The sequence below is a fragment of the Balaenoptera acutorostrata genome, chromosome 7 (assembly GCF_949987535.1).
Source record: "Balaenoptera acutorostrata chromosome 7, mBalAcu1.1, whole genome shotgun sequence".
Lineage (NCBI taxonomy): Eukaryota > Metazoa > Chordata > Mammalia > Artiodactyla > Balaenopteridae > Balaenoptera > Balaenoptera acutorostrata.
Window position 1 is genome coordinate 52,790,579 of NC_080070.1, and position 144,179 is coordinate 52,934,757.

At 37.0% G+C, this 144,179-nt stretch overlaps 1 protein-coding gene and 1 pseudogene across 6 annotated transcripts; both read right to left on the bottom strand.

Moving 5' to 3' along the window:
- Positions 1 to 6,097: 6,097 nt before the first annotated feature.
- Positions 6,098 to 118,972, bottom strand: PALS2 (protein associated with LIN7 2, MAGUK p55 family member). Of its 6 annotated transcripts, none has more exons than XM_007171495.2 (13): positions 118,960 to 118,972; positions 60,755 to 60,876; positions 45,101 to 45,253; positions 41,241 to 41,393; positions 39,980 to 40,207; positions 29,467 to 29,508; positions 27,856 to 27,987; positions 25,907 to 26,006; positions 25,502 to 25,570; positions 23,044 to 23,205; positions 17,593 to 17,795; positions 16,513 to 16,641; positions 6,098 to 10,636 (listed from the first exon to the last, which is right to left on the bottom strand). In XM_007171495.2, the coding sequence occupies exons 2-13, from the start codon at positions 60,869 to 60,871 to the stop codon at positions 10,460 to 10,462; spliced, it is 1,665 nt and encodes a 554-aa protein (XP_007171557.1). In that variant the 5' UTR covers positions 60,872 to 60,876; positions 118,960 to 118,972; the 3' UTR covers positions 6,098 to 10,459. The 6 variants fall into 6 exon arrangements, with proteins under 6 accessions (XP_007171557.1, XP_057406288.1, XP_057406287.1 ...); XM_057550305.1 differs by lacking the exon at positions 118,960 to 118,972 and adding an exon at positions 116,423 to 116,684; XM_057550304.1 differs by lacking the exon at positions 118,960 to 118,972 and adding an exon at positions 116,423 to 116,683 and having other exon boundaries at positions 60,755 to 60,873.
- On the bottom strand, positions 36,633 to 39,045 carry LOC130708616 (transcription factor BTF3-like; annotated as a pseudogene).
- Positions 118,973 to 144,179: the final 25,207 nt, after the last annotated feature.

Sequence of the window (144,179 nt, forward strand, 5' to 3'; positions counted from 1 at the left end):
AAATGGAGACTTTACAGGTGTTTTTAGGTTGTGGACCTTGAGATGGACAGATTATTCTGGATTATCTGGGTGGAGCCTTAAAAGAAAGAAGGCAGAAGGGTCAGTGAGAAAGGGATTTGGCCAAAGAAAATGCAGGAAAGATGAGGCATGAGAAGAATTCAGTGCTGTCACTGGCTCTCAAGACAGAGGGGGCCAGTTCAAGGACAAGAGAGCAGTCGGTCAGACAGCCAGCAAGGAAGTGGGGACTTCGGTTCTACAACTGCATGGAACTGGAGTCCACCAACAACATGCAAGAGACTGGACGCAGATTCTCCTCCAGACCTGCAGGTAAGAGCCAGGGCAGGGCCTGGGAGACAACTTCACTTTAGCCTGGTGAGACTTGTGTTGGACTTCAGACCTACAGAACTGAGATAATAAGTTTGTATTTTAAGCTGCTAAGTTTGTGGTAATTTGTTACTGCAGTGATAGAAAACTGACAGGTAGTATAAGACAGAAGGATGAACCACACACAGTTGGACCCTTGAACAACATGAGTTTGAACTGCACAGGCCACTTATATGGGGATTTTTTTCAATAGATACTACAGTACTATACAATCCACGGATGCCCAACCATGCATACCAAGGGATGACTTTACGTAAAACCTATTTTTTTTGGAATATAGGTGAAACACTCTTTGACATAAAGCGTAACAGTATTTTCTTGGATCAGTCCCCCAAGGCCAAAGAAATAAAAGCAAACATAAGCAAATGGGACCGAGTTAAACTTAAAAGCTTTTGCACAGCAAATGAAACCATCAACAAAACAAAAAGGAAGCCTATGGAATGGGAGAAAATATTTGCAAATGAGGCTGCCAACAAGGGGTTAATATCCAAACTATACAAACAGCTCATACAACTCAATCATAGAAAAAAATCCAATCAAAAAATGGACAGAAGACTTAAATAGATATTTTCCCAAAGAAGACATAGGGATGGCCAACAGGCACATGAAAAGATGCTCAACACTGCTAATTATTAGAAAAATGCAAATCAAACCCACAATGAAGTATCACCTCAAACTGGTCAGAATGGCTGTTATCAAAAAGCCTACAATAACAAATGTTGGAGAGGATGTGGAGAAAAGGGAACCTTTGTATACTGCTGGTGGGAATGTAAATCACTGCAGCCACTATGGAAAACTGTATGGAGGTTCCTCAAAAACTAAAAATAGAACTAACGTGATCCAGCAATCCCACTATCTGGAAAAAATGAAACCATTAATTTGAAAAGATACATGCACCCCAATGTTCATAGCATCATTACTTACAGTAGCGAAGAACATGGAAGCAACCCGAGTCCCCATCAACAGATGACTGCATTAAGAAGATGTGGTGTACAGATGGAGAGATATACTATGTTCTTGGATTGGAAGAATCAACATTGTGAAAATGACTATACTACCCAAAGCAATCTACAGATTCAATGCAATCCCTATCAAATTACCAGTGGCATTTTTTACAGAACTAGAACAAAAAAATCTTAAAATTTACATGGAGACACAAAAGACTCCGAATAGCCAAAGCAGTCTTGAGGGAAAAAAACGGAGCTGGAGGAATCAGACTCCCTGACTTCAGACTATACTACGAAGCTACAGTAATCAAGACAATATGGTACTGGCACAAAAACAGAAATACAGATCAATGGAACAGGATAGAAAGCCCAGAAATAAACCCATGCTCCTATGGTCAACTAATCTATGACAAAGGAGGCAAGGATATACAATGGAGAAAAAACAGTCTCTTCAATAAGTGGTGCTGGGAAAACTGGACAGCCACATGTGAAAGAATAAAATTAGAACACTCCCTAACACCATACACAAAAATAAACTCAAAATGGATTCGAGACCTAAATGTAAGACCAGACACTGTAAAACTCTTAGAGGAAAACATAGGAAGAACACTCTTTGACATAAATCACAGCAAGATCTATTTTGATCCACCTCCTAGAGTAATGGAAATAAAACCAAAAATAAACAAATGGGACCTAATGAAACTTCAAAGCTTTTGCAAAGCAAAGGAAACTATAAACAAGATGGAAAGACAATCCTCAGAATGGGAGAAAATATTTGCAAACAAAGCAACGGACAAAGGATTAATCTCCAAAATATATAAACAGCTCATGCAGCTCAATATTAAAAAAACAAACAACCCAATCCAAAAATGGGCAGAAGACCTAAATAGACATTTCTCCAAAGAAGACGTACAGATGGCCAAGAAGCACATGAAAAGCTGCTCAACATCCTAATTATTAGAGAAATGCAAATCAAAACTACAACGAGGTAGAATGAGGTGCCTCACACCGGGAAGAATGGCCATCATCCGAAAATCTACAGACAACAAATGCTGGAGAGGGTGTGGAGAAAAGGAACCCTCTTGCATTGTTGGTGGGAATGTAAATTGATACAGCCACTATGGAGAACAGTAATGGAGGTTCCTTAAAAACTAAAAATAGAATTACCATATGACCCAGCAATCCCACTACTGGGCATATACCCAGAGAAAACCATAACTCAAAAAGACACATGCACCGCAATGTTCATTGCAGCACTATTTACAATAGCCAGGTCATGAAAGCCACCTAAATGCCCATCGACAGATGAATGGATAAAGAAGATGTGGTACATATATACAATGGAATATTACTCAGCCATAAAAGGAATGAAATTGGGTCACTTGTAGAGACGTGGATGGATCTAGAGACTGTCATACAGAGTGAAGTAAGTCAGAAAGAGAAAAACAAATATCGTATATTAACGCATATATGTGGAACCTAGAAAAATGGTACAGATGAACCGGTTTGCAGAGACACAGATGTAGAGAACAAACGTATGGACACCAAGGAGGGAAAGCAGCGGGGGGTGGTGGTGGTGGTGGTGGTGTGATGAATTGGGAGGTTGGGATTGACATGTATACGCTGATGTGTATAAAATAGATAACTAATAAGAACCTGCCTGCTGTATAAAAAAAATAAATAAAATTCAAAAATTCAAAAAAAAAGATGTGTATATACATACATATATATATATATAATGGAGTATTACTCAGCTATAAAAAAGAATGAAATACTGCCATTTGCAACAATGTGGATGGACCTAGAGAGTATTATGCCTAGTGAAATAAAGACAAATGCTATATGGTATCACTTACATGTGGAATCTAAAAAATAATACCAATGAATGTATATACAAAACAGAAACAGGCTCACAGACATAGAAAACAAACTTGTGGTTACTAAAAGGGAGACGGGAGGGGGGAGGGACAAATTAGGGATATGAGATTAACAGATACAAACTACTATATGTAAAATAGATAAGCAGTGAGGATTTACTGTATGGCATAGTGAATTATACCCATTATCTTGTAATAACCTATAATGGAATATAATTTGTAAAAATACAGAATCACTATGCTGTACACTTGAAACTAACAATATTGTAAAGCAGCTATACTTAAATTAAAAGACTAATGCTTTCAGAAATACCAGAAATACACTAGACTAGCAATTTCTGAAGTATGAGGTATAGAAACCTGGAAACTAGCTTGGGAAAGAGTTGCCAAAGTACCTTTTCTGGAAACAGGCTTCCTGCACTCACCCACATTCACGCCTCCATCCCTTGGCCAGTCTGGTGGGTCCACCTCCCTTTCTCACCGCAGGCTTCAGGGCTGAGCTGTGTGCCACAGCAGGCATTGTCTTTCCCACCAGGGTTTCTCTTTCTTGGCTAGCTGGGAAATGGTCCTAGTATTCCATGCCATCTAAGCTTAGAGGTCTTTTCTTGATCCTGTATTTTAACCTTCCCTGTCTCTGGAAATCTTTCCTTGAGGAAGTCGTCTTTGAAAGCCACGGAATCTTTGGGCTGGGATAGATGAAACAATAATTAGGATTTCCTTGTGAAAAAAGGGAGGCAGGTGAAAAATTGATCCATTTTGGTGGGGAAATCTAAAATAACATTAGAGGCTTTTAACAAAGACTATTAGCATTTAAAAGAAATTGGTGAAGCTAATCTGATACTCTCTGTATTTTATTATCTCCAAGCCTTAGTTCTACCTATAAATGAAACACTACATTTTCCCAATATTAAATATTTATTTCTTTACATATACAAAAATATTTTACCAGGAGTATGCAATCTCACAGATTGGACATTTCAGTAACTTTCATTTTGGACAACATATGGAAATATGTGAAAAAAAATTATAGGGACAGTTTCTGAGAAATCAATACTTAATTATACTGCAGGAAAATTTTATTTATACAAGGACAGCAATAATGTTTCTTTTATACAGGAACTAGTAATACAGTTACTTGGAAAGCAGTAGCAATTAATTTTATTTTTAAACTTTTTCACCAGAAACTTACTTTGGCAGCTTGTTCAGCTTTGATTTTTTGGTTGCTAAACAAGCATTTTGTCCTGCATTAAAAAACAAACAAAAACAAAAAAGGTCTCTTCTACAATCATTTCAAAGACCAGAGGTTAAAAGGAGCATGCATATGTGTTCAAAATAAATATATACCAAGAGAGATGGAAAAAAAGTCCCCCAAAGTCTTCACATCAAATTCTCATCATGGGCTCTAACAGAGCTAACATAACGTGGAAATTATACCAGCTGCTGAACCCCAGTGCTCATTCTTCTATAGCAAAATCTAAGACACCACTTTCTTAAAAATCAATGTTACTGAAAAAACAGCAGTCAGCAGCTGTTTTTTAAAGTGGACACACAGCCAAAGGAAATATGTATCTTGTATTTCAGTTACAGATGGAGATCAGCTATTCCTCAAATCAGGTTTTACTGAAAAGACTAAGGCATCTCTCAGTTGGACCATGTTTACCAGAACAAGGTTTATGTCTCCAAAGTAAGGTTACTCATACCACAGCCTGCCTCTCCTGTTTAAGAGTAAGATGAGAACCACACATTTTAACTGGTAATGACTTCTGGGTTAGTAATACATAGCAGAGGAGTTTCCCTCTTCCTCCAAGCTCCCAGGCCACCTGGACTGATGTGAGGAAGGTCAAATTTCAGGCATGGCTTGTCATATTTGTATGTTTCTACCCCTGGCATGCTGTTGCTGAAGTGCAGTAAAGACATCTATCTCCAACTTTTAAAATAAGACCTTTTGGCTTCTACTCTGTGGTAGTGACAATACCTGTTCAATGGGACTCAAGACAAGTTTGCAAGCATTGAGGAATTTAATCTGTCAAGTTGTAAGTGGCATTTACATTACCTGTAGATGTGTTCATTCAGTTTGTGCCGGAGATTAGAAAACAGTAAAAGCTGGTAGGGAAAAAAAAAATTGTCACTTCTGACCGACTTTGGCATGTGGAGGCAAGTCAGATTTATCATAGCACTACAGTATCAGCCAATGGCCCTGAAGCAATTAGAGAACACTCCTAAAATGCATTCATGTTGGATTCAAGGTCCCCTAACTGGACCTAACTGAATGTGTTTCCCCTTTTAAAGAAACAGATGCCTTTTAAACTTACACTAAACAATAGGGCTGCAGTGATAAACTTCAGGCATAAGGTAGGGCAGCTTTAAGGGGCAAACATCAGAGTGTCTTCGGATGCTTACTTAAATTGTGGATTGCCTACTTAAATTTTGTTTGACTTGTGAGTGGTCAAGGTCGCAAGGATTTGATAAAGGTTTGGACTTACAGTAGGATTCTGAACTCAAGACCTCCTGACCAGGACCACTAAGAGAGCAGAACACATCCTCTTCCAGGCTGGAACTATCAATGCATCCTCAGAGCTGTTTTAAAACTGAAGGTAGAATTTCTGAATGGTGTGCACCAATCACTATGTTACCTCCAAAAGAGGTACATTTTAAAAGAACTAAAAGATAAGCAACCTCAGGGTGAGTGAATAAACAGATCAAGTAGCTTAATAAGGATTTTCCAATTTAGCATTCACCACATCAGAGTTATAAATTACTTCTTGTAATTTAAGGTGAAGACAAATATTAAGTTAGCCTTATTTAACAAGTGTAATGTTAAAACTAAAGGGAGATACAAATTTTATCAAAGGCCACATGGTCAGGAGTCAGAATTAGGATCTCAGCCAGTAGAAGTACACCAGCTCTATTTTTATCAAGAGAGAGACTATTTTAAAGAAAGCAGTACAGTGTATTGCAGAAGTAGTGCAAACCATGCTTTTAAATTCTTACCTTAGAAATGAGATAGCATCATTCCTTCACTTTCTAGTGTTTTTAAGGACTCATTTTTGATTCTGTGCATTAAATCATTCCAGGAACACACAAAGTAACATGATAAATTATGGGAAATATTAAAAATGAATAAAACTTGAAGCTAACAAAAATGCAGTTAAAAAATAATCTTACCTTAAAAAAATTACATAATTGTCATCTTCTGCAGATACACAATGTATACGTAAAAACTCATGAATTATTAGTCGACTGTATTCTTAAAAGTTTGTGAATAATATTAACTTGTACTATATACAATAACCCTATTATTTAAAATTCTGAATTTCTCCCAAGAACTCCAAATCCATTACAGATGTTATTACATGAATTCTCACAACAAATCCAATGAAACAAGAGGAGGGCAGGTACCATAATCTCTAAGCCTGAACCATATCACAAACTCATTTGAAGGTTTAAATAAGTATTTCCCAAGAGGCTTCCATCTAGGACTCTATCCTTCTCCCCTAAGGAAACTAAGTTATAATAATTTTCTGAGCTTAATTCCAAATATATTTTTCAGAAAGGGGATTAGTATCTGCCTCAAGGTAAAACCAGAACCTATGAAAACAATGTGAAAAAAGTTTCATAATGTCTAAGAATTGGGAGTAATTAAAAATGTAAGAGCACTAGTTATAATTACATGGGTGAACAGATTTAATTTTACTATTCATGTATCTTGGGAGAATTTTACATATTATACACATAGCTCTGTGTGTGTGTGTGTGTGTGTGTGTGTGTGTGTGTGTGTGTGTATATATATATATATATAAAATATATATATATTATATATGGTGACTCAAACATTTAAAAAATGACCTGCTATCTATATACATAAAACTTCAGGATGTGTTTTTCCATTTTTAGTATAAAGATTCATTACTATAAAATTATTGGCTCCCTAGCCTGTGATTTCTGGAAAACGGGGTGTTGTTTCAGAAGCCGTGTAAGTACAATGTTAAGTAGATCATTATTTTGACCAATTTGCAAAACTTTTATGTTCAGTGTTTACAAATTTAAAATACTTGTACCTAACTCCATGGCTATCTATCATAAAAATCAACCCCAATTACTGGATCATGACACTTACTGTTATCCATTAAAATAAGTACAAATTTAAATGAATCTTTAAAGCAACGATCATCCTCTACTGTCATTGGGATATTACGGTCAAAGCAGTTAGTATCTGGCCAGTCTATAATGCTACACTAACATATTTTATTGCTAATTTGCATTATTTTCTAAATTTGTGTTAATATCCAATTTGCTCTTTTAAAGAAAACTTGTCCTTATAAGCTATTATATTAAATTTACTAGATTCTAGAATCTAGGGTTCAGGCTACTATTGCTGTACTGGGTTTATGATACGATTTCTACTTTAGAAAGCTATCTTCAGCAATGGTATGGTTAGACTTGGCAAAAGTAAACAAAGTTCTGATGTACTGGATAGTATTTTATTTGATACTATCCAAATATCAAACAGAAATTGAGACTGCATAATCGAGGCATAGCTGTAATAAAAGTAAAATTCTACTTGAGTGCATCACATATATTCTACTACTTAACGGTTAAATGATTTATCCAGGGACATCAACTCTATGGATATGGGGTATTTGTATATTTAAAAATAAAAAATATATATAATATTTAGCTGTATATAAATAGTCATGCCCTGAATGCTGAATGTGGATACTCACCTGTCCACAAGGAATCCTCAGGTGCATTAGTGTACTGGCACATTGTTTCCCAAAAGCATATGCACGTGCATGTATATTTTAACTATTACCAATTGTTCAACATCACTTTAAACTCTTTTCTCTTTAGTAAAGCTAATTATCTTAGACCTTTCCTACAAGAGAAGCTCACATTTCGTTGATCACAACTATACTCTCATTGCCTCGGGAGAATTCCAGGGCCTCTGGGACTCCTTGCCCCAGCAGAGCTCTGCTGGTTCCTGCAGACCCAGGTGGGACTTGAGTTTCAAGTTCAGCGACTCTTTACTGAGATAAACGACCTTTTCTAAATTTATTCTCTTCATCTCTGGCGTCTAGACTGAAATGAAATCAACGGCACTGTTCCATTTTATATTAGGAGGACTCTCATATTAACTAAGTAGTTAGTCATGAATACCATTTATAATAGAAATAATTCCTTTAAGTGTAGACTGTTTTCTAAGTAATGTGCATTTTATACCATATGATAAGGCTTAAGATATATATGATGTAAAAATCATCTCTTGTGTCAGATGGGTAAAATATTTTGTGTATGAACTTCTTGAGCTGCTACCAGGATTCCAAAGAGGCTCCACGCAGCAGCAGGAAGGCACACCGCAGAAGACGGCACATTTCCTGAGAGTGTGGGAATAAAATTTCTCTTAAAGCTTACAGTGTGTTGAGACACTAAGTCATGGGACATCATCTCGACACTGTGCTTTGATTCATGTTGCTTTGAGAAGCCAAGAATTTGATGTAAATATATGTGGTTTAAAAGTTTAATAACCAAAGTTATTAAAAGGGTGTGATCCATTCTGCCACCAATTTCCTATCCTAGGACAAAGAACATGAATTTGTGTTCTGGATATGAAATGCTGGATTAAAAAAAACACCTATGGATTTCCAATCTTAACCATATAGCAACTTGGGTGTTCGGTCTCATTGTGAAGAACAGTGTGTGCATGCTGCTTAATGCCATGTATTTTCTCTTCCCTCTGAGTCCTCCCGGCTGCATTCCGTGTGACAGCTTTGGTGAGGGGAAAACAAATTCAGCAGCCAGGTGTCTGGTGCCTAGCACCAGACAAAGATGACCACCAGTATTTAAGCACCTCACCCTTTAAGTGTGAATACTGTTTATGTGAAAAGCTAGCAGCAATATAAAATATGGCTAACTTAGTTTAATGATGACCTGCATCTCTGAATATGTTTTAGGAAGAATTTATACCATCTAAGAATCCTAGAAGAATATACTAACTGAGATTAATTTTGGAAATTTGTATATGTTAATGCATCTAAAGATGGAGAACTGTTTTCCTAATCATTAAACAAAAAAGTACATTTCCTAACAGAAATGTAAAAAATATATATAATACATTATTTAATATATATTATATAATACATACAATGTACATATTATATAATGTATATATTGTATTGAGATAAAACAGCTGACAATTATTTCCAAATTTCATAAACTGTTCAATGGATTTGCTTCACAACATAACAAACCGAAAAAATACCCTAATGATCACATCACACTTCAAAAGCACACTGATTGTTCACAACACCCCCCAATTGCAAACTTGGAGGCATTTTTCAGCGTCACAGAAATTTTCAGAGGCGTGATACATTTGCTGACCATATCCTAATAAAAAAACTGTATGAAGCAATACGTTCATTTTTGTCAGTTAAACTTTTACATGTACAAATAAATCAACTTTCAGAGTCATTTTGCTGTAAGGTTTTGCAGGATAAGGCACTCTCTCAGCCGGCACGGCCTTGCTTGCTGTGTACATGTTAACGAAGCATCAGCCCGTCACTGCAATAAATGAGAGTGCAAAGTATTGCTCTTCATTTTTTCACAAGAGAGAGAATGAAGGGAAAAAACTAATATAGCTGCGTAAATTAAAGTGGATAGCCATACATCTCTGTAATAATGAAACTATGTAGCATTGAGCAGACTTCTGATGTCAGTATTGGATGGTAGTAGACTAGCTGTAGCACTGACATTAAAATTCTGCTTCTGTAAGAAATTATACATATTAGGAAAGAAGGCCAATAAACCATTATTTTCTAATAAGAGTAGCTGACCCTTCACTAAATACTGAACTAAATGACAGCTTTACAAACGATTTCAAGTATTCATTATCACAGTGAACATGTGAGACCAATGTTAGAGTGAATGATTTGAAAATTCCTTTGATGAAAAAGGCAAGGGTACTAAATCAAAACATATACAAAATGCTTCAACGCATTTCTTTATGTGATATGAATAGAAAGATTATCCATAAAAAGTTAGAAAAATTAAGATAAATTATATATTAGTACACCTTCCCAACCACATTTTCTATAAAAATCCAGAATAGTGTGTACTGGTACTTCAATCTACACAATAAAAATGCCTGGACTCGGCAGATATCTTCTATCTGTGCATGTCTTTTCTCAGTAGAAGGTTTACTTGTTGCAGTCACTTTCTGAAAGTTTTATTTTAGTTGTGGACCTTACTGCATCATCAGTAAACCCAGCTGATTGGGACCCACTGTGACTCCACTCTCAGTTTCTCTGTGGCAGTTTGTAGCTTCTCAAAGGCTTTGTCTAGATTGTCATTTACAATGATCAGATCAAAATAGTGGTTGTACGCTCTCTGAATCCGTGCACTTTCATCCACTGTTTTCTTCAAGTCAGAGTCCTGTCAAAGAGTTTTAAAAGGAGAAGTTTACATAATGTATATTTAATTGCTCAAAACCAACTCAAAGTGAAATAAGTAGGTTGGATATTTGTTTGTTGTGATTCTGATACTAATCCTCAAAATCTAATCTATATAGATTGTTAAAAAAAGACATTACCATCTGTTCCTATCCTAGTCTTTCCAGCTGGCACTCGTGTTTGAATTTATGAGTATTCTGTGTCTTCTGTTTCACTGATACTAAGGTAAGATTCCTGATTAAAAGACTGCTGACAATATCTTGGGGTGAAATCCAAAGTAATAAAAGAATTCTTGTAGGTGACTGGTCTCTAGCCCAACTGCATCACCCTTTTCAAAATATTTTTATCGTATGGATTCTGTAACTCATGGAACCCAATCTGCAGCGGCTGTTAAGCTCAAAGCCAAATTTGCTGCCTTTCTGTAAGAAAAAGAATCTCAGTAATGTATTTTGAAGGCTGCCTGTCCATGCTCCCCACCCCCAACAACACACTCACACTTTTATCTATTTTTTTAGCTAGTACTGTTTATATTTCATAAAATATTTCTAGTCATTTTGGAACAATGTGGGGGAATAAATAAGTAATAGGTTTTGCATGAGCAAGTAAAGCTTTTCATTAAATTGGAAGTGTTTTGAAATTTCATAATGCTTCTACATGTTCTTCAAATACTTACTGAGTTCCTATTAAAGCGTCTACTATGTTTCATAATTTGTGGATATAAAAATGAATAAGAGAGAATGGGCTCCTACCCTCCAGTGGAGGAGACAAATAAGGGGCAAATAAACAAAAAACTGCAAGCTGTAATAACCAGGAACAAAGAACTTTAAGAGATCTACTTTAGATAGAGTGCTTACAAAGACTCTACAAATGAATAAATGATATTTAAACTGAGTAAATGACATTTAAACTGAGAACTATAGTGGGAGAAAGACCATTCCAGGCAGAGGAAATAGCAATGTAAAGTTCAGGAGGAAAATGGCCCTGATGTGTTTCAGATACTGAAAGACCAAGATGGATGGAGGCTTAGGGAGGGTGGGTAATAAGCTGAGATAGCCCAGGCTAGGTCATGGAGGACCTAGATGCAATGGAAAGACATCTCTGGATTATGATGGTGGCAGAGGAGATGGAAATGACACCAGACTAGAAATATATTTTGGTGATAAAATCATCAGGATTAACTGATGGGCTGGATATGAAAAGTGAGGAATATGAATGAATCAAAAATAGCTCGAGTTTCTAGCTTGAATAAATGGGTGGTTGCAGAAGATGCAGAGTTGAGGGGGGTGGGAGTGTGAAAAACACGATATTGGTGAGGGGAAACAAAACATTCTACTTTGTTTGTACATGTTACGTTTAAGATGTCTGTGAGACATCCAAGTGCAGATGTAACATTAAGTAGGTAATGGTTATATAAGTTGGAGCTCTGAGGTCTGGGTTATCTATATATAAATTAGGAATCATCAGCATAACAATGATATGTAAGTTAATGGATTTGGTGAAAACACCTAAAGGAAAGTATATAGAGAGAAATGGGTTCCCAAGTAAGCCTGAGGGATACTAGTACTATAGTTAATATTTTCACTAAGATTTCAAAATCAATTTGAAACAACTAAAATATCTTTTATTATAGATGTATAAACAGGCCACAATTCAACCTGTAAACAAATCTTACCTAGTACAATCATCAGAAACTTGTCTTGTTAAAAAAAAAAATAGTTCTTTTTTGACAATAACAATCCTGTAACAATAATGGAGTATACCATATAGATGGAAAAATGAATTAAAAAATCCTATGTATGGCTCTAGAACGATCTCCAGAATATATTAGTAAGTGAAAAACGCAGGCAGACTATTGTATGTAATAAGCTACCTTTTATGTAAGAAATGGGGGAGGGAGGATACACATACATACTTGCTTATATTAAAAAAAAAATTGTAAAAATGACTACCTATGTGGGTAGGAGGTAATAGAGCAGAGAGGATAGGGAAAAGCTAGATTTTTGTTTGTTTGTTTTTAAGATTTACTTTGGAACTATGAAAATGTATAGAATTATATTACAACAAAATCAAATTCAAATTAAAAAAAAGAGCAATACCTAAAAAGCAAAAGCAAAATGAAACAAATCTGTGTTTCAAGTTGATGCCTTAACCACAGAAAAGAATTATTTTAGCGACTTTAAAATAAAATAATTTAATACTCAAGGGATATATCATAAGAACAATTTTTTAAAAAAAGTTTAAGTCTGAAACTTAAAACTTTTCAATAATCATATTGTTAATATTGTTACTCAGAAATTATATATATAGTATGTGCTTAGTTTATACATGTAAAGTCAGAAATTATGTTAATGTCATCAGCAACCAAGACTTTCAGCATAGGAGGAAAAAAAGATAAACATAGTCCAAGAAGTTAAGTAAAAATGTAAAATGTGAGTTGGAACTATCAAACTGAATTAATGATGTATATTTTCCAAAAGGGGAAAATATATTTCCTTCATCTGGCCACTGAGAAGACCTAGAAACAATGACAAACTAAGTTGAATGCACACCTTTAGCATCTATATTATCTCTAAATACCATTTCCCACTAAAAGGAACCAGGGCTTTTGGAAGGCTGGTTCCAGATCTGGGCCAAGAAATGTGTAAGGATAACCTGGAGCAGCTCGTCATACCAGGAAGCACATCAAAGTTTATGGGGTTGTGTTAAAAAGACTCAGAAAACAAGATGAATAGGCTCCTCTTAGCTGAAGACAGGACAATTTAAACATCAGAGAGTAATAGCTGACCTAAGTACACAGAGAGAGAGTATTCCAAGTGACTTTAAAACATAGCGGTTTGATTTGACTGTATATACTTAGTGGGATAAACCCTAAGGATAAAGGAGAAAGAGACAGTTCACAGTAATCATACCTGGTAATATTTGTACACTTATTTTCAGACTGTTGTGTGTGTACTGTGAGATAAATCAAATGAGCAATTATGTGCTATATTCTAACACTCCCAGTGTTTTTGAGAACTGGGATACTCAGCCTAGGAGAATGGAGTTATATATATGAAAGAGGTTAAATAAAACCCTGTAATCCTGAATTTGATTGGGAAGTATCAATATATATTCATGATATAGTTTCCTTCAAACATACAAACAGAAAAGCATATAACCAAACTAGTTCTGTCTGCCTAAAAGGTGCATTTAGCTAGAAACAATGATCAATCTTGGGACAACGTGCACCCCTAGTATTATGGTCCTAAAATACCATTTACTCTAAAAGGAACCAGAGCTTCTTGGAGAAGTAACTGATTCCTGGCCTGGAATAGAAAATGTACAAGATGAGCCTAGAGCATTTGTCATGTAGCAAGGAAGCTATCTGAGACGATTAGGCTCATGAAATAGGTCTCAAGGGCCAACTTAAATAAGCCCCTGTTGGTCAAAGATGGGGCGATTTGAACATCAATAAGAATAATAATTGCAAAAGAGTAAAACACATCAAGTAAGTTTAAATACATGTGCTCATGATGAAACTAAAAAAACCACAAACCTTATTTGGTCACCTGTCGCCTCTGGAGACTGTTATGGAACAAACCCATTATTCTGAAAACTGACCCTTAAAGGGGAAGTATCAAGCGTTATGTTCTGACTTTCCTATATATACTCTACTTCAGAGTCATCAACTAGTTGATAAGGAAAAGTTATTTAGAAGAACTCTAGTTTATAAATGCAGAACAAATCACAAACTTGGAATACCACCACTTCACAATTCCTAAAAAATTAACTGAGCCAGGCAAAGATCAATAAAAATTGCTAAAATCATTAGGTTAAGAGCTACTGAGAACTTTACAGATCAGGTCCCATTTTTTCTATGACCCAGTTTTTTTAAACAACTAAGTTAGAAGGTTAAGAGAGAGGGGAGGGAGGCAGTGAAGACTTACAGATTAAAACAGTCTAAAGGGAGAGGTCTGCTTCCAGCTAATATGCAATAACAGATATCAGACTAACACTCCTGCCTGACAACCAAGACAGACCAAATGTATGGAACAACACTTTTTAAGACACTGTACATCAGGTAATGGAAGACAGGGATTCCAGAGAGACAGGAAACAAATGAGGTGAGCCCTATGATTACCCTAGGTTACTGGCTTGAAAGAGTTTCCAGGCTGTAACACAGTGAGGTGGAGCCCAGGAGGACACTACTGGATTCTAAGTTGGGACAGAGCTGAGAGCCCAGGGAGAACAAGGTAGCAGGAGTTTGCAGGACAGACTACTGGCTAGAATAGCAGTATGGAGAGAGAACTCTGAAGATTTGCAAAGGTCCCCCTCCAGCATTCAGCTGAATACCAATCTGTGCATGTTACCACTACCCAGCGTCACCAAAGAACCACCAGAAAGGATGAGAGGTATTCTTTCTGAGCCAGGAATAGTACCCATGCCCACCAGGCAGAACAGAAAACCTCATGTTGCATGTGCCATCTGGGAGAGTGCTCAAATGGGTCTTGCCTCAGTACTGAAGAATAATTACCCCTAGAATGAGAACTGCTCTGGTTCTACCTAACAAATTTTTTAAGCAAGATCTGAAAGGAACAAACTGTTTCCACATAACTGCATCCCAGGACAAAGCTCACTATGTCTGGCATCCAATAAAAAATTACCAGGATTGCAAAGAAGCAAGAAAATAAGACCCATAATGAGGAGCAAAGTCATTCAGTCAAAACCAATCCAGAAGTGATGCAAATGTTAGAATTCGTAGACAGTGATATAAAAACATTGATAACTATATTTCAGATATTCATAAAGTTCAGTAGAGACATGGAGCAACCTGAAAAAGAACAAAGAGGATTAAAACCACCTGATCTCAAGGCTTATCACCTATAGTGTGGAAGAGGTAGAAGAACGAGGGAGGGACTCTGAAGGGGCACAAGGAAACTTACGAAGATGAGGGACATGCCTGTTATCTTGACTGCAATAGCTTCATGGGTGTATACATATGCCCAAGCTTATCAAGTTGTATACTTTCAACATGTACAGTTTATTGTATATCAATTATACCTCAAGCTGGGGGAAAAAAAGAGATTTAGAAGACATCAGGTAAATGCAACATGTTAATCTTGCTTGGATCCTGATTTGAACAAACTGTCAAAAAAAAAGATAAATACTGAGGAAATTCAAATACAGACTGTATACTGATGATATTGAGAAGAAGTTGCTCTTCCTAATGTTTGATGTGCTAATGGTATTATGGTTATGTCCAAAAAGTCTATCTTTTAGAGATAAATACTAAAGTACTTATGGTTGATATGATATCAAAGATTTGCTTCAAAATAATTCATGGTAAGGGAGGAAGTGAAGAGAGGTCTAAATGAAACAAAAATGGCCATGTGTTATTGAAGCTAAGTGATGGGTACTTGGGAGTTCATTTCTTCCCTCTTTTGTACATATTTAAAATTTTTCCATAACATGAGAAAAGAGAGGAAGAACAAGAGAAAAAGACATGTAACAACTAAAAGTCAGAACACCTAACTCTACCAATAGTAAACCTTATGATGAACATACTTGTTATTGGTCTTGGGGACCAGTTTCCACATTAGTAAAATGAGGGAGTTAGATTAATATGCACTTTTTAACATTGGTCCATTTCATTTACATAGGGGGAGTAAACTTTTGTTTTAAAATAGAGTGAACAATGGTTTCTAAGTAAAAGCAATACTGTTCCAAATCCTGACTACATCTAGGGAACAAATTTTTATTCTCCAATACCTTATACAGTGTGTTTATTTCATAAATATGGATAGAATTAAACATGCCCAAAAGAAAAAGGAAAAATTTTAGGAGGAAAATAGTACTGTTAGCCTGAAAAGAACTGCTTACCGTCAGAAGCTTGGTAGTGATACCAGCATCCACTACAGCCTTGTGCATGGCACGTAACGTCTCTAGTTCGGGAGCAGCAATAAACACAACATAGGGCATGAACTCGGATGTCCTCAGCACTTTCAGAGCCTGTGTAGAAGAACAATTACAAACCAATTTATACAGGATTAGAATTTGAATTATGTTACCCTTTAGTTTATACTAAATAATCAAAGTCCATCTGCCCTCTTCCTCAAGATAAAGGACATAATTTAATACTTGCTATCTGCCCCCCCTCCCTTCTATCCTTTTGATTCCATACAGTACTTTCCTAAAATGGTGATCCATTAAATTTTGTTCTGACCTCAATCTCACTACTTTTTGGTACCCTTGAACAAAGGAAAGTATTAAACTTAATGATCCCCAAATCATCAAGAATGATGTAAATGCTTTCCATGTTAATTGTAGAATTCTGTTAATATTGAAAAAGCAGAAATAATTTCAGTGTCCATTAACTGGAGAGTGGTTATATAAATAAATATATATCTGCACTATGAAATACCATGCAGCAATTACAAAGAACAAAAAAAGCTCTACAGTACCTAACATGAAAAGATCTTCAAGAAATACTGTTTAATGAAAAAAGGTTAAAGAATCTGTATAGAATTTTCCCATTTATATATAAGAGAAACAACCACAAAAATAGAAAACCCATCGGGTTGAGTGTAGAATGGTGAGAAGGGGTCAATAAGGGAGACATGGAATGAGAATGAAATGAATGGTGAGTGCGTGGGTGACTTTAATTTTTATTCCTTATGTTTCAGCCTTGTTCAAATTTTAAATTTAACATTTCCTAACACATGCATTTATATATTACTTAAGCAAGTAAATAAATACTAAACTTCTATCAAGCTTCTATAGCTATCCATGCCTCTGTTGGCTAATAGATCAGAGATTTATTTAACTAGTTGTTGATGCATAATAAGGTTCTCTATCGTCACAGGTAATAGAGGGAAAGAGACACCCTCATAATCTGAAGAAGAAACAAAAACTCCACAGGAAATAAAACTTAAGAAATAGCTTTGGAATCATGCAGCTTACTTGTGGGTTGACGTCCAAAATGCAAGTTCGTCCAGTTTGGACAACTTCAAGAATAGAGTCAATCTTGGTTCCGTAGAGATTTCCTTCATATTCCCCATGTTCCAAATATTTTCCAGCTTTAATATCTGCTTCCATCTCAGATCGTGACACAAATTTATATGCCTGGCCATCTTTTTCATCTTCCCTTGGTTTCCGTGAAGTAACTAAATAAAATAGCGTTGAGAATTTGTACAGAGACAGTGCAGGGTATTAAAAAACAAACTAAAATGCACAGGGTAGCCTAAGTCTTTTCGATTTAGTGCAGGGGTTGGCAAACTATGGCCTATGACCAAATATGGCCTGCTTCCTATTTTTGTAAATAAAGTTTTATGGACCACAGCCATGTTCATTCATTTTATCGCCTATGGTTTCATTAGTTTTACAATGGCGGAATAGTTGTGACCCAGACTAGATGGCCTGCAAAGCCTAAAGTATTTACTATATGTGGCCCTTGAATAAAAATGTTTGCTGACCCCTGATCAGGAATGTTTTAAGAGGTAGTCTCCAATATACAATTTATATCCAGAAAATGTGCTTTATAAAGTCAGATTGAAACTCAAAATATATTTACCTAGAAGCAGAGCCCCGAAGTTAAATTCTTAACTATGGTGAGAGCTAATAAGTGTGAGGTATATTGCAAGTGAACATCTTTTCCAGCTGACCAGCACTCCCCTTCTCCTTAAGGAATATCAATTACAGCCTTTCTTCACACTTCTTTGAACATTTCCTAATTGAGTGTCCAACAGATGAGCAAAATTCTATTCTTAGTTGGTATTATCAATTTTCTGAAGTGTAGTTTTACCCATAAATTATCTATCCTTTATCTTGCCCCAGCACCAAACTTTTCTTCTAGCTTCCTTCTAATTAACATTCCCAAATGCTAATTGTTTTGTTTTGCACCTCGGTGTATCTAGCCACCTGGATGTTATTATGGTCTAGTAACTTGCTCTACTCTGACCTGAAGTATTCTGAGAGAATGAGAGAGAAGAGACCAAGTCAAAAACTTAAAACATCCTTTTGTCAGGTATTTTAGAGACATACAACTCCTTTGCAACTTGGCCGTGCTAGGAATGGACGATTATCACTTTTCAAACTGTTGGAAAGGTGCAGAGTTAGGTATTCTCTGCCAACTTGCTAGCACTCCCTAGGAAGAAAAGTAATTTGTGTATGTGTGTGTGTTATTTTCAAGTTTAGCCTTAATCTGAGTTTGCCTAGATCAGATATAAAACAGTATTCTACTTCTATTAATCAAGTACTTATACATGCAGAATATGTGACAAAATCATTAACCACATGCAATTAAAGTTACAAAGTAATCAGATGAAAAATTGACAGAATTTTGACTATTTGAAATAAGCACAACACATCAAGAAAACTTTTATAAGAAAAAAACTTTAAGTTCAAGCTCAATAATAAGGGTCTAATTCACAAATAAGATTATTATGTACAAGAGGATTCCCTTTTTCCCCTGCTGTTTTCTGGCTCATTCCAGACCACTGTGGAGAGATTTATAAAGTCACTTAAAGAGCTTCAAGATGCTACGATGGCTTTTCATATTAAAAAATGTGTGATCTCTAAGGTTTCTGGGATTATTCACCAAAGGTGGCATGATAAAACTCCTAAGGCAATTTTAAACTCCCCAAATACATACATACTAGGACTTGGCTTAATATCTGTGAAGGTAATTTTAGAAGAGTACGACTTTTGGGGACGCACTACAGTGAAACCATATATGGGAACGTGCTGCTTGAAATAAATATGTACAGGCACACACACTGCCCCCCAACACTACCTCCAACATGTGGAGGGAATCTTAAATTCTTGGTGAAATGTTTTTAGTTTACAAGTGAATTTTAAGGAAAATACCATTCTCTAGTGAAGACTCAAAAAAGAAATCTACATTGGCACATAATTAAGCCCCTTTCCATTTCTAGAACAGAGAAATTAGAGCAGGGTGGATTGACTACAGCTGATTCCTTAGGCTTATATGCTAAGCAACTAAGTAATGTGATTGCTTAGAATTTAAGTTTTGTGATTGATAGGCAAAATTCTAATCTTTAGTAGCTCTTCAAATAGTCAGGAAATAATCAACAAAGTAACATTTTATTTGTTAACCATCCCAAGATGTATTAAAGGGAAAACATGATTCATAAGGTAGCTTGTCCACCTGGATTAATAATTTTTTATATTTTATTTTAGGACCATTTCACAATATAAAGAGAAGACTAAGTCAATTTAATCCAACACCAGCATTTACTTCCTTCCCTATGAGACTTCCCCAACCAGCCCACCAGACAATGTGTAGCACAAGACTGTGTATCAAAAATTAGGCAAACTTGTCACACTTCATCAGTATTTTTTGTGTGTGTGTTGATTCTGAGGCTTAAAACAAACAAACAAACTAAACACTATATAAACATGAATGATTTAAAGAAAAGTAAAACACACCTACATTATATGAAGACGTGATACTTGACAAGGTATGGATATACATAAATATTTCTATATAAAAATTCAGACTTGAATCTTTACTAAAAATAAGTCTTGAAAGGTAAAATAGTACATCTTCTGGAAATTAATTTGGCATGAAGAAATCAAGAAGTTGAAATAAATATATTTAATACTTCTATATTTATAAATCTCTCTATACATCCTTTGGTCTAATAATTTTACATCTGAGATTTATGTATACACATTTTATGATCTCTTTATTTATAACAAAAAAGCCACCCAAACCATATAAATGGGTGATAACAGTAAAGCATGGTGTACTCATATGCTGGAATATTAAGAAGCTAACACAATTAATTTTTTTACTGTTTTTTAATCATGATAAGATATACATAACATAAAATTTATCATTTTAACCATTATTAAGTGCACAATTCAGTGGCATTAAGTACAGTAACACTGTTGTGCAACCATCACCACTATTCATCTCCAGAACCTTTTTATCATCCTATAGAAAAAAAAAAAAAAATTACACTCACTACTTAATATTCTTAGAGATACAGAAGAGATAGCTCCCACAAACAGATGATGCTGTGGGAAAAAACAGGAAACAGAAAATAATCCTAAAATGAAAAATATGACTACTTATGATAAAACATTGATGAGATAGAAGATAAAGAACTCAAGGTAATCTTTTAAAGAGTAGAATAAAAAGATAAAGGGTTGGACAACATGATTTAAAAAAGTAAGAGACTGAGGAGATGAATCCAGGATGTTCAACATCCAGCTAATAGAAATTCTAGAAAAAAGTGAATAGGGAAAACAGGGAGAAATCATCCAAGAAATCGTAATTCCCCAGAATTGAATGACATGCATCTCTAGTCTGAAGAGCTCACTAATCATCAGCACAATAAATAAAAATAGATGCACACAAAGGCACATCATTATTAAGTTATAAAATAATGAAAACCAACAAAATAAAAAGACTGAAGGAAAATCAGGTCATGTATGAAAGGACAAAAATTAGAATGACATTAGACTTCTTAACAAAACTGGGTTAAAGAGTAACATCTTTTGGGTTTTACAATCTAGACCTTCTATTCTCAGATAATCAATCCAATAGAAGACAAAAATATATACAACTTCAAAGATGCAGAAATTACATTCCATACAGCATTTTTTGTCAAGTTACAAGGCATGTACCATAGCAAAACAAGGCAATAAACCAAGAAAGAAAAAGAATGGGACCCAGGAACAATAGCTTCAACCCAGGACAGCAACAAAGGGAAACATCCCTATGTGCACGTGGGGCAGCCAGAGTGGAGAGTGTGTAGCCCTCACTAAAGCAGGAAGACTGAGGGTTGTGGGACAGAGGTCTCCAAGAAAAAAGCATGACTTACTAAATAAGAGGTTCTTTGGTTTAATACAAAACTATACGCATGAACACATAAGACAAAGACGGGAAGAAAAAAACGAACTTTAGACATTGCTGGGTTGGGGGAGAGGAAGAGGCTGTTCAAGAAAGTGAAACTGAATTAACTGAAACTAGAGCTATCTTTATGCTGGGAGGACACTCAGGAAGTCAGTAGGTAAGGCCTACACTGGACAGAACAAGAAATAGCAGAATGAAGACATTATTAAGAAATATGGAAGACTAACAAAATAAATAGCAGAAAGATTGAAAAGTGACTGTTTCTGGTCTAGGCCAGAGGTGGGGTAGAGGAAAATGGAGTTATTTTTCATAACATATTTTTGAGAACTACTTGATTAAAATATGCTACATGTATTAATTTGATAAAAATGAAAAATAAAATACTTTAAAATACTTAAAATACTTTGATCACAGTGAGATTTTTATTTTGTTAACTACTTAACTATGATTTGTCTGATTTAGTGATTTACAGTGCCTACAATGGAACTCAAAGTCTTACCCTGAAGGGATTACAGACAGCACATGAGGACAATGACAGGGTTATTGCCCCAATACACCCCTAAAAATGTCAGCAATAAGATTACTCACTGAGAACTAAATGTCAAAGCATACTGGATGAAAGCGGAGAAACTCTAAAACTCATCCAAAAGACATGGAGTGATGTTAGGCTAAGATTTGACATGGAAAGCTTAAAGGCATTAAAATACCTACAGAAATTCTGTGTTAATCAAAAGGGGGCTTGGTCAGCAATGGAAGCACAGAAAGGGGACTTATAAAGGCAAGACTGGCTTGTGTTCAGGGGAGAGCGCATGTAAGTTCCCACAAGTAAAGGCTCATGTATCTCCAAAATGAATGATATCACTGCCTTATTATAAGGACTAATATACATTTGTACTTAACTCCTTGCTCTAACTCCATTCTCATCAAGCATGCTTCTGACATTATTTAACTTTCCTTGTAAATGTGCAAATAGAGAAAGAACACAAAGATCATAAAATGAGTGTCTGGTTCATTTAATGGTTATTATTTCCCATCAGTATTATTGTATTTTGTATATAAATAAATGTGACCTTCATTAATGCTGCCTGCTCTGGAAGAGGAATCTCTCTTGATGTGCTATCAAAAATCAGGTTTAGGACCTTACGGGACTGAAAGCTACAAGCCAGATCATGAGTGTCAGAGGATCCAGCAGGTTTCCCCTGCTGGATGAAAATACAACTTTTCAGATACACATCAAATGTACAAGAAAATGCACAGCTAATGCTGATTTTGCCACAACTCTTAATACTTGCATTTAACGAACACTTCTGGATTGAAGAGTTTGGAGAAGCGATTGCCACCAGGCAGCCAGCTGACATGGCCCACAATGCTATTTCAAGACAGCTGTAGAGTCGCCAAGTTTTTCAGTATCATTTGCTTGTTCATTTTCATTGGCATAATTAGAAATTACTTGGGAATAAAATAATAATAATCTGCCCCACCCCCACTCCTTCTTTCCAATTAAATAGTAGAGGAAACAGAAAACTTACATGGCACTGTGGTTCCAAATCTAGTGGGATTCAACACTATGAACCTGTTTTTCAAGCTTCTTCGTCCCACACCTTGAGCTCCTATCAATACTAATGTCTTTCTCTGGAAGGGAGGCATTTTGGCTACCTCCTCATATATCTGGATTTCATGACGATCAAATTCTAAAAGTAAGGAAATGGGAAAACATCATATTCAGTTATCTTTTATTTTTATTATTATTTTTTAATTAATTAATTAATTTTGGGCTGTGTTTGGTCTTCGTTGCTGCACGCAGGCTTTCTCTAGTTGAGGAGAGTGGGGACTACTCTTTGTTGCGGTGCACGGGCTTCTCACTGTAGTGGCTTCTTTTGTTGCGGAGCACGGACTCTAGGTGTGCGGGTTTCAGTAGTTGTGGCACGTGGGCTCAGTAGCTGTGGCTCGCGGGCTCTAGAGCACAGGCTCAGTAGTAGTAGTAGTAGTAGAGCAAAGGCACACGGGCTTAGTTGCTCTGCAGCATGTGGGACCTTCCTGGACCAAGGCTCGAACCCGTGTCCCCTGCATTGGCAGGCAGATTCTTAACCACTGCACCACCAGGGAAGTCCCTCAGTTATCTTTTATATGGATGAAAAACCTCTGCTATTCTGTTCAGTAATGGCTTAGTTGTCTTGATAGTTAAGTATCACTTGAACTGTACTTAGTACAGAGTTTTACAAATAAATTTGGTAAAGTACAATAAATTATTTTGTACCCTGATTTAAACACCTGCTTCTATTCATTTGCCTTAAAAAATTGTCTAACAAAACTAGAAAAATACCCTTACTTTATCCTTATCAGATAATCTATCCCTTAAAACCTGTTTCTTATCAATTCATCAGTAGAAATAATTACTTAATATAATCAAATTGCAAATTAGTTTATGTAATCTATTCCACTAAAAGGTGAGTATCAAATATGGAGGACAGCAGTACACTTAGAGTGGCTGCTTAAGTAAGTTTCATAGAATGAGTATCCCCTTCCAATGATACAAATGAATAAATACTGTGCGGTGAACTCTGCAAATATTAGTTTGATTAATAAAATGCATATAGACAACATACTAACATTTAAATATTAAGATTCTAAATTTATGTATAAAATAAAATGTTGGATCTTAACTATTTTCAGTAGAAACACATTCCAAAATTATGATCAATGGGAAAATTAGAAATTTTCCATTTTGCAAGAAAGCTTTAAGAATATATATTTAATGAACAATAAAGCCCAAGAGGATTTGAAATATTATATTACCTATTATTATGCCTATAACTCTCAATCTATAGTAATAACACTTCTTCCTTAGGTTATTATCTTAACAGCAACACTTTCTTTGCACAATTTCTCCACAATAGATTAAGGGAGAGTCTAATTTCTCCTTATTATAATATTATTATTATAATATATTATTAGATTATTTCCTTTATAATGTGCTATTTAGTTTATTACCAATATAGAGGTAGCTCTGAAGTCAAGAAAGCACTTTAAAATTATCAATTCTTTTGAGTAAGCCTCCAGAGCCTTCTGATTCTAAGAGCTGCATTTCACTCCTATCAGCCTTTATAACTGAAAAGAATTAACTGTGGTAGGTGTCATATTTATCTTTCTTTAAGTCTGAAAGATTTAAGAAAGAATCCTACTAGATCAGGCTAAGATTTGTTTGGTCCAGTATTATTTTTCCAAAAGTATCATGGACAATGTTATGGCAGAATATGGTTGCCCTTAATCATAACTCTTTTATTATCTTTATAAAGGCATTCTGTTCTGTAGAAATGACACAAGTTTCTATCAAAGTTCTTGAACAGTTTTAATTGTCACATTGTTCCTTCATTAATACAAGCATAAATCCTAACCAATTCATTTTATTATAAACTATGAGTATAAAATAAAGCACACTAGTGAGAGTGCAAGTATATATATCAGGATTTAAATAATGCCTGTATATTATTGTACCAAGTGTTCACATGGCAGTCCCTTGCAGTTGGGTACTAATCTGAATTAATTCATTTAAAATTATACATTTAGAGTGTATGCCACATTGAGTAATGATATAAAGCTATTTCATACTTCACTTGGATTTCTCAAAAAAGTACTTAAAACATACCTGCGGGGCTTCCCTGGTGGCGCAGTTGTTGAGAATCTGCCTGCCAACGCAGGGGACACGGGTTCGAGCCCTGGTCTGGGAAGATCCCACATGCCACGGAGCAACTGGGCCCGTGAGCCACAACTACTGAGCCTGTGTGTCTGGAGCCTGTGCTCCGCAACAAGAGAGGCCACGACAGTGAGAGGCCTGCACACTGCAATGAAGAGTGGCCCCCGCACGCCGCAACTAGAGAAAGCCCTCACACAGAAACGAAGGCCCAACACAGCCAAAAATAAAAATTAAAAAAAAAAAAAAAAGAACAGTTTAAAAACAAAAAAAAAATACAAACAAAAAAAACATACCTGCATTTCTGGTTGTGAGATACATCATCTTTTTCTTTTTTTTGCTACTTATGGTTCCACAAAAAGGTCCTGAAGGATGACAAGGCAAATATAACTTAAACAATATGTCAGACTATATACATTGCCCTGTGGTGTTCTATAGGGGTGGGAGAATTATCTTCCCAGTGTTGCATCCTACAAAGCAGAAGCAGGCAGGGGTGAGTTGAGCCACTGAATTCTGATACAATACCAGCAGGTGGCAGAAAGGGAACAAAAAGTTTACTTTTGAGAGCAGTACACTAAAGCAGATGAGAGGGATTAATTCTAGATATATTTTAAATAAATTCATCAGCTAATTCAGATGAAAGAGGCAAAGAAAGGTGGCCACAAAGGACTACTTGTTACTTATTGTATCGAGTTCATCACCTGAATTGTCCCAGTCTCTTCTAACAAATGCCTTTCTCTTCTCTTCCAGGAACTGGCTTGGAATGAGACCAGCGCTTCCTCCCTCTTTTACATGGCTAGCCTAGAATCAAATTAATGAATTGTATATCTCAGTGATCAAAACTTGAGACCACATTCTAATAAGTAGGACAAGCAATAGTCAGTTAAAAAATAAAATCACATTTGATCTTAAGAAACTGACCTTGATATTTAAATCCATGGCATTGTCAGGATATTGAAACACTTTAGTACTGAGGAATCAGTGGGTACCTAACCAGTGTGCTATTTGGTAGTGAATTTTTAGACCGAAATACAAAGGTGTACAGGCTCTTTAAATTACTAAAACTTTTTATTTATAATACTAAACTAGTGAGAATGGAAAGGAATAAATGCTGTTATGTGTTGGCACCTAGTTAGGTGTTTGTTATCCAATAATTCTACTACGTTGGTATCTCCTGAGGCCAAATCGATGGGAAAAAAAAAAAAGAGAGACAGCACTGGGAGAACAGAGTGGAGAGTTTAGTTCATGCTACCAGGAATCTGAATATCCTGAGGGGAAGTAAGTTTAAAATAGGTAAAACCTCACCTACTGTCAACAAACTAACTTTAAAAATGAAACCCAAAGAAGTGCTATTTCAAAATAGTGGCTGGAGAACTGGCTACTAATGGCTTATCCCACAACATTAGTGACTTTATCCTTACAGCTAGCACAGAAAAATCCAGTATCATTTTTAGCAATTAAAATCCTGAAAATACAATTAGAGTAATAGATGACAAACATGCAGGAAGAGATAGAGATAGATAATGGTGACGGGGTTAGAAGAGAAAACTAAGAGATGGCATTCACAGAGAAGGGAAAAAAGAGAAAACTGGGAAAGTTTAAAAAAGGACACTGTCACAGAAAGCAGATTTTTTTAGATCAGTTCTAAGAAATTCAGTGGAAACCTCTTGAAATCATGGATTCCATTTAATTTACTCATTTCTTAGTTCTCTCACCACACTGTGCCCTTATACATCATAATTTAAGGACATATTAGCAAGACTATTCTTATTCTTGTAATTCATTCCCCCTTAGAAGTCAGTATAACTTATTAGAGCTAATGTGAGTTACTAATATCTCCATTTAATTCAGAATTTAGTGCTAGGTACCAGGTCCTTTTCTTTCACACTTTGTTCCTTAATGAGACTCTCTTTTGCTTTTACAGTTTAAGAGATTTTAGACTTTGTTTCTCCAGTTCTGAATACTGTGGTTGCTAGTCAGTGTAAACAATTACAAAACCAGACTTATTACTTATGCTAGAGTTTTCTGAAAACTGTACTAGTGGAAAGGAAAAGGAAGACCATCACACATCTTCTGGAAAATGGACGGGGGAAAGACAGTGATAACACACATCCCTTTCCATACACACAGATTTCAATCCAAGACCAAACAACACGGATGATAAAGCAAGCCTTCATTTCTCAATTACTGAGAAGAGGTGGGCAAATGGATTTAAGACCTTAAGAAATTACGTTTTATTTGTCATGAATGTATACATAGAGGAGACAAGAGGAAGACTACTCTACCTACAGTAAAAGACTCCTAGTTAAAAGGAACAAACACTAAAAAGGGATGACCCCCAAGTGAGTTGTTCCTACCCAGTACTATATTTTACTGCAATCACATGTGGAAGAACTGACTGGTCTAGTCTCTAAACCAAAGGAAGAGCACCACAGGCTAGTTAATTCTGCATTTATTAACATCTACTCACAAATTCCCTCTCAATTTGGTCTTCTGTCCACAAAATTAGCAGCCATGAAGCAGGAGCTGTTCATGCAGGAAAAATCATTGGAACAAATGCTAATACCTTCTTCCTGAATATTCAGATATTGGCCAGATCTAAGATTAAAAATAAAAAGGCAGTTGAAGAAATTTTGAGAAGCATACTAACCTGCCACCAGTTTGGGTCTTCTCTGTTTACAATCTGAAGAATTTCTCCTTTTGAAAACTTCAATCCTGCTTCTTTGCAGGGTATCAGGTTATCATTGTATGGATTATAATCAAAATGACATTTCACAAATACCTAAAACACAGCACAATTAAAAATACTAGAGATGTATCATTTGTCACAGGATTTCTGAAATCTTTTTCAAAGCACTGTGATTTAATTGTAACTGACAATGTATTTAGTACTTCAACTAAGGAACTTGTTTTCCTTAAATAAGTATAAAATTATTAGAACATTAATAATTTGGTATCAGAGAAGAAAATAAGAAATAAACATTAGTACTACATTAAATTTTTGTTTCTATTTTTAACTTCTAATTATAAATCAACGGAGTTTGACAATTGTTTTCTTCCACCATTCTTACACTTTCTCCCAATCTTTTCACGTGATTTTCCAACCAACACTGAGTAATTTTTATGGAAGTAAATGCTACTTTCTAATTAACATCCTGAATTAATATATGCAGCTGATTTAAGGCATGTATTTCCGATATAATAGGATTGACTTCTTAAAAGTTTCCTGAAGCAAAAATTAAATACTAAAAGTTCATATTAAAATCAGACCTGCAATATATTTATTAAACTTAAAAAACAACAAAATACAACCCACTTTCATCCCTGGTAATGACATATATTTTTAATCACACAGATTCACACTAGCCAAAATTAGTGTGGAAAATACTTTTCTGGAATCATCTTGCTTTGATGTAAATGATCAGCATTAAATTAATTGTAAGACAAATACTGAAAAAGCCTTGAAACTATTTTCCAATTTAAATTCATTTAACCACACAAATTTCCTTTAAATCTGTTTTATTAATAAAAGTATGTCAATTACCACTATTAGTTATGATCTCCAATATCCAAACTATTTAGTTTATTAATTTTAATTTTAATTCTAATTAAGTTAAGCATTTTCAGTATTTGATGGCAAGTTCAGAGCAATTACTTTAATACAGACTTTTTTCAGGCATATTTATAGAAATTCAAATTTTATCTGCTAAGGAACTGACTTAGTATTTATCAGCAGGTAAACTAGCAAGCAGGAAAGCACATAATTAGTCAAAATAACAATGTCATTTTTCTATTTATCATACTTCTATAAATATAACCAAACAAGATATTCAAATAACACAAGCAGATATATTACATTATTAGTGTACTAAAATGTAATGTGATGGATGCACATTAATTTAAAAATAACTTAATTTGGGAACATGACAAAATTTTAGTTACTTACACTTAGATGATTTTGATACAAAGCATTCAGAATATTTTCAATAACTTTTGAAAGGCTAAATATTAATGCTTAAAAAAATCAGTAAGCCAATAATTTTTTTCCTGATATACAATTTTAGAAATATCTCAAAGGCAAGCATACAAACAATATTAAGATCGCTAAAATGTGACAATTGGCTAACTTGACAATGGCATGCAGCTCAATGTTTTGGCAATGGAAAAAACCCAAAATGATTAAGTGTAATTAAGGTAAATTTAGCTGGCTGATAAGACAGAAAAACAGAGTAGCAGAGAATGTCCTGGAATGACATCATACCTGACGGACGTGTGACGGATGCGTCGCCATATTGGTGCAACTCTAAAAATACATTTTTCATGCATAAATAAAGCCAGACTTTAAACTGACAATAAATTAACAAAATACAGACAAACCACTGGCCCATTTTTACTTCACTCATTTGGTAAAGCAACTACTTCCCTAATTAATTGTCCATAGGCTATAACACCTGAAAATGATAGAAGCAAAAGAGGTGTTTGAGATGAGGCAGAGAAGAAGGATGGATATGCAAAGTTGTAAAAATACTTGGATACTCCTTACTTTTCAAGAAAGCTGCACTGAATTAATAGTAAGAGGATCCTGTCATCTAACCATGAATGTGTTTATTATTCTTATCTGTGGGACAGAATATATTTTGTAACAAAAGGCTCAGACTTTCTGAGTTAGTCCAAGTTTCAAATATTCATTTCCCTACTCTCATCAAATTGTTCTGGAAATGTCATTATTTGTCAAACAAACCACATCTCTCCAATATAAAAGATTTCTGGAAGAAGCAATTTTATTTTTTCATTAACCAAATTAGTTTTGGAACATTACTCTCAAGCTCAAAAACTCAGATTAAACTAGTTTTACTCTGAACTTTGAAAATTTGTCTGAAAAATCAATGAACCCAACCTTTGATCTAAACATTTTGTAATGACCTTTAAATCACAGAGTTTTGACTAGATTTAGTATAATTGTATTTTATTAAGTACATTTTAAAGTGTTTCATTAATAGGCTATGGATGTTAACTGTTCATTGGTTATTAAGAAGTTACTAAATACAACCTGCTAATATATTTTAATCTCATATTCTTATCTCTAACAGAACTGAATAACCAACAATCTAAAGTAGAAGGAAGAGAAAAAAGAAAGTACTGGCTTTTAAACACAGGAGGAGATGTTAACGTCACTCAGAGTAGAAATACAAATTAAAACTATATTATAATAACATTTCCTTCCTGTCACATTAGCAGGAATCCAAATATTTGATAACATTCTGTAGATAGGAAAATGCCTATTGGCCCATAGTCCTAACAGGTTGGTGGAAGAACTGGTTTAATCCCTTGGGAGGACAATGCAGCAAAGCTATCAAAATTATAAATGCAGGGCTTCCCTGGTGGCGCAGTGGTTAAGAGTCCACCTGCCGATGCAGGGGACATGGGTTCAAGCCCTGGTCTGGGAAGATCCCACATGCCGCGGAGCAACTAAGCCCGTGCGCCACAACTACTGAGCCTGCGCTCTAGAGCCCACGAGCCACAACTACGGAAGCCCGCGTGCCTAGAGCCCATGCTCCACAACAAGAGAAGCCACCGCAATGAGAAGCCCGCGCACCGCAATGAAGAGTAGCCCCCATTCGCCACAACTAGAGAAAGCCTGCGCACAGCAACGAAGACCCACCACAGCCAAAAATAAATAAATAAAATAAATTAAAAAAAAAAAATTATAAATGCAAAAAACCTCTGACCTAGTAATCCACCTCTGGGAATGTGTTCAACAGCAGTGTTACTCAGATATATGCAAAATGACTTACGTAGAAGACTATTAACTATTGAATATGTCTTAATCACAAAAGATTGGAAGCAATCTTAACTGTTTAACAATAGGGAGTGAGGACTAGACTGGTAGTAGATTAGAAGGGAGATTTCAGCTGAATACATATTCCTATTTCTTGACTTCTAGAACCATGGGAATGATTCACCTATTCAAAAATTAAATTCTTATGGTAATGAAAGTAGAGATAAAATGACTCCCACTTCTGACTAAGAGAAGTAACAAGGACCCACCCTCTAACCTGAAACAACTAAAATACTGGACAAAACATATGAAATGTTTGTCAAGACATCAGACAACAAAGACAGTGATCCCTAAAAACTGGAAATAAACAAGATGAACTATACAATTGCCCCAATTAACTGCACAGAAAAAGTTTCCAGGTTGTAACCCAGGAAGGGGGACTCTAGATAGAGCCTGGTGGTCTCCAAGTTGAGGAGATGAGCTGAGAGACAGGGAGATCAAGGGGGTTACAGTGCACAGAACAGAGTGACAGTGAGGAAAGGGTTACACAGAGAAAGGGCTCAAGAACTAGAGGACTCCCTCCAGCGTTCAGCTGAATACTCATCAGTGCACGTCATGAGTACGATCAGGTAAAGAATCAGCATTATGGAGAACAATATCAGGAGGTCATGCAGGGTCAGAAATAGTTCCTGTTATCACCAGTGTGAGTGGAAAAACCTCATAATTCATGAAGCATTCAGTATTCGGAAGAGTTCTGCCCTAGACTTAATCCTACTCTGGTTGCACCTAACAAAGCTTAAAAAGCACAATCTGAAAGGATCTAACTGCTCCCACATAATGTAACTATCCTAGAACAAAACCTGAGAATATTTCTAAGAATACAAAAATATCCAGCACTCAGCAAGGTAAAATTCATATCTGGCAGCCAATCAAAAATAACCAGACATGCAAATAAGCAGGAAAATACAACCTAAAATATGGAGAAAAATGAACCAATTAAGAGTGACCCGGTACAGCCACTATGGAGAACAGTATGGAGGTTCCTTAAAAAACTACAAATAGAACTACCATACGACCCAGCAATCCCACTACTGGGCAGATACCCTGAGAAAACCATAATTCAAAAAGTCATGTACCAAAATGTTCCTTGCATCTCTATTTACAATAGCCAGGACATGGAAGCAACCTAAGTGTCCATCATCGGATGAATGGATAAAGCAGATGTGGCACATATATACAATGGAATATTACTCAGCCATAAGAAGAAATGAAATGGAGGTATTTGTAGTGAGGTGGATGGAGTTAGAGTCTGTCATACAGAGTGAAGTAAGTCAGAAAGAGAAAAACTAATACAGTATGCCAACACATATATATGGAATCTAAGGGAAAAAAAAAAAAAGGTCATGAAGAACCTAGTGGCAAGACGGGAATAAAGACACAGACCTAGTAGAGAATGGACTTGAGGATATGGGGAGGGGGAAGGGTAAGATGTGACTAAGTGAGAGAGTGGCATGGACATATATACACTACCAAATGTAAAATAGCTAGCTAGTGGGAAGCAACCGCATAGCACAGGGAGATCAGCTCTGTGCTCTGTGACCACCTAGAGGGGTGGGATAGGGAGGGTGGGAGGGAGGGAGATGCAAGAGGGAAGAGATATGGGAACATATGTATATGTATAACTGATTCACTTTGTTATAAAGCAGAAACTAACACACCATTGTAAAGCAATTATACTCCAATAAAGATGTTAAAAAAAAAAAAAAAAGTGACCCGGAAATGACAAATGGGACTGATTTAGTAGGCAAGGACATTAAAATAGTTATTTTTAACTTTACATATTGTAGTCATATGTTCAAGAAGCTGGAGGAAGGATTCGGCATGTTAGGTAGAAACACGGCAGATATAAAAAGATTCCACTCAAATTTCTAGAGATGAAAACAAAAATATCTGAGATGAAGAGTACACTGGATATGATAAACAGATTAGACATTTTAGAAAAAAAAATAAATTTGAAGACAAAGCAATAGAAGCTGTCCGACATGAAAAAGTGGGAGAAAACAAGACTGAATAAATGAAAAGAGTATCAGTGAGCTATGGGACAACTCCAAGGAGCCTAGCATGTATAACTGGTGTCACCAAAGGACAGGAGTAACAGAGGAACAGAAAAGATATTCCAAGTAATAACAATCAAAAAATTTCCAAATCTAATGAAAGAGTCTTTTTAACAACGGAAGCTGGAAAAACTGGATACCTACATGCAAAAACAAAAACCCCAAACCAACGCTTTGATCCATATCTTATACCCTATATAAAAACGCAGTATAAATGGATCACAGAGCCAGATGTAGAGTATACAACTATAAAACTTTTAGAAGAAAACATAGGAAAAAATCTTTATAACCACGTGTTGTACAAAGATTTTTTCACACAGAAAAGCATGATCCATAAAAAAAAAAATGGACAAATTAGACTTCATCAAAATTAAGAACGTCTGTTCTTTGTATTACAGTGTTAAGAGAATGAAGACAAGCCCCTTCTCACTTGGAGAAAATCTTTGTAAATCATAATTTCGGTAAAGTATTTGTATCAAGACATAAAGAACTCCCAAAGCTAAATAATAAGGAAAAAAACAACTCAATAAAAAATGGATGAAACATTTGAAGACATCACCAAAGTAGTCATAAGCATGGCAAATAAGCACATGAAAAGATGCTCAATATTAGCAGTCATTAGGGAAATGTAAATTAAAATCATGATGAGACACCATGACACACCTATTAGAATGGCTAAAATTATAAAGACTGACCATACCAAATGCTGGTGAAGATGTACAGTAATTGCAACTTTCTTATAGTGCTGGTGGGAATGTAATTAGTACAACCACTTTTGAAAACAGTATGGCCATTTCTTTACAAGTTCAACATATACCTACCAAATGACCCAGTACTTCAACTCTTAGGTATTTACCTGAGGGACTTACATGTAAATGTCCATAGCATCTTTATTTATAATAGCCCCAAACTGGAAACAACAAAAATGTTCATTAGCCAGTTAATGGATAATCAAACTGTGGTACAGCCATGCAATGGAATACTACTTGTTAATAAAAAGGAATCAACTACTGATACACATAAAAACATGGATAAATCCCCAAATAATTATGCTGAGTGAAAGAAGTCAGATTAAAAAAAAAGCAAAATCAAAGGATTCATGTTGTATGAATCCATTTATATAAAAATATAGAAAATGTAAACTAATTTATAGTGACAGAAAGAAGAGCAGTACTTGCCTGGCATGAAGGTTGGGCTGGGGGTAAGGAGCAGGAGGGAAGGATTACAGTGGACCCAAGAAAACTTCTGGGGGTGATAGATATGTTCACTGTCTCAACTGTGTTGAGGGTTTCATGGGTACATAATAGATATGTCCACATTTATTAACTGTATGCTTTAAGTATATGCTATTTATACAAACTTTACCTCAAAGATACCTTTAAAAAGAAAAGCTAAAAATAGTCAAAGTACTGACAAAGTAAAATATTGCACAGGAGTATGCTGTGCCTATGCAAAGGATAATAATTAGCAGAAGAAGAAAAATCATCAAATGGATGAAAGGCTGGAGAAACATCTCCAATCATGACCTTTGTCATAAATCAGAAGGAGGCTGGTAATTCGTTTGGGAATGTGCTGGCTGAACATGGTACAAGTGCTGCGTACACACTCTCAGTCTCAAGCCATAGTTTCAGGTCCACCTGAGTTTACACATCAGAGTAAGTGACAAGGTAGTGAATGCAGTGATCAGAGTTGCTAAGAAGTTCTCTACAATAATAACAGATAATTAAGGGAGAATGTTATTTTTCTAAGGATTTTCAAAGTGTATGAACTCAGCCTATTCAAATGCACACTCACAAACAACATATTTTGAGATCAGCAAGGAAACTAGATTATATATTTGGTTTAAAAAGCTTTCAGGGGCAGTTCACACTTCTGTATGGTAAATAACCATACGTGGGCCACAAGTTTAAGCTTCTGTTAGTTAAAAAAAAAATTTTTTTTTAATTTATTAACCTGGCTGCTCTGAAGTCATACTACTAATAATTCTTAATTTACATTACACTTGAGTCATTAGTTCATGCAAGGCCTGCTTTTATTTTTTTATTTTGTTAGTTTTAACAATATAATAAAAGCCATGAGCTTGCCACTCAAAGCAGAGGCTAGAAACCTACATGGTCCTCCTGCCCACATTCCATTCCATCCCACCACCCTCGCTTCCCCAACAATGAAGGTAACCCTCATCCTGCATCTTGTGTCCACAAACTCCTTGCTTTCCTTTTGGTATAGTTTTATTAAACCTATATGTAATCTGTAAAAGTATATATATATCTAGTTATTTAAAACTTAAACTGACATGCTTGTTAACATGTTTCTAGCTGTACATATTGCTCTAAGAAATTACGTGTCTTAGTATATGTAAACATTCAACCCTAATAATGCTAAACCTTTTTCCTCCCAACGTGGTTATACCAATTTGCACTGCCACCAGCAATGTAGAAGAAATACTCTATATTCACAGTTACATTTTTTGCCAACTGAATGTTATAAAATGGTATCTCACATTGTGATTTTTAATATCTCTTCATATGTTTACTGACCATGTATCCCCTTTTACTTGATTTGTGTATGTAGAGTTTCATATATTATCCCTGTGAATAACCAGTTTCATTCATTGAATAGTCTTTCTCACTGAAAGACATATCATCTCCGTCAGATATCTAAAAAATATATGTGTGTAGGTCTCTTTCTGAACTCTCTCTTCCACTGTTCATTCTGTCTAGTCCTAAGCCAATAATATCACGTATCTTAATTCCTACACATTAATAATAAGCCCCTCTTCCTGCTTTTCTGCCTCAAAAGTGTCTTGGCTATGCATCTTATCAAATACCATGAAAAACCTTATTGAAATTTTCACTGGAATTTAACTGAATCTACAAGTCAATTTAAGGAAAACTGATATCTTCATAATATTGTCTTCCTGTCCATGAACATGATATATCTGTTTACTTAGATCTTACTAATTTTTTGTGCATGGAGGTCTCGAATATTTTTGTCAGATTTATTCCTAGACATAAATGTGACATTCTCTGACTCTATTGTAAATGTCCTAATTTCTAGATGTTTACTTATGGCATATAGAAATGCAACTGACTTTTGTATATTAATCTTATTTTCAAGTATCTTGCTAAATGATTTCTAATAATTTATAGTTAGGGGGGGTTTCAAATAAAAAATCTTACTATTTGAAAATAATATTTTATTTTCTCCTTTACAAGTCTTTTGCTTCCATAATTAATTTATTTTTGTCTTCATGCGCTTATGGAACTTTCCATAAAATATTGAACATAAGTGGCGCTAATGAACATCCTTCTCTAGTTCTGAATTTTTTTTAACGAAGCAATGACTTTATTAATCCTTGTTTTACAACTTTATGTTCTGGCTTCTTTGGCTTAATTAACTGCAAAATAAATAACTGTATAAACAATAATTTAAAAAGCAGCAGTGTCCAAGAGCCTCCAAATTTAAAATATTACAGGTTTCGATATTTCACTATATCCTAAACAAAATTTTTTAGGAGTCAAAATTCTTGAAGTTTCATTTTTTTTTTTTTTTAAAGAAGTGGTCAATTCCCTTTGCTTCACTGTTGGAAGCCTCATCAAAATTCTGAACAAGATCACCCTCCTCCCCAGTAGCAAGTGGAGCTTTTCCATCCAGCTTATGCCAGGATCTTGAAAACTTGCTGACACCAAGCTGGTCTAAGATTGGGGTGACCTTTCTGTCAAGGGCTTTGTCTCAGCATGGCTGGTAATGGTGAAAGTGTTTGCTGCCAGAGACCTCTGAGTGTTAGGACTGTTAAGGTGGATCATCACTCCCTGGTTTGCAAATATATTTACCTCTTTAAAAGTCAGAGACACTGTTTATTCCTAGTTTCTTTAAGGAGAACTGAAGATTTTTTATCATCTGTTATAACAGATATTTGTAATATCATCTGTTAATCTATATATCATCTGAGGGTGGTTCCTTTTTACCCTCACAATTATGCCTGAAGTTTGGCAAGTTTCTCTTGGTTTATGGTGGGTTTTTCTCATCTTAGGGTGGAAACTGGGCTTCACAGGGGCCTGGGGTTGGCACTCAAGTAGTCTCAGGCAGACCAGCTTAGACTCCAGTTCCTGATTTTAAAGAGAAATGCTTCTAACAGTCAACTATTGAGAATAATGTTTTAGGTTTTTTAATAAAAAAAATAAGGTTAAGGAGGTTCTTTCCTGTTCCTAATTTACTAATCTTTTAAAAAAAAATCATAAGTATTGAATTTTATCAAATTCTCTACTGATATTTTTCTCCTTTAACCTGTTAATGTGTTTGGTTACATATATGGATTTTCTAACATGAAACCATCCTAGCATACATGGGATAAATCCAACTTGGACATGTTATAGTATCTTTTTTATATATTGTTAAATTTCATTTGCTAATATATTACTGAGAATTCTTACATGTATATCCTTGAGTGAAATAAAACTGTAATTTCTTTTCATAACATTTTTTGCACCTGGGTCATAATGGCCTCAAAGAGAGAATTCCCATCAATTTGGCCTTAAATAAAGAAATGGAATTTTAAACAGCCTTTGGAAACCCAACATATATGTAAGTTGGAGAACTTCAGAATTAGCTGCAACTTCTAACCCATCCTGGTCTTCAAATTAAAAATATAGATTCTTAGGTCTCATGAAAGATTTTGGATTTTTAGTAAGCACCTCAAATGTTACTGATAAAGATGATCCACTGACCATGCTTTGAAAAACAGCACCCTGGTAATGCAGACCTCCTGGCTTCCATCTGCTCTCACGGCAATAAGAGAAAGAGTTAAGACAGGCCCAACAGGACTACATGGTGGAGCTTCCAGTGAGTGAAAGAGGGGCAGAGCTGGAAAGGCTGAAAGCCCTTGATTCCCATTAGTCTCTCTTAGTAAGAGGACCACAGTGTGCCCAGGACAGTCGTATTCCAGCATAATTGGTAATCATTCCCCCTCTCACTTTAAAAATGTCCCAGTTGGGCTGTGTTTTCTCTCTCCTGTTGGAAGGCTTCAGGTTAGAGTCTTCTTTTTTATGGTAAGATAGGTCTGAGACTGCCTCAGGCTTGGATGGAAGGCCTCTCCTTCCCCATTTCAATGCCCTCTCCCAGTTCTGAAGGCTACATAAAAAGCAGCGTTTGAGAAGGCACAGGACGGACAAAAATGTATGCCTAAGATAGGGCTAAATACCCTTGCATTTCACATCATTCAGACCATTCACCAGGTGCAGAATCTACAAAGGAATTTGGGCCAAAGCCCTAGCTACTAATATCACAAAAATTACTTTTTCCCATAAAAGTCCATCATAGCCATGGTGAGCTGGTAGGAATTCTGAAGTGTGAACCACAGGGGAAAAAAAAAATGTTTCTAACTATCACAACTAACATATAATTTAAAAATAAATACATAAATCTTAAGTTCTACCTTTCCAATCTACTCAGGTATCAACGGAGGAAAAAAGGTAGTCTGAGAGGTACTAGTTATTTAAAATGTCTAATTTCTAACACCAGTTCTTTCATGATTCTTTTCCTTGAAGACAAGGTCTCTACCCTTCATTTGAACCAAAGTTCACTATAAGCCTCTGTATTTTCAGAAATCCAATTTACATACTAAAATTCATGACTGACTATGCTTATCCTCCAAAGAATATAAAGCAGGTATTCAGCACACATTATTTCAAAGAATTGTATAGAAATATAAACTAGTATTTTAAATTATATTATCAATATTAAAATAAAATATACTGGCAGTATCTTATGTAAAAGACCTATAATTTTACTCACACATGAAACAATAAATTTATGGAATAAACCTGAATAATTAAAGGCATCTAAAACATTGATAGATATTTCCTATGTCCTCAGTACCTAGATTCAAAAACCCTCTCCCCAGTTCCAACATGCTTATTACCATAATTGTCAACTGCTCCTTTGCCATCACTTTATTACTTTTTCCTTCTTTACCATTTCTTTACAATCACACCACCACCGCCTCATCGCCACCATCACAACAATAGCAGCAGCTACTTGCTGAGCACTCAGGACGTGCCAGGTGCTGCTGTGAGAGCTTAATGTGAATTAACTCATTTGATCCTTCCAACAATCTTTTAAGAAAAGAAATATCCCAACTATATAGACGAGAAAACAAAGCACAGAGAGCATAATCTAGTAAGCGGTGGCACAGGTATCTGAACCAGAGCAGTCGTCACAGCCTTCCATTAGAGTTGCCTTTCACAAATCACCCCACACCTTCAAAAATCTGCTTCCTGACTACACGATCTCATCGCTCTCCTTTTTGAAATTCACTCAACATAGTGTGAGGTTAGATGATCACTGTCATTAAAACATTCCTCTGCTTAATAATCTATTTTACCTAAAAATTAGTTACAAAATGTAGATCAAATGCGTACAAATCAGGTGTTCAAGATTCTTTTCATTTTGGACCCATCCTCTCTCTCTGGCCTCATTCTCTATTTAGCCCATCCCAGGAACACTAAGCTAGAGGTGATCAGGAGTACATGCTTATTTTCTCACACAGCCTGGAACATAACAGGTGTCAAAAACGTTTGCTAGATTAATGACTAAAAGCCTTTATGGTTTTTCTCATACCTAGCTGTATGTTACTGAAATGCTAGGGTTCATGGTGTTCACAAAGAGATTTCTTTCCTAATTCCTTTTGAATAGTAAGATGATATTGTTTAAAAATCCAAAAATTCACCCATGACGAAATAAGGCACTTTAGAACAATTAAACCAGATAGTTTTTTCTCTTTTCTTCTCTTTAGCAAAAAAGTAGCAACTGGTGGCTCTACCCAACAGTGTGATTAAAGAAATAAAAGCATTCTTAATATTAGCAAGAATTTTATTACTAACCTGTTGAGGAATAATGGTATCTCTATAGCTTGGTAAAATTTTCAGGGTGACACTTCCACTAATATTTTTCAGTAATTCTTGTAATTCCTTTGGATTGTTTCCAACCTCATGGCCATTGACTTCTTTAATGATATCTCCCACATGAAGCAGACCCTGTCGATCTATCATCCCTCCATGAAGGATTCGGGCAATTACCAGATCATTATTTTCAACCCTAAATGTTACACCCTAAAAGAAATAAGGAATGGAATTATTGATTTTAGGTTGTTAGGAAGAAATCTTAAATAGTCATGAACATGTATGTATAAGAAAATAATTCCAAAAGTAGGTAAGTGAATCATTCCTACTTTTCCCATGTTCTCTCCTGACTCAATACTCTAATCTCATTAAACCACGTGCAACTGTGACAACATATACCAGGGGTCCGTGGCCTGTTAGGAACCGGGCCGCTCAGCAGGAGGTGAGTGGCGGGTGAGGGAGCAAAGTTTCATCTGCCGCTCTCCATCGCTCGCATTAGCGCCTGAACCATCCCCCCCAACCCCATGGAAACACTGTCTTCCACAAAACCAGTCCCTGGTGCCAAAAAGGGTGGGGACCGCTGACATATACCATGCCTTAAAAAAGGACTTCCATGGTAAGGGTAACTTTGAAAATGAAACATATCTTAGGTTGCATTCCACAGGATAAAAGGAAGCTTGAAGGAGCAAGAAAACGTATTTGTGCATTCTGATGGCCTTGTTCCTGGCTTTTCTCATTTTTCCACTTCACTGTTCTTCTAGTCAGAGCCCAGAAATAATCATGTCAGCAGGAAATTGTCAACTTCATTACTTATAGCGTCCTACCAATGTTTTCAATTTTTGTTAATTAATTTTTATTGGAGTATAGTATAGTCACTTCAATTTTTCATAACAACCTTCTTCTGTGTTTTGATAACTACAATTAGCAAGCAACCTGAGTTTACTTCTTCAAAGGGTATAGGAAAAAAATAGTTATCTTTTGAAATTTTTGCTACTCATCGGCAAACTTCTTCTCGCCTCTACTTCAGTTTAACTTTTAATTTTGGTTTAATTTTGCATGCTAAATCAAGTTGAGAGAGCAACAGCTGTGTATTTTACACACAGGCCAAAAAAGACTGATAAAACAAACATGAATAAAGTTTTCATAATGATACTAATTATGAAAGAGAGAAAAAATGAGATAGTGACTCAGCCACAAGTATGTCAGATTTCAGATTTAAGAGGGCACTGACTTATCCACTCACCAGTGGTTCCCCAGCTCTTTTGTGAATACCAAGAATACGAATGGCATCTACTGGTAATAACTGATTATTGATAGAAGAATTATTCATTTCTGGGCTTGATGGAGGTGACTCATAACACTTTGATGCCACAATATCATGGGCCTCCAAGAGTGACTAGAAGGATTCAAAACAGCCTGTGGTTATTAATTACAGATGGAATACAGATGGAATAAGTTATTAAAAATAACTTAGTTCATTATCCCAGTAGAGTACTAAAAATTTCACGAAAGGCACAATTATTAAATTCCCAAATATGAGTTAAATCAAGTATATACAGAATCTTTTTATGACATATAAGCATGTATCATTTTACTTATTATAAAACAATATTGTATTCCGTGTTTTAAAAGATCTGAAGAGACTGATAGAGTTTTGTGACTTTTTTTGAAAGCCTTATGTTTAATGGAAACTGAACCTAGATGTCCAAGTGTGATGCAATAGAGGCACTGAATTTCATTGCCACCACTGTCATCACCATCACTCAATATTTATCAATTCCTATTTATTAGTTATCATACAAATTCAAATGGCAAGGACTGTAAGTTTTATCCTAAGCCTGTTGTTAGCAACACCACATATTTTTCACATTTACAAAATGTCTGTTAAAAAGATATCCAGTGAATAAAAATTAGCATCTTATATCAGTGATAGGAAATTTCATATTACTAATAAAGGTATAAAACTTACATTTTTTGGGGGAAAAAAGAGCCAGTAATGGTCCTGAATATAATACACTTTTACCTTCTACATTTACTGTATATGTGCTATCTTCATGGATGACTTTGATCTAGCTTTCTAGGAATTTCTTATAACTTGGGGGGTTATATTTATTTTTCATTTATACTGTAATTGTGTATACTCAACTTAAACCTAAATTAAAAAAAGTTTTTTTAATGGTGGGAGTGCAAATTCAAACAAAAAAAAAAGATCAAAATAAAAGGGGGAAAATGTCAACAGGTTCAGAACAGAAGCAATCAGTATACGGGTTTAATTGGTAATTTTTGGTCATTTCATGAAAATAGTATAAGAGACTGAAGAAAAATATTCACAAATCCATATATAAGTATTATTCCTATAAATGCTGGAAGTTACTCAAATCACTAAACTGGGCTGCTTAGTTTTTACCGTATATACTCTTCTTAGGCAATATTATCTACTCCTGTGACTTGAACCACTGCTTATACATTGACAACTCCCTTGGTTCAGAACTCTCATGAGCTTCAGATTCATATACTAAAAATCTGCCCACAACTGGCCAAAGTCATGATAATTTGACAAATCAAAACAAAACAAAACTAAAGATTGTAGAGGATTGAAACATACTGAATTAATGAAAACTCCGTAAGTCCACAATGCTATTTAAAAAACAGGACCAAAAAAACCTCCTTTGTTACCATTTGAGATTGCTATTTTAAACAATTCTTTACTTTGAAAGTTGGTAAAGCAAAGAATCTAGCATTTCCCTAACTTTTCAGTAGGAAATACATTACAGGTTAACTAAACAGCTCAGTTGATGAGGAAAAGCTCTACTTTATATAAGAACACCAGCCAATAAATGTAGAATGAGAGAATTTGAAAAATGTCATTTTGCAACCTCTAATGAAAATATTGATTCAGGCAAGGATTACTAATTTATGTTTGTCAGTAGGTAAATGGTTGAAAGGAAACAGCATTTGTATAATGCTAGAATAATAACATACTAGATTACTTCCTAGTGGAAAGGCTTTCAAGGGTAGGATCAGGCTGTCATTGTCCTTAATCAAGGACTAATCTCAGCATCAAGAGTGATGGACCAACCAGGTATTATACGTTGTCTGATGCAGATTAATTTATGTTGTATCATCTTACTTAAGATGCATTCTAGTTCCAAATAATTAATTTGAATCATCTTTTAGGTAAAACTTCTGTTTATAAGAAATAGAAGGGATAACTAAACAACACAGCAGGAAAGCAACCAGATAAATCCAGGGAGCGGATTCTGTAGGACAATGGCCTGGTCTCTTCCATGGGTCAACATCATAATCAAGGGAGAAAGGGATGGTCCACCCAGATGCCACACATGGACCAAGGTTGAAAACTCATATGCACAAAGCAGTTATAAAGAATATTTTGGGGGAAATGGAGATATGTGAATATAGAATGTGTACTACATGAGACAGAGGTCCACTGAAATGAAAAAGTGGAAATCAACAACTGAAAAAAAGGGTAAGTTACAAAAAACGTGTGCAAAATGATCGCAATCAGTAAAGGAAAAAAATATGTATGTACATTTATGCCTAGAAAAAGTATGGAGGAATATGCACTATGGTAGTACAGTAGTGGATTGGGTAGTAAAAATGCAATGTCTTAATTTTTACTTGTTGCCATTTCATAATTTTATGTATTTATTAAACTTTATATAAATTTATGCATTAAATTTTATATACTTATATAAAAAATATAGTGTGCTTGAAAAGCTCTACCAGATGCTTCTAAGGTACTGCAAACTTAATATGGCCAGTTACCTTAACATTAACATGTCCAAAACAGTTCTCCTGGAGTGGATGCCATCAATTGTCTGTCAGAAATCCTGTCCTTATCAACTTCCCACATTTCTCTTCTGCAGCTGTTACATGTAACCACTCACTAAGCCCTATTGATTTTGCTGCTTAGAACTTGAAAATCCTCACATTTCCCACTATCTGTACCGCCGTCACAACTTCTTGCCTTGGTACAAAACCATCTGGCTCCACAATCTGACCTCTCCCTGTTTAATAACCACCACCACCCATCCACCCCCGCAATCCCGAGCCAAAGTTTCCCAATGTCCTCAGGATAAAGTCCAAATAACTTAGTATGCCTTATAAGGCCTCAACTAACTGGCCTCTTCACAAAGGTGTCTTTGACATGTGTTTGTATTTTTTGTACCTAAGATACAGATTTACGTAGGAACCATCTCACTATAAACGTACATAATTTTTGCAGTAACATTGTTAGAGAGTCACAGAAAGTCTCTGAGAAAAAGCAAAGGGGTGTTACCATTTGATTTTTAATGCTAAGATTTGCAATGGCAAGCAGGTGACACTTTATCCCAGGACCATTTATTGAACAGTCCATTCTTCCTCCACTAAAATGTAGTATCTCGGTCATAAATCAAGTTGCCATTTGTCTGTGGATGTATTTCTGGGGTTTCTATTTTTCTAATACTGCCCCAATACCACACTGTCTTAATTACAGGTTTATAAGAAGTCTCTCGACCTCCTTTTCTTCTGAAACTGATTCTTCTTTGGTAAACTGATTAACTCTTCACCTACATAGACAAATGTTTAAATTGCATTTATTTTTATTTTTTTTTACCTATGGAAAGTATGCTATGTCATAGTTTCTATCATCATACAGTTCTCTTTTGCTCCAAGGTCATCAACTGCACCCCAGTCTTAGAAGCAATACTGAAAATGTATACGGCTGGTCACAAGGAGGGCTGGGAAACAGTGGTAGTGAGGAAGAAAAATGCACTATCACAGGGAGAAAAACGTCCCCAGCATGTGGTGTGATGGTGAAGCAGGGCTGTTGTTGTTGTTGTTGTTGTTGTTTTTTAATTACACAAAGAAAAATCCATTCTGATGTATTTCTGTGACAGACCCTATACATCTGTATAGTATGTGTGTCTGTTTATGTAGTCCCAGCAGAACGGGATATTAAAATATCTAAGTTGGAATTTGCAAAATATGGCCCTAAATAATCTTTAAAAAAACATCATCTTAAACTGAAACTTAACTACTAAAGGAGAATATTTTGGGAATACAGGGGACTTGGAAAGAAGAGCAACAGGGAAAGTTTACCTGGAAGTGAGGCTCTTTGAGTATACCAACCAGTTCTGCCACATTTTCATCCACATTTATTAGAGGAGTGATATCTTCAAGAATTTCGTTGACTAATTCCAAGTTATTATCACTGACAGCTTCTAGTTTTGAATCCTCTAGCCTCTCGTGAGCCTGAAAAGACAATAGTATATTAAAATAATAACACACACTGTTTTGCTCCAGACCACGGTTTTCTTCTTGATTTGTTTCCTTTTTATAAAGAAAGTTTTAAAAGATATTACTTGAAGGTTTGATTCATTGCAACCAAATCTTTCAATGAGAGGTAATATATAGATTTCAGAGTAAATGTTATCATGCAATATAATAAATCTTGGCCTCTATTCCTACCCTAAAAGTAATGGAAAACTCATTTTTATAACTAAACCATGAAAAAACTGAATAGGCCAATTTAAAAAATGTATTATATTTCCTACCTGACAGAATTTCCTAATGACTTTCTAGTCTAGACTCAAACTCTAAATGATACCGTTTATGCTTTATTAAATGATTAAGCATAATAAAAATAAAAAATAGGAACGTAATCGTTATATGGATTGTCATTAAAAAATAATGAAAATCATTTTGAGAACCCCAAATGATAATCCTAAAGCTATCATTTTCCAGTTTTGAAAATTCAGCAGAAAAAGGCAATTCAGGAAAGGCAACTCTTGAACTGAGCCTTGAAGGACCATATGATCTCATTAGGGGAATGATCCCCTTATGTCTCCATATCTTAAGCTGATCTGTTTTTTTTAATCTCACAAACTTTTCCACAGAAAATGAACCATGAATCATACTGTCACAGGAAATACGTAGTCCTAATTATCCTTTAATAGTGGGAGTAAAGCAGAGTTTTAAATTCAAACTTAGAATGAACACTAAGCAGTCTCTATCTTTTAAGTGTTGTTTTTCTGATAAATGGTTGCTGTCTGATTTTGAAGACAGGTAGAGCATAACTATAAAGATTTAGTTTATAAATGAAAACATGCAAGATGACAAATCTCACACTTAACATTTTAAGATTCAGTTCTGTAAGTGACGAAAAATCCAAATTTCAAGCGGAAATAGTACCAAACTTTAACTTATCCCTATAATACTTTAGATGTTATTTCTACCATACGGAGTGGATCCTTCAGAGTTCTAACACATCTTCTAATTTTTTTTATTTTTAAATTATATTTTATTTAAACAAAAATATCATTTCACATGTATCAATGTAAAATTGTTAATGAGCTATCTAACAATCTTGGTTTTTGTATGTCATCTTCTAAATGATACATTTTCTAATCTTAAAAATGCATTTTTACATTTAAATATATTTTTCCAGGCAATTCACAAGGTTGAAATAAGTTTAAGTAGAAGAGAGGGGCTATACATTAGCAACATTTTAAAGAAACACCTCTGAAGAAGAAATTTTAAGTCATATGAAATAAACTGATACAGAAGAAATTATAACTGTTATGAAACAAAGAAAAATGTCAAAAGACCAAATGTAATTTAAACAGAGGAATGAGTTTCTACTAAATCTAGATAAGAAAAAAATTAGGAAGACTAGAGAATGCCACAAAGAGTGAGAATAGGTAAATCTATAATTTTCTTAAAGTATAATACAAGCTTAATAAAGACAGGATGATGAAGACATTCAGCATATATCACGGAATGATTATCACCACCATTGGGAAAAAAAGTAATGTACACAATTACTTAACTCTTACAAAACAAGCTAGAATTGCTAATTGCTTTAATACAAATATTCGTTGTTAATAAATCTAATGTAGCATCGTTAACGTTGCAAATACTTTTAATACTCTTATGGTAGCATGATAAATCTTAAAAAAAAGGAAGAAAAGAACTTTAACATTTATTGAGGGCTTTTGTTTTGTGCCCGGAACTATATTCTCAGCGCAGTATGAGATTGTGTGTGTGTACTCAGAAAATGTAGGTATGTTATTATCATCTTCACCTTATAGACACAGACACTGATGATGCAAAATGAGATACAGTGATTGCTTGAGTTCACACTACTGGTAAGTGGCTAAGTCAGGTAGTCCAACATCAAGGCTGGAGCTCTTACATACTAAAGCTTATTCGACTTTATCACTATACAGCCAGCTACTCTATCATCATCTTGCGGTTAATTATTTAATCTAAAACATTATGCATTACTCTCACTCATTTAAATGTGTGACAGATGCTCTCATTGACTGCTAGTTGAGTTGTTGCTTCTTAGCATGGCTCTTCCAGTCTAGATGTATTAAGTTATATTCTTATGGTTCAAGAATACCATCCACCCTTTCAACCTCCACCTGTTTGCTCAAAGAGCTATAAAGATCACCTGTTTCTCCAGGGAACAGATAATGACTGGCTTAAAATTTTCAGGAACTAAGCCAATATAGTTTCTACAATATCCTATGTTACTTTAGATACTGGTAGACTTTGATTAAATTCAAGTCTTTGGGAAAAGTAAAGGAACAGAAACGATCATTGACTTGAAAGCTCTAATACACTTCCCCTCCTTTCTATGTTCACCTACCTTATTGCTCCCAAATTTGGAGAGGACAGGAGGCAATGTGGAAAGACTGATGGCAAGAGAGAAAGAGGAAGTCAAGTGGAGGGCAGAATTATGCTATAAAAACAAATATACCTGAAGGTTTTTGCACATCAAAAACCTGGTACAGACTGGTTTTATGGTAGGAAAAAAAATCTCACTATACAATACATAAGTTCTCAGAGGAAGAAAAGTTTTTAAGTGAAACTGCAGCTATAATTATATTAATACGGAAAATTAATTTCTGAGATATAGCTGGGTTCAATCAAGATCAATTTTAGTTTTTCCAAGAAAGCAAATACAGGTCCATATTTGTTAATATGTAACTTTTTAAGTTCTAGGATAATGTGAAAGAAGTTGAGACCTTTATTCACTTTAAAGTCAGAATTTATTTAGTAGCTTTCAAGAGGCAAGTACCAACTTGAATTTAACTAACCAAACAAGCAAACAAAAAAGACAAAGGAAATACTGAAAACGGACCAGAGAAACAGATATGAATCACATGCTATTTGAATAAATGGGTCTTGCTTCCTTTAAGAAAAAGCATTATTAGAAAGCTAGCACAACTCAATAAAAATATATGTCACCTGCCACAAGTGCTTGGAAGAACATGCCATGACTGGCTTTGTAGACTTGGAGTTGATACAAATATAGCCTAAGCCCTCTTGTATGTCCAGTTCTGAGAATCCTATTCACCACTGCACTTTAGAAAAATGAACTGCAGAGAAGAAAAGTTCTTTCAAAACTTCTGGGTATTTTACCCAAGCACAGTCCATCTATGCTTGCAAACAAACAAACAAAAAATTTTAACAAAAGTTATGCACTATACGTGACAAATACCTGGTAATGATAATGGTATTGTGACTATGTGTAGTAACCTTATCTTTCTCCCTTAAAAACAAAAATATCATAAATTTTGTTTCTGTCTTCTTAGAACATGGCTAAGTATATTGTAGTTGCTCATTAAGTATTTCTCGAAAAAGCTAAGTAAATAGGAGATAAGATTGACTATGGTCTAGAGACATCCTCTTCTTTTATTCTAGAGACTTTTGAACAAAAAAGATAAAGACAAGTTCACAAATAACCAAAAAATAAGAATTTGAGCAGAAAGTGGAAATAGAGAGAATGGAGAATTCATTTTTTATTTTGCTTCTGCATATATAATATCAAAAAGGATGAGATCTGTTCTGTTGAAAAAAATGGATGAAATAAGTGTAACTAAATTAGAACTGAATTCTCCAATGAGTAAAGAACTTGTCATCTAGTTAACCAAAAAAAGTTCAAATTCTTAGATTAGATAAACAATATCTCAAGGCACTCAGGGAGCTGAGCCACTCTTAGAGATACCTGTAGAATTAGGAGACACAGATGTCAAAGAACTAAAAATGGGAATCTTATACTTTTTAAAAGGAGAAAGGGCTTTTTACAAAGCTTGGCTTTAATAGTATTCAGAGAAAATATAAAAGAATCTTTTTATAATCATTGAGTGGCAAAGACATAACTATGATGCCAAATCCGGAAGCTATAATTTAAACAAACAAAAACAGGCCCAATAAAATAAACTGCATTGAACATTTAAAATCGAACATTTAAAATTTCTTCTTGTCAGAAATCAGCAAAGTCAAAATACAAATGACAAACTAGGGTCAAAATACTTACGAATCATATTACAGACCAAAGGTTAACTTCTCTCTCTCTCTCTCTCTCTCTCTATATATATATACACACATACAGAGAGAGAGAGAGAGGATTCCTATAAAACAGTAAGAAAAAGATCAGCAACACATTAAGAAAAATGGGCAAAGAATATGAAAAATTCACAAAAATGGAAATTCAAATACTTCTTTTTTTTTTTTTTTTTTTTAATTTACTTTTTATTTTTGGCTGCTTTGGGCCTTCATTGCTGTGAGTGGGATTTCTCTAGTTGTGGCGAGTGGGGGCTACTCTTCATTGCGGTGCTCAGGCTTCTCATTGCAGTGGCTTCTTTTATTGTGGAGCACGGGCTCAAGGGGCGCGGGCTTCAGTAGTTGTGGCACGCAGGCTCAGTAGTTGTGGCTCGCGAGCTCTAGAGCACAGGCTCAGTAGTTGTGGCGCACGGGCTTTGTTGCTCCGCGGCATGTGGGATCTTCCCAGGCCAGGGCTCGAACCCATGTGCCCTGCACTGGCAGGCAGATTCTTAACCACTGCGCCACCAGGGAAGCCCTCAAATACTTCTTAAACATATGAAAAGATATACAACCTCCTTCATGATAAGAGAAGTGCAAACTAAAACTACACTGAAATACTTTTTTTAAAAATGAGATTGGCAAGTATAAAATTCTGGTAACATACCATGTTGGTGAGAATATGGCAGAAGACAGGCATTCTCGCACATTCTTTTCTGGTGGGAACACACTAGTGAGCAGTTTGACTATATCTACCAAAATTACAATGATTCTTTTAAGATTTATCTTAGAGATATACATACATATGCAAAATAACATGTAGCAAGACTGCATATTACAGCATGACTTGTAAGTGAAAATGTCACCTAAATATCTATCAGAAGTTTGACTAAAAAATTTTGTTATATTCATGCAATGGAATATTATACCACTTTTACAGAGAACGAAGGTTCTCTGTAGGTACTGATATGGAATCATATGCACAAAAAAGTCAAAATTTAGAACAGAAAGTATAAACCCACAGCTACTATTATATTTAGTAGTGAATAATATTATATTTAACACATGCTTTTCCCCTAAGATTGTGAACAAGATAAGGATGTCTGCCCTCTTCATTCTATTGAACATTTGTACTGAATCTTCTAGCCAGGACAATTAGTCAAGAAAAAAAACAAATAAGAATATAAAAAAGAATGTATATGTACAACTGAGTCTCTTTGCTGTACAGCAGAAATTAACACAAAATTGTAAATCAACTATATTTCAACTAAAATAAATAAAAAAGAACCAATGAAGAAAGTTTCAAAGAAAAAAAAAAGGAAAAAGAAATAAATAAAAGGCATTCAGATAGGAAAGAAGTGTAGAAAGAAGAAAACTCACCAACCTAGAATTATACCTATACAGTCAAATTATCCTTCAAGAGTGAAAGAGAAATAAAGACTTTTTGTCAGACAAACAAAAATTGAGGGAATTTGTTGCTAGTAGACCTGCCTTGAAAACAATGTTAGAAGAGGTTCTTCAGAGAGAGGACTATAGGTCCAAAACTGAGATCTCCATAAAGAAAAGAGCATTAGAGAAAAAATAAATGAAAGTAATAAAATCTTTTTAAAAATTCTTAATTAATCTAGTAGATTAACTCTTCAAAAATAACAGCAACAGTGTATTTGATGATTACAGCTTATGGGTAAATGAAATGACTGACAGCCATGCTATAACGGAGAGATTGGAAATATTCTGTTATGAGGTAGTTACTTCATGTAACTACTGTATTATTATACTACAGTGAAGTAATATAGTGTTACTTGAAAGTGGACTTAGATTAGCTGTAAATGTGCACTGCAAAATCAAGGGGAAACCACTAAAATCTTTTAAAAAAAAATATAACTGATATGAGTTAAAAGAGGAGAAAAAATGAAGTCATATAAAATGCTCAATTAAAATGGAGATGGCAGAAAATGAATAGAAGACCAAACAATAAGAAAATAAGACTCAAGTACATGTTGTCTACAAAAAACCCACTTTAAATATAAAGACACGGGTAGATTAAAAGTAAAGATAATGAGGAAGACATACCAGGCTAACACTAATCAAAAGAAAGCTGGAGTAGCTATATTAATTTCAGACAGAGCAGTCTTCAGAGCAAGGAAAATTATCAGGAACAAAGAGAAACATTACATAATAAAGAAGACATAACAATCTATAACGTAAATGCTCCTAACAACAGAGCATCTAAATATATGAAGCAAAATTTGATAGAACTTCAAAGAGAGACAGTTTAATCCACTATTGTAGTTGGAGGCCTCAACACTCCTCTATCAGCAACTGACAGATCCAGCAGGCAGAAAAATCAGTAAGGACAGAGTTAAACTGAACAGCACCATCAATAAACTTCATCCAACAACAGTAGAGTGCACATTCTTCTTAAGCTCACATGGAACATTCACCAAGATTAACCACAGTATGGGCCATAAAACATACCTTAGCAAGTTTATAAGAATAAAGATTATAAAAAGTATAATAAAAATCCCAGATACATTTGTTGGAGACAAATCAACACACTTCTAAATAAGACATGAGTCAAAGAAGAAATCTCAAGAGAAATCTGAAAAAATCTGAACTAAATGAAAATGAAAATACAACTTAAGAAATTTTGTGGGATGCAGTGACTGCAGTATTTAAAGGGAAATTTATAGCACTGAATGCATATTTAGAAAAGAAGAAAGATCTAAAATCAATAATCTAAACTTTCAGCTTGGGAAACTCAAGACAGAAGATCAAATTAAATCCAAATTAAATAAAATAATAAAATTTAGAGCAGAAATTAATGAAACTGAAAACATGAAATCAAAGAACCAAAAGCAGGTTCTTCGAAAAGATCAATAAAATTGATAAACTTCTTACCAGCTTAACTAAGAAAAAAGGGATAAGACATGAATTTACTAATATCAGAAATGAAAGAGGCCATCACTACTGATGTCTTGGATAATAAAGGAATGGTATGAACAATTCCATGCACATAAATTTGATAACCTAGATGAAATGGACCAATTCCTTGAAAAACACAATCCACCAAAACTCATAAAAGGACATACAGATAATCTGAGTAGCCCTATATCTGTTAAAGACATTACATCAATAATTAATAACCTTCCAAAACGGAAAGCACCAGGTCCAGATGGGTTCACTGGTAAATTCTACCAAACATTTAAAGAAGAAATTATACCATTTCTTTATAGTCTCTTCTAGAAGGCAAAGGAAACACTTCCTAACTCAACCTATAAAGGCCAGCATTACTCTAATACCAAAACCAGAAAAAAGACATTACATGTTATTATACATGCATCAAAACCCATCAAATGTACAACACAAAGAGTGAACCCTAATGTAAACTATGGACTTTAGCTAAGAAGGCTTTAGATTTATAGAAAAACTCAGCAGAAAATACAGAGAATTCCCATATATCTGCTCCCCTATCCCTGGTTTCCCTTATTCATATCTTGTATTAATGTGATAAATGTTATAATTAATGAGCTAATATTGATACACCCTTATTAACTAAAGCCTATAGTTTACATTTCCATGGATTTTGACTTTTAAGTTGTACAGTTCCAATGGTTTTGACAGATGCATAATGTCACTCATACACCTTAAAAGTATCATACAGAATAGTTTCACTGCCCTAAAAATGTCCTGTGATCCACCTAGTCATCCCTCCCTTATACTCCCCAAACTGTCAACTACTGACTTTTTTGGTACTGTCTCTATAGCTTTTGCTTTTTCCGGAATGTCATATAGTTGGAATCATACAGTGTGTAGCCTTTTCAGACAGGCTTTTCACTTAGCAATAAGCATTTAAGGTTACTCCATCTCTTTTCATGGCTTTATCACTTATTTCTTTTTATTGCTGAATGATATTCCATTTTATGGATGTACCACACTGTGTTTATCCATGCACCTATTGAAGGACATCTTGGTTGCATACAAGTTTTGGCAATTATAAATAAAGCTACTATAAACATTCATGTGTTTGTTTCTGTGTGGACACAAATGATCAATTCACTTGGGTAGATGTCAAGGAGCACAATCACTGGATTGTAGGGTAACACTATATTTAGCTTTGTAAGAAATTGCCAGACTGTCTTCCAAAGTCGTTGTACCATTTTGCACTGCTACCACCAATAAATGAGCAGCTTCCCTTTTAGGATATATGTTCTGCAAATATTTTCTTCCAGTCTGTAGCTCACCTTTTCATTTTCTTAATGGTGTCTTTTGCAGAGGAAATCTAATTAATCAAAATTTTCATTATGCCTTATGCTCTTTATGTCTTATCTAAGAAGTCTTTCTCTAATCCAAAGTCACAAGGAGTTTTTCCCTTATGTGTCTTTTTAGAATTTTTTTAGTCTTAGCTCTTACATTTAGATCTATGATCTATTTTTAGCTAATTTTTGCATATAGAGTGGGGAAAAAGATAATGTTCATTTTTTTGCATATGAATATTCAATGTTTCAGGAACATATATTGAAAAGACTATCATTTTTTCATTGAATTATCATAGCGCTATTAACAAAAATCAGTTGACCATGTAAGTGGTCGTCTCTTTCTGGACTCTATTCTGTGCCATTGATCTGTATGCTGATACTGCATTGTCTTCATTACTGTAGGACAACAGTAATCCTTGAAATCAGGTTGTGGAAGAGATCAAATTTTGTTCTTTTTCAAAATTGTTTGTCTGGTCTAGGTCCTTCATCATCTTGTCAGTCTGAAATTTTGGCTGGGATTATACTGAATCTTTAGCTCGGTTTCCAGAGAATTAACATTTTAAGATTATTGAGCCTTCCAATTCCTTCATTTATGTAAGTATGTATGTATGTATGCCTTTAATTTCAGCAATGTTTTGTAGTTTTCAGTGTACAGGTCTTGCACATATTTTTAAAAATTTATTTCTTTTTCATTAAATTACAATTTCCAATTGTTCATTGCTAGTATATAAAAATACAATTGATTTACATAGATTAATCTTTTATCTTGTGTCCTTGCTAAACTCACTAATTAGTTCTAGAGGGTTTTTTTTTTTCTTCCTTCTGATAGATTCTTAGGATTTTTGGCATAGATGATAATGTCATCCTTGAATAAAGACAGTTAATTTTTTCCTCTTCAATCCGTATGCCTTTTATTTTTTTTTCCTCGCATTTTGCTCTAGCAAAGACTCCCAGTACAAAGTCGAAAGGAAGTGATAACAGTTGAACAGAAGTGATCTTAGAAAGCATTCTATCTTCCACCATGAATTACGATGTTAACTGTAGGGTTTTTATAGATGCCCTTCATTAGGTTGAGGCAATTTTCTTCTATTCTTAGTTTGCTGAGTTTTTATCAGGAATGGATATTCAATTTTGTAAAATGCTTTTCCCACAACTATGAACATCATCAAACGATTTTGCTTATCATGTCATTAAAATGGTGACAAACATTTATTGGTTTTCAAATGTTAAGAAGCTTGTATTTTTAAGACAAAACTCACTTGGTAATCAGGTATTATCCTTTTTGTATGTTGCTAGATTTGATTTGCTAATATTTTCTTAAGAACTTGAAGTCTATGTCCATGAGGGATACTATTCTGTAGTTCTCTTTAACTGAACTGTTTTTAGCTGGTTTTGTTATCAGGGTAACACCAAGACTAGTAAAACAAAATTGGAAATGTTCCCTTCTCTTTCTTTTTTCTAGAAGAAATCATGTAAAATTGGTATTATTTCTTCCTTAAATGTTCGAATTTTCTTTTGAAGCCGTCTAGGCTGGAGCTTCAAGTTTTGTGTTTTTTTTAAAAAAATTTATTTATTTATTTATTTTTGGCTGTGTTGGGTCTTCGTTTCTGTGCGAGGGCTTTCTCTAGTTGCGGCGAGCAGGGGCCACTCTTCACTGCGGTGTGCAGGCCTCTCACTGTCGTGGCCTCTCTTGTTGCGGAGCACAAGCTCCAGACGCGCAGGCTCAGTAGTTGTGGCTCACGGGCCTAGTTCCTCCACGGCATGCTGGATCTTCCCAGACCAGGGCTCGAACCCATGTCGCCTGCATTTGCAGGCAGATTCTCAACCGCTGCGCCACAAGGGAAGCCCGTGGAGCTTCAAGTTTTAAACTGCAAATATTCAATTATAAAAAACAGATATAGTGCTAGTCAGGTTATCTACTCTTATCTAGGTTTTAGTCATTTGCATCTGTCAGGAAATTAGCTTCATCTAGTTACATTTATTGCCATAAAGTTGCTCACATTATTTCTTATTATTCTTGCAATGTCTGTTGGATTTGTAGCAACGTCCTCTCTTTCACTTCTGATACTGATAATTTGTGTCTAGCTAGAGGTTTACCAATTGTATTAATATACTAAGAGTTATATTGATTTTTTTCTATTTGTCTTTTTTATATTCACTCATCTTTATTATTTACTACTTTCTGCTTATTTTGAGTTTAATTTGTTCTTCTTCTATTTGCTTAAGGTGTACACATGAACATTGATTTAAATATTGTTCTTTTCTAATATAGGCATTTCCCTCTAAGCGCTGCTTTGTTGCACCCCACAAGTTCTGACATGTATTTTCATTTCATTCAATTCAAAATATTTTTTATGTTTCTTTGTGATTTCTCCTTTGACCCATGGCGATTTCGAAGTATGCTGTTTAATTTCCACATATTTGGGGATTTGCGGAATAACTCTGTGATTAATTTTTAGTTTGATTTTGCTGTAATCTGTACTAGTTTCCTAGGTCTGTTATAACAAACTGAGTGTGAACTCTGCCCAATGTCCCGCATGTTATGAGGACTTTCCACTCAGGCTGGTGGGAATGCCAACTAAACTATTCCCCATCCCTTGTGAGCCCTGGAAATTGTTTGGCCTACTGTGCTTTCCAGTGGGTCTTTCCTTGGACTCTAGACCTGTGCTTCACATATGCACAATCAGCACTCAGCCAGAGATTTGAGGGCACCCCTAAGCAAATCTCCTTAGCTTCCTCCTCCCTGATACTCTGCTACACAAATTCCAGTCACCTCCACCTCCCCAAATGCCAAGCTCTATTAAGACTGCTGTGCTGTTTGTGCTTCCTCTTTCTGCACTGCAGCATGGAAACTACCCTCAGACAGTTTCATAATGCTCACGTCATTTCTTTCCTTTCTCTCAGGCATCACAATCTTGTGCTGCCTGTTGTCCCATGTCTGAAGATGGTCACCCCCCTCCACCTTTGTGCTAACTTTTCTAGTTTCCAGAGTGAGGGTAATTCAAGTCTATTTTCTCTCCCTTATAGCTTGGGTGGAATTTATTCATTCTTATAATTTTACTTTTGGTGGCTACCCTAGAGATCTCAACATGCATCCCTTTTTTTTTTTTAATTTATTTTATTCTTGGCTGTGTTGGGTCTTCGTTGCTGCATGTGAGCTTTCTCTTGTTGCGGCGAGCGGGGGCTACTCTTCGTTGCAGTGCGCAGGCTTCCCATTGTGGCGGCTTCTCTTGTTGCAGAGCACAGACTCTAGGTGCGTGGGCTTCAGTAGTTGTGGCACACAGGCTCAGTAGTTGTGGCGCACGGGCTTAGTTGCTCTGTGGCATGTGGGATCTTCCCGGACCAGGGCTCAAACCCATGCCCCCTGCATTGGCAGGTGGATTCTTAACCACTGCACCACCAGGGAAGCCCCGCATCCCTGACTGTTTACACAACCTTAAGACATTACTTTTACCACTTCCTGAATAATGAGAGCATCTTACAATTGTCTGAATCACTAAGTCCTTCCTTTTCGGCTATCATCTGCACATATTTCATTTATATACATGCTATAAGTGCCACAAGACATTACTATTATTTCATCTTAAAAATCAGTATGATTTTATATGTACTCACTAATGTTCCCTTTATTTTGTCATTCTTTCTGCCTGAAGAACTTCCTTTTGCATTTATTGTTGAGTAAATGGAGACAATTTTTCTCAGATGTTGTTTGTCTAAAAAGAAAATCCTTATTTTGCTTTCATTTCTGAAGGTTGCTTTTGCTGAAAAGGGAATTTGAGGTTGGCAGTGTTTTTCTTTGAAAACTTTAAGGATCTCAATCCACTCTGTTATGACTTCCATAACAGAGTTCCTGTTTTATTGCTAACCATTAGTCTTACTGTTTCTCCTTAATGTGTCTTTCTTCTCCAGCTGCTTTACAAATTTTCACTTTATCTTTGATTTTCAGGAGTTTGTGATATTCTGAGGAATGTTTTGCTTTGTATTTTCCCTGCCAGGGGGTTCACTTGCCTTCTTGAATCTGTCAGTTGATGTTGTTGTTCATTAGGTTTGAAAATTCTCGGCCATTGTGTCTTGAACTATTTCTTCTGTCCCATTCCCCCTCTCCCTCTTTCTGGGATATTAATTGCATGTGTATTTGATCTTTTTGAGTATGCCTCACATATTGTCTTTCCCAGACATACTTTTCTATGAATTTCGGTTTAGATGTTTTCTGTTGACCTGTCTTCAAATTCACTAATCTTCTTTTCTGCTGTGTTTAGTCTCCTATTGGCTTGGCCAAAAAGTTCATTAGGTTAACAAATATGTTGTTCAATAAAATTCCTGGTGAAGATGAAAAATGTGCCTTTTATTTTTACTTAAAACCGAATGAACTTTTTGGCCAACCCAATATCAAACCCATCAAATGAACTCTTAACCAGATATTGTATTTTTGAGTCCTTGAATAACCATTTGATTGTTTTTGATTCTTATTTTCTAGTAATATTTTAAATGTCTTCATTTTTTCCCACTTTTTTCTTCTATTAAAAATATGTTATTTAGGGACTTCCCTGGTGATCCAGTGGCTAAGACTCCAAGCTCCCAATGCAGGGGGCCGGGGTTTGATCCCTGGTCAGGGAACTAGATTCCACAAGCCGCAACTAAGAGTTCGCATGCCACAACTAAAGATCCCACACACAGCAACTAAGACCCAGTGCAGCCAAATAAATAAATAAATAAATAAAATATTTTTTCAAGCCCCAAAAAACAAGGTATCACTTAAAAAAAAATGTTATTTAAAATTCTTTGTTTATAAACTTTAATAAAAGGGTCATCTATGGGACTGCTTCTGTTGTCTTTCTCATGATTATTAGTCACATGCCCCTGCCTTTCCACAGGTCTAGCAATGTATGGCTCGCTGTTTCCTCAGCAATTTATCCATTTTTCTCCCTACTTGTGCTGGGAGTGTTGGCCTGCTGTGACTTATTATCTCTTTCCTGGAAGAAGGTCCTCCCTTCCTCCTGGGATTTCTGTGCCTTCAATGTAAGGAATACCCAACTACTATTGCTTTTATTTTTTGAGAAGCTGCTTGAATGTTGGATACTACTGGGTGACTCTCTTCCTAATTTCAATTTTATCATCAAAAGATTACAGTAGCACTTCAGCTGCTCAAAAGTCATCCAGCCATTTCACTTGTTAAGAACAGTGAACAAGATAATCTTCCGAAAGGCCAATATCAGTGACACAAAAGCCAATAATTTTTTACGCACAGAAATTCTTAAGAATACACACACACAGAGACACACAAACACAGCTTGTGCTGTGGTAGAAAGAGCACAGAATTTGAAGAAACAAGATCTGGTCTAAATATTTTTGTCATTTACTAGCTAAGTGACCCTAGGCAAATAATTTTTCTATTTTTAAAACTTAGTTTTCAATTCATAAAGTTGTTGCAAAGATGGAACGGTATATTTTAAAAACCCTTATAAACAATAAGCACATTGTAAGATGTCTTACATATTATCCAGTTTTGAAATCTCCATCTAAAAGCTGTAAATTAGGGCTTCCCTGGTGGCGCAGTGGTTGAGAATCTGCCTGCTAGTGCAGGGGACACGGGTTCGAGCCCTGGTCTGGGAAGATCCCACATGCCACGGAGCAGCTGGGCCCGTGAGCCACAACTACTGAGCCTGCGCGTCTGGAGCCTGTGCCCCGCAACGGGAGGGGCCGCGATAGTGAAAGGCCCGCGCACCGCGATGAAGAGCGGTCCCCGCACCGCGATGAAGAGTGGCCCCCACTTGCCGTAACTAGAGAAAACCCTTGCACGAACCGAAGACCCAACACAGCCAATAAATAAATAAATAAATAACTTAAAAAAAAAAAAGCTGTAAATTAAATAAACATGGAGATGGGGTGCAACAGATACACTGGCAATAAAAACTGACAACCAATAGTAAGTATGATATCAAGGGAGAAGTAAACACTACTTTTAAAGTAGCAATAAGAGCTCAGGGCGAGCAATTTAATTAACAGGCTTAAACAGCCCTTACTTAATTCAACAGACCCTGAAACTATTACTTTATCTCAACACAGTATAGTGACTGACGTTTGTTACAAGAAGCTTGTATCTGAAGGAAAATCATATCCCATATATTATTATTAAAGGAATATCTAATAAATTTTTGAAAGACTACAGTCAAAAATGACTAAAATAAAAATTCTAGTTGGGTGATCTGCAAGTGGATAAGTTTCTACTTAGAAACCAAAGCTTTTATGTCACATGACCTTAGAATGATTACACTGATGAATAAAATGAAGAATCTGCATCATTAACTCACTCCTACTAATAGAACACTTTGTAAAAAGTATGATTTTTCAGAACTCTTAGAAGAAAACAAGTAAGAGACTATGGCTAAAAAATGATCACAGGAGAGGGTGAAATCAACATTTTAGGAATGACAAGATGGTTACATGAAGAAAAGGTCAGAGACATAAACGATAAGGTCCTACTGTATAGCAAGGGGAACTATATTCAGTATCTTGTAAGAGAAATAAAAGGGAAGAAAGAAAAAGAGAGGGTATATGGCACAGGTTCTTGAAAGCAAGAATCATCTGAAGAATGCAAGAGCACGGTTGTGAAATAGTTAATACGCTAAGCTTTAGTGACATTTACAAAAATTATTACAGGGAAATAGTATAATTGAAATGAAACTGGGCCAAAAATGGTTGTAAAAATATATTTATGGATGAGTTAAAAAGATTACTAGAGAGTTGCTGATGGAAACAGACTCAAAATGTCAGGGTTACCAAGAAAAAACAAGATTTCAAAAAGTACTAGATATAGAAAGTCAAGAACTGAAATGAAAAAACAGGTACATGGTCCAATGTAAAAGAAGAAAGTCAGTACCTCGTTGTTGAAAACAGAGACAGGACCAGAATCTTTTCCACAGACCTCCGTTATAATACAACTGTTCAGTTATTATTTCCCTAAAACTTTAAAGTCAGCACAGAAAAGGCAAAAGTGGTCTAATTTCTGTGTACAGTAAGATCTCATTAGCTGTTAACTGTTATTATTTGCTAACAAAGGCTAAGGTATATTAACCAGGGTCTAAAACGGTAATCTGAAAAGACCTCTGTAAAAACAATAAAAAAATAATAATTTAGTTATCTTATGAATAAACCAATATACCTTAGCGAGTGATTTTACAATAGGATTCTCCATTATCCCCTTGAGGAAAATTAGGTCTATTTCTTCTGCTCCTGTAGATGAGGGCAGCTCCGTAAGGTTATCCAACACTTGCTGCATTGCTGCTGAGATAAAAGCAATAGTAAAAAAAAAGCAAACCTTAAATTCCAAGCTATTATGAAATACAACTATAAAATAATTCAAGTAAAAAGACATTATCAATTAACACTCTTTTGAAAAGTCACATTTAAAGAACTGAATTGTTGAATAGTAGAAATTTCAAATGGACTTCCCATGAATTAGCAGCAGGATAGGTTTTTACATGCAATTTGGGGTTTACCAGACTATATAATGCATATTTAGAACCTTATACTTGTTTTTTATTTTTCAAATTTAAAAACATTACTTAAGAAGAAATATAAAATTGTAATAGAGCAATAAAAAAAAAAAAGATTAATCAAGAAACTTCCAACAAGCCCAGAACCAGATGACTTCACCAGTGAATTCAAGAACTAAAACCATTACTTCACAAAGTCTTCCAAAAAAAGTAGAAGAGGAAGGAACGCTTCCCAACTATTCTGTGAGATCCTGATACTAAATCCAGACAAAGACATCACAAGAAGACTACAGCCAATATCCTTTACAAGTACAGAGGCAAAAATCTTTAATAAAACACTAGCAAACTGAATCCAGCAACGAATGAAAACGATTGTACACAATGACCAAGTACAATTTATCCCAGGAGTGCAAGGGTGGTTAATCAACATATGATAATCAATCAATGTAATACACTGTATTAATAAAACAAAACCACATGGTATCTCAATAGGCACAGAGAAAGCATTTGACAAAATCCAATACCCTTTCATGATAAAAAAAAAAAACATTCAACTAGGAATAGAAGGAAATTTCCATTTCCTCAAGGGCATCTATGAAAAACCCATAGCTAACATCATACTTAATGGTGAAAGACTGGATGCTTTCCCATAGATCAGGAACCAGGCAAGGATGTCTACTCTTGCCATTTCTACTCAACACTGTACTGGAGGGTCTAGCCATGGCAGTTAGGCAACAAAATAAGAGGCATCCAGATGAAAAATGAATAAGTAAAACTATCTCTTTTTGCAGATGACATGATCTCATATATAGAAAACCCTAAGGAATATATACAAAAAATTTATTAGAACTAAATAAATGAGTTCAGTAGGGTTTCAAGATAGAAGATCAAAATACAAAAATCAATTGTATTTCTATACACTAGCAATGAACAATCCGAAAATGAAATTAAGAAAACCATTCCTTTTACAATAGCATTAAAACAATAAAAATCATTAGAAATAAATGTAACAAAAGAACTGTAAGATTTTAACAGTGAAACTATAAAACATCATTGAAAGAATTAAAGAAGACTTAAATAAATAAAAAGATACCCATATTCACGGATTCTATAGAAGACTTACTATTGTTAAGATGGCAGTATTTCTCAAATTGATCTACAGGTTTAATGCAATCCCTATTAAAATCTCAGTTCGATGAAGAGTGGCCCCCGCTTGCCACAACTAGAGAAAGCCCTCGCACAGAAACGAAGACCCAACACAGCCATAAAATAAAAAATAAAATAAATTAATTAATTTAAAAAAAATTAAAAAAAAAAAAAGAATCAGAAGAAACATTAAAAAAAAAAAAATCTCAGCTCCCCTCGCCCTTTCTGGTAGAAACTGTTATATAAGCTGATACAAAAATTCATGTGGAAAATGCAATGAACCCAGCATAGCCAAACAATCTTCAAAAAGAACAAAGCTGGAGGACTCACACTTACTTCAAAACTGACTAAAAAGCTACAGTAATCAAGACTGTGTGGTACTAGCATAAAGACATATAACTGAGAGTCCATAAATAAATCCACTTTACGGTCATTAGATTTTCAACAAGAGTGGCAAGACAATTCAAAGAAGGAAAGAACAGTCTTTTCAAAAAATGATTTTGGGACAACTGGATATGCATATGAAGAAGGTACAGCTAGACCCCTACTTCATTCAATATCACAGCCTTAATTTTATTCAGATTAGTTTTACTAATTTTATTTTCCCTTGATGCTTCTTTAGAATAAGTCTACTAATAGTGCAGTTTGTTTTTAATATTTTTATTTTTTATTAAAATAAAACATTGTCAAAAGTCAGATTGTATTACTAAGTGGCTTATAATGAAATACAGCAGTTCTCTGTTCCATGCTGTCAGCCTCCTTCCCAACTTATCCTATTCTACAGAAGCAACTACTTTGAATTTGTTGTTTCTTTTAATCACAGCTGTATTTCTGGGTAATGTGCTAATATTGCTACTTTTTGATTTACCCATTTTATACATTATTTATTTTTGTTAGAATAGTACTAGTGTGATGCTTTTACTTCCCCCTATCTCCACACTGGCAATTTTTATTTATTTTTATTTATTTATTTGTTTTGGTTACCCCATGCAGCATATGGGATCTCAGCTCCCTGACCAGGGATCGAACCTGTACCCCCTGCACTGGAAGTGCAGAGTCTTAACCAATGGACCGCCAGGGAAGCCCCCAGACTGGCAGTTTTTAAAATAAAATCAACAGTTAGTGCTTTTCATATAGGACTCCTACAAGTTTTTTCCCAAATGTTCCAACAAACTTCTCCCATTTTTATCAGTTTTTCCAAAGGCTCAAATATCAGAACTATTCCCTGACTTCTAACCCTGAACTCTCTCCCAAGTATTCTTCTCTCGCACTTTAATTGGAACAGGTTCATCTTTAGGTCTCCTTCTCAGTATGTATAAATGAGTGACAATTTTGGAAGTAAAGAGGTAAACAGGAGAAAAATGTGCATTTACAACAGGCAGAAGGAAAACTGATATTGAGGTAAAATGAAGAAAGAAGACACTAGGAAATAAAGAATATAAACCAAGTTTACTTCATAATTTTGCTTTAAGTCCAAAGTGTACTCTGTGCAGGGAACAACAGAATCAACAATCTGTAGGAGTATTCTTACCCTGTGGCTGGCTATAAACGTAGTTAACTCTACTTCTCATGAGTACTTTTTTCTTTCCTTTGACATTCTATGTATGTCTTTATTTTTATTTTTATTGTGGAAAATTCCAAACATACACAAAAGGAGACAATAACACACCCAACAATTATCAGCTCTAACAATTAGCAACTCATGGCCAATTTTGTTTCATACCCCCATATACTTTCTAACCTACATAACTCTGAGGCAAATCCCAGGTGTCCTATTTCAGTGTTTATGTCTACAAGATCAGGACTCTTTTTAAACAATGTAACAATACTGTTAGCACACCTAACAAAATAACAGTAATTCCTTAATATCATCAAATATATAGCTGGTGTTTAAATTTCCAGTTGTACTGAAGATTTTTTTAAAAATGTATCTTCTATATTGGTTCTTGCAGCATTTGAATTTTTATATTTGTGCTTAATTACATGGGAAGAAAAGTGGCAGAGATTGTGAAATATACCCTTGGTTATTTTGAAGACCTTTGTAAGTTGTTACTGATTCTTTAGTATATGAAATTTAATTAAAAACTAGTAAGTCTGTCAATATCCCATGTCCTGAAAAGGGAATCTAAATTATAAAGTTGCCAAACATTCCTAAACTAATTGGTATATTTAATGGAGTTTTAATAAAAATACAGTAGACCCCCTATGTAACCATGTTTTCAGGCCAAGTCTGGCTTGGTCTTCCCTCCACTAAGGAAATGGCCTGGCTGGGGAGCTCCAGGGAACTTGGGCTGAGGAGGCAGGGCAGTGGGGTAAACTGATGCAGCTCTACACATGTTAGGGAGGCCAGTCTGGAGTGAATGTTGTGCTGGTGAAGGTCGACGGGAATCTGGTATTTTTACTGCCATTTATTTTTGTGAAGAAGTAAATCATGAGCTTCACAATGAAATCTTGAAGGGGACGTCATGTCCCTGAGGGGTACATGCCCCCAAAGTCTTCAAATAGGAGACTGATATTCTACTGTCCAGACTTTGGGATATCAAGTACAAACCTTGACTCCTTGTGGAGGATGGTCCAAGACTGCTACAGCTGGAAACCCAAGGAAGTCAGAATTGCTACAACTATCTGCATAGGATGAAACTTATGGACACCATCTGTGCCTCTGAAAACCCACTTCGAGCTGAAGGCTGGCATCCCTATTCCTTAATGGGCAAGATTTTAGGCTCCTATCTGCTAGATCTCCCGAAACACTAGTAATCCTTTCAAGGGTGTATGCAAGCCCTTCACTGATACCCTGCTGGATGGCTGAGACAGCCTGCCATGGGACATGGGTCTGTGCTAACAGGAGGCCCTGACTGAGCTGGCCTGTGGTCAAAGCTCAAAGTGGGAGCTCTCAGCAACACCTCCATCAGCAGCCAAAGACCTAACCCAGTCTCCTGAAGTCTCCCAACAGCCATCAGGTGACACACCTCCTCTACAGTCAGAAGAGTAAACATATCAAACACTTCCTCAAACCAAAGAGCTCTAAGGACAACTACAGTGGATCCTTGAACAGCATGGATATGAACTACTCAGGTCCACGTATGTGTGGACTACTGTCAGTAAACATGTACTACAGTACTAATCATCTGCTGTTGGTTGAATCTGCCAAGATGGAACTGCGGAGACAGCATAAGGGGATTTTCCACTGTGTGGAGGGTGGGTGCTGTTGTTCAAGGGTCAACTGTATAACACATTGGGGAGTACTCTGTGATGGAACTGAAGGACTCTCATGGGAGACTGAGACAGACAGACTGCAGTGGGCTTGCCAGGCAGCCCACGGGTCATCTGGTTCTGCAGGCCCAGAGTGGGCCAGCTGAAGCCCCTTTGAGTCCAGAGCTCTTAGAACTCGTACCTAGAGGATCATTCCCTAGCCCTTTCTTACAGGCAGTTTCAGAACATGTGCTAAGACTTGATTTTCCCCTGGTAGCACTCTTTTCTGGAGTTGAATTCAGATGTTATTCTTAATGTTTACTGTCAAAAAGTCCTCACTTAGTTCACTTGCCCCATTCCAGGCTATTTAATTCCAAAGTTGAGAGTTGGGGTGAGGGGACTTGCTATTTTCCATATCTTCCCTTTTTGAATGGAAACTATTTGGGTTTAGGGAGTTGCAGAGTTGACAGGTGGGAAAAGCAGACAGGAACTGGTGAGGAGGTTAGGTGAGGGGGTGGGTGAGTGTGGAACAACCCACCCTGGTGCTCCAGTTACACCAGAATGTCAAACATTAGCATAACTTCCCAGACCTGCAAGGATCTGCCCTAACACCTTTACTCTATACTCCGTCATGAATAAAATTAATAACGTTCGAACACCTGGCATAATCCCAATCTCCGTCATTTATTGGGATGTTATGGGACAGGGTGAAGAAATAATTGCCCCTCACAAGCCAATTCACTGGCTTATAAATTAGTTATCTAATAACACTAACTATCGAAAAAAATACAACAGTTCTTTTTAACTAAATCATCCTAAAAGCATATGAAAAAAATAAACAATATGAGAAAATAACAACAAAGAGCAGTGAGAGAGAATTAACCTCATAAAATATTAAAACATAAACTAAATCTGGGACTTCCCTGGGTGCAATGCTTAAGAATCCTCCTGCCAATGCAGGGGACACGGGTTCGAGCCTGGGTCCAGGAAGATCCCACATGCCACGGAGCAACAAAGCCCATGTACCACAACTACTAAGCCTGCACTCTAGAGTCTGCGAGCCACAACTACTGAGCCTGCAAACCACAACTACTGAAGCCCGTGTGCCTAGAGCCCATGCTCTGCAACGAGAAGCCACCACAACGAGAAGCCCGCGCACTGCAGTGTAGAGTAGCCCCACTCACTGCAACTAGAGAAAGCCCGTGCGCAGCAGCGAAAACCCAATGTAGCCAAAATAAATAAATAAATAAAATAAATTAATTTAAAAAAACATTAGGGGCTTCCCTGGTGGCGCAGTGGTTGAGAATCTGCCTGCCAATGCAGGGGACGTGGGTTCGAGCCCTGGTCTGGGAAGATCCCACATGCCGCGGAGCAACTGGGCCCGTGAGCCACAATTACTGAGCCTGCGCGTCTGGAGCCTGTGCTCCGCAACAAGAGAGGCCGCGATAGTGAGAGGCCCGCGCACCGCGATGAAGAGTGGCCCCTGCTTGCCACAACTAGAGAAAGCCCTCGCACAGAAACGAAGACCCAACACAGCCATAAATAAATTAATTAATTAACTAAAATTTAAAAAAAACAAAAAAACATTTAAAAAAAAAAAACATTAACTAAATCTATAATAACCACTCAGACACGGATTACCACAAGGCAACTCTTGCATGTGAAAGCTTAATATATGAAACAGGAAGCTCTCTGTAGTGGGAACCTTGCAAAGTTGAGCTGGAGCCAGAGAAGCAGGGAAGTGTCCCAATTTACTCAGAGATTCCAGGAAGAAAGGAAAGTCCCAAAACTCAGAAGGTAAGTTTCCTACAAGTTCCACTCCTCCTCCTTAATTACGGGAGGATGGACTCTTTAATCAGAAGCCAGATTCAATGACATACAAATGGGATTCCTATTTAAACTGGAGAAAATTTAATATATTTAATCTAGACCCTGCAATTACAAATATGATCACTATACATCAAGGATCACTACACATGAATACTAAAAGCGTGAATGCAACTCACCAAATTCAACAAATAAATATTAACTGCCAAAGAAACAGACTTACTATCTACCAGGGGATTAAAACAAAAGAAAAGAAAGAGTAGAAGAAAGAAAAAGATTAAATTATAGGGTGGGTTAGGGGGTGGGAATATCAGGGATCAAACTGAAGAATTTTCCCACTAGAAAAGGGCAAAGTACGAGAAACCTGCTACGGATCATGAAAGAACAAAATTTACAAGGTAACGGGAAATTCAAAAATAGAAAGAACTAAAACGGAAAGCAGAAATTAATCCAAGAAGAAGAAGAAAAAAAAAAAAAACCCATAGATTTGATCAATCCATTCTGGCTGTTTCAAAGGTCCAATAAAAAGAGACTGGGCTTCCCTGGTGGCGCAGTGGTTGAGAATCTGCCTGCTAATGCAGGGGACACGGGTTCGAGCCCTGGTCTGGGAAGATCCCACATGCCACGGAGCAGCTGGGCCCGTGAGCCACAATTGCTGAGCCTGCGCGTCTGGAGCCTGTGCCCCGCGACGGGAGGGGCCGCGATAGAGAAAGGCCCGCGCACCGCGATGAAGAGCGGTCCCCGCACCGCGATGAAGAGTGGCCCCCGCTTGCCGCAACTGGAGAAAGCCCTCGCACGAACCGAAGACCCAACACAGCCAAAAATAAATAAATAAATAAATAAATAAATAAATAAGAAAATCCTTTAAAAAAAAAAAAAAAAAAAAAAAAAAAAAAAAAGAGACTGATACCTGCCTAGTCTGATTAAGAAAAGAGAAGACACAAATAACCTTAGGAATGCAATGAGAAAATAACTGCAGATATGAAGAAGATTCAAAAGAAAACACAGTGAACAACATTATTGTAAAATCCAGTCAAGTAGAGATTTTCTAGGAAAATGTCAATTATTAAAATTTAGGAAAAAGAGGTAAAAATTAAAACAGATCATAACAGAAGAAATTAAAAAGGTTTTCAAAAATCTACTATTTTAAAAAGACATTAGGCCTCATGTATGACAAACCCACAGCAAACATTATTCTCAATAGTGAAAAACTGAAAGCATTTCCTCTAAGATCAGGAACAAGACAAGGATGTCCACTCTCACCACTATTATACAACACAGTTTTGGAAGTCCTAGCCACGGCAATCAGAAGAAAAAGAAATCAAAAGAATCCAAATTGGAAAAGAAGAAGTAAAACTGTCACTGTTTGCACATGACATGATACTATACATAGAAAATCCTAAAGATGCCACCAGAAAACTACTAGAGCTAATCAATGAATTTAGTAAAGTCACAGGATACAAAATTAATACACAGAAATCTCTTGTATTCCTATATACTAACAATGAAAGATCAGAAAGAGACGTTAAGGAAACAATCCCATTTACCACTGCAACAAAAAGAATAAAATGGCTAGGAATAAACCTAACCAAGGAGGAAAAAGACCTGCACGCAGAAACCTGTAAGATTCTAATGGAAGAAATCAAAGATGACACAAACAAATGGAGAAATATACCATATTCTTGGATTAAAAGAATCAATATTATGAAAATGACTATACTCCCCAGAGCAATCTACAGATTCAATGCAATCCTTATCAAATTAGTAATGGCATTTTTTACAGAACTAGAACAAAAAAATCTTAAAATTTGTATGGAGACACAAAAGACCCTGAATAGCCAAAGCAATCTTGAGGGAAAAAAACGGAGCTAGAGGAATCAGACTCCCTGACTTCAGACTATACTACAAAGCTACAGTAATCAAGACAATATGATACTGGCATAAAAACAGAAATATAAATCAATGGAACAGGATAGAAAGCCCAGAGATATACCCACACACCTATGGTAAACTAATTTATGACAAAGGAGGCAAGGATATACAATGGAGAAAAGACAGTCTCTTCAATAAGTGGTGCTGGGAAAACTGGACAGCTACATGTAAAAGAATGAAATTAGAACACTTCCTAACACCATACACAAAAATAAACTCAGAGTGGATTAAAGACCTAAATGTGAGACCGGACACTATAAAACTCTTAGCGGAAAACATAGCCAGAACACTCTATGACATAAATCACAGCAAGATCTTTTTTGACCCACCTCCTAGAGTAACAAAAAAAAAAAAAAGGGACCTAATTAAACTTAAAAGCTTTTGCACAGCAAAGGAAACCATAAACGAGATGAAAAGACAACCCTCAGAATGGGAGAAAATATTTGCAAACGAAGCAACTGACAAAGGATTAATCTCCAAAATATACAAACAGCTCATGCAGCTCAATATATAAAAAAAACCAAAAAACAACCCAATCAAAAAATGGATGGGGACTTCCCTGGTGGCACAGTGGTTCAGAATCTGCCTGCCAATGCAGGGGACATGGGTTCGATCCCTGGTCCAGGAAGATCCCACATGCCGCGGAGCAACTAAACCTGTGCGCCACAACTACTGAGCCTGCACTCTAGAGCCCGCAAGCCACAACTACTGAGCCTGCAAGCCACAACTACTGAAGCCTGCGGGCCTAGAGCCCATGCTCTGCAACAAGAGAAGCCACCACAATGAGAAGCCCGGGCACTGCAATGAAGAGTAGCCCCACTCACTGCAACTAGAGAAAGCCCACGCACAGCAATGAAGACCCAATGCAGGCAAAAATAAATATAAATTAAAAAAGAAAAAAAAAAAAAAAGAAATCCCAACAGGATTTTGGGGTAATGTTATTCTAAAATTTACTTGAAAGAGAAAATATGTAAAACCAACCAATCTGTCTGGAAAAAAAGCATAACTGTAAAGGAAGTGCCTGTGCTGTCAAGTATAAAAACACTATAAATTAAACTGGTGCAGTACTGGCACAGCAACAGAGAAATCTTGAATAACTAAACAGGAGTTAATATATGTGAAAGGTGACATTTCAAATCAGTGGGGAGTAGGGTTCAGTTAAATATGGTAGATTGACTACTTGAGTTTATAGTCTTTCCCTTTAGAATCTCTATTAAAACAGCAGCAAAGTATTAATAAAGATTAAAAAAAGAAAACCCACAAGAATAAAGATAATGGCTAAAGAGGAAGAAAAATGGACCAAAAAATAGCAAAAATATTTGAAAGTATGTAAGTGGTAGGAATAGAAACTAACTTGGAGCAAAGAAGCAGTAGATTCTACCTCCTAAATATTTCTGGAATCAAATAACATGAGTCCTAGTCATCATCATTTCTTGCCCTGACTATACAAGAGCCTCCTACATATATACAGATTTCTTATGGGTGATATATATCTCACCTACAAGGAATTAATTAAAATGTAAATTTTATGGCCAGTGAGCCTTTAAAATACACTACTAGGTTAAACAATCTGCACCACCCTTTGTAGCTTTAGCCACACCAATCCTTCCCCTGTCGTGATACAAAGTCCTCCCCTCAACTTACCACCACCTTGGTGTACCTAATTCATACGCATCCTTCAGGAGCAGAATTTCTATGTCCTTGGCAGCCCCAATTAGGATAAATTCTCCTAATATATACTTTTGTAGTAGTCTATGCTTTATAACTCTGATCAACCTGTAATTAAGTATTTTGGTAAGTATTTATTTAATGTATGATTTTCTTTCTAAATGCTTAGGTCTGATGAGTGCAGAAATCTTATCTGTCTTGTTCAAACTTATATTCCCAGCAACTAGCCCACAGTCTGGTACATCACAAGTCCTCAATAATAGAGTTTCAGTCACAAAAATGTAACATATTTCTGTTACTAAAATGAAGAATAGTTTTCAAATTATATATTGTTGTTTATAAATAAAATGTCTGTATAATACTTGGAATCAGTGAAATGTGGTATGGTTTACAAAGCAGTAATCTTAAAACTATTAACTTTCCACAAATTGTATAACAAGCAACAAAGATAGAAGTGGTATCTTTCAATGCTTAGTCTACTAAAATGGCAAGCTTTTACAGAACTTCTTACATATAAATACACTTCTAACTTTCTACAATATAGATCAGTAAGAAGACAAATTTAATAAAATGAATGGTATTTACCCACATATATTCTGTTCCAAAAGCTTTCTAGAGTTGTTTACAAAAGCATTTCTTCCCAGTTTCAGAACTATAAGTACTTAAATGAACTGTTTTTAATAAATTAGGACTAGAGTCTATTTCAGTATTAAAAATCCTTTTGTAATCACATTTGTGGTATATTCACTCCCATTTAATTCAATGAAGTGAAATCCCCAATGAAAATATGACAGGTAAATTAAGTTTTCATAAGATGTTAAAAATTATTTCTGCTCTCATACTTTGTAGATAGAATAACAGTTATTTTGACAGAACCATACTGCATAATTTGCAGATTCAGAAAATGAAAAACAAAACCTTATTCTGTGTACATTTGGAAATATTTAAGCAAAAATTTAAAGGAATTACTAAGTCATTTGGACTACTTCTAATGTATTTTCAATACAGCAAGAAAAAAAAATTTAAATACATTTCCAGGAAATGGTACAGAAAACTGGACTGAAATTGAAATTTGGATTGACTTGCCAGCAAGATGGCAGAGTAGAAGGCTCACCCCTTCTTACAAAAACACCAAAATCACAACTAATTGCTGAACAACCATTGACAAAAACAAAAACAAAACAAAACAAAACCGTTGGAACCTACCAAAAAAGATACCCTACATCCAAAGACAAAGCAACAACAAGCCACCCACCGGGTGGGCAACACATGAACTGGTAAATGATTATACCAGAGACGTTCTCCCACAGGAGTGAAAGTCTTGAGCCCCATGCCAGTCTTCACAGCCTGGGGGACTGGCAACAAGAGAGAAGAAGCCTCATCCACTAGATGAAGGCAGACAGCAGAAGCAAGAAGAACTACAATCTGGCAGCCTGTAGAACGGAAACTGCAAGCACAAAAAGTCAGACAAAATGAGACGGCAGGGGAATATGTCCCAGATGAAGGAATAAGCTAAAACCCCAGAAGAACAATTAAGTGAAGTAGAGATAGGCAATCCACCAGAAAAAAGAATTGAGAGTAATGATAGTGAAGATGATCCAAGATCTTGGGAAAAGAATGAAGGCACAGATTGAGAAGATACAAGAAATGTTTAACAAGACCTAGAAGAATTAAAAAACAAACAGAGATGAACAATACAATAACTGAAATGAAAAATACACTAGAAGGAATCAATAGCAGAGTGACTGAGGTAGAAGAACAGATAAGTGTGCTGGAAGACAGAATGGTGGAAATCACTGCCACAGAACAGAATAAAGAAAAAAGAATGAAAAGAAAGGAAGACAGTATAAGAGACCTTTGGGAAAACACTGACCGTACCAACATTCACATTATGGGGGTCCCAGAATGAGAAGAGAGAGAGAAAGGACCTAAGAAAATATTTGAAAAAATAACAGCTGAAAACTTCCATAACATGGGAAAGAAAAAAGTCATCCAAGTCCAAGAAATGCAGGGTCCCAGGCAATATAAACCCAACAACGAACACGCCAACACACATAGTAATCACACTGACAAAAAAGTAAAAACAAAGAGAAAATATTAAAAGCAATAAGGGAAAGGCAACAAATAACATACAAGGGAACTCCCATAAGGTTATCAGTTGATTTCTCAGCATAAACTCTGCAGACCAAAAGAATGAGGCACAATATATTAAAGTGATGCAAGGGAAGAACCTATAATGAAGAATACTCTACACAGCAAGGCTCTCATTCAGTTTTTTTGATGGAGAAATCAAAAGCTTTACAGACAAGTAAAAGCTAAGAGAATTCAGCACCACCAAACCAGCTTTGCAACAAATGCTAAAGGAACTTACCTAATCAGAAAAGAAAAGGCCACTACTAGAAACAATAAAATTAAATGGAAAAGCTCACCAGTAAAGGCAACATCAAGTAAAGGTAGGAAAACATCTGAACACAAATATGTTATCAAAACCAGTAATTGTGAGAAGAGGAGAGCACAAATGCAGGCTACTGGAAATGCATTTGAAATTAAAAGACCAGCAACTTAAAAGAATCTTTTTTATATATAGACTGCTATATCAATACATCATGGTAACTGCAAACCAAAAATCTACAATGGATACACACACACACAAAAGGAATCCAAACACAACACTAAAGTTAGTCAACAAATCACAAGAGAACAAAAGAGAAAGGGAAGAAAAAAGACCTACAAAAACAAATCCAAAACAATTAAGAAAATGGAAATAGGAACATACACATCGATAATTACCTTAAATGTAAATGAATTAAATGCTCCAACCAAAAGACACAGACTGATGGAATGGATACAAAAACAAGACCCATGTACAGGCTGTCTACAAGAGACCCACTTTGGATCTAGGGACACATACAGAATGAAAGTGAGGGGTTGGAAAAAGGTAATCCATACAAATGGAAATCAAAAGAAAGTTGGAGTAGCAATACTCACATCAGACAAAATAGACTTTAAAATAAAGACTGTTACAAGAGACAAAGAAGGATGCTACATTATGATCAACAGATCAATCCAAGAAGAAGATGTAACAACTGTAAATATATATGCACCCAACACAGGAGCACCTCAATATATAAGGCAAATGCTAACAGCCATAAAGGGAGAAATAGACAGTAACACAGTAACACTGGTGGACTTTAACACCCCACTTTCATCAATGTACAGATCATCCAGACAGAAGATCAATAAGGAAACACAGGCCTTAAATGACACATTAGACCAGATGGACTTAATTGATATTTATAGAGCATTCCACCCAAAATCAGCAGTATACACCTTCTTCTCAAGTGCACATGGAACATTCTCCAGGATTGATCATATGCTGGGTCACAAAGCAAGCCTCAGTAAATTTAAGAAAATTGAAATCAGATCAAGCACCTTTTCCAACAAAATACTGTAAGATTAGAAATCAACTACAAGAAAAAAACTGTAAAAAACACAAACACGTGGAGGCTAAACAATATGCTACTAAACAACTAATGGATCACTGAAGAAATCAAAGAGAAAAATAAAAAAATACCTGGAGACAAATGAAAACGAAAGCACAACGATCCAAAAACCTATGTGATGCGGCAAAACCAGTTCTGAGAGGGAAGTTAATAGCAATACAACGTTACCTCAGGAAACAAGAAAAATCACACATAAACAACCTAACCTTATATCTAAAGCAACTAGAGAAAAAAGAACAAACAAAACCAAAGGTAGTAGAAGGAAAGAAATCATAAAGATCATAGCAGAAATAAGCGAAATAGAGACAAAAACAATAGAAAAGATCAATGAAACAAAAAGCTGGTTCTTTGAAAAGATAAATAAAATTGATAAACCTTTAGCCAGACTCATCAAAAAAAAAAAAAAAAAAAGGGAGAGGGCTCAAATCGATAAAATTAGAAATGAAAAAAGAGAAGTTACAACACCACAGAAATACAAAGGATCATAAGAGACTACTACAAGCAACTATATGCCAATAAAATGGACAACCTGAAGAAATGGACAAATTCTTAGAAGGGTGCAATCTCCCAATACTGAACCAGGAAGAAACAGAAAATATGAACAGACCAATCACAAGTACTGAAATTCAAACTGTGATTAAAAAACTCCCAACAAACAAAAGTCCAGGACCAGACGGCTTCATAGGCAAATTCTATCAAATATTTAGAGAAGCAGAATTACCACATATCCTTCCAAAACTATTCCAAAATACTGCAGAGGAAGGAATACTCCTAAACTCATTCTATGAGGCCACCATCACCCTAATACCAAAACCAGACAAAGATATCACACAAAAAAAGAGAAAATTACAGGCCAATATCACTGATGAACATAGATACAAAAATCCTCAACAAAATACTAGCAAACAGAATCCAACAATATATTAAAAGGATCATACACCATGATCAAGTGGGATTTATCCTAGGGATGCAAGGATTTTTCAGTATCCACAAATCAATCAGTGTGATACACCACATTAACAAATTAAATAAAAACCATCTGATCATCTCAGTAGATGCAGAAAAAGCTTTTGACAAAATTCAACACCCATTTATGATAAAAACTCTCTAGAAAGTGGGCATAGAGGGAACTTACCTAAACATAATAAAGGCCATATAAAACAAACCTACAGCTAACATCATACTCAATGGTGAAAAGCTGAAAGCATTTCCTCTAAGGTCAGGAATAAGACAAGGATGTCCACTCTCACCACTTTTATTCAACATTGTTTTGGAAGTCCTAGCCAGAGCAATCAGAGAAGGAAAATAAAAGGAATCTAAATTGGAAAAGAAGAAGTAAAACCATCACTGTTTGCAGATGACATGATACTATATGTAGAAAATCCTAAAGACGGTACCAGAAAACTACTAGAGCTCATCAATGAATTCCGTAAAGTGGCAGGATACAAAATTAATACATAGAAATCTCTTACATTTCTATGCACTAACATCAAAAGATCAGAAAGAGAAATTAAAGAAACACTCCCATTTACCATCGCATCAAAGAGAATAAAATACCTAGGAATAAACTGACCTAAGGAGGTAGAAGACCTACACTCCAAAAACTATAAGACACTGATGTAATCAAAGATGACACAAACAGATGGAAAGAGATACTATGTTCTTGGATTGGAAGAATCAATATTGTTCAAATAACCGTATTACCCAAGGCAATCTACAGATTCAATGCAACACCTATCAAATTACCAATGGCATTTTTCAGAGAACTAGAACAAAAAATTTTTTAATTTGTATGGAGACACAAAAGTCCCCACACAGCCAAAGCAATCTTGAGTAAGAAAAACGGAGTTGAAGGAATTAGGCTCCGTAATGTCAGACTATACCACAAAGCTACAGTAATCAAGACAGTATGGTACTGGCACAAAAACAGAAATATAGATCAATGGAATTGGATAGAAAGCCCAGAAATAAACCCATGCACCTATGGTCAATTAATCTACGACAAAGGAGGAAAGACTATACAACAGAGGACAGTCTCTTCAACAAATGGTGCTGGAAAAACTGGACAGCTACATGTAAAAAAATGAAATTAGAACATTCTTTAACACCATACACAAAAATAAACTCAAAATGGATTAAAGACCTAAATGTAAGACTGGATACTATAACACTCTTAGAGAAAAACATAGGCAACACACTCTTCGACATAAATCACAGCAATATCTTTTGTGAGCTGTCTCTTAAAGTAATGGAAATAAAAACAAAAATAAACAAATGGGACCTAATTAAGCTCAAAAGCTTTTACACAGCAAAGGAAACTATAAACAAGACAAAGAGACCACCCTCAGAATGGGAGAAAATATTTGCCAACAATGCTACCGACAAGGGATAAGTCTTCAAAATTTACAAACAGCTCATGCAGCTCTATATCAAAAAAACAAACAACCCAATCAAAAGACAGGCAGAAGACCTAAATAGACATTTCTCCAAAGATGACATACAGATGGCCAACAGGCACATGAAAAGATGCTCAACAGCACTAATTATTAGAGAAATGCAAATCAAAACTACAATGAGGTTATCACCTCACATCAGTCACACTGGCCATCATCAAAAAGTCTACAAGCAATAAATGCTGGAGAGGGTGTGGAGAAAAGGGAATCCTCTTGCACTGTTGGTGGGAATGCGAATTGGTGCAGCTGCTATGGAGAATAGTATGAAGATTCCTTAAAAAACTAAAAATAGAACTACCATATGATCCAGCAATCCCACTCCTGGGCATATATCCAGAGAAAAACATGTTTTGAAAGGATACATGCACCCCAATGTTTATTGCAGCACTGTTTACAATAGCCAAGACATGGAAGCAATCTAACTGTACAATGACAGATGAATGGATAAAGAAGATGTGGTACACATATATAATGGAATATTACTCAGCCACTAAAAAGAATGAAATAATGCCATTTGCAGCAACGTGGATGGACCTGGAGATTATTTTACTAAGTGAAGTAAGTCAGACAGAGAAAGACAAATATCATATGATATCACTTATATGCGGAATCCTAAAAAAAAATGATACAAGTGAATTTATTTACAAAACAAACAGACTCATAGACTTAGAGAACAAATTTATGGTTACCAGGGCAGAAGGGTGAGATTGGGAGTTTAGGATGGACATGTACACGCTATTATATTTAAAATAACCAACAAGGACCTACTGAATAGCACGGGGAACTCTGCTCAATATTCTGTAATAACCTAAATGGGAAAAGAATTTGACAAAGAATAGATATATGTATATGTATAACTGCATCACTTTGCTGTACGCCTGAAACTAACACAACACTGTTAATCAACTATGCTTCAATATAAAATAAAAATTAAAAAAAAATTTGGATCAAGTTAGGTTTCTTTATGATTAAATTTTGACATAGGACTCACGTGACTGACTTGACAGCAAGAGTTCATCTAAATCGTTAGGTCAATAAAAACACTTGTTTTCTATAAAATGACAATATGAAGTCAATACCTTAGTTCTCAAAACAGTTATCTCGAAATTCTAGTTTAGTTATATTGAATCAAAGAAGAAAGTTAAACTTTAAATGTGCTCAGCTAACTTACTCAACATTAGCCAAGTGCTTATAGGCCAGGCATGATGATTGATGTTGAAGAAAAGAGAGACACACTATCTTTCCTCCAAAAACGACATCTAGCAGAGTAGACCAAAATGTGTAAACAAATGAATAAAGCACGATGATAAGAACACTATGAAGGAATCAGAGAATTAAGTGATATAGCACAGTGGTTAAAAGCCTGGACAACACCACTTAACGAGTCCTGAAAACCTGAGTATATGACTTAACCTCTCCAATTCAGTTTCTTTCATCTGTTAAATGGGGAACGGCAATAGTTACCTATTCTTACAGGGTTGTTGCAACTAAATAATACATGGCAACTCCTGCAACAATACCTTCTAGTGCATTATTAACACTGAGTGAATACTGGAAAGGAGTAAAAAGTTAACTCTTTCTCTGATGGGAGTGGTGGGACAATAAAAGGGGAGACACCCAGTGGAAGGCATCCCAGTGCAAAGAACCAAACAGTTCACCCTACTGAAAATCTTGAATTTATGATCAATGTTTAAAACCTTGAAACAAAACATGGAGCTGTATTTCCCAAAGCATTCCTAGAGAAAGTCTAAGCCTGGAGCCAACAAAAGAAAAGGGCAGGCACAGTGAGTGGATGGGCAGCCACTCACAGCAATTAAGGAACCCCATACACAAGGGCACACTTTTTGGCCTAAGTACCACAGACTTCTTTCCAGAGACAGTGGGCGCATGTCTTGCATGGGAAGGGTTCCTTACATGGATATGGGGCCTAAACAAACAGCAGAGAGGCTGAGGTGCGTCTGGTTCTTCACAACAGACACTAGATGAGTAGGGGTGGGGGAAGGGAGACTATCCCACAGTAAATGCTCTAAAGCAGTGTTTCTCAAACAGGAGACTATTGGCATAATCCTTTTTGCATAGGATTGTTCTCCACCAAATGCCTGCAGTGTTCCTCAGGTATTCTGATAACCAAAAAATTCCCCTCACCACACTGCCTAACACTTCTGGGGTGGCCCCGCCTTCTCCCCTTCTGTTCTTCCAACTTACAGCCTTGTACCAATGTGTTCCAATGCCAGGGTAAATTCCTCCTTCTTAATTTAGCTATTTGAGGGTTCCCAACTTGCTCACTAGTTCTCTGCCTAGATATCTGAAGGAGAAGCCCGCCATTCCAGACAGAGGGCTGGGGGGTGGGGGGACAGCCTATACAACTACAGAGGAAGTCCTCAACAGAGGTATATTCTGGATTAATCAACCTAATGCTCCATTTATAAATATAAACCAACCATTACTGATTGCCAGACATATGAAGAAAACATCAGTGACACGGGACAAAGTTGAACAAACTAAACTACAGGGGAAACAGATGGTGCTGAGAATAGAACTTAAATTTTTTATTTATATTAGCATTCTCAAAGATATGTGAGAGGCTACTGCATTCATAAAGGAACAGACTGCTAAGAGGGAGATAATGGAGCAATCAGAGAAGAAGAAAAAGTTACTGGCAGTTAAAAACAATATTGTCAAAGTAAAAAAAAAAATCAAACAGCAGACTAAATGATAGAATGATAAGGCTGAAACTGCTAATCTGGAAAATCAAGTCAAGGTAAACTCCCAAATGCAGAACAAAAAGGAGAAGATGAAAAATATGAGAACACTTAAAATACATAATCAAATCCAATGGTGCATATCAGGAGTTTCATAGGACAAGATCAGAGACAAGGATGGGAATGAAATAGTTGAAGAAATAATAGTAGAAAATGTCTCTGAATTTAAATGACAAACAAAACTTCAGAATGAATGCAAAAGACCCAGATCTGGACACCTAAGTGAAATTTCAAAATGTTGAGGATTAAAAAAGGGGGAGGTGAAGATTTCCAGAAAGAAAAGAGTTTGTAAAAGTAACAATAATCAGACTTCCATGCCACTTATTACTGGTAATATTTAATACCAGAAGATAATGGAGTAACAATGTCAAAGTTTTGATGAAAAATGAGTTAAAAAACTTTACATATGCTATTTTTAAAAACTCAATATATATTTACACATGTATATATATACAAATATGTATATGTGTGTGTATATACACACATGCGTGGTGAAAGGCAGTTTAACTATATTGAAATATTTTAAAATAAACATAAAAACTGATTTTCTCCAAAGAGATTTTCTTTCTAGCCGTCCCAGCAAAATTTATCCCTGTGTTTGAATATATCCTTTTTTATTTACAGGAATGATTGTTTTATTAATAAAATATCTTAGTAATCTTTCCATATTGGAGCTCATTCTTTTCAATATATCTAGCACTTCACTCTATGGATGCATCAACATTTATTTAGTCTGTCCTCTCCTGAAAGATACACAGGTTGCTTCCATTTTTTGCAGTTATAATCAGTGTTACAATCAACACCTATATCTATACACACATACATAGTTACGTACACATCACTAGTAAGTAAATACTAAGAGTAGAACTGCTAGATCAAAGGATATGTGATTTTTCAATTGTCAGATAGTGTCAAACTGTCCTTTATAAACAGGTTGTATCAATTACATCTCCATTAAGAGGTCCTCATTTCATTATTTGTTACAATAATAATGAATTGCCTCATAAAGACATAGCAATATAAATGCTGAGAACATGTGCCGCAAAAAGTGATTAAAATAGAGCTAAATTCTGAATTTTAATCTTTTTCTCCAATATAGCATTAAAGAAAAATTTAACTACACACTTATTTCCTTATCTGTAAAAAAGAAATGAGATTGATATAACTCATGAGGTTATACAATAAATTTAAATGACTGATCTACTAAAAACATATAAATGCTAAATATTCTGCTTTACCTAACATTCTGCAATTCAATCTCTTCAACCATCTCTCATCATGACTACTGTTAATTATTTAAAGTGTCAGTGAAAAATGTATCTCAAAAACAGCAATTTATTACAATTTTCCCACCTTAAAAACAATTGTTTTTTTTAATGAACATAGTTGGGTTTTCCCCCTAATTTAATCATGTTAACTGACCCACTTTGTACTGTCATCCTCTGATGACAAGTTTAATTCAGAAAGGAAAGTGAACTACCATTTTAAATGAACTTAACAATCTTCCTACTATGTAAATGCCTTGCAAAAGCAGCTAGTGTAACTTCCTGGCACTCTTACTTAGAAACAATTTTCTATTATGTGCAATGCTTTCAGAGAGAAGTCCGCTCAAAAAGAAAAAAAAGCACCAGGTTCTTGGAGAATAGTTTCACTGGATTGACACCCACCCCTGGTATGTTTAAAATATTGTTTCACTTCCTTCTGGCTTCTATGGTCTCTGATGAGACATCCACATTCATTCAAATAGTTACTCTATTACTGGTTTTCTGTTTTTTGCTTTCTGTATTTTTTTCTTTGTCTTGTTTTCAGCGATTCCATTATGTTGTTTCTCGGCATGATTTCACTGGGCTTATGCCACTTAAGGTTCAATGAACCTCTTGAGTCTACAAGACAAATTTATGTCTTGCACTAAATTTGGGAAGTTTTCAGCCACTACTTCTTCAAACATTTGTTTCTGTACCATATTCTTTCTTTCTTCCTTCTGGGTGTCTGATGAAACCTAACGTTAGACCCGGTACCATCCCATAGGTCCCTCGAGCTCGTCTCATTATTTTTTTTTTCAACTATTTTTTTTCTTTGTTTTTCAGTTTGGATAAATTTCTACTGATCTACTTTGAAGTTCATGGACTGTCATCTCCATCCTGCTATTGTGCTTGTCCAGGGAGTTTTTTGGTATCATATTTTTCAGTTCCAAATTTCCCATTTGGTTTTTCTTTTTCCTATTTCTTTACTGAGACATTCTATATTTCCATTCATTTCAAGAGAGCTCACCCTTAATTGTTGTAGCATATTTATAAAACCTGCTTTAAATCTTTCTCAGATGATTCCCACATCTGTGTCATCTCAGTATTGGTGTCTCATGATTATCTCTGCCCATCTGGGTTAAGGTTTCCCAGGTTCTCCATATGCCAAGGAATTTTGGACTGTATGTTGTACATTTTTAATAACATAAGACTCTGCCAGACTTCCCTGGTGGTGGAGTGGTTAAGAATCCGCCTGCCGATGCAGGGGACATGGGTTCAAGCCCTGGTCCAGGAAGATCCCACATACCACGGAGCAACTAAGCCCGTGCGCCACAACTACTGAGCCTGCGCTCTAGAGCCCGTGGGGCACAATTACTGAAGCCCGCGCGCCTAGAGCTCGTGCTCCGCGACAAGAGAAGCCACCACAATGAGAAGCCCACGCACCACAATGAAGAGTAGGCCCCGCTCACAACAACCAGAGAAAGCCCGTGCACAGCAACGAAGACCCAACGCAGCCAAATAAATAAACAAACAAACAAACAAAGACTGTCTTGCTGAAATCTTAGGGAGAGTGTTGATATTTTTGTTTCAGCAAGCAATTGACTCAGTTAAATTCTGACCCTCTAAGGTACCAATGCCATTTTAGTTTAGTTGTCCATGCTTATCTGCACCTTTATTTGTGAACTTAAGTTTTCATTTCTCTTAGGTAAATACCTAGGAATGGGATTGCTAGATCACAAGTGTATATTTAACTGTATAAGAAACCAGTAAACTTCAAAATTTCCACAGTGTTATTTGGATCAGTCCCATATATGTACCACCCACTAGCCAGTCTGGGGCTTAGTTGGTGGTCTATTGGTATTTCAGTACTAAACATCTATATGTGTTCTTTAGGGTCAGATCCACATACACACCTCTCAAGGATGAGCCTAGGAGTGCATAACAACTTTAAGAAGTCTCTTTCCAAAGCTCCTCTGCAATCTGCCTGGCACTTTGGGTTCTCTGGGATGTTCTTTACTGATCCTCCAGAAATCTGGGGCATAATTTAACCCATTCTGCAGTGTACTTTCTATAAATGGGCTCATGACCTGGTTCAGGCAGCCAGAGCACAGAGGAAGAAAAAAAAACCCCACAAAAAAACAACAGGAACTACAACTCCTCCAATTGAAGAGGAAGGTTTCTTGTTTTGGAGTTTTAGTTATGCTCCTCTTAGCTGTTGCAGCTGCTTCAACACTGCTGCCAAAGGACTTCCTGGGGGCTGGGCGGCAGAGAGGGGGAGGGGGGGAGGGGGAGGGGAGGGGGAGGGGAGGGGGAGGGGGAGGGACTGATTGATCTCTGCACTCCTGTTAAGCATCTTGCTCTTTAAACCAGAACCAGCAAGTTTTTGGAGTTCTAGCTGTCCATTCTGATGCTCTAGGTTTGGGGTTAGGTCCAGGGATAACAAAGCAAAACAAAACAAAAGAACAGTAAACTCACCGTTGATTCAATGGTACTTAAATTTCTGGTTGTCTTCTCTAACCCGCCTGATACTATTGACTTTTCAGAGTCTGCAAATAGCTACTCCTGTATGCTGTCCAGTTTTTATGGCCGCATTCAGTGGAAGAGACGGGGTATTGTGTGCTTACTCCATCTTACTGGAACCCTTTTTATTATTTTCCACCAAATCTGGGGGGGAGGTTTGATGCCACTATTTCTTCAAATATTTTTTCTGTCCCTTCTCTCCTTCCTTCCTGTCTGGAACTCTCATTACATCTATGTTGAAATGTCTGACATTGTCCCACAGGTCTCTGAGGCTCTGTCCACTTTTCACAATATGTTTTTTCTCTCTCTCTTCTTTAGAGTGAATACTTTTTATTGATCTTCAAGTTTTCTCTGACATCTCAAATCTGTTATTGAGCCTATCCAATAACAGATTTATTGGATAAATAAATCCTATCCTATTCATTTCAATTATTGTACTTTTGAAATCTTAAATTTCTATTTCATTCTTCTTTTCTAATTTGTTTCTCTCTTGGGACTCTCTATTAAGTGTTGCTAATATACTGTCCTTTAATTCTTTGAACATATTAAAAACAGCCAATTCAAAGTCTCTGTTAAATCCTACATCAAGCCCACTCACAGTCAGTTTCCACTGACTCTCGTGATTATATGTCACGTTTTCCTAGGTTTTATTTTCTTTTTTTTTTTTACATCCAGCAGTTTGTTTGAAAATTGAACCTTTAATATATTATGGTAATTCAATTTATTTTTTTTTTCAGAGATGCTGGGTCTTTTTTAGTAATTCATCTGGACTTGAACTGAAGAATCAGTTTCCCTACATGGTATGCAGTTGGGACGTCTCTGTTCAGTTTTTTTAATTCTTACTTTTATATTTTAGCCTGGCTTCCTAGTGGGTGTGCCTATGTCTGTATAGCTTAATGGTCAGCCAATGACCTGGGCAATGGTTGTGCTCAAACATCTCAAGCCTGTAAGACGTCCAGCTTCTGCCAGTTGATTTGTGTATAGACTGGGGAAAGCATTCAACACCGCAGCCAGTTCTCTAGTCTCCTTTGGGTTGAACTTTTTGGGTCTCCCCTCTCTTGGGTCTCCCCTTCACATACGTAGCTTCCAGTCAACCAGAGCTGTATGGTGAACTTACCTCAGCCCTTCTATGGTTCTCTCATTTCTGGGATTTCTCTATTAAATTTCTTCTGGTCCACTGCTCACCCTAAACCAGGTCCACAGCGTTGAGCTAGCAAGGCAGCAGGTTTTCTCCCTCTCTTTCCATCCGAACCCACCACTCTGTACTTGCAAAGCCACAGGTTTTTGTGCCCCCTCTCACTCCTCCCTTCCCTGAATCAAGTTACTCCCCCACGGCCACCTCTTTGGCAGCAAAGCTGCTGGGTTTCTCAGCTAGTCCCAAGCTGGTAAAGCTTCAGTTTTCATCAGCTGAGGAGGGTGGGGACAGCAGGGCACGCCTGAGGAGGTATCTGGGAAGGGCCCGGGCCAGAAGGCCACAGACTCGCACTGTTCTCACCCCAAGCCCTAACGGTTGTGCAAGATCAATTTTTTTTTAACTACGTTTGGTCAATTTCCAATACCCCTAAATGGATGTTTTTGACAATTCTGTCCGGTTTTCTATTTACTTTCTGCAGAGGGAACTGCCAGCCTCTTCATGCCACCATCACCAGAATTCAAGTAATGTTTTTAATTAAAAAGAAAAATCCAAGTTTTAACTCTACTAAACCTTCATCATCACAACTTATTATCAAGTGAAAGATCGTCCTGATAATTGGTAATATTGCTTCTAATGAGGCAGCTTTTTAGGATGCTCACTGTGATGTTACTGGAAAACATGGGAAAAAACAGAAATAGCCTCAATGTTCCTCATCAGGGGAATGCCTAAATCCCCATCCTATGAATAATCTGCAACCGTTAAAAGAACGTGATTTTATATGCACTAACATGTAAAACCCTCCAAAACACGTTTTTCTGTGGAAAACAGCAAGTGTCATAAAGATAGTATTGTGTCATATAGAGAGAAATGAAGCACACAAAACTTTATCTTTTCCACAGGTACAAATATGCAAATATACAGGAATCGGTCTGGAAAGATATAAAGCAAAGTATAACAGGTATTACCCCTGGGGAAGGAGCAGAGATTGAAAGAAGGGTTAGTTAAAAGGGCTCTTGGCTCTACCTGGTAATATCTTAAAATTGTTACAAAATTAATATATTTATGCATAACTGTGTAACAAAACAATGACTGAACAAATGAGCTGCTCAAACTATGAACTGTATATCTGGAGAGTCACTATCATGAAGGTTCCTAGAGGTTTCTGTACAGACTTATAAAGATTAAAGAAAACCACCTTACCTAATAAAATTAAGTAGCCTTATATACAAGATTTCATTAGGCAAAAATGCTTAGCCTCATTTCTCAAGTCATGGATTTGTCTCTCCAAAGATAATCTCCTTATATAGAACACTTCATCCCTTAAATACCTCATGCCTTATGTATTAGTTTGTACTTTTTATCATGGATTTCTTTCCTAGTAAGCCATTTCAGTCCATGTCACATTAAATAATACCTTTTCATAATTTTAACAGGAGCACTTTAAGTGATGAGACTATTTTAATGCCTATAGTTAAGCATTACAATGAATGAAACTCACTAACACTTGCTCTTAATTTTTTACATGTTCATTCCACAAATCAGATATTTTTTTCCCATTTTTACTTTAATCACGACCTTTATAAATTTCAAAACAAAGCCTCCAAGCCACTGGGGGAATAAATGAAAACAACTTACCTTCCACTGTTAGCCATGCACACACACAATGAAAACTGTAGTTTCTGCATGTAGCTCCAGGGTATTTGGTATGAGATGACTAAGAATTTCTATATCGATTCTTGATAAATATTTATCAGGCTAGAGGACTCTTCTTCTCTCTTATAATACTGTATTACTCTCACAACTGTAAAATGACAAAATAGACCATCTTTTCTATTTGTACTAAGTGACTGAGGAAGAATTTCTTACTACTGCTGCTTTAAGGAGCCCCTTTTGTAAAAGCTCTTTTAGGCTTTTCTGCTCATGTAACACACCCACACACGCTAATTTAATCAAAGCCATCAAGTGGTGTCAGTATAAAAGTCTTAAATCCCTTACTCTTTACAACTCCTCCATCATTGAATCAAGCCTGCATACCACTGTTATTACATTTTCCTACATTTTCTATCCCATCTCAGTCTCAAAAAATTGCCATAAGCTGGAGGGTATAAGTATTATCTCCATCTTAAAGATGAGAAAAATGAGGCCCCAAAAGTTTGAGACTGACCAGCGATAAGTCAATAGGTTAAAAAAATATGTACATCATATTTACATATAATAAATGTAAATGATTGGCTCCAAACCATGCTCATCTTTCCCAGCTGTAATCACAGATTATTTCCCATATATGATCCCTCTACAAAACAATCTCAATATTTTCCCTAAACAGAAAGAAGGAAAATGTCCAAGCGACTGAAAGGATAACAAATCAGAACATTTTGCAAGGGACTGGCCAAAAGCACAGGGATATGATGACATGAGTTCTGTCACTGAGGGCTTGCATTTCAACAAGTGGCAGATATGAAGAAAACTCATGAAACAATTCAGTTTGGTCACTGGAGAGAACGCTGGGCATGAGACGCAGTTCCTAGTCCCAGTCTTGCCACTATGCAGTATGACTTTATTATGATTTTAGCCCTGAAAGAGTAGACACAAATTTCTACTGGTCAACACCAGCCATCTCTCATCATTTCTACCGCCATGCCAAGTGTTTGGACACAGTAATGGAATCAGAAATATCCTTGTGAAACTTGGAAGCAGTTGCAAAGTTCAGGAAGATGGAAGAAAATGAGTTGCCAGTACTAACATGCTCAGGAGCAGCAGATGACTAAAATAAATGCCTGCAAGAACAACAGATGACTGAAATAAAACTCCAGGTTAATAGTCAGAAATGGCCATTAGAAACTCTTTGAAGTCAGGGATGCTGGATGCTACAGATCAACAGTGGGTTAAGATACTTCTCTCACCACTCCATTTTATTCTCTCCTTCTCCCTGAACTGTGAAAGATAAAACAGTCATGGAATCAAATGTATGTATTGAAATCTGAAGAAAAAAAAAATTAAATATAAAACATTTCCTTTTCTTGCAAATTACCAACCTTCTTTTTTCTCTCATATTCTTTGCTTAAAGTAATCTTTTAGGGTTAAAACCAATTATCAAGAATTCAAGAAATGCTGAAGGAAGAGTGATAACAGGTACAGATTTTAATTATGTCACTCTACATTATGTAATTCCAAAAAAAGATTATTATAATGTCTAACAAACAAAGTCAAGAGCCAAAGGGAATACATACATTCATAATTAATTTTCCTATTTTCCTAATTATTTTTAAATACAAACATCTGGTTAAACAAGCAGAAAGAATGGTTTCCCAGCATTCATTAAGTATTTCATATTTGTTCCCTGTTTCTCTTTGTTAAATGATAACCTTTCTAAGAACAAGAGCTTTCTCTTCCATTATAGCTCCCAGTAGAGAGCCTTGTATATAATAGGTGCTCAACAAATGTTTAATAAGTGTTTAACTAACGCTCTGAATTATTTTTCCTTTATATTACCTAGCTTTCAGCTCTGATTGGGGATAAAATTTTGTATAATCAGCAACTGACACATACCAAAGTAAAATACAAAGTCACTTGGGGATTAGTTTGAGTTTGAAATAGCACCAGTATGCCAAAGGAACCAACTCTTGTTAATTTCTTGTGCTAACAATGAAGAGGTCTAAAGAAAAATTCAAATTGAAGCAAAGCATGGATGGCTGTAGTGGCTCTTAGAGCAAACAACCTTCTTTCGGCAGGGAAAGCTGATGGGTGTTCTTCATCACAGATCCTTTTACCCAAGGTATAATTAAGAATTAAAAATAAACGTGGTTAGAAAGCAGAAACCCTTCTCTCTGACAGGCTCCAACATTTTGGCATATTTGGATTTGACAAAATTAAGTGTCAAGCTTGAAAGAATATTAAACACAAAAACAAAAGTAAAATGAACAAATATTTTTATTCAAGAGGACAAATATCAGTATTTCCAGGTTAAAATAAACTGAATTCATCTATTTTTGCTCTCACCTAAAATCTCTCTAAAATGTAACAAAGATGTGTGTGTGTAATTTTATTTTATTTTTAAAGGCATAAGTTTACAAAGATGTGGAGAATTAGAGATAAATTGACTTTGGAAGCTGTAAAACACAGGGATAAAGGATTAACTGATTTAGCAGACCCAAGAGGTCAAACTCTAAACAAGCTACAGGAAAAGCAGAAAATCATTTCATTTACAAAACAAAATCTTCCAGGGGCTTCCCTGGTGGCGTAGTGGTTGAGAGTCCGCCTGCCAATGCAGGGGACACGCGTTCGAGCCCTGGTCTGGGAAGATCCCACATGCCCTGGAGCAACTAGGCCCATGAGCCACAACTACTGAGCCTGCGCGTCTGGAGCCTGTGCTCCGCAACAAGAGAGGCCGCGAGAGTGAGAGGCCCGCGCACCGTGATGAAGAGTGGCCCCCGCTTGCCGCAACTAGAGAAAGCCCGCGCACGAAACGAAGACCCAACACAGTCAAAAATAAATAAATAAATAATCCTTCAAAAAAACAAAAAACAAAAAACAAAACAAAAAAACCCCCAAAATCTTCCAAAGACTGAGGAATTAGCAGCCCAAGGTACATGAAGTGAGGGGAACTACAATGAGGAGACTCAGATAATATTAGGTCAGTATTCATTAGCTGATCCCTTAGTAAACCGCAGTTACCTTTCTCCATTCCTGTATTTTTATTTTCTTGAAGTTAATATTTATTTGCTTAGTTTTTCATATATACCACTTATCAGTAATTCAACCCCACCCTCCTTGCAGGGTACTTGCTGCCCCTCACCCTCACCCATGCAGGACTGAAAACTAGGGGTTGATCTGGAGAGAGTAAGGTAAGAAGTGTCGCTGGACAAAGGACAATGAAATCATATGGAAAACAGGATTACTGAATGATGAGACAAACCTTCCACCTGCTTCTCCCTCTTGACTATCAAAAGCCTTTACCCTTCACATCTTTACCTTCCAGGCAGATGTGAAGAATCTTCTCTAGAGAATATGACCAGCCTAAGTGGAAAGACATAGACATCAAGATCAGGCATTACCCCCAAACAATCCAGTCACAGAATGGCTACAGTGAAGCTCATACATGCACACAGAGTTCCATGGTTTTAGTTCTCTACTGTTAAGAATGAGCTACTGCACTTTGTGTCTTTGTGTTGCATTTTGGTAACTGCAATATTTCAAACTTTTTCATTATCTGTTACAAATATAAAACTTTAATGGATGAGGAGTTGCTCCTTAAGGATGAGCAAAGAAAGTGGTTTCTTAAGATGGAATCTGCTCCCGGTGAAGATTCTGTGAAGGCTGTTGAAATGACAACAAAGGATTTAAAATATTATATAATCTTAGTTGATAAAGCAGCGACAGGGATTGAGAGGACTGACTCCAATTGTGAAAGCACTTCTACTGTGGGTAAACTGCTGTCAAATGCACTGCATGCTACAGAGAAATGGTTCATGAAGGGCAGAGTCCATCAATGGGGCAAACTTCATGGCTGTCTTATTTAAAGAAACTGCCATGGCCACTGTGATCAGTCAGCAGCCATCAACATTGAGGCAAGACTCTCCACCAGCAAGAAAATTACACCTCGCTGACGGCTCAGATGATGGTTAGCATGTTTTAGCAATAAAGTATTTCTTTATTAAGATATGTAGGCATAATGCCATTGCACACTTACTAGACTATAGTATAGTGTAAACGTAACTTTTATATGCACTGGGAAACCAAAAAATCCATGTGACTCATCTTGTGATATTTGCTTTATTGTGATGATCTGGAACTGAACCCGCAATATATCCAAGGTCTGTGATGGATTTATATACTGAGAGCATAACTATATTGTGCTGGTCAGTCTGTCATCAAGGCAATCTGAAATGTTGTCCTAAAATTTTTTTTTAATTTATTTTTTATTTATATTATTTATTTTCAGCTGTGTTGGGTCTTCGTTGCTGCGCACGGGCTTTCTCTAGTTGCAGGGAGCGGGGGCTACTCTTCATTGTGATGCGCAGTCTTCTCATTGCTGTGGCTTCTCTTGTTGCAGAGCACAGGCTCTAGGCGTGTGGGCTTCAGTAGTTGTGGCATGCAGGCTCAGTGGTTATGGCTCACGGGCTCTAGAGCACGGGCTCAGTGGTTGTGGCGCACGGGCTTAGCTGCTCCGCGGCATGTGGGATCCTCCCGGACCAGGGCTCGAACCCGTGTCACCTGCATTGGCAGGCGGATTCTTAACCACTGTGCCACCAGGGAGGTCCTAAAAATATTTTAAAAATGATCCTTTTATAGAGAAATATAAGGAGACTGAACCTATCAGACATTAAAATATATTTTAAGGCTGTGTTAATCAAAACAGGGTAGTACTCATTCAGGTAGAAATGGGAAGATCAGTGGAACTAAACAGAGGATGGCTAATCAAAATAACAGTGAGATACTAATGTTACCCAAAGAGAAATGCAGAGGTCAAAAACTCTGTTTGGTAACAGAGTTGGGGGTACACACTGGGGCAGCTTCTACATAAATTAAAAAGTATGTATCTTCAAGGATTTTCAATGCTACATCGTTTATAAAAGCAAAAGACTAGAAATATGGGCTTCCCTGGTGGTGCAGTGGTTGAAAATCCGCCTGCCAATGCAGGGGACATGGGTTCGAGCCCTGGTCTGGGAAGATCCCACATGCCGCGGAGCAACTGGGCCTGTGAGCCACAACTACTGAGCCTGTGCGTCTGGAGCCTGTGCTCCGCAACAAGAGAGGCTGCGACAGTAAGAGGCCCACGCACCGCGATGAAGAGTGGCCCCCGCTTGCCGCAACTAGAGAAAGCCCTCGCACAGAAACGAAGACCCAAAAAAACAGCCAAAAAAAAAAAAGACTAGAAATAATCTGGCTAAATAAGTCATAATATATATACTCATAGTATGTATGCTCAGTTATAATATATATACTTGTGGAAAGAATGGGCTGTATTCATGTTTACAGAAATTAAACATCTACAGTTAAAAAAAAAGTGAGTATACCAGGCTCCCATTTGTTTAAGAAAAGAAGGTGGGGAAGGAGTAATATACACACTTACATATTTATATATGCTTTTGTGTGTTTATAAAATATTTATATAAGAACATATAAGAAAACACTAATAGTGGTTGACGTGGGAAACAGATGTGAAGTAGAAAATTTGACTTCTCATTATATATCTCTTTCTACTCTTACTTGTTTTTAACTGGGTACTTTTTTTTTTTTTTGGTTAAAAGTTTTTTAAGGAAAGAAAAAAAACAAACCTGATTCTTTATGTTCCTAAGGGTACATAAATGTTAAATGCATTAAAAGTCATGCTTATTAAAAAAATAAAAAGAATGAGCTACTGATATTAACCTTGGGATCTCAGATGCTGAGTGACAGAGACCAGAATAAACAAACAGGTAAAATCTACTTGTAATAATAAAACTGTTCAAGGCTAAAGGAAACAATCATTAAAATCCTCAGAGAAATATGAAAACATTGTATTCATCAAACTAGAACAAGACTGCTGTAGGAGAGGAACATCCAGGGGAAACAAAAGAGCTTCTAAAATAAAAATGCAAAAGTAGAAATAAAAAATGCAATATAAATCATGGAAGATAAATTTGGGGAAATACCAAAAAAAGTAGAAAAGTACAGAGGTAGAAAGATAGAAGAGAAAAAAGTCAGAGGACTAATAGAGAGCATCTAAATAAGAGGAATTATTTAGAAAGAAGAATATACAAAACAGAAGGGAGAAAAACATTAATGAAACACTTAATATTTTCCAGAACTGAAAGCGGTAAGTTGCTAGACTAAATGGGGCATACAGCACCCAGTGAAATAGATGAAAACAGAGGTATACTAAGACACATCATTGTGAAATTTCAGAACACTAGAGACAAAGGAAAAAAACCACAATCACATATCAAGAATTAGGAATCAAAGTCCTTTTGAACTTTTCAATGATGACACCTAAAAATAAAAGACGATGAAATGATGCATCTAAAAACATTTCCACCCTAAAATTCTTTACCCTGCCAAACTATCAATCAAGTGTGAGGACAGTTAAAATTAATTTTCAGACTTGCTTATAAGGTTTCATAAAACTAATCTACCACAAACACTTTTTCTTAGAAAGATAAAAAAAAAAAAAAAAGACATGCTGCCCTCTGAGCATGTAACAAAGGGGCAAAATAGAAAAGGGGAAGATATGAGATAAAGGAACTAGAAGATGCAATCCATGAGAAAGGCAAAAGTGACTCTCAGGGAGATGGTGACAAGTGTGTATCAGGTATGGAGAATAATGAGTCTATCCTGGACAGTGAGAAGGTCCCAGGAGCAACCTCTTCAAGAAAATCAAGTTGATAAACTTGGATAAACATACTAAAAGGTGAATTAAAAAACTAGCAGAGATTTTGGGGGTTGAATTATTGATAAGCAGTATATATGGAAAACTCAGCAAACAATTATTAACTCCAAGAAAATAAAAACACAGGAATGGAAAAGGTAACTACAATTTACTATGGGTCAATTAATAAATACTGATTTAATAAAAATATTAATATAATTATGTTGGGAGAATTGAGGGATCAGAAGTGCGTGTATATTTATAGAGAGAGAGAGAAGGTAGGGGTAGAGTGGAAAAAAGAGCTAAATCCTCATCTTCCATAACGGTTAATACTGAACAATCAAGAAATCAGCCACATAAGTATACCATAAATGATATGGAGCTCAGTGCCAAAAGAATCAGCTAAAAAGTTCAAAGCAGTAGCCTCTAGGCATCAAGAAATAGAGATAAAGAGCAAGACAGTCTTTGATCTGTACATGCATTAACAATTTTAATATGAAAACCTACCCAAAAATATGCCTCTTGTGCATAAACAGTAACCAATTTGAACACAGAAAGATCAGAATTACAACTGTTCTTGCAGAGTTAAAAACAAACAGGACTTTTTCTTTGAAGGCGAAAAAGCCTGGAAACACCAAGTCACCTTTGGATGATATGCTTCATTAAATTCTTCTTTGTATATATTATGATATGAAATGTATTTCAGTAAAACATTCCATTAAAATATAACATTTAAAATCAATATTTAAAAACCTATAAAGAATATTTTTAATTTTCAAAAGATATGTATTTTCTCTGCATTCATAAGTGTACACATATAACTTTAACAAAAGGAAACTTTTTAATCAATCTTATTTAATTCATCATAAAACTGCTTCTTCTATTTACTGCCATGTTTATCTAGTTTTAACCCAAATCATTTTCCTTAATTCACATACCACTAATTCCACTCCAACTAGGAACTGGGGCTCAAAAATCACTGATTTGTAATCAAATACAATTCAGATTATAGTACTGTTATACTAAAATGACACAGATCTCTCTATGTAAAAATATTTTATAAGCTACTAGAATTAGCTATCAATTTCAAATATTCTTATCTCACTCAACACTCTCAGGCTGTTGTTCACTTCTACTTATATCAGCCTTTAAAGCACTGAGCAAAACATTACATAAAAGTAAGTACAAGGCACTGCATTAAAAATAAGCACAATAATATATTATTGACAGTGAAAAAGAAGAAGGAAACATTCTCTTCTCCAAGGTATAATGCCACTCAACTAGGTCTCCTGGGCAGGAATGCTCAGGTAAGAAGACAGGCGAACGCAGTCTCCCCACATAGGAAGTCCATGTATGGAATGTCAAACATAATCTACAATATTAGAAAACTTCATTCTATACGTCCAGATGGAAACCCTGCATAGAATAGCCTTACTAATTATTTTAAAAGTTTTAGAAATTTAGAAAGCCCAAAGAAGTTCTACCTCGGTGAGAGCAGCTATATCCTATCCAAAATGAAGAGATTATTTTAGGCTTTAACCTCACATTTCTTATTTGGAAGACTTTCTGGTTGTAAGAAACTTGAGGAACACGCAATATGTTCAAAGTGGTGAAAGAACACTCTAAATAGATAAAATGACAACTGAATCCTGGTACTATTTTAGTCTTTTTCTCATTGCAATTTTCCTTATGGCAAGCATAAACACTAGACACAACTGGATATCCTTGCCAGCCCTTCAGTTCTAGCAGCTAAGGAGCTGGATACCATGTTTTGAGAACACTGGTAACAAAATGAACTAGAAATGTGGTAATTTGTGTCTCTCATAAATGTTTAAAAGGTTACATAAAAATATTGTTTCAAATATTGCAGAAAGTTTTTACAAGTCCTTTTCTGTAATGACAGCTTTCTGCTTTAACAGAATTTTCTTCATATGCTTTGGTTTGATAAAATTGCATTAATGGTGTAGTTACATTAAGACTTAGTGAAAAGATTCACCCACTAGCCTGGCTACAGCTTGCCTGCACTCATTTCAATAAATGTAGCCCTAGACAAAATTATCTGGGAATCAAGTTTGTCTTCATCTCCCCTCACTTCTGATTTCCACAGCTCTTTCCTTCCTTTCAGTGCCCTCCTTCCTATTCTTATCCCCAGCTTTTTCAATATGCTCAGACTTCCTTATTTCCCCCCAAATCAGCGAAGTCCCAAATACTGCTTCACACTTCTATTACTTGCCCCTTGGTTCTCTCACGTTCTCTATTTCAAACATTTACTACCCTAGTCAGCAGACGATTTTGTCAGAAGGGAAACAAAAAGAGGCTATCATTTATGATTTACTGAAATTCCCCTCCACTTGTAGAATCAACTGTTTCAGCTCCGTTCCTTACCTCTTTTTCCTCAAATCTCACAAGAAAATATGCCCCTAGTCCTCTACAAAGCTGCTGTCTGTGTGATGAATCAAGTCCCTCCCCCCCAGTGTAGGACCATGACCCATGGGTTATCCCTCTCCTGTAACTTCAGTATTTTTTCTTCATTTGTAACTCCCACATTTTTAAGTTTTAATATCTTCCTCATCTTTCAGTAATGATATTTTAAATCTCCATTTTGAACCCCATTTCACTTTTTTAAGAACAAATTATTTAATTTATTTATTTTTGGCTGCATTGGGTCTTTGTTGCTGCGCGCAGGCTTTTCTCTAGTTGCGGCGAGCGGGGGCTACTCTTCATTGCGGTGTGCGGGCTTCTCATTGTGGTGGCTTCTCTTGTTGCGGAGCACGGGCTCTAGGTGCGTGGGCTTCAGTAGTTGTGGCTCGCGGGCTCTAGAGCTCAGGCTCAGTAGTTGTGGCGCACGGGCTTAGTTGCTCGGTGGCATGTGGGATCTTCCCGGACCAGGGCTAGAACCCCGTGTCCCCTGCACTGCCAGGGGGATTCTTAACCACTTGCGTCACCAGGGAAGCCCCCCATTTCACTTTTTTTTTTTTTTAATAAATTTATTTATTTATTTATTTATTTATTTATGGCTGTGTTGGGTCTTCGTTTCTGTGCGAGGGCTTTCTCCAGTTGCGGCGAGCGGGGGCCACTCTTCATCGCGGTGCACGGGCCTCTCACTATCGCGGCCTCTCGTTGTGGGGCACAGGCTCCAGACGCGCAGGCTCAGTAGTTGTGGCTCACGGGCCCAGTTGCTCCGCGGCATGTGGGATCTTCCCAGACCAGGGCTCGAACCCGTGCCGCCTGCATTGGCAGGCAGATTCTCAACCACTGCGCCACCAGGGAAGCCCCCCCATTTCACTTTTAAGTCACACCCTCCTCTCTGTCCTTTTCCCCATCACAGCTACTAAGCTTCTTTAAAGAGTAGTTCACCCTGGGCATCTTTTCTTCAGTTCTCCACCTTCCCATTCAGCCTCCGCTATCTGGCTTCCCTAGCCACCACTCTCCTCCAACTTCCTAACTATGTTTAGGAATAAGCTAACTGAAAAATCAAGCACATATTCTGTCCACATTCTGCCTGAGGGCAGGCTGTCACTCCTCTTGGTGTTCCTCAGATCTTCATTCTTGAATGATATTTACTTCTAGGGCTTCAACCAGTTTCTATCGGAATATGATTTTCAAATCTTAGTTACAGCAGTCACTTTTCCCCAACTGCCTTCTTAATGTATTGTACTTTCCCCGGGAACCCCAAAGATGGTGCCTTTAATTTACCATTTTCAAAACTAGTCACTCACCCTAACTAGAGATTCTAGCTCTTGTTATTATGACATCACCATCCACCCATTCTCCAAAGCTTAAAATCTCAGAATCATCTGATTTTTAAAAATTCTCCCTAACCTAGACATCAAATTCTCCTCCAAATCCTTCTCATTCTACTACACAAAAGTCTCAAAAATTCATCCTCATCACAATTTCCAGCCTCTGAGCTTTGGTTTAGAGTTTTTATCTTCTCTTGTCTAGACTATTTTAAAAGGCTCTTAACTGGTCTACTGATCTCTAATCTTTCCCCACCCTGGTCCTGGCTCCGTGCTGTGTCCAGAAGCATCCTTGTTACAGTACAGAGCTCATCCTGAGAAAAGCTAGATCTACAGAGTTTTTTTTTTTTAAACAGCTCAAATAGTGCTGTTCCTAATTTGCTCTCACAATGCAGTAGCCCTGCTTTTAATACATTTTTACTGACCTAACCACTAATTAATAAAGCAGTTTAAAGCTCCATTGGTTTTTTTATAAGAAAATACGTAGTATTATAACTGAACCAACAGAATTGTCTGAAAGTGTTTTTATACAATAAGCACTAATAAACGTGAAATATGACTATAGCGTCACTGCCAGATTGTATTAAATATACAAATTTGAATCTTTTTTTAGTATCCCCCAAACTAGATTATTTTAGAGTAAATTTCATTGGTAGTTTTTTCAAGATAACACTTATTTTTCACATGCACTTATAAAAATATGTAGAATTCAAAACAGATCCAATGGTAAAGTGGTTTTTAAATTCAGCCATGATGGTGGTAATAGAAGAAAAGTACATAATCTTAAGTAACTGACTCAAAATCCAACTCTCGTACCCCTGGCGGCTATCATTTTACTCTAAGCCACCACCATCATTTACTTCAGTAGTCACTCAGTCACCCCTGCTTTCACTCTAGTTCTCAACAATATTCTCCAGATTGGCTAGAACCATCATTTAAAACATAAACAGATTTTGTTACTCTTGTGCTAAAACCGTCCAAAGGCTTCCCACTGCACTTAGAAAAACATCCGAACTCCTGACCATGCCTACAGAGCCTTCATGATTTGGCACCCTGTGCGTCCCTCTGAGTTCATCTGCTACAACTCTCTCCCCGTGGTCCGCTCATCTCTAGTCACACTGGCCTTCCTTCTGTTCTTCAAACATGCCCAGTTTATTTCCCATTTCTCATCTCCCATCTTTACCATCTTCTGTTCTCTCTGCTTGAAATGGTCTTCCCAGATACCCACATGCATATCCTTATTCTCTTTATTTTTGTTTCAGTATAAATGTCACCGCCCCAGAAAGTGAACCCTAACACCCAGTCTAAACAAGCTCCTCTCCCTCACACACATCCTCAGTCATTCTCCCTCCTATCAGTTCTATTTTCATCCTAGGGCTCATCCGAAAGTATCTTTGCTTGTTGCCTGTCTCCCTTGCTAGAAATTCACTCATTGTTCTGTCTCCTCCAGCACTGGACAGTGCCTTGACACATGGACGGCATTCAGATATTCATCAACCAATTAACAAATATATGCTAATGTCTCTCAAAGCTCTATCTCCTGAGCTTCAGATGATATTTTCTTGTCTAATCACTGTAAAGATATCCCACAGACACAATGAACTCAACATGCCCAAAACTCATCAAATTACTTCTTAAATCTGGTCACCTTCCAGTATTCCCTATCTCAATTAATGGCACCCAGGTAAACCTGTTCAATTTCCTTTATTCCTGCTACCTAATCTGCCACCAAGACCTTTCAATCTGTTATCTTGCATATCTTACAAACACATCCCTTTTTCGTTATCTCCACTGTCACTTCCTTAGCTCATACTCTCATCCTCTCTCATCTTAACTTCTAACACCTTCTACTTATTTTTGTTACTTTATCTATCCCCAGTACCACCATCAGAGTGAACTTTCCAAAATACAAATATGACCATGTTTCCTCCTGGTTAAAATCATTCACTGGCTCCCCATCACCTATAAAATTCCAATTACTTAACATGGCATAAGGGTCATATGAGGCATAAGGATCTTATATTCCCCCCTTTAACTGTTCAAACATCCTCTCTTGCTCCCCCTTAAAGGGGCCCTTTTAATTCCAGCCACACCAAGCCATTTGCTATCCATAAACCTATTGCTTCATACTGCTGTGATTTTATCTTAATGGTCTCAAATGAAGCCTTTCCTGACCCATCCTAGAAGATTTAGAACATACAGCACTTACTGAATAGTACAGTTGATCCTCATTATTCACGGATTCTGTATTTATGAATTCACCCACTTGTTAAAATTTACCTTTAGCCTCAAAGTCAATACTCATAGTGCTTTTGTTGTCATATGCAGACACAGAGCAGCAAAAACAACATGCCCAGTGTGTGCATCCCCAGCTTAGGTCCAATTAGGCAACACTGCCTTGTTGTTTCAGCTCTCACACCAAAAACAAGTATCCTTTTCATGGTTTATTTAGTGTCATGTTTTTCACATTTTTGTGCTTTTTTCATGGTGATTTCACTGTCTGAAATGTCCCCCAAGCATAGTGCCTAAGTGCTGTCCAGTGTTCCTAAGCACAAAGAAGTAGGGTGATGTACCTTACAGAGAAAATACAAGTGTCTGATGAGCTTCCTTCAGGCATGAAATTATAGTGCTGTTGGCCATTCAATGTTAATGAATCAACTATATATATATCTCAAGGTGTCTTTAAACAGAAACACACATAAAGCAAGGTTATGTATTGACCAGTTAATGAAAATGTGATCAGAGGCTTGTAGGAACCTAACCCTCTTTTACCCTAGAAACAATGGCTCAGTATTCCCTAATTCAGTGTTCACAGAGAACTTACAGAACAAAACTACCACAAAAAATGAATAATGAGAAGTGATTGGATTTGCATTTACATTTCTATCTCTACCACAAAATTAGCGGGTTCTCTGAGGGCAGAAATGGCATCTTATTTATCTTTGAACTCTAATTCTTATTATTATGCCAAACAAACTGCAGTTAACATTGATTGCATGTAACTAAGAAAACTGTAGTTTCTCATTGTTGTACTGTAATTTTGCCCTATATATTTAGACTTCATGGTAAGATCCCCACTCTGCTCCCCACACCAGGGAGGCCTTGCTCAACTGCACAGTTAATGGCCTGAACTTCATCCTCCATCCCTTGTCCCTTCACCTCTTTTATAGCCAAACATCACGCTCTTCAAGTTCAAACTTAAAAAAAAAAAATCACAGTTAAATGAAAAGGCATTTACAGAGATTTATTTTTCTTCAGGTCAGTTAGCATCGATGGGCTTAGATCTAAAAACTACGTTACAAGCTTCCAGACACAATGGAAGGCTGAGCACACATGCCTACACCGTCTCCCTCCTGAGGTCCCACTGAAATGACAGAATCCGTGCTTTTTAAAAAGAATGGAACACCAACAGTACTAGAGGTGAGATGGGAGAGAAATGAAAGATTAGAAACCAGAAATTTTAGGAAATACTAGAAGTCCGAAAGCTGGTGAAGAGGCTTGCATGTCTAGCAAAAAGATGGACTTGAAAATCTGAAAGTAATTCTCTCACAAAATGCCTAGAAATGCTAACCAAAGCACCAAAATCATCCTCTCAAGTGCAAGGGTAAGTCCTCAAGAAACTCCTCATGGGCCAACGTGAAGAGGATAAAAACAAACTGGTAAGCATGTGCTTGAGTCATGGCTGCATGGAGTGTCTGCAGACTTCAGTACCTAGTTCAGAGGCAGCAGTTTAGGCCTTGGTCTGTTCAAAAAGAAGAAATGCCAATTAGACCCCTCCATATAGATCAGGGATGTTACAGGACTAAGCCCCACCTGGTAAAAGAGTGGCCTGGCAAAGTTGTCCCTGTTGGTCAAGGAAGACAATGAGGAAATGAGCCCTTTTTCAGCTTGAACTCTGTATGAGGGGGCAAATACCACCTGAGAATTTGTAACCACAGCCTACTCTCAAGGATTCAGGGTTCCAATATGCCTACCTAGTTCAGAAAACCCCAAGCTGAGAAATTACACAGGTGCCAAAGAAAACCCTTAGCAAATCTTCCCTGGAGAAATGTGTCCCCTAACCAGGCTGCACAGAATCCCCTGAATAAAACCCTGCCAAGCATGAGCTCACAATTCAAAAATCACAAAAAACACTCAAGAGAGAGAAAAAAAAAAAAAAGGTAATTGAAAACACAAGAGTAATACTATCATAAAGGAATGCAGGTAAGATTGAATAAATGTTGTAATCTAAGCCATCAGAGGTAAGCGCAGTTCTTCCCAAGTGGACTTCTTTCTGGGTCTCCCTTGAGAAGTGCATGTGTGCTCAAATATTCTTCTTTTATAGTAGAGTCAATGGTTACTGGGTAAAGTTGAAAAAATAGACACATGTTTTCTAAGACACACAGCGTAATTTTAAAATTTACAAAACTCTCACCCAGGGTAAGTACTGCTCCCCTCCCCAGGAGCATTTGGAAATGTGTGAGGGCATCTTTGATGCTCCAATGGCTGTGGTAGAGAACAGGGGCACTAAACTTTAAGTGGTGTTCAGCACAATCCCACAAGACAAAGCACAGTACTGCCAAAAATGTCAAAGACCAATTGTTGAGAAACACTTTACTGATATGACTAAATCTGAAGCTATTATCAACGAATAACTCTATGAAGTAAAACTGGGAACAGAAAATTTGCAACTTTCATTGTACACTCATCCTTCTGTACTATTTTAACTGTTTATCATTAATATTTTTTAAAAGTTAAAAATAAATTTATATAAACAAGTAATGGGAGGGAAAACTGTCCTGCTCATCAGTCAACATAAATCTCTCCTTTTAGATAAACTGGGTTGTTCAGCACACCAAGGATAAAAGCAGTGCATCAGACTACCCTACAATTCCTAGACTCAGAAGAGCAGTCTCTTCCGGCATTTAAATATTTCTTAGCTAAAGTATCTCCTGAATTAAAACAGACTTACTGATGCTGGTTGTGTGCTCATGCACTGAGGATCCGAAACCTCTTTTGTGAGGCAGCAGCTGCAACTGCAGTGCTCTCCACGGCTGACAGAAGCCCAAGGAAGGAGTCAAGACTCAAAACAATAACTACGCACATTTGAAGTGCTGGGGTAGGATGGTTCTGTTGTGCAGTTCCAGAATATGTCGCTTAACAAACCAATGAAAGCCTCTTTTTAACAAGCGATCTATCAGTGAGGCAGATCAGTTTTAGATTGATGGAAGGTCAATTAATGAAACATTTGCACAGATGAAAATGGAAGATTAAGATATAAGTTATGTGTACTAGAAGTAGACAGAAAATATTTACTACAAAAAAAAACCCTACACTTACTCCAGAACTTCGCTTCTCAAAGATGACAAATTTTCAACACACACACACACACACACACACACACACACACACACACAATATGGATCCATCACATCCTGACTACTACATAATTTCTTTATACTTTTGCTTTCCCTCCCTATTCCTTTCCTGTACACAGAGTAGCTAGTACAGCTGACCCTTGAATAATGGGGGTTGGAATTGTGTGGGTCCACTTACACGTGGATATTTTTCAATAGTAAATACTACAGTACTACACAATCCGTGGTTGGTTGAACCCACAGGTGCCAAGGAACCACAGATACAGAGGGCCAATGATACATATCCACAGACTGCCAGCCCCTCCACCCCACCACCCACCATGTTATTCAAGGGTCAACTGTATACACAGGCATACTGCACTTATATTTTACTAAATGGTCAATATGTTTAGATGAACATCAAATTGAGGTATGTTAAGGAAAAAATAAACTGGTTCCTAATGTTTTTCACTTATCATTATGAAACCATTCTAATACCTTTTAAAATACCTTTTCATATGCAACTGTTTTATGTAGGGTAATCTTTATCTATAAGCAGGGATAAAATTATTCTAAAAGAAATAACTCCTAGATGGTTTTTCTTGGAGTTAAACATTTCATTTAAATAAACTTGTATAATAGAACGATTACAACAGTTTCAAATATTGTCAGAAAAAAAATTACCTTGTACGAAAATATTAGAATGGATACAAACATCATCAGAAAAAAAAAAACCCTGGACTCAAAAACTAGCTCAACCCAGACCTGGGACTTGAAGCACATGAAAAAGCCTTCTTACAAAAGAAAGTACTTAAGAAATCGCATCAAGAGGCCCTCAGAATTTGAAAATAGGGTGATCCCTCAAGAATTAAATTAGTAAAACGAAACACAAGATACACAGTCCTAGCAGAAAAATGACACCCTAAGAGAAGACAGGTCGAAGTATTTGGAAATATTTGTCTAATCAAAGTATCCAAGATATAGCCATAGGATAAGAACACAATAAAGAAAACAGTGACAATCAAGTGTATTGTAAGCTGTGGGAAGAAAGTGCATTAACAGAAGGCAATACCTGGTCAAATCTAGAAAAAAGGAAATAATAAATTGACCAGGTCTCTAAAATTCCCCAGGAAGAATTTGCCTACTCCATATTCCAGAGTTTCTCAATCTTGGCACTACTGGCATTTTGGTCCCTTGTTATGGGGAACCGTCCTATAAATTGTTTAGTAGCATCCTTGGCCTCTAAGCACTAGATGCTAATGAGTACCTTTATCCAAATTGTGACAATCAAAAATCTTCAGATATTACCAAATATCCCGTGGGAAGCAAAACTGCCCCCCTTAAAGAATCAGTGGTATATTTTAGAATATACATTGATTACACTGAAATACAATATACACAATTACACAATATACACTGAAATACAATGCAAACCAAGCTAATAAAGTTTGATGTTTCTAGCATCAAAATCACCTCACTTTTCTTGATCACCCAGTAAATGTCTCATAATAATTTGGCTTTCTAGAGAAAGTATGACCATGGTTCCAAGAGGTATTTACGATATGGTTTTTTGATGAATTAAAAAAAAAAAAGTCAGAGAGGAAGGCCCATGACCATTCTTTATATATGCCTTCTGATAATAAAAATCAAATCACAGACTTCTCGTATTTCCCCACAACTTCTAACACTGTTTTAATTGTTTTTCAGGCATTTGAATGCTTTTAAAATTTAATATTCCTGGTTTAATATTCTTATCATCTTCATCAGTACTATCAGCGTCTTGCTTTTCTAAGTTTCCCCTTTTCCTAATTTTTAGTTTCTCTGTCCCTCCCCTCCAGGACAACACGGACACAGCGCCTCCATCATCATTACGGTAAATACCCTTCCTTTGAAAGTTAACAGTATATCATGCTGGTCCAAATGAAATTTGACTTACTAAGTAATACCCAGGTAAGTGGTCTCAAAAGAACTTTTCTATCCTTTAATAATAATAAAAAGGGTCAAATATAGTTGAGAACAGCCTGCTTAAATCTAAGGAATGTAACAACTTACTTAAAAATAAGAACCTAAATGAACCTTTAAAACAAGAACAGGGCTTATCTTCGGAAAAGATCCCCAAACCCTGAAAATCCAGGGACTGTCCTTTGCCTAGGAATCCCTTGAAAACTACCTTGAAAAGTACCTCTATATTCCATTTGATCAGACACAGTGAATTCACAATTTCCCTATATTCATCTTATACTCCCCATTCTCTCTGCCACCTGTCTTCCAAGCTCTCGCTGCTTCACCTTTAAATTACCACTGCAAGTCTTCTACTACTATTCTCTTCTTTGTTGTAATCCACTCAGCATAAGACTATCACATAGATCACGTTAAAATATCATTTTAATGACAATACTGCATTAGAAAAATAGGGCTTTCTGCCATCTGGAAATGCTTAAATTTCTCTTTTAAAAATCTAGCCTTCCATCTATTCAACTGAATTCCTCTATTCTCTAATACAAACTCTGTCCTGACTACATTGATCTTTTTACTTCCTATACCTACAACCACATTATCTCATTCCCACCCAAATGCCTTCATTCATGTTACCTCACCCAACAATATTCTTTTTTTCTTGGCTATTCAATACCTAATCAATTGATGGCCCCCTTCTTGCTTTTTTACAATCAAAGTTTTAGAGCTAAAAGCATCTTAGGACTTACCTCAAAAATTAATCCATTCAAATGAGCAGCAAGTCCCTCCCTACAGATAAGAATTTCTTTTCTTAAACCATCTCAGAACCTACAGTCTGCTGCACATGATAAACCACTACTTATATGGTAATTTCTGAGGTTTCCTAATTTGCTCAATAATAAATATCAAGCATTGCCTAAGATCATGGGACAATGCTTGGCTGAGGGGACACAAAGACCATTTCTTCCCTCAAATAGCGATATAAAATAACCTTTGTATTATGTGAAATTCCAGTATATACATATATACACAGATTTACTTTTGGTAAAGATTTCTATTTGAGTGTAACAAATTCTAAGCTGTTGTTTCTGGAGATATTTTGGAAGAGAGGGAACTGCGGGTTTGGAAGGGAAATAAGGAGATGGCAGAGTAGGAGTAGAAGATATTTGCTGGGCACTCCTAAAAGAGATAGAAACAGAGACAAAACAAATTTCCAGCCTTCGATCTAGAATCACAGTCTGTTGGGAAGGAGAGAACAGAGATGAGAATGGAAGGACAATCAGAGCCAAGTCAGTGTCCCACTATGTCACGTTCTGACATGAACTGGCATGAAGTTACCACGGACGGAAAGGAACTATAAATACCCACTTGGCTATAGCGAGCTGAGTGAGTTAAATAAAGGTTACTAAAAGCTTATTCTTTTACCTCAAATATCCAAGTTATGCTATCTCTAAAACAACAGTTAGAAAAAGAAGTTGAAGTTAGTAACCTTTAAGTGAAAATAAGAAAGGCTCTGAATAAGACGTCCTAAAAATGCTTCTTAGGATTTATGAAGCATTTCCTGTCCCCCCCTACCCCAAGACTGGAAATCCTGAAACATTTCTTTCAAGGAAGTAGTGGTAAATGCAAACTAGTTGTATAGTACCCGGTATTTCCAAACTGAATTGCATAAAATGTCATCGATAATTTGTTTGATATATTTAATGTTTTAACTGGGAGGACATTAAAAGTTTATAAGGTTTTTAAGGGTTCATTCACAATCTCAGACTCCTTAATCCTACTTCCCCCACAACAGTTTAAATTCCTTCAGGGAAAACTTCTCTACCTTGGGTTTTTCAAGAACCCAGTGCTAAGGATGGCAAGTGCATACTGTGATGGCTTTGCCTATGTGCCTCCCAGGGTGTTCCAACCTTCTTAAAAACGTGGTTTAATTTTTTTCATTTATCCCCCATTCCAAAATACTAGTTTAAAAAAGAAAATTAAAAACATCTGAATCAACTTATATAAAATTACGCATGACCATCATTTACTTTCTAAAATAAGCAACTTCAATGAATTAGATTTCTTTAACTCAGCTACCCAAGTTTCTTATACCAAAGTCCCAGCTAGGATATGTAATAGATGAATAAAAAGGCAAATAGTTTTATGTAAAATGAAACTTCCCGTAAAACATTTTATTATATGTATATAAAAATACATATTCAAGGTAAAATAAAAAGACAAATCCACTTAAAGACAGCAACATTCATTCCAAATACTAAAGAATTCCTATTATATGGTAAATGGACCATTATGAACATATTATAAGTATGGTCATTTTTTTCATTCCAAACAAAGTGCTACATTTTCAAACACTACTTACTTCTTTAGATTTTAGGGGGAAAGCAGGAGGAAAACTCAGGATTGTGTGAAGTTTATAAAAATTTTAGATTACGTTGGAAGGAATTTTTGAGGTTACATAGTCATCTTTCCACCCAATATTTAACTTGCCTTTGTAAACACACTGAAATGTCATATAGAAATAAGACTTATTTAGTCAACAGCACATAACTTACTGGACTACTTTAAAAGCAAAGTTCTTTTAAAAAATATTTACTAACAGACATAGCTCTTACACTGGAAAGAAAAAAGTGAAAGTATGAATCAAGCAAAGGCACTGAAGACATATTTGTTCAACAAATATTATCCACTGTACACATAACACTGTACCAAACAGTAAGAGAAGAAAAGGATACTGATATTTACTGTACCAGACTCTGTGCTAGACCCTTTACATATATTATCCAATTAAAATCTTACACCAACCCTACAAAGTAGATGTTATAATCCCTATTTTAGAGATAAGGTATATTGAGTTTAGTAGTAACACCAGAGTCTCTGCCAGCAAGCGTATTGTTTATACCACACAGAGCTCTGTGTCCTGAACAAAGTAAAAGAGCTGGAAGTTGGAAAAACTGGAATTACAACCCATATCGCTAACTCTCTTGCCTTGCTGAGTAAGAAAATAATAAAGTACCCAGTTTCAAGAAACTGTATCATTTCACTATATAAGGAACAGTGAAAATGTTTTGCTAGTAAGCAAAACTCCAAATAATATTTGTTACAGTTAATGAAAAGTAACTCAAGCATTAAGATGGTAACAGCAATAGAGTATTTACGGTAATATCATATAATTTATAAACTCTGTCATTATAGTATTAAAACAAAATTTTCTAAAACTTCCAAAAATCTGGAAGTAACTGTGACATTAGCTCTCACCGTATCACCAGATGAGAAGCTATTTAAGTGAGCTACAACTGGAAGAAGTACTTGCAATATCTTAGCCATTCTTTTCTGTACAAAATTGGATTTCTTTATACACATACACGTGTGCACGCACACACACATCCTATATATATATATATGTTATATTTGATACAAGACCATGAGAGCTATATTATTCTTCATATGAAAACCAAGTTGAATGCTTTGGAAAGACCCAAAGAAAGCAAGTGACAAAACAAGAAAACAAAAAATCCAAATTGCTGTATAATTAAGTGTAAGCAAGACAGCTATAAACAATCCAGGAGTCACAAAACACTACAAGGATCCTACACTCAGATTCCTTGACAAACTTTTAAGTTTTTGCTCCTAAGTTAGGATCGGTGATAATACACAAGTTTATATAAGAATGTTGACCCAGAGCTCCAGTCAAAAGATACATACTCAGGGCTTCCCTGGTGGCGCAGTGGTTGAGAATCTGCCTGCCAATGCAAGGGACACGGGTTCGAGCCCTGGTCTGGGAGGATCCCACATGCCGCGGAGCAACTAAGCCCGTGAGCCACGGCTACTGAGCCTGCGCGTCTGGAGCCTGTGCTCCGCAACAAGAGAGGCCGCGACAGTGAGAGGCCGTGCACGGCGATGAAGAGTGGCCCCCGCTTGCCACAACTAGAGAAAGCCCTCGCACAGAAGCGAAGACCCAACACAGCCAAAAATAAATAAATAAATAAATAAAATTAAAAAAAAAAAAAGATACATACTCAAAGATTGGCGCACGCATGTATATTTATATTTTGAAAGTGAAAATATGTTATTTAAGGTATATTGAGTCATTTTTTATGACTCTTCACTTAAATCAACTTTCAATCAACCAAAAACTACCACCAGACATAATCAAATCATATCAGAGGGCTTTACTCATCATATGTGCTAATATAAGATTTTTTTTTCAGGAATGATATACAAGAAACTATTGGCAATAGTTACCTTTAGGACAAGGTTTTTCGACCTCAGCACTATGATATTTGGGTCGGATAATTCTTTGTGAGGGACGGCCTGTCCTGTACATTGTCTGCAACATCCCTGGCCTCTACCTGAGAGATGCCAACAGCAACTGCCTCCCGGTTATGATAGTCAAATGTCCCTGAGGGGACAGCAAAATTGTCTCTAGCTTAGAAACACTGATATAGAAAGAGAGGAATGAGGGTGGGGCAAAAAGACTTTTACCAGCCCTCCTTTTCTGGACCATCTGAATTATCACAGTGGTAGACTGAAAAATGGTCCCCCAAAAGATATCCATGTCTTAGTCCTTGGAACCTGTGAATGTTACATTATTTGCAAAAGGGATCTTTGTGGCTGTGATTAAGTTAAGGATCCTGTGACGGGGAGATTATCCTGGAACAATAGCGGGGGGTCTCATATGTGTCCTTATGAGAGAGAGGCAAGGAGAGAGTTCTCCTTCTCTCCCACACAGGAAAATGTGATGAGAAGAACAGAGCTGAGGGAGATTTGAAATTCTGCCCTTGAAGACTGGAGTGATGCACCCACAAGCCAAGGAATTCTGGCACCACCAGCAACTGCAGAAGAAGCAAGGGACATAGTCTTTTCTTGAGCTTTTGTAGGGAGCACCCTGTTTCCGCCCAATGATACTGATTTCAGACGTCTGGCCTCCAAAACTGTGAGAGAATAAACTTCTTTTGTTTTGAGCCGCCAAGTTTGTGGCAATTTGTTACAGCAGCCACAGGAAACCAACTCAATCAGAAAAGGTTTTGATTTTTAAAAATCTGTTGATGAGCAAATGAGATAACGTGTGGAGAACACTTAGCAAAGCTCCTGAAACATAGTAAGCATTCAAATATACTGCTGATGCCATTATCGATGCTAAGCCAACTATGTCTAAGCTCCAAGCTCGTGGTAGCAAGAGGAAAAAATAAGGATGTTCAAACAGTAAAACAGGGGAATACATACACAAGACTCAGGAGTGAAAACACATGAATCAGCCCCTCATATGATGTGTACCTACCAGCTATGTCAGTGTTACGTTATAATTTGTCCTATACTGAAAAGATAAATGGTGGATGAGGCCAGCCAAAGACAGCTTCTTGGGGGAGGCAAGCTTAAACATTTATTAGCAGAAAAGAAACAAGGGGGCAAAGAAGGGGAAAGCATGAAAGTGAGCAAAGCAATGGAAATCAATTAGATGCTTGTAGACTATCAATCTGGCTAAAGTAGAGACTAAAGGTGAGACAGACCTTCTGAGGTTAGTTATCTAAATGGTAAAGGACCATAAAAGCTATGCTGACTGATTTGGTCGTTAAAAAGAATATTTTATAGGATGTATTATTTTACAAATATTGGCTCTTGGGGATTTAAAAAATATGAACATGCTCTGGCCGCCCTTCAGAGCTACTAAATTAGAATCCTTTGGTGTGGGATAACTCTAAAAGGATTCCGATACCCACTCAGGTAGAGAGCCCCGGTATCAGAGCCAATTCATGGCAAAAGACCTACAGAATTAAAGTCTCATGAAGGATATAATGTATCCTCAAAGTATGCATTCAACTAAATCAACAGCATTTTCCTAGGTTAAAACTTCTCCCAAGATGTAGCCCCTCTGGGTTCCACCACAGACTTTCTATAAATCCCTCACTCTTTCCTTTTCCTTTCCTAAGCATGTGGCCCTGATCTGCTCAGTCATCTTCCTCACGCTTTCTCACGAATTTTTCTAGCAAAGGTCCACGAATTTCAGCTGCCCTCCCCCATCTTTCCACAACATTTTTCTAACCCAACTAAGATCTAACAATATTTCATAGAACAAAGGAACCATGTAAAAGTTCCATTAATATATTATATAATAAACTTATAAAAGTGTTCTATGACCATTTATTGTAATAAAATCCGAAGTACATATATTAAGTGAAATTATAAATCATTTTTTACAAAATATTTCCAAAAGCATAAAATTATGAAGTGGCTATAAAAAGCCAATAAGCTAAGCCCTGTTCACTTCAATCTTTACTTAACTGTTACTTAGTAGCTAACAAAGTACAAGGCTCTGAAAAGATACAAAGTATATGGAAATCTCAGTGATTTAGACACAAACTTCACCAGTACTAGGGTAGAAGAAAAGGTGACCTGGGAAGGAGAACTGAATATGATCCTTAAAAAAAAATCTCCTTTGTGTGTGTGTTGGGGGGCGGGGTGTGTGTGTGTGTGGAATCTTGCTGGTTTTATCTTTGCCTGGGTTTATTTCACGATTAAAGCCAAAAATAAAGCAACACAAGTTAGTGTTCAGGTAAATAAGTTAGTTCTTTCCTCTCCCATAAAAAGCTACACCAATTTATACATATTCCCAGGTAGTTCTATTTACCTTAGCAATCTTCAGAAATTTCAATCACATCAAATTCTATTGATATATACTTCCACCAGCAATGCGTGAGAACATCTGTTAGTCTCTATCCTCTTCAAAAGTACTATCAGATAACCAACAAGGACCTACTGTATAGCACAGGGAACTCTGCTCAATACTCTGTAATAACCTAAATGGGAAAAGAATTTGAAAAGGGATACATGTATATGTATAACTGAATCTGTGTACACCTGAAACTAACACAACATTGTTAATCAACTATACTCCAATATAAAATAAAAAATTTTAAATGTACTATCAAACTTTTTTGATCTGCCAATCTAATAGCTGAAAATAGTATCTCATAGTTTTAATTTTTGATATTTATATTGTGAGGCTGAATATCTTGATATATATGTTTAAGAACGATCTGAATTTCCTTTTCTGTGAATTATCTGTTCATGATCTTTGCCCACTTTATGGTTGGTCTTTTTCTTATCAATTTGCAGGTACTCTTCATATATTAAGGAAGTTAGCTTGTTGTCTATAATACAAGTTGCAAATATTTTCCTTAGTTCATGCCACTCTGTTTCTTTCCTTCATGTATATATTATCCTCAACCAGATGGTAAATTCCTTCCATAAAAGGACATTGTTTTTATATAAACCCAGGACAGTGCTTTTCAAATCTTCCAACTACATATAGCAGCAAAATTTAAAAGAGGGGAAACCAGCCTTTTGGGGGGGCGGGTGGTAAGGGTGAAAATGAATTATCACTGGGGCACCTACTTGGGTTGACTGCCCAATCCTATTTCACATGATTACACCAAGTACAAGCAAGTTCTAGTAACATGGTATTATAGTTTGTTGAACAGGGGAGGGATGGGTGCTAGATGAATCTGTTTCTGTTTCCTGTTGTCTGGGCCAGTGCAGGGAAAATTAAGGAGCTGCTGATGGCCCTCTACTAAGAGGACTAGGAAGTGGTCCTCTACAGCATTAGAAGATGTGAAGCAAATGCACAGTGAAGAGTAAAGAGAAGAGATGAAGTGTATCCTGCTGGCACTGGAGTTCCAGAGTCCGAACCCTTGGATTCCTTTAGACACTCCTGCATCTTTACAGTATATCTCACTTTTTGTTCATACCAGTTAGAATGGATTTCTGTTACTTACAGCCAAAAGTGGCCTACTTACTACAACTATCATCTACTCAAATCATTTCATAAAGGAACATTTTAACACCAAAGCCTCAGGAGGGATAGAACCTCAAATTTTAAAAAAAGGAATATTTATATTTAATGACAGCTGTGTGCCAGGAACAAGTCTAAGTTCTTGGACTATACTGTTAAACAAAAGAGATAAAAATCTCTGTTCTAATGGACCTTGCATTCTAGTGAGAGTATACAGATAATAAAATAAAAATACAATTTCAGATATGATAAACAGTTTGCAGAAAAAAATTTAAGTAATGGGATACAGGGAAATGAGGATGGTGACATTCTGACAGGGTGGTTAGATAATAATGCTCATCTGAGAAGGTAATTGAACTGAAACCTGAAATGATGAGGAGCCAGTTGTGTCATGTTTTTGGATGAGAATTCCAGGCAGAGGGAACAGACCTAAGTCAGGAACAAGCCATGACATTTCTGAGGGAAAAAAAGAAGGGCAGTGTAGACGGAATATGGTGAACAAGGGGGCATGATAAAGAAGTGGTAATGGAGTAATTGATCTAAGAGGGAAAGGTGTAAGTTGGTAAAGTAAGTAGGAATCAGATCATGTATAGGAACTAGTAGGCAGAGGAAAGGATTTGAAAATAACTTGAGCTTTATGAAAAACTCACTACATTGTCTTTAATTCTCATTTTGCTTTGCATCAGTGATAACTTTACAAACCTTTAGAAACTACTCCCCAAGTATTAAACACAATGTTGAGGTTAGCTAGGAATGAGCATTTCCTAAGCAGAAAATATCTCTTCTGGAGGATTATGAAATGTTTTAAGAAAAAAATGCAAAGCCATCTTAAAAAAGAAGAAACTAGGAAAGATGGTAGAAACTACTTCAAACTCTGTATTACTTATTATACTGTGAATGAATCTATATGCTATGATCAAGATTGCACAAAGGTCTTAAAGAAGAACTTAAAAACTTAAGTCTTTTCTAAGCTACTATAAAAATAACATCCTTTGCTGAGTTCACTATTATTGAATTGGACGTTAACAAAGTTAAATATTGTCAGAAGAGAAAACTGGAAACTAGACTTCTCTGACTTTATTGTATCTCTTGAGAATAGCTACAGCTTAATGGTCAACAAAGTCGTGGGTTTCAATCTTATCTCTATTACTATGATAAAGGAAGAACTTCCCCTACATGATAAAAATTAGGTACAAAGTATGCTTCAGTATCTTTTCCTCTGAAAGCTTTTTAAATTAGGAGAACAATCAGCTTTAAGAGGTTTGGATACAGTACAGCTCACATAAGACGGTGTTCTCTCCAGATCTTTCTGGACAACTAATATCTATATAAGCAAAGCAAGTAATTAAACCTGCACTGCTTCTAAGATTAATATCAGTAAAGTCAGATCTTTGAAAGCTCTAATGTATTCATGAATCTCACCTTACACTGTGTTAGATATTTAGGTAGCCCATGTAACCAAAAAGTAGACTGTTAATAACACAATCTATAAAGAGAGGTACTTTTTGAGTGTGGTGTGAGTTAAAGAAATAAAAGTCATTTAGACACCTCGATCAAGACTTGATTCTGCTGAGGGCATCCTCCTCAACATATTTCCAGCAGTTTGGCAAAGTGCTCAGGGATGATTAGTAGCGGTGTATGGGAGGGAGGGATACGGTCAACCTAAATTGTAAAGTCTCCCCCCAGTGGCCACATACAAATAACAGGAAGAGTTGGGAAATGATCGCAGCTCCTGTGAGACTGACCAAAAGTAATCTATGCAGAATCTGGTAACTACAATGAAGAAATCAAATCTTTAATTCAATACTAGCACCATATCAGTGAAGAGACCTCGTATGCTTTTCTGCTCTTATGATATTCATAAATGTGAACACTATTTTTGGAAGGAAAGAATCTATAGGTTCTTTTTTCTCAGTACAATTTTTTAGGAATAATTTAATGATATCCTCAGCCCAGTATTTGTTTTATCTAAATGGACAGGTGTTCATTCCTCCGGAAATAAATAAGAGCACATCCCTTGCAAGTTAACTACATCTACCTGAAGTGATGTTCTGATACAAATTTAGTCACTTACTAAATGAACCACCTTGTTAAAGAAAATTATAACCAGTGCTAAAAACCTAATGTCTAATTTGCAAGACACTCTTTTTAAAAAACCACCTAGAACTAGGTAATTTATAATACAGCAAGTGACATAAAAAGTACAGCGCTTGGGACTTCCCTGGTGGCGCAGTGGTTGAGAATCTGCCTGCCAATGCAGGGGACACGGGTTTGAGCCCTGGTCTGGGAAGATCCCACATGCCACGGAGCAACTAGGCCCGTGAGCCACAACTACTGAGACTGCACGTCTGGAGCCTATGCTCCGCAACAAGAGAGGCCGCGACAGTGAGAGGCCCGGTGCACCGCGATGAAGAGTGGCCCCCGCTTGCCAAAACTAGAGAAAGCCCATGCACAGAAACGAAGACCCAACACAGCCAAAAATAAATAAATAAATAAAATTAAAAAAAAAAAAAAAGTACAAATGGCTCCTCTTGCCTCTTTTAACATTTATTTTCTCGGTGTTTTTATAATTAGGTAGTCTTTGACCGGCACTAACCCTGTATTATTTGTAACTTGCAATAATTTTCTGATGTTACTTTTAACAAAGCTTGGATGTCAAAAAAGTGAGGGGCATCTAATTAAAATCTCAGTTGTCTTCTGCTAACCATCTATTATTAAATGGTAAAGTATATAAAGGGACGGTAAATACTCAACTTCAATTTTAAAAGCAGAATATAGATAACATACACGGAGTCTCACAATTATGATTTTCTTGGTTATCCCAAGCTAAAAAGAGGGGGTGGGGGGAGGAGGAAGAGAAGCAGGCTGTGTAGTCTTCTGGAACAATTTCAGCCTTAAATGAGACTCAGGAAAAATGCAAACTGCTCCCATGAATGTTTAAGAAAAAAAAATGATTCGTTAAAAAAAAAAAATCCAACAGTTGGCCTACAGAACAACAAAAAATGACGCTGTCTTATATAGAGCTACCAGACTTGCTTAAGCCCCTAATTTTTCCAGTGTTCATTTGATTTAGAATGTAAAAAAAGAAAAAATTCATTTTGAAATTCCAAGTGGAAAAGCAACTGAGTGGCATCAATTAGAAAAGGGCACACACACACACATCCCGGAATGGTTTTTTTTTTTTCTTTTGCATAAAGATATTTAGTGTACAATCTCTATAGGACAAAAACAGAGCTATTAAAAATGTTGCCACTTGTATATTATGTAACCCTAGTCTAAACTAAAAGAAGCATAGACCTTAAAGAGTAATACATTGTGCAAACGTCTATTTAAACATGAATTTAAATACATGATAGATTTCAGATACAGATGACCTCAAAATGACACAACCCACAAAAGTTCTTTGTTTACTGTAATCAGGCCTCAGAAGACATGACTATAATCAGGCCTGATACAATAATACCGTGAGGTCTGTTGTTTCACCTGCGTACCGCAACTATCTCCGCATTGGTTAACAGCGTGTTACCTCTCCTAAATATTCGGCATACGGAAGTTTCCCAACGACCATCTGAAAAGATTTCACGGGAAGAAATGGCTGCTAAACCATACTCTCATTGAAGAGCGATTTAACGCACCTCCGCTGTTCCGAGCCATATAACAAGAAGACCAAGTCAGGAAGCACAAAGTAAAATTCCAACCATCCCCAAAGGCATGGAAAAAGAGTAAAACGTGGCTAGCTTGACCTTAACCGGCTGTTTATAAGTAATGCGGAGAATTTTCTGAGCTTCCCCATCAGCCTTCAATCACCTTCCTCGCCTGCCCCCACCCCCTTTTACGTGCCCCAACTGATGGAAGTTGAATGGATGTAATCTCCAGCCGTAATCCCAGGAGCTGGGGAGATTGAGACTAAACTCCCAAGAAAGTGTTAAAAAGTCCTTCTGCCAAAACACCCACCAACCAATCCACATCCTGTCATCACGCCGACCGTAAGATCCCTCCATCGACTCGCTCCTGGCCCTCCACCCCGCCAAAAAAGCCAAAAAAAAAAGAAAAAAAAAGAAAAAAACCCCAAAAAACCACAAACGAAAAAAGCCAGCACCTTTCTGGTTCCAGACCAACGTACTCAGAATCGGAAAGCACTGCCTCAGCCGCAAACGCCTCCGGAGCAGCGTGTGCTCGGCCCAAAACCACTCTGGCCAAACAACTGGAGTCTCGTGCCTCGGAAGTGGCAGCAGTACTCGCCGAAAGCCTCCTCCCCCAAGAACTCGGAGCTCGAGAGGCAGCCAGAAGCCGGCGGAGTCGCCCCCACTGGGGACCGACCCCGAAGGTGTCAGTCACGGCAACCGCCGTCCCCGGCGCGGCTCTCCATTCATGCTTTAACGCCACTCTCGCCGCAGAGGGTGCAGGCGCCCTCTCGGAGGGGGCCCCGCGCCCCCAGCCCCAGCCGCAGCCTTGCCCCAGCCCGGGCCGCGCCGGGGAGCGCGGGCGGAGAGCGGGGCGCGGCGGCCGGCAGCATGGGCCAGACACGTTGCCGCGCCCGGCCCGCCAGCCCGCACGCCCGCAGCCCAGGAACCGGGGGCCCAGCAGAGCGCGCCCCTCCCGCGCGAGACGAGCCGAGCAGCCCCCGCCGCCCCCGCCGCCCGCCCGAGCCCAGGTGCCGAGGGGGCGGGGCGGGCCGGGGTCCCCGCGTGGCGCGAAGCCTCAAGCAACAGGGCGCCCCCCGGCCGGCTCGGCGCGCGGCGAGACCGTTACCCGAGAGAGTGGGGGCCCCGGTAACTCACCGGCTCGCAACCTCGGCTTCCTCCGCGCCGCCGTCGCTCCCCTCCTCCCGCCGCCGCTGTTCTTCCTCAGCCGCAGGCGCCGCCAAGCAGCCCCATCTACAAACTCGGGACTCGTAGTTGGGAACTGGAAATGCGGCTCTCACTCCCCTCCACCTCCCTCTCTCTCCGCCCCCTCCGTCGCTCTCCACTCCGCCCGGCTCAGGTCGCCGGCGCCGCCGCCACCACCGCGCGCGCGGCCAGCCTCCCCTCAGCCGCCCTTCTCCTCCGCCTCCGCCACCGCCTCCTCCTCCTCCCCCTCCTGCTCCCGCTCCCGCCGCCGCCGCCGGGGCGCGCTCCCTCCCGGCCTCGCGCGTGCGCCGGACGCCGGGGAGTGCGCGCTCGGGAGCAAGGAGGCGCCGCCGCCTCGGGGAAGCCGGGCCCCGCCCCTCCGGCCGCGGCGCGGCGACCAGGTGGAGCCCCCTCCGAGCGCCCGCAGACGGCGGCGTCCCGGCCAGATGCGCCGCCCGCGCCCCGCCGCCTCTCCAGGGTCTCCCCGGTCCTGGCCCCGAGCCGCGCCCGCGAGAGGGTCACCAGACCCAATCCGCGCCGGGTCTTCCAGACCGAAATTGCCGCTGTCATTCAGCATTTACTGATGAGCAAGATACTCCCCTGGGCGTTTTCGGAAGAGGCTCCTCCCGGCCCTTACCAAGAGTTTACGTTCTAAGAACCCACCAGTCGTGGGGCACAAAGGATAAATAGACCTCGAAGAAAAGCCTCTGAAAATCTCCCCCCTCCCCCTTCACACTCACACCCCTGGTTCTGACGTGTGTATTTGGCAGGTTCCATAGCTCTGACGATGTCCTTCACGAATTTTCTCCCGAAGGCCCAACCCGGCTGATTCACACTCTAGGAAATGGACGGACACTAGCTCTTTTCATAGCACCGGGTCTCCCGTGGAACTCCCAGGACACCAGTTGTTCAGATCCTCCCAAACATCTGGCCTTCCCAGACTTCGGAAGTGGGGACTGCCATCCTTTCCACCTCGACTCTGTCGAGAGCTTGGTGAACTGGGATGAGTGACCAGGTGTGCAGATGATGCGTTTTGACAGGAGCGCAGATTTAATTTTTCAGTTGAAAGAAACTGAGCAATGCAGTGCAGCAGAGGCTCTGGCTAGAGAAACACAGCAAGACAATCAGAGAACTTCTGATTCCCTTAACATCTACCTAATCCCAAGAGATCTGTGAACCCTCAGACCTGTGATGGGGGCTTTTGGCAAAGCTGTTCTTCCGAAAACTGAAGGAACTGTGGACGTGTTCTTTCCATTTTACAAAATGTATACTGCAGTCTTTTCAAACCGTGAATGTAGAAAGTGCAAGTAAAACTTGACATGGGAGGAACGTCACGTCAGGTGGCTTCCTCTATGCAGCCTTTCCTGGCTTCTCTTGGGCACAGTTGCACTGTTCTGCACAAACCAGGCATTTGATAAATGTTTGCAACATGGCCCTTTGGATTCAGAGATGGAGTTTCAAGCTGTACCGTGTCCGGCCCCTCGCCGAACCCCCCCCCGGCCCCCCCTGCCGGCCCCCGGCCACCCAATCTCTGTGAGTGTGGTTAGCACAGAAGGGAGGGAGAGAATGCTTTGGGTGACGTGTTTAAGAAGGCCCAGCCCCCAAAACGATGATTTTTCTCTTAGCCTCAACCAAGCATCAAAGATTAATTTACTTTTCCGTTAGGATCATTAATTTTGCAAACCAACATGCAGGGGGAGTTTGTAGCCTATTAATTTAGAACCTTCTTTCCTGGAACAGCAAACCTGAGGAAGGGAAATTGGAAGCATTTAAGGACACCTGAATGTACTAAGGGATACAGAGTAACTGTGGACACGTGTTGAGCGCCCCCCTCCCTTGTAGTCAGGCCAGCTGGATGAAATGAGGTAGCAAGTGCCCCATGCCCAAGAGTGAGGCGAGGCGGATACAGAAGGGAAGAATGAGGTTTCTCCTTTCAGAGAATCAGCAAAACTTTCAGGTCTTCCTTTTCCTCCTCCTTGCTTCCCAGACCAATTAGCTTCCCACGGGAGACCCGATGGCTCATTCCTGCTGCACCCTACCCAGACCTGCCAACTTCGATTCTCTTCTTCCTTCTGACGCTCAACCTCAGGACACCCCCCTCCTACCCAGGGAGTGCCCTGAGCTCCTCTGAGGGAGAGGGGATGAGTGTCATTTCTGGTGTGTTCCTGATCCCTTATAGTACGCTTTTATTTTCTCAAGGGTGTTCTGGAAGCAAGGTACTAACCTTCTACTCCACCCCCAGTCCCTGAAAATAGGATGAAGTTTACTGAGGAAGCTTTGGGGAGGGAGAGATAGGGGAGTCTCTGCCCCTCAAATCACAACATGTAGTCCTCCCTGACTTACAGCTGGGACCAGTCCTAGCCAACTCCCTTATCCCTGCATGTACCAGGGACCCAGCCTTTGGGAGCAGGAATATAGGAACAATTATCTTTCATTTACAGTTCCAAGTCTGTTCTTTAATTAATGACAGCTATTACATGGAGACTTACCATGCTTGTAAGACTCAGCCTCATCCTCAGAGCCAGAAAAAAATGGTTTTGCTCCACACCTGCCTTCAATTGCTTGTCTTCAGGATGCTCTTGGCAGTGAAGTTTCTCTTTCAGTGCCTATATTTTATCAAATATGATATATTATAAAACACTACCTTTTATAAATAATAGTGCCACTTTATGACATTCTGCCCTTCCTCTAAACTTTAAAGGTGGGACATGCCAGAATAAATTTAAAGTGATTTAATATGAACTTTGGAATTCTCATCATTGCTTGCCAGCCCACCTTTCTGAGAGGTCATCATTTCTGAGACACTACCCATTCATTTCCCATACCTGTTACAAATTCTTTGTTCCAAGAAAGTGGAATGTTATGATTGAAAACGATGGGGAATCTTTCTTCTAGTGTCCTTAATGGTTTGGCTTTTCATTTTCTTCAAGGTTACTCTAAAAGGATCATAATTTTGCCACAGACCAATATCTCTCCTAACTGTAACTCAATTTAAAGTCTGAATTTTGATTCTTAATTCCAGATCATCTATCATTGGCTTTATTTCTGCCTTCAAATATAAACAAAATCTTCTATACTTTCAATATGATTTTATTCTCTCTCTCTCTCTCTTCTGAGTTGCTTTGGCACTTCAGAAATTGAGAATTTTGCTAATAATAAAAGCCCCAAATCTTAGCAGGTCCTACCTGTTTGTTTTTCAACTAATCCATCATAATAAGATCGGCAATGCTCCTGGAATATAGCTTTGTGAAAAATTGCAACTGACATGTACCACAAAGTCCAACCAAGCTTTCCTCCAGAATACTTTATTTAGCTTCACCCCTTTTATCTCTGTTCACAAAGCTAGGTCAGATACCAATTTCCAGCCTCCTTGCTAACCTTTCTAATTCTAGTCTCTCTCTTGCTTGCTTGCAGTTTTCCCTACACTCAGAGCAGTACTTCTCACTTTGGGCTGTTTATTGGAATCATCCAGAGAACTTAAACAAACAAACAAAACAAAGAAAATAAAAAACATTAAAAAAACCACTGACGGCTGGGTCCCAACTCTAGCTTTCACCGTTCTGCCCCATAGCCTAGGCACCAGGATTTTTCAAAGCTCTTCAGGTAATTCTAATATGCAGCCAGATTTAAAAACTACTGAAATGAGTCATCTTCCAAACAACATTTTATACCAAGTCTTCTCAGAATATTGGGGTGGCTCCAAATTACCTCAAGTAATCAAATTAAAGCACCTAATCCTGTGCTGTAAGACTCTTTGCCAGTTGACTAGAATAGTCCCCTTTCAAAACAACTTAAATTTATCTCCTTCCTAAAGCTTCCCCAGATTAGTCTCACCTGGCTGCCTAAAGATCACTGTTCCCAATTTTCTGAGCATTCCAACTGGCACTGGTTTACAAGCCCTTGGACCACAGTTGATTGTGCGTATTATTGTTTTAATCTAGCTTTCATAGATATCTGTCAGAGGCTTACTTGTAATCTAAATCTCTCTGAAGTCCCACTAGGTTAACAGACAATCTCAAAATAAACAGAAATGTTATTCTTAGCAGCACTTTCTCCTACCCACCAGAAAGAACATTCCCTGACACAAGGGCAGTTCATTTTTTTTCAGTCACCACAATTAAAGCCAACAGTTGTAAGAATTTGCATGTTTGGGGTTTTTACCTTGTTGTTGTTTCTTACAAAAATTAAAAACAGCCTGTATATCTCGGTTGATCTCCCTGACTGTCCTTTCCACCATTCATTTACTTTAGGCATTGGAGTTTGGCTTCCACACCCCCCTCTCTCAACTGAAACTACACTTTACTGCTGCCACAACTGACATTTTCATTCATGTGTTTATTCATTCATTCACTCATTTATCAGTGGTAAATGCTGGTAATAAAATAATTAACAATACCAAATTACCCTTACCTAATGGTGGAGAATAATAAACGATTAAATTATCACATGATAAATGCTATGTCAGGAGTCTTAACCAGACACAATGGAATCCTGGCGGGGTGCGTCTTTGCTTAGTGTTCAAGCAATCCAGCTTCTCTGCAGTGTCTGAGGAGGTTAGCCTCTCCACCTTTTAAACCTCTCCTTTCCTTCTATTTCCCTGACACTTTACGACCCAGGACCGCCTTCTACTTCTCTGGTTATTCCTTCTCTGCCCTCTTAACTTGTGTCATCTTCTCCCACTTCCTAAATGAAAATGTTCCACTTAAGAATGGAAGAGATTTTTGAGGGAGAAAGTGTAGACAGAGAAGAGACAGACCACTGTTTCTCTCAAGAATCTCATGGACCCTTAGGGTTCTATCTTCAGTGCTTCCACATCTGTATCTACAGTTCTACTCTCCCCTGAGGCATGTTTTCAACTTCCTGTTGAATATCTCCATCTGGATAACCCATTCACAGCTCAAATTAACGTCTAAAATAAAATGTATTGTTTCTACCCCCCTGCTCTATCCCTCCTGCAGGTTTCCCTTGTGCCTCTTTTACCCTCTCCCTAACAGATACAGCCTGCACCCAGGTCCCTTGAAATTTGCCTTTTCAATGTCATTCATAGGAGGGGGTTCTCTTGTTCATTTCCTCTGGCCCTATAGAAAGTCTCCTTGTCCAGTCCCATGTGCATCTGAATGCCAGATGTCAGTCATATCATCCCTGCCTCCTCACTGCCCATGGGACTCTATTCACAAGGTCATTCACAACAATCTTCAAGACTCCCCCACCCCCATGTGGGGATATTACACATCAGTCATATCTTGCACCTTTACATTTCCACCCCTCTGTTTTGGCAGGAATGCATTTCCCATCTCTGCTGGCCCAAATCCAAGCTTTTATGCCCATCTCACACCCTCCTTTTCCACTACGATTTATCTGCTCCACCTTAAACAGAGGCAACTGTTTTCATTTGAATTCCTGTAACATTTTATCTCTTACAGCCCTTTATCTATTCTGCTTCACAATAGCATCATTTGTCTTTGAATATTTATCTTAACACTCTTTTCACCACAACTGCCAGCCCCATCTCCTACTTACTTGCAGATAAGAATCCAGGGTGCTGTGTACAGGAATGCTTGGCAAAATACTACTCATAGTAGGGGCTCATTTATTGAAACAGATAAAGTTGTTAGTTGGTGGACTTCTAAAATTAAAGATAATTAAGTGGAAAAAAATGTTGCTAATTAGAAGTGAACTCTGCTCTTGTATACAAGCTACAGCTGAGAAGCTCTTCCAAGGGCAATCAGATTTCAGGCAGGGACCCTAATTGAGCTACTGGAGTTTAACAGACAGCAGCCAGCTGCTATATCTAATTAACCCTTTGGGAGTCTCATTTCAAACTGGCTTCCAGATTCCAGCTCTCCTATTTATATACAAGCTAAAAAAAATAATAACAGTTCTACTCAGGCATCAAAAGTAGATTTTAAAATATATGAAAACAGAAAAAAATTTAAAGATTGTGACTATATATGGTGTCAATATGGTATCCTAGGCTCATTGGATAGGCAGAGAGGCATGAAGTCCTGGAGGGCAGAGGTCTTTGTGAGGAGTCTTATGGCATTATAGTAAAAAAGAGTGTCTGAATAGCCATTAAGCACAGAAGCAAAGGGTAAAACTCTCTGAGTCTGATGCTCTTCCAGAATACTGGAGGGCAGACTTGAGGGCAAAAGCAAGTGAAGAGAGTGCATAGTAGGCCCCTAAGACACTTTTGTTACACAAATGAATGAAACATGATCAGGATACTGGGAACAAAGATGAAGTAGAGAGAGAGAGAGAGGGAGGGAGGGAGGGAGGGAGGGAGGGAGGGAGGGAGTGTGTGTGTGTGTGTGTGTGTGTGTGTGTGTGTGTGTGTCGGGGATAGTCAGGGCAAGCTGTTTTGTCTGTTAAAAAATAAAAATCCAGGAACTTGATGGCCCATTCTAAAGTGATGCCATCTTCATGGTAGGGAGTAAAGGGCACTCCATTCCTCTTTAAAATATCAGCTGTTTATAAATATGAAAGACCAGGTCTTTTAAAAATCCTGCTTTGGGGCTTCCCTGGTGGCGCAGTGGTTGAGAATCTGCCTGCCAATGCAGGGGACACGGGTTCGAGCCCTGGTCTGGGAAGATCCCACATGCCGCGGCGCGACTAAGCCCGTGAGCCACAATTGCTGAGCCTGCGCGTCTGGAGCCTGTGCTCCGCAACGGGAGAGGCTGCGATAGTGAGAGGCCGCGCACCGCGATGAAGAGGGGCCCCCACTTGCCGCAACTAGAGAAAGCCCTCACACAGAAACGAAGACCCCAACACAGCCATAAATAAATAAATTTAAAAAAAAATCCTGCTTTGATAATAATAGTGAATAATAACAATTATCTATTGTGCTCATGCCTATGTGGCAGACAGTGTTTTATGTCCTTTATATCCTATTTGAGTCATTATTTTCATCGCCACTTTACAAATGAGGAAACAAGTGAAGAGGGGTTAAATTAACCTGCCCAAGGCTCCATAACTATGCAGTGTTCAAGTCAGTTCAAGTGCAAAGCTCCTGCTCATTCCCACACTTCATACACAGGGTGCTTTGTAACTCTCAGGTCAATTCAACCGGAATGAATTATAGTGCAAGTCACCACAATTAAGGGTTCTCCATAACATGTTATTTAACTCAGACTCATCACCATGATTTTCAAACTTACTGCATATTTTAACAATGTAGGATTTGTGGAAAAGCTATGTTTGTAGTTTTTGTTACAGTAGAACTATATTATAGAAAAGTGCACATTTTTTCTGAACTTGTCTTTCAAGAAATAAAAAAGTGACAAACAAAATAGTAAATAAAAAACACATTTTAAAAGAGTTTCTTTTACTCATTTAGTAGCACACGGTCATTATTTAGCTGTCAACACATTGCAGTGACAGTTTTGTAGCACGGGGACTTACTAAGTGAAAAAGGAATGGAGAGCATCAGTTCAGCTTCACTATGTGTAAATCCACTTCCCTACCAGGAAAGAATAACATTAAGAGTAAAGGAAATACTTTTAAAAGACAACTTATATAAATTATCTACAGCAGGGCATTGCAAAAATTATTACTCTAGTTTTTTTCCTCATTGTCAGTTAACTTCAATTTCCTTAGAAAACATGATGGCTGTAGAGATGCACTCCCCAAATCTGCTTTTAAGGAAAGACTTGTTGCCCCAGCTGCAGGAGAGCTGTCAGAAGAACTCCAGCTGTCAGTCCTTTGGGGATCACGTCAGCTGCAGAAAACCCACATGCCCAAAGATGTGCCCAAGCCCTTCACAGGTTGGTCCATATTAAATGACAGATGGAGCAGGGGCATGTAGAGGCCCAGCCACTTCAGCCCATGTAGCAAGTCTGAGAGGCCATTTTAGCTCCAGAGTCCCCCATGGGGACAGCTGAGGCTGTTATTCAGGCCTGTGTCCCTCATTGATTTCTCCCCCTGCCTCATCTTACTTGCCTTCCTTTCACAGGTGTTCATCCAAGTATACCTACTGTACTGAACACACTGAACTGTCTCAGAGTCCACCTTTCAGAGAACCCACCAGGGGACACAGGAAAGGCTTTGACTCATACATCCTATGTTTCTTTACCTTAGGGAGAAAACATAATCAAGTCATATGCTAATGCAGTTGTTTCAACGGAGGTTCATGGCTGACTCTGAATCTATTCAATTATTTGTATGTGTGTTTTGTCTGTCTGTATTTACATTGTATGAATGTCTTCTATCTACATGGATAACCACTTTGCATGTTGCTGTGAGGGAATACAACTAGATGAAAGAGACTTGGTTGACTTAGAAGAGCTTACAATTGATGATGGATGCCTATTATTTTTATCTAACCAGTATTCCTTCCCCTTTCTTCCTTTGGGAAAATATCTCCCTCACTACTCATTGCACTGGATTCTGGTGGGGCTGCTAATCATGGTACGCTTCCCACACTCTCAAATCATAGGAGTGGCCATGTGACCCAAGCCTGGCCGATCAGAGGACTTCATCCTCTCAGTGATTGGTCCAAGAAGTAGGCATATTACCTAAATCAAGAAAATTTTTGATTTTTAAAAAAATATATTACAGCAAAGAGAAAGATAATTTTTTTTCTTTCCTCAAATCAACACTTGGAGAAACTCAGAAAAGGAAGATTTAGTCATACCTGAGGTCAGCCTTACTTCTGGGTGTTTCTGGTTACATAAATTCATGAGACACTTTTTGAGTTGGGTTTCTATCAAGAGTTCTGACATACATAATCTGTTTGTGGGAGAAGTTATGCATCTATTAAATGTTAAGCCACAATACAATCAATATATGCTTATATGGTACAGTTAGGTAAATAATTATGAAGATACTGACTAATTGTGTGTACTTAACACTTATCAGATTAACTCATTTCAATTTTTTTAAAACTAAGAAGTGATGATTATAATTTATCTCATTCTAAGTCCATATATAATTCTCACAAGTTGAATACTTACTTAAAATATATTGAAGTGTATCATTGCAACCTACACCAATTGCCCAATCAAATATTTCCGTTTACATATTTCAGAATTAAGTCATTATGCTATTTATATAATGCAGATAATATGGTGCAAAAGAAAAGTTGAGAATCAGAAAGCTCTAGGTTATATTTCTGAATTCACTACTTATGAGCTGGGTAACCTTGGGTAAGTTATTCAGTAGATGAGAACTTTCCTTTCCACTTCTGCAAAATGGGTGTAATAGGCTTAACTTGCAGGATGTTTTAAGGATTATGAATTAAACCTATGAAATGCCTGATACAGTTGCTTGCTCAGAGAAGAGAGTATTATGTATTAGAGTATTAGAGGGTATTATGAGTACTATTATTTTCACAATAGTTGTAGAAGAGCACATGTCCATTTGCTAATTATCTTTAGTTCATAATTAAGAGCTAAGAATGCTCTTAATTAGATTATCTTTCCTCTCAAAGAAGATAAATTTTTCATTGTATCTACTATTGTCAAACATTTATCTGGAAGTTCTAGCCAGTGCAATGAGAAAAAAGAAGAAAAGAGATCTGGTATTAATACAGGAAGAGAGACACAAAGTTATCATTATTTACAGATGATGAAATTGTCTCTTTAAATGACCAAAGATAATCAACTAAAAGAGCTAACAGAACTAAAAGGAAAGACTTGAAAGATAGTCAAATCTGATCAAAACTTATAAAATGCAATTGGTTTTCCACAGACATAATAACAAGATAGAAAATTAAACTGAAAAAAGGCATATCCTATTCATGATAGCAAGAAAAATGTGTCATACCAGAAACTGAGATATAAGACCATGGTAATTTAAACATACAGCACTGGAGAAAGAATAGATAGATGAATGGAACCAAGAGTCAAGAAATAGATCCACGTATATATAGAAATTTGGGAATGCAAAAGTTATTACTTATAATTGATAAAGTTTGAAAAAATGGTGTGAAGATAATTGGCAAAACATTTAAAAAATACCTTCCAAAAAATAAATTCCAGATGAACTGAGGATTTAAATCAAAAAGATTAAACCATATAAGGAATGAAAACAAAATACACCATTACAGCAAGACAGAAACTGTATCAAAAGACTAAAAACTGTGACTGCATGACATTATTTGGAGAAAAGGATGCCATAAAATAAGTTGAAAATCAAATGATAAATTTAGAAATAAAATTGAAAGCCATGACAAAGTCTTGAGTCCTCATATATAAAGACTATATAAAAATCAGTATAAATATAAATAACCAGATCTAGTTTAAATTAATAAATAACAAATGAAAGCTTGATTGAATCCATTCTTTAGGATTTACCTTGTACACCTGATAATTTATGAAAATTAATGAAAGTGTCAATAAAATAGGATCCAGTTGCTTAAATTATTCCTTAAATTTAATACTTTAAAAGTATCAGAGAACTTTTTTTAATAGAGGATTATTTGAGTGAACTCGATTCTCAAAGTATAGAGATTGTACTTGTTTAATTAAAGCATTTTACATGGTACCTAGCAGGGTGCCTCACACAAATGGGTGTTTAATGATGATGATGTAGTCTATAATAATGTTCACACAATATGTGAAATATTTTGTAATCATGTGGACTTCTTTATGACAGCAAACATGACTGATTAGATCAATATCATTTGCATATCATTATGGGCTTGATGTGTTTTTGTTCTCTTCTTACATCTTAATGATAGTATGCTAAAAGAATATTAGCAAGAATATTAGCAGAATTATGACAATGTTTTTCATATTATATCCTTTATGGGATTCTATGAATAGAAAAAGCAGCGAGGTCTTATGAGATGCTACTATACAAATTATGAGTACATATTGCTTTGAAAATACTGTGCTATGATTTTTTTTTAACCCAACTAGAGTATAGGCTACTTGTTGGCAAAAAACTTGATTTCTACTCCTTTCCTGGTAGTTATTTGCACCAGGTAGGTGCTTACTAACTTAACCAATTCAACTAATATTTATTTCAAGTAGCTAATATTTCTGTCAGATAATATGCTGGGAACTTGAGTATGAAGGTGACTAAGAAGGCGTGGTTCTTGTCCTCATGGAGCTCATAGTCTAGACAGGGAGACAATTAAACAAGCAAATATATTAGATTCAACACAGGTGCTCCTTAGGAAAAGTCCAGCTGCTATGGGAGCACATAATAGGAGTTCTGAGCACACCTACTGTTATCTCAGCGTAAGAGAATTATTTTCAGTCCCTAGCAAACTATTTAAATTATTTATTGTATAGTAACTATGTTCTAAGTACTATGCTAGTCGCTTTCATTTCATTTTCAAAATATATGTGTATTTTGAGAAATATATAATTATCTTTAGTTTATGGGCAAGGAAGCTGTAAGTCAGATTGATATAGTATAGTGGTTGAGACATGGCCTTAGGTGATATAGTGTAGTGGTTGAGACATGGCCTTAGAGTGAATCCTGGCTCTGCCATCAATGCACCGAGTAGATAAGTTCCTTGATATCCTTAGGGATCAGGTGCTTCCATCTATAAAAATGGAGATAATGGTGAGCATCAATTGAGTTAATATATGTATAAATAACAGCACAGGGCCAGGCACATGGCAAAGGCTAACTAAATGGTAGCAAAAAATAAAAAAGGCCACAGAGCTATTTATTAATTCACCAAAATACTTATTCTTTATTTAATACCTAGTATGTATTGGCAGAAGTACTGTGTTGATTACATACCATAAGAACAGTCCTTTTGGCCCACAAACTTTTCAGCGGTATGGAAATATTTGAGATCTGAAAAAGTTCACTACTGGTTCCAAAAAAATGAAAAGAAAAAACATGACAAAATGTAAAATAAGTTATTAAATATCTGCAAAATGTTATTGTTAATTTAGTATTTCATTATATTTAAAAGTAATTTCTAGGTCAGATTTCCCACGTTGGGAGAATTATGATTATGCTTAATGACTGCCTAGAAATCATTGCCCTTTGAGAATTAAACCACTCATTTGTAGCTAAATAATTTTAAAAGCAAAATTATAAAATCCTTTCAAAATATCAGAGCAAAAGAGTTATATTAATTGTGTGATGTGAGTTCATTTTAATATATGCAATACAAAGTGTGAGGAGGTCTAGAAGAGTTGAAGTTAATGGTTCTCTTTGTTAGGTGTTGGCTCTATAAAGATACCCAGTATGTGATCTCAATTCTCAATGACCTCAGAGTCTGGAGGAGAAATGGGCATACAAATAATTAACATACTACCATGTTATAAAGGGTGTAATCACATTTTATATGAAGTATAGTAGTGATTTAAAAAAAGGAGGTAAGATCAATTATGTAAATAATTCAGAGAAAATTTCTTAAGATGCTTAAGGTGGGGCTTAAGGAATAAATAGCAAGGAGCTGTCAGGTGAACAGGGTTGGGGAAAGAGAAGGATACTTGCCATGGGGACTAGACTTGGGAAGTCAGGAAGGCATGAAGCTGCTGGGTGTGTTCCGAGGAGTGTGCACACTTCAGGAAGCATCTAGAAGGGGACACAAAGGAGATGAGCCCTGTAAAGGCAGACGGAGGACAGTGCCCGGAGCATCTCTGCTGTGGCTTTGTCCCGCCAGCAATGCTAAGACCCTAATTGCTTAAAAAAAAAAAAATCAGATTTCTGGTTCAGAAAGGCTTCTCTGGTGATAGTGTGGATGTTCTTTTGGAGAACAGGGGACCCATGAGCAAACACTGATCAAAATCAGAGAACTAAAGATTGAGTAGGGAAGGAAACCCATATTTGTGAAGACCTAGTGGGTGGAGCAGCCTGTTAAGCCTCTCACATACGCTATCTTATTAACCCACAAGGCATGCCTGCGAGATGGAGCCGATTCCCATTTTAAAGAGGAGGAAGCCTCAGAAATGTCAAGTTATTGTTCCAGTGTCAGGCCGTTAATAAGCAGTGGATGTGAGTCAAGAACAAGTCTCTCTGGTACCAAATCATTTGTGTATTCATTTCCGTACCACGCAGCCTTTCCAGGGGACAGATCCTAAGGGTTTGAATTAAGGCAATAACAACAGGGATTAGAAGAATGGACAGGTTTGAGAGATGTTGAGATGACATGGTCTTCTAGATTTTGTGTCTGGATGTGGGGAATGAGGAACGGGTCTGGGATGACTCCCAGCTGTGGGAAAAACATGGAAGGATGTAGAAGAGCTTATCTGGGGGTAGAACAAGGGATTTCAGAAAAACATAGTGGAAATGACGGGGAAAGTGAGCAGCCCTGGCAAAGCAGTCTTTGGAGAGGAAGCACAGAGAAGGGAGGATTGAAGATTAAGCCCTCAGGAGCTTGCATTTATACAAGGATGATGAGGATGAGAGGCATGGTGGTATTAGCTGGCTTTGAGGTCTGACTTGCATAATATTTTTGTTTTAAAACAAATATAAATCTCAGAAATGGAAATTTGGTTTGCTACTTAAAAAGGAAAAAAACCCACTTTGTAGCTTAGAGAAGAGTTTGACATCCCATTCACCACAGAGATTTTTACAAAGTAGTTACCGAAGCAGAAAAGAATGGACCCTCTCCCAGTGCTCAGTCAGAGCCAGATGTGGGCCCGTGACCTCAGGAGAATCTCAGGTGCTCAGGGAGCCATGGAGACCTCTGGAAACTCAGTGTCCGGACACAGTCTTTCTCATTTGGCCAGGTCTTGAGTGGGGACTGCTGAGTGGGGACAGGTACACTAGAGAAAATTTGCTCAGACTCTTAAATTTATCTTATTGTGTCATATTAGTGAAAGTTATTAGATTAGAAAAAGGATGAAGTAAATCAATTCAAATTGGTTGTTATATTAAGGCATTCCAGTGTTCTCACCTATTGTTACAGCCTAGAGCAGCCATGAGCCTCATCTTGGAACTTGTTAGAAATGCAAATTCTTGGGCCCTACCCAAGACCACTGGATTAGAGTCTAGTTCCTTTCTGGGAAGAAAAGGGTACAGTAACATGCATGTCTCAAAGCACTACCTACCCCTCTTCTCTCTCTATGACCCTTCTTTCCCCTCAGTTTTTTTTCCTGAAAATTGAAGGATCATATTTCTTCCCTCAAATCTGAGAGATATTCAGAATGTGTCCAACACATTTTGTGATGTTATCCTTTGGAATTAGAAAGAATTAGAAAGGTAGTAGGTATTGAGGTGGGAGAGGCCTTTCTAAGCTACAAACCAGAAGTTAGAAAATGAAATTATCGACCACATAAAATTTTAAAACTCTTCAACGTCAAAACTCAGTAAATAAATTAAAATGCAAATTATAAACTGAAAAATAGCTGTACCATATGTGGCAGACAAAAAGTCATTATATACTTTATTTAAAAGGAAAAACCCTTACAAATAAGAGAGGAAAAAAATAGCCACCCCCAATAAAAAAATGGCCAAAGCATAGACATGAGAAGGCAATTCACAAAAGATGAACTGCAGAAGCCAGTGAGTTTTTGATCTCATGAGAAATTTTAAAAATATATATATTAAAACAAGAAACCAATTTTCACCTACAAATTGGTTTAAAAATTTTAATAATAAATACATAATGTTGTTGAGGTATGAGAAAATAGACATTATCATAAACTGCTTTTGAACATATAGGTTGGTATAACTCTTTCTGATAATGCATTAAAAGTCATGAAAACATGCATGATCTTTGACCCAAAAAGAAGATCATGTTGATCTGAAAAGAATTCATCCAAAGGAAATAATCATAGATATACACAAAAATTTGTCTGTAAAAATATTCATCTTTGTATATTTATAAGAAAGAAAAATTGAAAACAACCTAAACTCTAACAATAAGTTGGAGGTTTATTAGACAATAAATTTTGTGTCCTTAAGTTACTGGGCAGCTTTGAACAACTATGGTGTAGATGAAAGTGTAATAAAATAAAATCATGTTTATAACATACTATTAAATAAAAAATCACCTAATAAGAGAATGTGAGTAGTATCCCAGCCTTATAAAAATATACTTGTATATTTCTATATCTCTATCTCTATCATCTATAAGAATGAAGAAGTAGAATGTCTTTGAAGGCAAGGACTTTGTCTAATTCACGGTGTAGCCCCGAAGTTTACAATAGTTGCTGGACACATAGCAGATACTCGAAAATATTTGTTTGTTAAAATGTTAACAATCTTATTTCCTTCATATTGGTGAGTTTAAGGCGCTTAAAGATTTGTTCTTTATGTGGCTCTATATCTTCAAAACTTTCTACGATAAATTTGTGTTCCTTTTTAAGTCAGAGAAAGAAAATACATTCTAATTTTGAAAAAAATGTTACTGGATAAAATTAGCTACCTATAGACAGAACCTAAGAGCTAATTGTCAATATGGGGCTCATGAAATTTAAACCACCCAATTCAGTCAAGGTGAGCTGGGCAGTGTAGTAGGAAATGTGGCAAATATGTGATTATAATTCAGGAAATTTAGGCCCATTCAGCTGCTTTGTGCTGCCCTTGGACTCTGATTTTAAAACTTTTCCACCAAGTACCCTAAAAGAGAGATCTCAAGATTTTTACTTTAAGGATGAAATTACAATTCATTCAAATTTTGTATTGTGCTTCATAATATACCCAGTTTGTTTCATATAAAATATTTGAAATTGTTTACCATCAAGGAAGATTGATTCTCTGGAAAATTCTCCATGTTATTCTAGGGCTTGTGTACCCGGCTGGTGCTCCTTGCAGGGACTTCAGGAGTGTTGTTTAGGCAAGTGTGGGAACAGTGTTAGCAAGCAAGATTAGCAGTCTGGTAAGGTGGAGTCAAAGCGACAATTTGTTAGCAGGTGTTCAGAAGAAGGGTAGGTTGACTAATTGACATCAACGTGCCATCTGCTTGGCAGGTGTATCTCCTCAGTGAAAAATCTCAGGGTGAGGATTAAATGAGATATAAAGTATTGAGTACAATGTCTGACATGCAGTAAGCGCTCAATAAATGCTAGCTGTTATTAATTATTATTACCAGAGAGAGTTTTCACACCCAGATATCACTACCACTTACATGATCAATCTAATTACTGTTAACTCTGATTCAATGTGCACCAAGCCCCATTCTCATGTAACTACCCAGGCAGATTTTTCCCACCAGGAGGGGATAATCAAAATAACTTCATGTAGCCATATTTCTCTTTGCATATTAATACATGAGTCAGTCCTAAGATACTGGACATCACTTCATGGGCAGCACAATCAAATTCCTTTGCCCATGGAATGGTGAAACAGACCTTGGAACGTGGTGATTTTATCAAGGTAAGGCTGCCCCTTGAGGCATATCTGGACCATGGGTCTTTCCTAATCAACAGTTGTAGCTTATTTCCCTAACTACCATTAACAGGACTATAATTTTCAAGTTGGTCCCAAATTCCCTAAAGCAGGAGATTTCATGGCCCATAGTAAAAAATACATTTTATAATGTGACCCAGAACATACATTGAAAGTTTCATGAAACAATACCTACTCTTATAACATTAATTACCTAAAACCAGAATTATAGGCCAACAGCCACTGTCCTGGGATCCATAGATGAAAACTAATTGTGCTTTCCTGCTTGGTCTATATTTTCCTCCCTCTCTGTTCATTCCATTGCCCAGTCTGAAATTCCTTGGTCTATGACTTACTCATATTCTCCTCCTCCACCTATGACCCCTGTCCAGCCTTGAGCTCTCAACATCAATATGAGCTCACCTACTTCTTATAATTACGGCAACTGTTAGTCTTGCTTGGATTTTTCAGGACAATTTTAATACTTTATTCTATGATCCCTGACTGTGGATAAGAATATATGTTCATTGGTCTAAGTCCTCTTGTTTTCCCTGGCCCCCTAAATTCTGACCTGAGCTTCATCCAGAGGACGTATAGTGACTGAGGAACCTTTTCTCCATATTAAATGTCCTCATTCACTCACTTATTGTACCAGGCACTGTTCTGTAGGTCATCAACTTCAACTTGCCCACACTTTGTCAGTTCAGCCCGCCTCCATCTTCCAAAGAGAACTGTCTCTATCTATTCTAAGAGGGAGTAAGCCCTTTGCTTAGTTCTTGGTGTGTGTTTGAGCTATTTTATGAATGACTAATCAATGCTTTCCTGACAGTCACAGACTATCCCCCGATATGGTTCTCTTTTCATCCTGATGATTACTTTCTTGTAGACACAGAGAAGTAATTTCTGGAGTCAGAGAACTATGGACTCAAATCCTTGTGCTGCCACATAGGAGCTGTGAACATCATTACCTTATTTGTAACCTCATGAGAGTTTTGCAAAGATTAAATAAAATAAATAAAAATTATACTGTACTATTTAAATGCTTAGTGAGGCATCTAGCACATAATAGGTGGTGAATAAATGTTAATCCATTCCACTCACTTTTTTTCTAGTTAGTAATGCATGAGGAAAAGATAGAGTGTGGTAGCATGGTAATGTTAGCTGGTTTTAAATGCTTACACTGTGCTAAATACATCATGTACTTATCTGAGCTAATCTTAGAACAACCCAACAGGGTTCCTTATCATTTTACAGATGAGGAAAGTTGAAGTCCAAAAAGATTAAAGAGATGGCTGAGGTCACAAAATTAGTAAGGTGCAGAGCTATATGTGAACCCCCAAACTAGAAAGATGTTCAAACTTCTGACCCCATCATGGCATAAGATCCACTGGGGGTCAGAATTCTTTACAGATTAAAATCAGATTGCTTATTGCATACACAATTATATTTCTTGCCTCTCCCCAAGATGAGGATTCTAGGCTTCTTCCAATTATCCTCCCACCTCCATTAGCTTAGGACCATTTGGGAAAATCTTGGGCATGAAGTAGTTGGAAGGAGCTGCTAAAGTTCATAATAAAAAAGTTATGAACCACTTGACCATTTTGTTTGTTTGTTTTTTACTCACCATTTTGCACAGTTCTGCAGCTGTCAGTATTAAATGTTTTGAACTGACTCAGCCAAGGCCAAGCGAATGGGGGCTCTGTCTGGGCGTTTAGTTTACTGCTTAGCTCACAGAGCCACCTGCCTTGATGTTACAGCTTCTCAAACACATTTTTGTCAATTCCAAAGGCCATTAGGTTAGTATGTGCCTAACCGCAGTACATCTCTTTGTTTTGGATAGTAACCAGTGCTTTTCCAGCTGTTCATTTTTCTATCTTCCTTCTTTGTTTCCCTACAGCTTGAGCTTTTGAGCTTTTAGCATTCATCACTTTTTTTCAAGCTGTTAGACCAAATCTAGAATAATCATTCTAGCATTTCAGAGGACTTGGCTTTGTCCATTTTCAGACTTATGTTAAATCCTGAAAGAATAGCTTGCTATAGAGTACTCTTTAAAAATATATCTATATCTATTTACATCTATCATCTATCTATATCTATCTATCTCAGAATTTATTTAACATCTGAGAAAACATAGTTTTAATTACCTCCGTTTAATACATGCATCTATACATTTTTCTTATTTCATTGAATTTATTTTTTGAATATGTAAAATATGTCCATGATTCCAAAGGCAAAACTATACAAGATAGATTCAGAAAGGTCTTGCTTTCCAGCCATCTCCTCCACCCTGCTTCCTCCCTCCCTTTAGATTTAATAATTTTATGCTTTTAAACCATTTAAAAAGTGTACTATACATACAGTGAAATATTCACATCATGATCATACAGCTTGATGATTTTTCATAAACTGAATATACCCATGCACCCACTTTGTAGAATATTTCTAGCACCCCAGAAATTGCCCTTATGCCCTTTCCACTCCTATGCCACTCTTCCCTCCAGAGATGACCACTCTCCTGACTTCAGATACTAGGTTAGTTTTGCCATATGTAGAACTATATATAAATAAGATAATGCAACAATATATTTATTTATGAGATCCATCCATGTTGCTGTGTGCAGTAGAAGTATTCACTTTTTCATTGCTGCTAACGTATTCTATTATATTAAAAGACACATGCAAGAACGTTCAAGAAGCATTATTTGTTAAAGCTAAAAACTAGAAACCCTTTTCTCCATCAACAGCAAAATGGATAAATAAATTATGGTATACTATATATGCATCTTAGTGCACATATGTATTTCTGGTGGGTACATTCCCAAGAGTAGAATTCTTGGGTCACGTGGTATGTGTGTGTTCAGGCTTTCGTATATATTGCCAAAGAGTTTCTAAAAGTGGATGTTCCAATTTACACTTCATCCAGCAGTGTATGAGTTCTATTTGTTCTTCATCTTTGCCAACACTGATAATTTCTGTCTTAGTAATATTATCTGTTCTTGTAGGTATCCCACTGTACTTTTGTTTTTCCCTGATGACTAATCATTTGTACTAGTGTTTGGTTTATTCTTCTATTAATTTTTGCAAAAAAGGGGGAAATATACATACACACACCCCTTTATCTCACAAAGGGTAGCACTCTGTTTTTGTTTTGCACATTACTTTTTTCACTTATATTATAGATCCTGGAGATCCCCATGTAATATACTATATCAAGACAGTCCTCATTTCTTTTTACTTCTGCATAGTATTCAATTGTGTGAATGTTCCTTAGTTTCTTTAATCAGTCCCCCATTGATGGACAGTTAGGTTGTTTTCAAACTTTTCCTGTTATAAATATACTGAAATTAATAGGCTTGTGTTGTGCATATGTCTTTTCGTATTTTTGCTGCTGTACCTTTGAGATAGGACTTAGAACTTGCTGTGCCAAAGGTAAATGCATATGTAGTTTTGTTAGATATTGCCAAATTTCCTTCCATCAGGATTATGATATTTTATACTCCCACAAGTGGTATGTTGTGGTAAGTATTCTGATATTCTACATTTTTATTTCTTTAGGATATATTTCTGTAAGTGGGATCACTGGGTGGAAAGATATGGATATTCGACATATATGGTCAAATCTTCCCAGGGTATTTGTGGTATACACTTTCTACAGCAGTTGATGAGACTGCTGTCCTAGCACACCCCAGGGAGTATTATGACTTTTAATTCGATAGAGCTTATCACATTGCTTCACGCTTAATTTGCCCAGGTACTCAACATATAGCTCTTCATTTGATTAATGTTTCATATTTTCCTCTCTTCTTTTAAAAAATGCCTACTTGCTCTTTTCCAATTTAAAAGAAAAACTGTAAAATTAAAGAGAGTGTATCTGTTAAGTGCAAAAATGTCAAGTTCTTTAATTTTCCCCTTTACACTTAGGATTTATGAGATGACCTGAGCAATTAGCTAGGTACAGCTGTGTCACCAAGAGGTGGCTCAGAGATGTGGGCAGCTGGTTTCGTTTTCTTCAGCTCTCCCGTTAAAGCTTCTCCAAATAAACATGCAATCTGAAGGCAGTGTGCTCACTATGAAAACTGGAAAGGCAAATCCCCTCCTCTTTCTTACAACAGATTATTACCCATAAACCCTTTTTATATAGAACTTCCAGAGCTGTCACTAATTTTGTATATCTCAGCAGTTCTCAGGTTATAGACCCCAAACCAGTAGCATCAGAATCACTTGAGAATTTGTTAGAAATTCAGATTCTCAGGCCCCACCTTGAACCTACGATATCAGTATCTCTGCAAAAGTCTGGCCATCTGGGACTGTGTGTGTGTGTGTTTTAACTGGGATAAAATATGCATAATATTAAATTTACCATCTTAACCATTTTTAAGTGTACCATTCACTAGTGTTAAATACATTCACGTTGTTGTGCAACCATCACCACCATCCATTTCCAGAACTCTTTTCATCTTGCAAAACAGAAGCTCTATACTCATTAAACAACAACTTTCCATTTCACCTCCCCTTAGCCCCTGGCAACCACCATCCTACTTTCTGTCTCTGTGAATTGGACTACTCCAGGTACCTCAAATAAGTGAATCATACAGTATTTGTCTTTTTGTGACTGGCTTATTTAACTTAGCATAATTTCCTCAAGGTTTATCCATGTTGTAGTATGTGTCAGAATTTCCTTCCTTTTTTAAGGCTGAATAATATTCCACTGTATGGGTGTACCACATTTGTTTATCCATTCATCCATCAATGGACACTGGGTCGCTTCCACTTAACAATCTGTGTTTTAACAAGCCCTCTAGGTGATTCTCATGAGTTTGGGAACTGCTGGTTAACAGGGAATAAAAGTGTAGTGATTAATGTCATCTTGACAGACATAGAATTCTTTTTTAGAATTTTTTAAGCTATCTTTGATATAGCAAGTTAACCTAAATGAACCATATGACTCAGGGCAAAGAAGTATAAAACCTCTTTGCTTGTGGTAATCTCACAAGGATGCAGTATGAAATGCTACAATGCCAAATGAAAAGTATTTAGTAATGTTTGAAATAAAAACTGTGTTATTATAAGCAAGAATATGTATGACGATAAAGTGTTAAATTAGGCTATCTGATCTTTGAAAGGTGGAAACTGGACAGGGATGAATACTTATCAAATTAAAAAGGGAAGATGGATAAAAGAAAAAAGTAGTGACATCAAAGGGCACATGCCGTAAATAACAATAGTAAACAGAAACATTCTATTTTATGCTTACCATGGAATTTAGTGAGCTGTTCATGGAATTAACATTATCGCAATTTTGAATGAGCTGGATTCTTTTGCAGTTACCAGGGAACATCTGTGGTTATATAAACCACCATAACAAGGGTAGTCAAATCTCATGAAACAGAGCATTAACCCACAGCCTGAGGTAGTAGGTCAGTCGAGGACCTCATGGTTGTGTGCAGCCTTGCATAATGGGCTAAATAAGCTTTGGGATGGGGAGATTCAACTTTCTTACAAGAATCCCAGCTAGAAGATCCTGCTGGGGGCAGAGTGTAGTACTAGACAGGCTAATGATATGATTTGACATAGGAATATTAATTCTTACTCAAAAAATGAAAATATGTATTTGATTCTAGTATATTTTTTTTTGAAGGAGAAACTGATCCAAATGATCATATACCTGATACCTGGCACAGAGTAGGTGTTCAGATAAAGATTATCTGAATGAATGAACAAATGAGTGAATAAACAATGAATGAATGAATTTCATGGACTTTATTGAGTACCTATAATGTGCAGGCTAAAGGAAGGCCCTAATGATCTATAAAAGTAAATAAGTTAGCAGACTCCCTGGTGAGCGAGCAAATAAATGAATATCCTCTTATTTGTTTGGCATCTCTTGTTCTCACTACTAAACTAACTGTATGACCTTGGGCAAATTATTTAAAGTCCCCGGGTCTCAGTTTATTCATCTGTAAAACTGGGTATCTGTGGGTGCCCTGGGATGCCAAGATAGATGATCTTTAACGCTTCTTACAGTTTTCAAATTCTGTTTCTTATGCTTTATTGGGAGGGAGGGGTGCTCTCATGTATTCCTTCAGCAACGTGCGTGGAGTGAGTGTAAGGCACTGTGCTATAATTTCCCCATAATTTATTAAAATCACTCTCCTTTCTCATGACTATAAAACAGCTCTGCTAAATGTCAGGGAGAAAAATCTTCATAAATGGATCCCTATAAAACTCACACCAAAATAGCAAGCACTCTTTGGATGCTGGCACAGCCCCATGAGCTAGGTGCTCTCCTACCTTCCCAGAGTTTCCGAATTCTAAGAAGCGATAATCGGAACACCTGTGGTGGGTACTACCTCCTCCTGACGCCTTCGCAAATCATTCTTTGACAACAGCTGTGTGAGGATCCTCAGGCCTTTCCACAGATCAGCAATACTGTGCAAAAAGTTAAAAAAAAAATCATTTCAGAGGCATTTGGTTATTTAAAGATTTGGATCTGTATAAACACATCCGTCCCAAGTGATAGAGAAATGGGACTTGCAGATGTTGCTTGATTTTTCTTTTTACCTAGGGATTTCATAGTATCTGTTTTTCAATTTCCAACTCAGTATTAAATGCTTGTATAACTTAAGTGTTTCATCTAATTAAGCTTGAAAAGTATTTAAACTTTAGATCAGCCCAGATAACTTGAAAATAGAAACAAGTGGGGCAATTCTGCCAGTTCAGGCTTGATCTAGAATGTGTTTCATTTCTAATGACTTAGGTGTTGGTAAATATAGCTCTAGTGGTTTCTGGGCAAACCAACTCTAAATGCTTGAATCTTTCAGGGCTATATTTATATAAGCAAGGCTATCACATTCTATCTCTGCTTCCCATCATTTTAAAATGAGTCCATTTCTTGGGACTGAAATAGGTGAGGAATAACTCTTCGCTTAAAATTACAAACTGGTGCCAAGTCAGTAGAATGATATACCTAAACAACATTTTTATTGTAGCAGAAGAGCACCTTGACATCCACAATAAATATATTCCTGAAAAGTTGTGTTTGCCTACTTCGTTTGAACATCTTGCTACTTTCCCCGTTTATGTGTTATTGCTCTGCCACTTGAAATATAATTGAACCCAGCAATTTTTATTTGGCACGAATGTATAAAATAGATTACTTATTGTTTGCTATACCGAATGATGTCTACAAACTAGACTTAGGAGAGAAAAATGAAGTGTGGTGTACATGCATGTCTACACTGGTGATTTTCCTAAGAGAAGGGGCAACATTTGACAATTGCAGACAGATTGACTTCATGAAGTATGATAATTCCTTCTTAATGAATATGTGTTCCAAAAGACATCTTTTCTTATGGGGATAGTAAATTTATACTCTCTATCATATGAGTAATTATTTAAGACATTTAGGAATGTGTTCTAGATGTGTATTTCTAAGTACTTAAGATGTGTAGGACTGTTTTATATGTGTATTGCCTCCTGTAGAACCCAAGTAGGCTAACTGGTTCTGCCTTTCTTCCCTTTCTGAGAGGTAGGCTCTTTACAGACCCACCCCCAGGAGGCGAGAACATGCCCAAATCCTCTCTTTGCCATCCCTGCTGCCTCCGTGCTAGCTTTCATGAATATCTTTGACACTATTTGTGCCTTAGCTGCCTAACGGTCTTCCTGCCTCAGGATTTGTCCAGGTCCTGTCCGTGCTCCAATCAGAGACTAGTTGTTCCAGAAACGCAAATTGCCACCATGTCACAGCCCTGCGTGAAATCCAGAGCAGTTCCCATCACCTCAGGATGTAGTTAAAATTTCTTAGCATGTCGTCACCTGGCCCTGCCTGCATCCAGACTCATTTCCAATGGCTTGGATACACCTTTTGTATCACAGTTCTCAAGTTCACTCATGTCATTCTTTATGCTGGAGCACACTTTTCTAGCTCCTTCCCTTGACAGATGCAAATAAGTTCTTTACTTCTGACTGGAAACTTCAGTGATCTCCATGCTGAGTTAGGTGCCTTCTCTCCCTGCTACCCCAGTGCCCTATGCATGATGTTATCATAATACCACACCTATTCATTCATCTATTCTTCTGTCTCTTCCATTAAACAAGGAGCCTGTCATTCCTGTAACCTTAACCAATAAATCTCTCCCCTTATCTATTATGTCTTTAGCAATGACAACAGTGCCTTAGTCTTTTCAGTAAAACCTGATTTGAGAAATAGCTGATCTCCATCTGTAACTGAAATACAAGATAAATATTTCCTTTGGCTGTGTGTCCACTTTAAAAAACAGCTGCTGACTGCTGTTTTTTCAGTAACATTGATTTTTAAGAAAGTGGTGCCTTGGATTTTGCTGTAGAAGAATGAGCACTGGGGTTCAGCAGCTGGTATAATTTCCACATTATGTTAGCTCTGTTAGAGCCCATGATGAGAATTTGATGTGAAGACAACAGTGCCTGATGTGTAGTAGTTTCTCAAGAAAGGCAGGTTGCAAGAATGAATTCATTCACTCATTCATCCATACTTTTGTCAACTTTATTTAAAAAAAAAAAAAAGCTCTATTACCAGAGGGCTTGTTATGCTAATAGCACTATATCTTGGGCATCTGTTTCAAAATAATTCTGTGCTTAGGATTTCATATTAGCGTTAATATCCTATAACATTACCTGGGCCACAATACTTAATGCAGCACAACAACTTATGCCAAAATATAATGATGAGAATGGATTCTGGAACCCCAAGCAAATATTTCAGAAAGATCTACTGTATAATTAGTTGTTTATAAAAAGTTTCCCAAGGTCTGTCTTTTCATAGATTCTCCCACAGAACAGGAGCTGTTGGAATAAAACTTACATCTATACTGTGCTATTTAATGCTTGAGTCACATGCCTATACAGGCATTGTTAAAAATATAGTTTTCTCTCCCAAATAAGTTTTACTTGTAATGTGTTCACATGAGCACTTTCTTCATTATAGCTGGCAAGCAAAATGAAAAAGCCATTGGACCTAGGGCTGCAAGCACCAGCTTTGACTTTTGAGGGTGTGTGGTTAGAAAATAGATTTTCTAGTGTGTGAGTTAACTGTGCCCAAGGCTTATCTTTCTCTTTTTTAAGATTTCCCTTTGGCTACACAGAACTTAGTGCTACAATAGCTCTTATACTAGAATAGTAGTTACCAAGCAGAGCAATTTTACCCCTCAGGGTACATTTGGCAATGTCTGGAGACATTTTTGGTTGCCATAACTGGGGGAGAGTGGTGAGATAATAGCGTTAGTTTGTAGAGGCCAGAGGAGGTGCTGCACCTCCCATAATACACAGGACAGCTCCCCACACGCAGAATTCTCCAGCCTGAAATGTCAATAGTGCCAAGAAGGAAAAGCCCTGTACTAGGATGAAACAAGAAAGGTGCAATTAGAAGCTGAAAAGTGAGAATTTGCAATGCTTGTGATTGACTTTTCTTTCGTGATTTCCTGCTCCTTGCAAGTGATGATCGCTACAGGCAGTTCACAACATAGGCTGTTTGCTACTCCAAGGCTAGCTGGAGAGTCTCTCTCACTCCAGTCTGCTAAGACTGTCTTGTGTAAGATAATATAGTCACAGGAGTGACGACCGTCACCTTTGTTGTATTTTATTGATTAGAAGCAAGTCACAAGTCCCACCTGCACTCAGGTGGAGGGTATTATACAAAGGTGTGGACATCTGGAGGTAGGAATCATGAAGACCACCCTGAGATACATCCATACAACATACTGTTATCTTGATGGCAGGTGTGGAGTTTTGTGCTGTGTCAACCTAGTTAAGCTGTACAAGGCTGGAAAGCAGAAGTGATGGAGTGGCCATTACTTTCTGCTGGATGTCATGGTCAGATCAATGATGGATTGATGTGAAACTGCCTGGCCAGTTCCAGCTGGTCTGGCTCCTCTTTCCAACTGCTGAGCAACAGCTGCCCCAGGACCATCACCAGAGGCCGATTAAAACCTGCAGAGGCAATAGCTGCACAAAGGCAGTAGCTTCCGGTCAGCTCCGCTTCTTGGCCAGGAGTCTGGTGTCTTAGACTAAATCCACCACGAGACCTTCATTTCCCCAGCTCTTCACAATTGTATTAGGTCAACTCTATGAAGTCTCTTCTTCCATAATACTCAGGGAACTGTGCTCCCCTCACCAAGCCCTGACTGATACAGATAACATTCCACATTAGAATCAGAGGATGTAGCACTGTGCTAGGTGCTGTGGTCAGTAAAATCTAATATAACATTATACTCCCACTATAATATAATATAACCTCTCCATTTTGTTTACTGCTATACCCCCAGGGTCGAGAATAGTGCCTTGATACAGTAGATAATCATAAATATTATCTTCATGAAATATGTATATATAAATAAATAAAGAATATGTGTGTGTTTGTGTGTGTGTGTGTATATATATATATATATATATATATATATATATATATATCTCCTTTATTATTGCTTATTTTAGCATTTAAATACATTTGGTATCTAACTTGGCCCTGACTATTTTCTTATTCAGAACATCTTTTGGGAAAGGCAGGGTGGACTACTGCTTAAGTAAAATAATATAACATAACATAATATAATATATTATAATTTAAATTTACCAATTTGCCTAGGAGATTCTATCTATCTACCCACTTATCTACCTACCTACCTACCTATCTATCTATCTAGTCTCCTAGGCAAATTGGTTTCTTACTCAAAGATTATCTTTAGGACCCTCAGCCTATATATTTTGCTTGTTTCCACAAACCTCCCCCATCACACAGATGTCCATTCTGCCCCCTTTTTGCTATTTGTTTTCACTACCTTCCATGTCAGATGCTCAAAGTGTCTACAGTTAATGGTTAAAAATTATTATTATACTTTATTATAGTTTTTGTGTACCTTAAAAATTATTTTTATTATACTTTACAGTTTTAAAGGATTTCACATAAATGCACTTCCAGTTAACAATAAATTTAAAGTCAAACATGTTTCCTGTTTGTATTCAATGTTATCTCGGTCCTTTGTAAACAATTTTCTGGAATTGGTAAACAAGTGAGGGACATTAGGAACTAAGGAGACTATCTCTCTCTGCTAGATATCACAGTCTACTATCAATACTTAGGCAGTAGTCCACCCTGCCTTCCCCACAGGGTGTTCTGAATTGGAAAATAGTCAGGGGCCAAGCTGGACACCAAAGATATTTAAACACTAAAGTGAGCAATAAGGAAAGAGATATAACATTGGTGCTCAAAATAAATATGTAGTTTGTAGACAATGTAGATAAAATTAGGAAAGAAGGCCAAAGTATACTTACAGATTTTGACCATATGTATCATATGTAATGGGAAAGCGTTAGCATATAACCTTGAGAGAGAAAAACCCTCTGTGCACAGTGCTTTCTTTGGAAGACTGTGTCTATTCTGGGGGAGAAATGACCATTTGCCATTAATTTTTTTGTCATTTAAATTTAATAAAGT

Bases quoted from the DNA above. Each gene is read 5' to 3' on its own strand.
- PALS2 (XM_007171495.2), bottom strand. From the start codon at position 60,871: ATGCAGCAAGTGTTGGATAACCTTACGGAGCTGCCCTCATCTACAGGA. The intron at 25,571-25,906 runs GTGATGAACTCG...GTCATCCTTCAG, and splicing joins AAGAGACTGGGACAATTCAG to GACCTTTTTGTGGAACCATA. The intron at 16,642-17,592 runs GTAAGCTGCATG...TCTTCTACACAG, and splicing joins TTTTGGACGTCAACCCACAA to GCTCTGAAAGTGCTGAGGAC.